The sequence below is a fragment of the Bombus fervidus genome, chromosome 1 (assembly GCF_041682495.2).
Source record: "Bombus fervidus isolate BK054 chromosome 1, iyBomFerv1, whole genome shotgun sequence".
NCBI classification, from domain to species: domain Eukaryota; kingdom Metazoa; phylum Arthropoda; class Insecta; order Hymenoptera; family Apidae; genus Bombus; species Bombus fervidus.
In genome coordinates, this window is record NC_091517.1 from 23149537 (window position 1) to 23260970 (window position 111434).

Genomic DNA, 111434 nt, shown 5'->3' on the forward strand with positions numbered 1-111434 from the left:
TGTGTGTACCACTGTATCGCAGAGAATACTACATTAGTCGTGGAATTACTTAACAAAGAAACCAAGCCACAACCGAAATCCACAAGGAAATCATCTTTCTTCTATTACCAATTTCGAAGATACGAACCTATCTTTAATTTTCCAAATTGCGAATGCTAGAAGTCCATAAATATTTATTCAGAAAATTAGATTTCACTATCGAACGAATTGTTCAACGTTATGACTAAAATTCTACTAATAATCAGTCAAAACGTAACCAGGCCTGCGCTTTGAGATAAGTAGCTTGGAAGAAAATGTATCAATTTTTCCACAAGAGCAGAGAGCTCTCTCTCTTTGCTCTCTAATAATAATTTACCACTACCGGTAATCGGTAAAATACAATTTTCAAACTCGGTACCATTAGTCGGTGCAATGCTGTTTGTTACTAACGGAATAAGCACCTCGCATCTGTTATACCGACCATTTCGAGCTACGTAAGAAAGGTAAGTAAAACTGTATTGATCGCGCGGTACGCATGCGTACGCGCTAATCGGATCACATGTTGGAAAAGTAACGCAAGTCGAACGGGCCAGCCAGTGCAAGCAACTGCGCTACGTTCGGTGTGTACGACCGAAAGCTTAAGTAGTAACGGCGTAAAGAACCGTTCGTGATCAGACACGTGTTTCGAAGTGATCGCGGAGGGGAACCGCGTTCGATCAGCAGGCCTAATCCCTCGTTTTATCACACGGTATATTCTTCATTTATTAAATCGTTGAAATATTCGTCGGACACTTCATTAACGCAATGAAAACATTCTTGATGTGGGTGAACGACTAGGCTGGTTTGAACAATCCACTGTTTCTCTCCTCAAATCAATGTGAAATCCTATCCTTTTTCATTTTCATTCATCTCGCGCATCAGACATTCTTCTCATCCTCGTTGTTCATGGCTTGGATAATACTTCGCTGCAATTAGAGAAACAGTAAGTAATTGTTGTTTGATTGCAAATAGTCGATCGTCGATGGTAGAACGCTTACGATGTTCGTTGTTTAGCTGTTTAAACGAGATCGTGGTAGTTATAGAGCTGCATTATGGTACACGACGAGTAGGTCGAGCTTTGTGAACGTATGTTTTCTGGAATCGTAAATCGAGCAATGGCCCGTATGGTGCGGAACAGCCCGGTATAGATAAAGCTGCATTGCGGCGATGTCCCGCCGGAGTGTACTCCTCGACGTGCTTTCATACGTTCGTGAAATCCTACGATCGTTTGTCCCTGATACAAATACGTTTGACGTAACGTTGAAAGTGAATCGACGAGCGTTTCGTTCATTTGTATCGATCAACGACGTATAGCACCACTTGATCTATACGAATATTCTATAAATGAAACACTTATTGTTAGTACATTTTAAAATAGCGTTTAATATTGCTTTATGCGTTTTAATTTACATCGTCTATGCTTGAATAAATTTCATTTAATTCTACTGGTCGAATTAAGGCGATATTTTAATAACAAGAAAATGGTTTAATTTTTGTCGTCTTCTATTTATTAATTTCATTTTATCGTCATATGATATCGTATTGATAGTTGAACAATTTCGAGATGCTCGGACGAAGGAAGCGTCGATCGAAGCATTGGTCAAATTACAACGCTCATACTCCGAGAACCTTGGCGTGCTTGTTGCTCGATATTACATCCGCTTCCACCCCCGCAATTCCTGCTGCCAGCTTAATTTCAAATTCTTGCGGCATCCAACTTTCGATGGAGATGTTGACACGATCGATGATCTACTTTCGCATTCTGAAAGTGCTCTATCTTCTTTGTAGCATCACGAGTTTCAAACAAACTTTACTCGACTGGTCTATCAAAAGATACACAGGACGATAATAAAGAAAAGAAAAAAAGGACAGCGTTTATGAATTTCTATTTTCTATAGACGATTCCATATAGATACAGATTTAACAGAAAGATCATTTTCTCCGATGTATGAAATTTACATTTCCAAAATTCTGTTACACAGTTCCTTCTTTATGGAATAAATTTAACAGCAAAGTAGACGATTTATTATCGCTGATCTTTGCAATGACATATCTCTACATTTCAACGAATAAAATAAAAATTAGTGTCTCTTTCTCTATATCATAAACTGCCTCCGACTCGTAACGTGCGCTATTATTAGCACCGCTATGTTCTGAATAAATGGAAATCATTAAACATGTGAAAGACATTACGCAAGCGATAGTTAATCAGTTTCCAGATGCGGTTTCGGTCAGAATGAGCTATCAACAAGGACATTCGCTATTGTTTCGTATCACAACCGGCAACGGTAAAGCGTCTCGGTCATTGTGTAATATCCGTGTATGCATATATAAACTTAATGAGAGCGTGATAAGGAGACCGGAGTAACAGTTGGTTGCGAATCTTGCAAGCGCAACACCATAAGCGTAAATATTAAAGGTTAGATCATGCCACGTGTGAAACGTTAAGGATGAGAAAAAAAAAAAGTTTCCTTCGAAACATTAAAACTGTACGAAGTTTTACGTAACTTTTATCGTCTCACCTGTTCACTCGCATTTTCCTTCATCATACGGTTTCTATTTAGAATGAAATCTTGAAAGTACAAGCAGAAATACGAGTATCTACCAACCAGAGCTAAGAGAAATACTAACGATAAGAACTGCTTCTGTTGATAATAAATACGTAACGTCCTTTTCCTTTACTATACACGGATATAGTATTCTACTGTTTTCACAATGAAGGAGCGTATTAATTAAATCGTTTCAGAAGATTTTCGTTCATTAATTAAATAGTATTTTAAATCAAACGTGTAAAATCGAGTGTTTGATATAAAGATCAAAAATTAATTAAATAATTTCCACAGTACGCGGTACGAAATAATTTTGTATTGTATACTTCGATTGGTATAAATTTTCCCTTTGTGGAAAATCTGATTTCATAGGTTTCTATCAAACATTTGAATCTTTCCACAAACTCTTGTACGTCATCGATCATTTTGAGAATGTATTTACGTATTGATTATCGCAGAATAAATTTAAAAAAATGAATTACTATATACATGTTTCGTATATCAGTGCAATACATGTTGCGAATAATAATAATAAAATAATTTATGATAAAGATATAAATATATAATATAAGTTGATAATACGACGTTTGCTTATATTTTACTTGTACATTTTTCTCCGTTTATCAAGTCGTACACATATTTTATTTATGTTTGCTCGCTTCACGTGTAAAGGTAATTTATCATGAATTTCAAACACATTTATATTTGTCCACGTGCATTTAGTTTGCTCGACGTAAATTCCTATTCAAAGACCTTTCCTTCTTGCAGGAACGATAAATACGTTTATCACCTTTGCACCGATACGACTGATAAAACGATGCTTGTCAATATTCAACATAATAATGTTTTCTTAATGTCACTTGTGTGACTTTATATGATACTACCAGGTGTTATTCCAAATAGGAAAATCAATAATACAAATTATTGATACCTATGTACATATCGGAGCATAATTTTCCTTCAATGATGGATTTCGAGCGAATATTTTACGGGACACGAAATTTCAATAACCATCGAATAATAAAAAAGAATATATCAAAAGCGAATAACGATGGATTTTGCAGTTTATTTGGAATACGCGTTGGATAATCACATGCGAAGTGTTACGTGATTTTCAGTCATTTACATGGACGCTATAAGATAAAGTGTTGCAACCAAAAACTTGTTATTACGTAACTATACTAAAAAACATGGTTAACATAATCACAAACAGTTATTACGGGGAACCTTGACATAAAATGTGAGAGAAATTCTGTCAACCATTAATAATTCTCAAATTATTTCCTTTTTTTCGTTCTTAGCGATAGATAATCATTTTATGTTTCTAATAATTCTTCCTCTGCGTTCATTTTTTATAAATTATATCTCTTATCACGTTGATTTTATAAATTCCGATGCAATTGTTTTTATAAAAACAACGTCGGTGTAAGAATAATTTCGTTAATCTCAAAAGTACGTATTTTATTCATTACGAACTGATCTTACATTTTTCGTACGAAAAGTATTTTACGTTTCTTCGTTTCAGCAAACGTTTCCCTTGCAGACGTTTATCGCTTTGCGTACGATGCTCCGTTCGTACCTCGTTGACCTACATACATTTTCAATGAGCTTTTCACCGCATGTCAAAATCCAAACAATGCTCGTTAGGTGACAGAATTTTTGTCGGACAGTAGATGATACGCTCGCACGAATTTGCAGATGATATATTCATGATTTGAGTCGCGAACTTCATTGCTCATTACGAACGAAGATGCTTTTCACCGATATTGCGTCAAATTGACTGCAATACGGCTCGATAGAGGCAATGGATTCTTTTGATGATTAGCGAGCAACCATCTGGAAAACTGGTATTGATTAAAGTTTGTTATAATGTTCAAATTTAGACGAAGGGTTTTTTGAGTTTTTACGGTTTACCACATCGAATATAGAGAATGTATTCACCTGGTTAATGACACCTAATGGATGTAGATTAATAATGTAAATAGCGTTTTTAATTTCAACTTTATGTACTTGATACTATATGTTAGCTTGTCCGAAAAGTTTCTTTCGTTTTATGAGGAAATAATAGACGCACAACGTTTTTTATTTTATACTATTTTGTCGAATTACCTACGATCCATTTTGTTCTGTTGAGATAAACATTTCACAGACTTGGTTTCACGTTTGTACGAAGGTGCACTGTCGTAAAAAACACGTTTGCGAAAGAAAGACTCTTTTCGGACAACCTAATATTATTGAAAAATATTGCTATAAAACATCGCATTATACCAGACATCAGAAGAACGAAGTACATGATGTTAAACTTATGGATAGAACCGAAGAACTGTAATTTTCATGAAATTTGATATGAAATACATAGAGTGTTTGCCGCAAAGAAACCTTTCTACTTTGCAATTTCAACGATTATTGAAAAACGTCTAAAAGAGAAGCTGTTATTTATTTATTGGAAATAAACATTCGAATACTATCAAAATCATTTATAATTCCATTTGTATGTACTTAATTTACTTTAAATTTTTCTTCTACTACCGTTCGTTCGTTCTAATTCGTAGTTCGCAGCCTGCGAAATTAAACTTCTGCAAACTCGAAGAAAAGAGAATTTTCAGGAATTTACGAATATAGAAGCTGACTTAGAAAACAGAACAAAGGATAGCGAAAGTCGAAAGCACAAGCTTCCGTCGTTATACTCGTTGGTAGAAGCTGAAGAACCGCAATTTCCATGAAGTCTAATTTAAATACTTAGAAGATCGTTGTACTTGTCTGTTACAGAAGATGGTGGATGTAACTACGGCTCTGCCATCCACCGGTGGAGCGTCCCTAATTGGACGCACCAGAGGTGCACTCAGATCCGTCAAGTCCGCGTTAGGAGGCAGCGGAGAGTATCTTCAGGGTTTGGGTAGCCGAATAGGATCCGTTCTAAGTAGCAGTTTAGAAGAAAGTGAATTGACCACGACGCCGTCGACGTCGCCGTCTTCGCCACAAGCACCACCTCAGACTTCCAATCCGGAAGAACAGTTGGCTAGAAGAAAATTAAGGCTGCCAAGGTAAGCTCCTGTGAATCTATTGCTAAATAGTTCTACGTCAGCACGAATAAGGTGTATCAGAGGTGTGAAGAGTAATTGGGCATCCTCTAAGCTTACTTTGATTTTACTAATCTTATTATACGCGAGAAATATATTTTTTCTTTTACGATTTAATTAATGTCCTTTAAGTTATGACTTTGATGAAACGCGTATCGCTTGCTATTGAAAAGTAATTACTAACGCTAATAAAATCTGTGCAATATTTTCCTCAATATCATAGTAATAGACGAATTGCTCGTAAAATCTTCACAGACACATATAAATAATAATTTTAAGAAACGTTCAAAATAAATGAAACGATATAAAGGTATTTTATTATTGAAATAAACTGTCACACTTTTATCTATCCTATTTTCACTTTAAGCGGTTTGCACTTTAACCGAAATTCAAATTACGATACATAATAGATGATCGATAAGGTGTACTAGTTTCGTGTACAAGAAAATACGCCTGGTTATGTTTATCGTTTCTTCTTTACGTGACATTAACAAGTGACAGCTAGATAAGTATTGAGAATTTAATGTTTCGTGCATTTCAAACGGTATCTTTACTTTTAACCTTCTGCAAAAATTGTTTTGTACCCGTGAGACATTTTTTAATAAATTTCTAATAAAATTCTCACGTATTTGCGTTTGCATTTTATATATTGTATATCGAGGTCATACGGATATCGATATTTTAGAAACTTCCGTTCATATTCCCGATGAATATTCTCGATATCTTTTAAACGTAAAATATCTTCGAGAAATATTCTCGATCTTTTTAAAACCTACGATATTCCTTGAAATTTCACAATTTCTTGTTTTATACAGGTTTGGTACAGGATTATCGTACGAAGACTACGAAGCAATCGCGAGGCATAAACTGGAGCGTCAGGGTAGCGCCAATATGTCGAGGTGTATGAGAAAATATCCTCCGGGTATGACCTACGAGGAAATAGCCTCGTCGAGATCGGCCGGAACCAAAAGACAAGAGCATAAAGTAGAGGAAGATAACAGCCCCGATAGGGACAGTGAAGAAAGCATAGAACCTCTTGAAGAAAGAGATATCAAGGCTACAGGGCCTGATCCTTTCGATAAATTGAACTACAGGGGAGGTGAGCAGCTACAAAAATATCCTACTTCGTTAAATGTTACAAAAAAAGATTGTGTACACGAATGTTCATTAATTACGTACGCTTATATTTTTATGAATTCGGTGTAACATTGAAAATTCCCTTCTTTCTAAAAGAATGCATTTTTGGTATTTTTTTAATCCTTCGAGTAATATAGGTATCTGTTTCTCTAAATTTCGTTATTTCCGAAACGTTTGTTTTCGCATGAAAATATATGTACAGTAAGTGTATTTTTAGAAAGAACGTTTTTATATAATATATTTTTGTTTCTCTTTGTCATGAAGCAAGGGCCCCGACCCGCTATCAGACGGTCGTTTTTCGTTTAGGTAAATGAACGTTGATTTGTATGTAAATATGTATGTGAACCGTCACAGGTTTCGTTCGTTTCTCACAAACCCTTCGTTTCCTTTCGGTGTTTTCACCGTATCGATAGTAAAGTTGCTATTGAAAGCAAGGACGAACCTAGGCTATTCAAACTAAGAGTAATACACGCTATTTGAATAATCGAATAACTTTATCTTCGTACGAGAACAGATCGATCATCATTTTTTTTTTTTTTTTTTTGCGATTTGGTTTCTTTTTCGAGAGATTACTTACTTTTAATCATTTCTCTCGATCGAACAGAAAATTTTTCGAATAAAGATATAACAATATCTTTCGGTTTCTCCTTTGTTACCAATCTCTGCTGCGCAAGACTATTCTCAAATTTTCCGCTAATCGATATTCCGATAATCGATCGTCCGGTTAATCGGTGTTCTGATAACGCAGGTTCCGCTGCACTTCAAACTGTTTTACGCTGTTCCGCGGTTCATTTTACAAAATATGTATAAGAAATATACGAAACACGAATGAATAACTGACATATCGCAACTTTTCTATCGGTACAAAAGCAACAATGCAAATAGATTCCTGGCTCCTAAAGTTTTCTGTTCCTTGATGGAAAATCGTATCGTTGTACGCTTTCACGTGAATCTCCCTGTGTGTAAATATTTGGTGTCATGCGACATAAAAACGTAGACAGAACCTCGTACGTGCTTTCTAGTTTCCCAGATAGAACCGAGTTTCAACTGAATATATTAAAATTCCAATGAAAATAGGAGATAATGGTTTCCTTTGTAAATTTAGTTACCGAATATATATTATTTAATAATTAATAATTGTTTATTATTCAAGTTTTACCTAAGAAACGCACGATACATGATAATTGTCGAATATTAGTATATTTTCTAACTTGTTCTACTTTTAAAAAATCGTTTATTAGAAACTCCTTAACCTATCTATTAATATATTTTCTTTGCCTAGAATTTACATTTTATTCTCCACAATAAAAGAAAAAATCTGCTACATAGTTTTGATAGAAAATTTAATAAAATTATCTCGAGAAACAAACTAAAGAGACCTTCGTTCGTAATTAATTCTGAAAGTGCGCCTACAATCCTGTTACTTACACGTATTAAGTTAAAACACCATCTAACCCAATTGAAACTTAATTGCCTCATTATTGTGTACCCTTGTATAGGCTACCTCTCTTAAAAGCCAGAAATTTAGCTTGTTCAATCAGGTTTAATCCCTATAGTACACGTATACCTGATGACAATTTCTGATAGTACGATAGCATCACTGTATCATCCCTGTGTGTTCCCTGTTTCAAATATTAGATTAGACATATTCTCAAAGGTGTTGAAGCAATACAATAACGTGGCACACGCACCAGTCTCGAGTATTAATTAGGGGAGCCGTAGATACGCTTCCACCTAATTAGACGATTGTTTCCTGTAGAATATTATTTCAGATATGCCGCCTTGTAGCAGCGACTCGATGAGCGATCAGGATGGTTACGGACCTAGTACGAGTTTAGACTCGAACATGGACGGCCGCAGATTATGGCAGAGATCAGGTAAAATTTATTTGAATACTAACCTGTTGATTTGGTCATCCGTCAACCAGAAATTTCTACAACAATGTAAAATTAAAAGTTAGCAAAGACAGATCACGATCGAATAGGGTGTTTTTAATAATTCTTTCAAGCATAAATATAATTACAATTTATAATTCAGTATAATAAATCTAATTTATAATATAATGTATATACAGTAGACAAGTTAAAATATAGAGGAACCATAAATAAAGAAATTATTATATGTAAGAAATTGGAAATTCGAGCTATGAGTTAACATACTTTCGTCACCAAGGTTTACGAGTTAATTGTCCGGATAATTTGAAATTTAAATAAGAAATAATTTTGGGTCTTGTAATTTAGGTTCGTCGGGATCTGTCCAATCTTGGGCTTCTAGTTTATCAGCGGATAGTCAATCCGAGGAAGCTGCGGCGGATTTTATGAAAGCTTTTGTACCTCTTTTATTCGATGCACCGAATAGCATCGATCAGGAGCAAAAAGCAAATTTCGGCCAAATGGTTCTTGTACGTGTTCAAATCTATTACGTGTATATATATATTATCTGTTAAACTTTGTATAAATACAATGGTCGTGAAAGAAGAGGAATAACGTGCCGATTTCATCTCACACAGACAGAATCCGGTAGGATATGGTTCTCCAGGGTGGTGAACGCGAGGAGAGCACGCCCCTGTGTTACAGAAGCATCGTTTTATTCTTTAGCTCAACACTTCGCGGTGGCTCTTTTCGAATGTCACGAGGCGGATGATTTCGCACCTGCCAAAAGTCTCATGAACATGTGCTTTACTTTTTACCACGAAGGTATTTAGATCTGTCTTTTATGTAATTTTCTATATTGCAGACAGCGTAGACTACAAATAATGAACGTCGAAATTATACATTTCATATATATCAAAATATACGTTACAATTAATTTAATCGGATTTAATTAGTCGAAGTGCCAGGATTGGAGCCATATCGCGAATACTTGTACTTGTTGAATTTTCTATATTGCAGACAGTGTAAATTAAAAATAATGAACGTCGAAATTATACATTTCATACATATCAAAATATACGTTACAATTACTTTAATCGGATTCAATTAGTCGAAGTGCCAGGATTGGAGCCATATCGCGAATACTTGTACTTGTTGAATTTTCTATATTGCAGACAGCGTAGATAACAAATAAGAAACATTGAAATAATACATTTCATACATATCAAAATATACGCTACAATTAATTTAATCGGATTTAATTAGTCGAAGTACCAGGATTGGAGACATATCGCGAATACTTGTACTTGTTGAATTTTCTATATTGCAGACAGTGTAGATTAAAAATAATGAACGTCGAAATTATACATTTCATACATATCAAAATATACGTTACAATTAATTTAATCGGATTTAATTAGTCGAAGTATCAGGATTGGAGCCATATCGCGAATACTTGTACTTGTTGAATTTTCTATATTGCAGACAGTGTAGATTAAAAATAATGAACGTCGAAATTATACATTTCATATATATCAAAATATACGTTACAATTAATTTAATCGGATTTAATTAGTCGAAGTGCCAGGATTGGAACCATATCGCGAATACTTGTACTTGTTGAATTTTCTATATTGCAGACAGTGTAGATTAAAAATAATGAACGTAGAAATTATACATTTCATATATATCAAAATATACGTTACAATTAATTTAATCGGATTCAATTAGTCGAAGTGCCAGGATTGGAGCCATATCGCGAATACTTGTACACACATTTGAGAGTACAACCCATATGGACGTCAATGAGATTCTGGACGGCGGCTTTCTTCGACGCGGTTCAATGTGAAAGAGCTTCGAGGCCAGTTCCTCCGAGGCCTAAGTCTCTAGATCAGGAGGCCATCGCTATCGAGGATCGAAAGTTTCAGGCTAATATCGTCTTTGGACAATTAGGGTAAATAGATTCAACAGAATGTTCGATGAACTTGTGTTTTATGTTATCTTTAAACAATTTCGTTTTTCAGGACGTTCACGTGTAACATGCACGCCTTTGGCCTGTCACGTACTTTGTGTTTAGAATTTCTCAGGAAGCAATGTGTAATCGCTAATCTAACGAAAGGTAAGTTCATCAATTAATAACAACAACGTAGAATCAAAGGACGCTTATTATGAGTACTCTTTATCTGAATTCTAACTTTACAAATACCCGAGGTGTACACTTTGTGCAATTATCGCTTTGACGTTATTATGCTTTGAAGTATTACTATTAATAGTACTAAATACCGATGTATGTATGTGTATAGTACCTATTATTACTATAGTATATTATTATATGTACACAAGTATTTAATAGCCACGATATTAGACGTCAAAGCTATACGACAATGTAGTAGTACGTATTGCTCTATATACGTGCTGCTTTATGATAAGTAAAATAAAAAATTACTTTTTTCTTTCTGTTCTTCGTAAAAATAGAATCTTTCTCTTTTCGTTAAGCAGAATGTACATATTTACAGAGCAAGAAAAGATGCTTCGTGACAACATAGAGAGAATGTTCGACGAGACCGAGCCCTGGCGGTAGTTTTGCTGAACATGAATCTAAGGATCCGTGGAAACACTTTGTTGAAAAGGTATCTACTTATCGAACTGCGATTCGCAAGAGAAAATCGTTGCAAAATTGTCAATTAAAATACCGAATTCAGTGGAGTATAAATGAGCAAAGATGTCAATTTTATCATACAACAAACACCAAAACAAATGCGGTTGTGATACCATCTGACGCAGCTAAACTAAACGATATATGTAAATTAATGAATTTAAGCTGTATACTGTTCCTACCATTAACTAAACAGAACTTGTAAATCGAATTCTACGAAGACGAGAATCTCCGTGAAACTTTAAGAAGGATCCCGTGATTGTAATAAAACTGCTGCGATTAAAAATCATTTGCTATATTTAAATATCAAAATAATTCTATTATTATTATTATGTTATTATCATTGTTATTATTACGGAATTATACTTGCGATTTTGTTTCTAAGTAGTCTCCGAAAATTTCAAATTTCTTCTTCTAATTCCGATAGATTAAATCTCTGTAAATATACATATTATAAACAACTTAATTGTATTCTCGGTTTCTCCGTGAAAGTAGAAACAAAATTGTTGAATTTGCTTAGTTTATTTGCCAGGCTTCTATGTCCAAATCGAACTTAAGTCATAAGCGTAAACGGACAATAAATTACGTGGACGAATTCGTGTGATATTGATAATCGGTTTGTAGCGATGATCGACGAGAACGTTATTTCTGTACGAGCAAAGGGTAAATTTCGTGATCTTTAAAGGACATTGCTAAAAGCGCGACATTTGCAAAGCGAATTTTTTCAGGTAACACGATAACGATAAAAGTCTATCGAAAGCAAGACACTTTTAATATGGATATATCGGTTGTTTTATAAATTCAAATAGCATTTCTATATGTTGCAAAATATCGGAGCTTCCTTGCACGCACACAACCGAACTAATATTATTAGATCGTAATAGCGTTAGATTGTCCTACTATATGACAAATGATAGGGTCGTAAAAAGAGATATTTATGATCTAGAACTTGCAATTTATCAATTTACTAATACTACCTATTAGTTGATAAATAATTGTATTAGTTGACAACATTATTATATTTGAACTAATATTACGAGTTACAAGCCATCTGATTGTCTTTTTTGATGAAAAAAAATATAAAACCTATATGAGTACAGAAGTTTATAATTTACTACTTGTCACTTGTGAATTCACTGATGTAATATAGCTAAATTGTGCAAGAAAGCTCGGATCATAGTTAGCACAGTAACTATAGACGGCGCTTGTAGAACGTTTGATGAAAAATGTTAGCAGACTTCTCAGTTAAAGCTCGCTAATTCTATTCTAGAGTAATAATGTCGCAATTGACGATGAAACGTGTTAAAATGTGAAGATACTTCTCGCTTTAAAATTAATCATACGTTGAGACTACTTTACACACGCTATCTTGTATCATTTCTTTTATAGATCTTTATGCATAGAACAAACTACTAAAGTTTCGTTCGATATCTCATGTAAGTGTGTTTGTATTTAAAAAGACATATCGTTAAATACAAGCATCGCTCGATAATTATTTTGTATATCTGTCCGCATTTCCAGTAAAATTGTTAATGCGAGAAAAGATAATAACTAATAAATTTCTTCGACACTGAGATGATTTCTTATGTAAACCGTTTACTTCTACCAAAACCATAAAAATGTTCGATACTATAATAAAACTAAATTAACTTACGACGCTGGTCTTAAAATCTCATAGAGGCAAATACGTATAATTTAGCGATTTAGATAATTACTGAGATTCCATGTTAATTGCTTCGAATATAGTAATATTTTTCTAATTAAATGCATTGTAAATAAGAAATTATAATTTCTTCCTATTCTATCGTAACACGCTTGAAATCATATTATTTGTCGTGTAACAGATTATCGCGTGGTACAATGCTTTTAGACGTGCATTTTAGCTTTCGCTAATATTTATTTTACCAAATATATACACGTACAATTGTTACAATTTAAAAAATATTCTCCGGAGAACACCACGACAGGGAACACGCGTCAATACTTATAAATGTTATCGATCGTTTTCCTCGATTCGTATCGATTTACCTCGGCCGTTGAGTTAGAGCTCACGCTTTTACCGCGCAAACTTCTCGTTCCCAGCGAACGTAGAATGCTCATCTTATCCATTTCCTTTCCAGGAGGCGACTTCTTCTGTTCTTTGTCCGGTAGCCTTGGCGTTGGATATTTGTTATAAATTCCATATCTTTCAAAATGTTCTGCCTTCTCCTCTGGCACGATAACGTTACGATTCTTACCTAACTCTGTCAATTTTTTCAATTCTGAATTCAACGACATTAGAGCATAGTTGGGCGTGACGGATCCATACGATAGTTCGCCTTTGTTGGCAGAATCTATCGATTTCGCGGTGACGGGCTCGGATTTCTCTGATAATCGATCAAGAGCCGCTTTAATGTGACCACTCTTCAAGGCTCTCGGATGGTCTGTCATCTTGCGACTAATCTCTTGCGTGGTCGTGTCACCGCCGCAAGATTTCGTCTTTTCGATACAACTGAAGCTATAATCGAATATACTTCTTGGACTACGAATGTTTTTCAAGCTAGCCTGGATCAGATCTACCAGATCGAAACTGTCATCCTTGATAGGAGAATGATCGTTAAAAAGATCCGCGCTGGTACTCAAGATCGTAGACTTGCTATGACCGATTTTCTTCTTTTTCCCCCTGGATTTTGGTTTAACTCGGTCATCCTGGATCGAACGCGGAGCTGGTTTCTCAGTTTTGTTAATCTTCGGTGTTGTCGAACTTTTCGATTTAACGTTATTCAATTTCTCCTCCAACATTTTGAGACTTACGCTACTAGCCTTCGTGTCGATCTTCCTAGCCATTTTATTCTGAACTTTGCTCGACTTTGTTTCCACGACCTTGTTACCGATCAAATCTTTGCCGTCTACTTTGGCATTGACCTTAGTAGCGAGCGAGTAATCTTTCAGCGCCTTTATATTCTTCTGTCCGGTTACCTGCAGCGATTTAATGGCAGAAATTTTCCTCTCTGAGATTACTTTTTCTTTATCGATTGTAATTTCGTTAAGACGATTGTCGGACAATTTTCTCGAAACAGAGTTCTGCGCGTTCTTTCTACGAGATACTTCAGCCGTTTTCTTCGTCTGATTTTCTGACGGGACGACCTTCGATGTTAGTTTAGTACTCGAACCAGAGATTTTCATGGGATTTTCGATTTTTTGATACGCTTTCGATGAATTCTCCGATCTCGCATTCGCTTTCGGTAAATTTTCAATTTTTGGATTTGCCGGTCTCTGTTTTGCGTTTGCGCGATTTCGCAGCATCTGGAACAACCGATCGTTGCATCGATGATAAATCAAAGATGAATATCGCGCGCTTCAAAATCGGTAACAACGACAAGATTACTTTTTGATCGTAGGTTGATTCTTGCGCTTGAGCCAATTGGAACAATTGTTTCCAGTTATACGTGGTATTAAATCCGTCGTATCTGTTCCTTGTTAATGGTCTGTATTTTTTGTACAGTGTTTCCCACACGCAATTATCATCGAAAATCTAAATATTTTGGAAGGAAAAAGCAGGAAGGGTAAGGCTGAATATTAATTTCTTTGATTTCTGTTACCTCTTTAGAGACACGCGACAGGGACGTTAATTTGATGATGTCTTGTACCGAAAGATATTTGATTAATTTATTAATCAGGCACCTTGGCAATGTCAATAACGTATTTCTCCCGGAAGTGATGTTTCTTACGTGCTTTAGCAAATATTCTCCTAAAATATCGTATATAAGTGGTAACATATAGAATTGGAACAACATGGACAATTAAACGGAATTCTACGATAAAGCTATACCGTTGCATTTCCATAGTGAAACTAATATTTTGTAAAAATTGTCAAAAGAAAAAAAAAAAATACCGAGACAAGAAACGTTTTACTTCCTTAATTCGCCGCTTTTCAAACGTTCAAAAAGTCGAGCGATCAAATAATATCAACTTAAACTTAAGTGACATCTTTACGAACAATTCAATGAAAAATTTCACGCTCCTAACCCAATAAATATTTCAACGTATATAAATATCAAACGTCAAACGTTCAAAAGCGTCAAGAAATCAAAAAATTAACAGAGTATTTGTAGAAAATAAAATATTTTTGAACGAATTGTTGTTTCAAGAGCTACTAAACATTAGTATCAGATAAACATTAAACGTTAAATGACAAATTTTCCGCGAAAAGTTACTCGATAATGATTCCTCGACTGTGTACCAAAAATACGTCGAATTTCGTCCTGCAATCGATGGTCTTGCTTGAAATCAACGAAACCGGAGGTTCGTACGATGGGTGTTTTGTGAGGACCGTGCGAGATTCGCCAAAGATAGAGTGTCACCTGCAAAAGGAGCGAAGTTACGAGGCAGAATCGCGAGAACGCGATTTATTCGTCAGCACCTGGTCGTTCAACACTCTTAACCCGTAGTAATCTCTGCTTGGCGAAGGCGCTACCGAATACTTTTCCAGGTATTCGAGCTTACCGCTCATACTCGACGTGTCCGAATCCGAAAAGCCACCGCGTTCGCCCTGAAGCTGCTTCGTAATTGACACTTTGTCACGAGTAAAGTTGCAGTCGGAAATAACAATAAAATGAAATTAACCAAAACCAATTCTTTTCTTCGTGTTTCTACCCGAAGAAAAGATATATCTTTCTGACGATATTTTTAAAAGATTTGTGTGGCTGGGTGATAAGCAAACAGAAACTTTTCGTTGGAAATATTCAAGTAATTTATTTATTTTGTTTCATCTTATCTCGTTATTCTTCGGTTCTTGTAATTTCTGTAAATAATGTTTCGTAAAGAAGGTGAAGATTTTTCATTTCTCATATTTTATTATTTTCGAAAATTATTGATCAGTGATATCGCATCAAACGTATTCACGCGAAGATTATTTCCAGAAATCTCTTTTATAATTTTTTCTTTTTTTTCCTCTTTAAATCAATCAATTAACGTCATACCGATTATAAGGTTATAGGCGACATTTCGTTCAGGTAGAAACTCGGCCTACGTTGAAAGTCGAACAAACTAGGTTAAGGTAAAACGAAATATCCTCGAAACATTTTGATTTCATCGATATTTTTATTACAATAATTCCATATGAAGAGATGAAGATAAATATAGAAATGTCGAAGTAAAAATGGAAAGTTGCGTGACATTACATACTATTTTGTAATATTATGTTATAACAATATACAATAGGTAGGCTATACGGTAATATCACAATGCATGATTCACAACTTCGTAAAAGTCTAGAGAAGAGAATATAAATTTAAAGATACCAGGGACACACCATCTCTGCCCCTTTGATTTTTTTTTTTTTTTTCTTTCTTGAAGACGAAACGTTACATTATTATTATTATTATATCGATTAGAAAACGTGCGATGAAAAAAGTTGTTCTCCTTTTATTCTTCCTCGTCTTCGTCTTCTTCTTCTTCTTCTTCTTCTTCTTCTTTCATACTCACACATACACACATTCTCGAGTGAGAGAAATTGGAAATATATACGTTAGGTGTATGCGTATCGAATAATGCCAATTTCGCAGTCAATTGTCGTTATTCGCTTTCGATAATATTATTATCGACGATACTAAAAGCTAATAGTGGTGTACTCGGTTCATAGTGATAGTACTCTTCTTAATTTGTAATAATAATTAGAATAATCATAATAGTAATAATAATAATAATATTAATTCACGATAACAATAAGAATAATCAATTATCATGGACAACAGACGCGTATGATTCATTTCTTTCTTTTTCATATTTTCTTTTCTTCGTTTCTTCTGTACGTTTGATTGCATGACTGATATGACGTTCCCTAGCTCTTCCGATGATCGTTATATGTGTCTCTCGAATGACGTTTAAAAAATCGCATGAAAATAAATTACTATACGCTACCGTAGTCGAGAAGTCTTATGAGCGACGGAATAAACTTAAAGGCTCGTATTCATAACACTGTATTATTACTAAACGATACGCCTTTGTTTCACGGGCAGTTTGCCACTATTGTAAAACCACGTTGGAAATTAATCGTTAAAAATATTATACTCTCGAATATACTCTTCAATTATCGTGCAACGACAGAATAATTTTCAGCTTGGACGCAAATTACAGTTTACTCGATGAGAATAGTTGTGATTATCAACGTTACGCTTCTAATTTTGATTAAGAGATAATTATCAATTCTCAACGATTGCTTATAGTATATAAATCCTCTTTTTAGAATTTCAATCTTTTTCGACAGATTTTTATAAATATAAATCGGTACGTTAAAAACATCAACGACGAGATATTGGAAGAAGATTTGGTTGAAAGAATTTCGTGTTAATATTTACGATAGATTATATTCGTTCTCTTCTTCTTCTTTTTTCTTTTTTGTGGAAAGAAAAGGAGTATAGTTTGTTCTACTAGAGCGTTCTGAATACAGGCCGGACAGTATAAAAAATTGAGTTTCGTGCCATATGAAGAGCGCTTTGCCACATAAACTGGTCGTTGTTGTAAATTCCTTTTCAACAAGTATGGCTCATTACGAGAAGCTGAGTGAAAATAGAACGTTCCACCTAAAATTTCTCGTTTCTCCGAATTTAACATCACCTAGATCTAACTCGATCGCTATATTTATCAATTTTCCTTGGTATCTATCACCATGGGACGCGTAAAAACATTTCAGTTATCAAACATCATTGGACCCCTTAAACGTTAATATAAGTGCAAACAGAATATATGACTCATAATAATTAAAAGATCATTTATACAAATAGCTCTACTCTTTAATAAAAATTCTATAAGTTTCAAATTATATTAAATTTATTTAGTTTTCTTTCTTTTCGCCAATGAAATTTGTTTCCTTCTTTAAAATCGTAAATTCAAAATTCCTCGGAAATTTTATACTCAGGCACATGATCCTTTAATTATTTTAAGCAACACATTCGTGCTTTCTTTCTCAACGTATGTCAAAGTTTGTCAAGTACAGTTTGCTTACTTCTGATTTAAATACTACAAAAATCCATTTTGCATAGAAAGAAAAATAAGCTGAAAAAAGTTATTCAACTTTCGCAAATATCAAAGACAAAAGCTCTTCACGCCCCAAAGCTCAAGATTGGCCAATTCGAACGAGCTAAAACTGGATGCGCGCACGACAGAGTCTAAAACACGCTGATCTAATCGTGCGTACATCCGACGAACGTTTTGTACTCAGCAAACTCACGACGAAATACATATGTACGTCTCGCTTCTCGTTCTATCATTGTACCATCGTTATGAGTATATATTCGCGCGATTCGTTTCGAAGATAAAAAGTTCTCGTCGGGTACGAACAACATAAGCGTAAACGACGACGACGTGCGTACCTCTGATTGCAACGTATAATATGCTCATGTATACATAAATGTGTGTGTATACATATAGATGTATGTATATATAATATTATCTGGAAGAACAGATTTGCGTATTGCAACAGCGCGAAGAACACGGTCACGCCTTACCGAGGTAAACGATATCCCTCCTTTCGTCTCGGATATGTGACTCTATCGTCTACTTTGGTCGATTCATCGATGATTGGCTAAGAGTTTGAACATTCTCGATTCGATATTCCTATCGACGCTAACGACGAGTTTCGAATATAAAACGTGTATTTGTGAGACCCGATCGGCTATCGATAATCCAGCTAATTTTGTAATAAATATCGAGAATATGGTGATCTTGCGTTATAGCTTGCCCGAAATTAACTTATCGTTCAAAAAGTAGGAATGAGTCTCACCGTATTGTTTGACACGTTCCGTGTCAGCTACGCTATCGATGGCACGCGAGAGATACGAAAGACGAAGAGGCTTCGTCAGCCAAAAAAAGTATAATTTTTAATTTATTGCTAATAGATAGATCGAAAAGTTAGGTAAGTTTAGAAAAGGTTAAAAGATTAGGAATTGGTTACTATCTATAATTAAATTTCCTAGTATAATTTTACCAGATGATTCTGAAATTGTCTTACAGCACGGAACGTATCAACTCTGTGTTATTTGGTCTATTTCAAAGAGACCAGTGAGAAATCAGTGCTGTCAAAGAAACTGAAGCGAAAGCTGTCGCTTCGTTCGTTGCTTCTCCCTTGTTATATGCAGTATAGGAACAATAACTGATACCATGTTACACGTATCGTAATGCATACTAGTAAATATAATCGATTCCCTTATGGACATAGTGATTTTTATGCGCAGAGAAACATACGAACAAGTTTCGTTCATTGACAGCACCGGTCCAGCTACACCGTCATCAATCTCTTGTCAGAAAACACAAACGTCACAAAATATGTGTCGAAGCACGTAGCGAGATTGTAAAAGAGCGGGTTGCTTGTAATATTGCTTAGATTAATCACACGCACGATCGAATTAATTCCGGACCAGCTATAACGCGCAAATCGACGAGATCAATTTCTTCGTTTACATCTCTCGCTTCAACCCCCCGTTCTAACTAGGTTCCGTTAGTGGAACGTAACGACTACTCGAATGACAACGATGTTACCCTTTGTTCGATCCTAGTCTCGCTTCTTCTAATTGCACCATCATCGTTCCGTCGATAAGGCGCTTGGCTGTGTAAGTTTAACGAGTACCCAATAAAGAGAGAAAGAGAGATAGTACTCGAGTTAAAACGCAACTAACGGGGTTAAGTATAAGAAGAAAAGTGGGGGAATCGATGCACACGGAGAACCTGGTTGCCGATCGACCGAGCTACAGGTTTTCCTCGCCTCACTTCCGGATATAATGCGTGTATATTAAATACCGAGTAAAAAGTAGTAATCTTCGATAAGCTATTCTCCAAGTACTTTGTACATCGAATGAAAATCGAATCCCATTAAATCACCATCTCATGGCGAAATGATTTGAACGAATTGTCCTGAGAGGACATCTTTCCAATTTCTTCTTATCCTTTGTTCCTTTAACGTTACTGTACCACCGAGACTGTCGTGTCTGTGAGGCCACCCTCGTCTCGACATATGCTGGATGAAGTGGTGGTTTCTTCGGATGGAGCTGGGGCGACGGTTAATTGCCTTTGCTCCATATGATCGAGAGTCTTTTCGATAGCTCTTAATCTCTTCTCCAGACTCGTCGTACCAAGAATTCCCACTTGCAGCTGAGGACCAAGCGGTAAAATCGCCAACAACCACCAGGTCCACGATGGACCGTCCGGCAAGCGTGGCCAATCTTCTTCGGTGTCTGGCATTCGACCGAATACTCGCTGTATTTCTAATTGCTGGGACAATGGCACCGTGTCCCACCATCTTCTTCCTTTCGTTCTCACCTGGAAATATTAAGTTTCGGTAAACAGAGGCAGTCTATTTCTCTCATCTATAAAATCCTAGTTGCCACGATCTATATATTTTCTGACGCCGGTGATAAAATGGCAATTCTAATTAATTTTAGGTTAATTTTAGAATGGAAAATTTTATTGACGATCGTATAACGTTAGTACGTGTTATATATTATGTGCATTATTATTGTATGTATGTTATATATTATATTATTATTATATTGTTACGTGCGTTAATACGTAAGTCTTCGAGCGGTAAGTTATTAACTATGACGAATTATCGATGTTTCACCTTGTCGTGAAGCTCTAAGAGATTCAAAAGTTGATCCTCCTGAACCATCGCATCCCTCAGGAATTCTACTTGAGCTGTGTCATAACCGTCCCTTTCTCCTCCAGAGAGAACCCTGAATCTTCTGCCTCCGACTGTGCTAAGAATGCTGCAACCATCTTTCAGCAGAACTCTATCTCGAATCTCAAGCATAGTGCCGTATTCCGCGTATCTGTTACAAACAAAGAATCGCTATTAAAATTAAGCTTTTAGTATCTCAGAACATAGACAAGATGTTTGAAGAACGTAAATAGCAGTTTTCATTAAATCAATAGTATCTCTCAGCTATAAGTTACTGCCTTCGTACAATGTGTACGAAACATCAGCGATTTATAGCTCGACCGAGTGGCCTATCTCTATATCTTCGTTATCAAACACGACTGATCGAACGGACAACTTGTTTTTCTATTTTAACAAGGACCATCTATCGAACTCAGGAACTGTCTCATAGTATGGCATTCTTAACGCTTGTTAAGAGAATAAAAAGGATAAGAAATGTCTAATCTTCAACTATGCTCTTACTTTGTAAGTAAACAAAATGATCGTTCCACATTACCACCTCTTCCACTGAATATATTTTAAGAAGAAGCGAAAAGGAAAGCTAAAAGGACAATTACCTCTTCGTCCCCGTCGCTTCTCTGTTGAGACACGCCGCGATACCAAACTGGCGAACGCCACTCTCGACGCATCTCCTCACCATCAGCCTGTATCTCGGCTCGTAGACAAACAGGGGACAAGCGACACAAGGAAACGCCGTGGTACAAACAAAAACCGCGATCTGCTCGCTACCCAGGAGACCAAGTCCCTGGACCAGTTCTAATCGGTGGCTGGCTGCCCTGGAGGCGTATTCCGCCGGGGCCACGGTCTTCAAAGCCCTCTCGACGAAGTCCGTCACCGTCTTTTGGCTGCTGGCCAAGTACTGAAAATGCAAAGGACACTCTGCTAAGTCGACCAGAAACCTCGTCGTCCTTCTCGAGAGATGCCTTCAACATCTCGCTGCTGAGATTCGTGATTTTTTCATGAGAATTTCTCAGCACCTTCCTCTTTCGTGACATGTTTCGTGACCATCTCCCTGGAGAACTACCGGCATTAATAACGAATAGGATGTTTCAGAGAGTTGCACGTAGAATGTTTTGTTTGAAATCAATCGAATCCTGGTGTCGTTTTGATTAGACTGACTACGTTGATTCGATGCACTGCATCGTTCATATTTATGAAATTTATATTGAAATTATATTTATTACGTTGCATTGTGATAACGGCCGTGTATTAATACGCACGTTGTTGAATAAAGAACGTTTTGCTACAGTAAAGTTGTCGATCGAACTTTATATCGATTGACGATCTCGAGGCTATTGTTAAATTTACCTACGTAATAATGTAATAGGAAGAAGCAAACAAGCAACCGCATAATGAATGAAACGGTGTATAATTAGAATGGTAGGAATCGTGCTATTCATCAGTGAATGAAATAGCGTTCGGTAAATTGTCAATCGATATAAACACCCGTGTAGCATATTTGGATATAAAGTCACATTTGAATTACAGAAAGCCAACAACCAGTGATATCTAAAAACATCGTAAGGGTATTTCTAAAATATTCATTCGCCGTTTTTTAAATTCCAGAATTTTTCCATAGAGGATTAATAACTTCTCCGTACATAGACTGTAACAAATATAGACTGTGTTCGATTCTATTAACTCTTCTGAATTACTTGTGTAAATATCACGCAAAAACTTCCGCAAAAAATATTTATCATGAATCACAGCGACCAATTAAATAAAACGAAGCAGCACTGATAAACGTTTAGCGTCGCGTTAAGGAAGAAGGAAGGAGAATATGAAAGAAAGAAGCAGTAACAATGCGGGAATAACGGTCGCGAGGCGTTGTGTAATAATGTAACGTAATACGAGGGAGGAGGGGATCCAGGAAAGATACGGGATTGCCAGCCGCAAAATTTATTTAACGTCATTAACGACGATGCTCACAGGGACAATTGGTAATGATGCCACGAACGCGGAAGCTCCTAACGGCGGCCATGGCGACCACAAACAATAATCATTTCAATCTGCAGCATCGTTAACCGCTAGGAAGCATTATATCTCATTTATGGACAGGTGTTCCACGTCCTGACGTTCTTTTGTTCCGCGGAACATAATTCGAAATCAACTTTTTGTCTTATGATTCTTTGTACTCGTTATATAGGATGTTTCAAATTTCGCCAGGTAAATTTGTCCAATATGTTCTATAGATTTCAACGAGGAAGAACATATTATACATATAAATACAAGAAAATAACGACAACACATGCAAACCAGCTGGCTGCTGAAGCGAGCAAAACTCTGATAGAAAGAAGACTAAAAAGAAAACACCCCACTGACCTCACTAAAGAGATAGAATAGCGAAAGTCGAAGATGGTATCCCCCTGGGGGTAGCCATTCACGTGTTATTTAGCAATTAAGTTAGAAAAATTTACCAAATGTCCAACTGGACAAATTGTAAAGTACAAATTAAATAACAAAAAAAAAAAAAAATTATACAAGTATATTCATACTATACTTACATCGACGAGAGACGTGACGCACAAAGGGCAGGCCGAGGAATAATCCAAGCAACGATCCAAACACATCCAGCAATACGTATGCCCACATGGTGTTGTTACGGGTTTCCATAAGAGTCGACAACACAGAATGCAATCTAACTCGCCTGCCGTGCCACCGGAAAGGGGAGGTAGAAGAATTTCAGCGGGTCTCGCTTCGAGCCCTGTGAAAAACAAACGCTTTAGTTGATTATCGCGTGTCTAAAATATTTTTATCGCGTAATCTTATGCTTTAAAAGAATTCTATTATTGATGTTAGAATTATACACAAATGAAACATATGTAATTATAAAAAAAAAAAGGGAATTAGATTTCAACAGAAATTAACAGTATTGTATTATTGTACTATTTTATATTATTATTATTATTATTACATCGTACATGATATAAGGTTTGCGAGAACTTACGCAACGTACTTGGATATTCGCGTCAATATGAATTTCTGCAATATTTATCGATATCTCGTAAGGATATAATAACACTTGGGTGAGATAAAAATTTAATATTTCAAAATGGTGAATGTCTTTGGATAATTGAATTCCTCGAATCAACTTATACCTTTCTAGTTTTCAATTTTACACGATAAGAATTGAATCTTTTAAAAGGGATTAATCAAAAATTTACGAGCAAAAAATAAAAAGTAAAAGTTTTCAAGATAATTTATTAGTTAACAGGACAAATAAATTATGCGCTTTTGGATCTTTAGACGTGGATAAATGGTAACAAAATTTGAACGAACAGGATGAAGAAAGTGGGAACTTTGCACGGGAAATTAACAAGACCGTAGAAATAAATGAAAGATTTCGCGTTGCTCGAGCGTTGAATGAACTTTACTTTTAAATAGCTTGGGGATTCGTTTATCAATGGTACGCATTCAACCGCACATATCATGGTAAATGTGCAACGTTAGTTATTAATACGAAATGTCAGATAGAACGTTATCGGGTAACCTTTTCAGGCTGCAATTCATCTTTTATAAAAACATAGCCATATTCGACGATTAAAAATTTGCTCAATTTGTAAAGCATTAAAATTATGTTTCAATACTGACGAAGATACTTGAATAATATTCAATGCAAAATATTGGCAGCATTTAGGTAATTCGAATATTTCGTTTCTTTTTTCTTCTAGTCGATACTTCTGCATATAAATACTACCGCTACAAATATTATTGTAAATGCTCGAATAATATAAACTATGAACATTCTCATTTAATTTAGATAACACAGGATTTTTAAATAAGAATCTAACTACGGATACTTATGAGAAATTTAAATGTATATAATCGTTTGCTTATTTAGATAAAATATAAATGTACAAAAAGTAGAAAATATTTAAAATACTCCAAGCTCTACATAAAGCAAAGTACTTGCTTACACTATGAAATATGAAAGAAGCTTCTATTTAGAATTCGCGTAAACGTCCGCAGCCTATTAACGATTCTAGATCTCATCGTTCTTCTGTAATTTGCACTCGATTTAACGTTACAGCCTTTCCAACTTACTTTTCAGCTTTTCTATGTCTTGGTAGAGACGATCTAGGCCAGCCTGCAGCTTCATGTTGTTTTGTGGTGCTGTGGTTGACAGGAGCCTTCTGCTAACAGTCTGCAATGAATCAACAAGGATAATTGGATTAAGCGCGAACTTTAATCTACAATTATTAGGATTGACACGATTAGAGCTTCTTTTCTTTGAAATACAATTCATCTTTATTCGCAACGGGACGCCGTGAGCTTGCGTAACGTTTAATGGATCGTTACGCAACTCGACAATCTGTTCGGAACTTAATTCCTCGATATTTCGTTTCGCCTGTTTTTCTTCTCGCTGTTGCAATTACATTACCATTTGTGCTTAACTCGAAAACCGTGTTTTTCCCGTATTCACGCGTTCATGATTTTTATCGAAAATTTCGTTATTTCGTAATCTTGAAACAAAGCGTAGGAACAGAGATACAAGAACGAATGTTGGTTTTTTGTTATAAATTTGAATAATAGAAAGAATCTATATTTTTTATACTATCAAATTTTAGTATGATTTATCTTTCTTCTTTTTTTATTTTCTTCTGTATAGAACTTTGCCTTTCTTTAGATCTTTCTGCGAAATATATAACGTATTTTACATTTTAACATATTATTTATCGTAATTTAAACAAATCACTCTACAAAGTGAGAAAATTCGAGGATTCGTAATTAAACGTGGCGAACGATTATTATTATTGGTTAGCGAACACAGGCTTATCCCGGCCACAAGATTAATAGTAATTGAAACGTCGGATTTATATAAGTTGCAGCCGCCTAGCCGCTTATTAGCGCCGCGATATCCGTATTTCTCGTTGATCTATAATAATTGCAAATTGATTGTTAATTACGTGCTTCCCAGGCGGCAAGAAGTACACGTGTTGTTACAATACAATCGGACGCGAACAGATACAGTGACGTCCTCCCAGGAAACAGAACGATTAACCAAGATATCTGAGCGGTAATCGAGAATATGATTAAGATATCGATTGTTGTATTGCTTGTGGTACGTGCCAGGAATTAAACGGACAAAATCATAATTGCAACCTGCTGAAGTAGAACCGCGATTAAATTACTCCGTTTTCTCTATTACGATTTGATATTTGCTTCAGTGAACTATGTGTTTGAGTTAAATATTTGCTTTTGATCAGTTGCTCGTCAACAATTTCGTATCACTTTAATTATAAAAGATTAAATTCGGAAGATTGAAAATCTAAAATAATTAAATTTTTTACGACGGCTGGAAAATTCAGTTCGTTAAAATTGTATCGAAAAACACGAAGGAATTACACGAACATAAATGATTTTTGTTTCAACATCATGTGTATATATATGTATATTTTGCTCTTTATTCGTTTTCTTTTCTCATCGACGTTTATCAAGAAGCAACGATCGTAGAAAAGAAATCCGATCGAAATTTCGTAAACATAGAACGTAAGAAGAAAAGCATAAAGTTATTTGATAATTCAATCGCAGCTTCGAAGTCAGCATAAAACTGTACCTGAACGATGATGTCACTTTTAAAATGGCCATTCAGTTATCAAGAAGTACATACAGCTGTAAGTACTGTGTATTAAAAGAATGCAACGTCTAAACCATGTTACGTAAATGAAGAATCGTTTAAACGAAGAATAAACACTGTATGAAACAGTATATGGTTGAAGTTAATTCAATTTTACATCATTTATTTTCATCGATATAGTACGAGGTTAAAGTCACACAATTTTAATTCGGGGCGCAATAGCGAAGCTTGTATCTTATTAAAAAATATATTTTAATATCTCCATCGTGCGTGTACTGTATCATAAATATTTTTACTACTTTGCTTAAAATCAAACGCAACAATTTTAAAATTATTAATAACGTTATAACAAAAAATTGAATCAAAAATTATGGCTGCTGCAATTCCCGGGCATTTCTTTTTTCTTTTTTTTTTTTTTTTGTTAGACAGTATTTCGCTAGCATTGCAACTAGCATCTTATCAAATCTGATAATTCATGAGAATATACCGGTAGTGACACTGCCATGCATACATATGCGTGCGTATACTCAAACACTTGGACTTCAAATTCTAAGAATTCGTGTTAACGATAAATTCCTGGGAAAAAAGTCGAGCATTAGAGAGCTACAAACGTTTCTTACAGAGACGTTCGCCATTGCGAATAATCTACGAAATCCATATTTTCCGGCATATTTTCCGGCATATTGGAAATCAATCTCGCAAATAGTTGCATATAATTCAACTTCGAATTTTATTCCACGCAAACATATTCTAATTTTGAACAATTTATATCGCGTAAAGAAAGCGAAACTCGTTATTGAAAAAGCAAAAAAAGAAGAGGAAATACGCTTACGTTAAACTACCATCTCCTCTCAAATTGAAAGATATTCGATAATATTGGAAAAATTAAAATAAACCTTAAATCGTCCAGCCTTGTTTTTTAAAATTTCACAAGATTCCTACCTGAGTGAACTCCTCTTCGCCACCGCTGCTATTATCCTCACAGTCCGAGGCGTTCAATACTGTTCGACGATTCCTCTTCGGGTTCATCAGCTGATGACGACTCCTCGTGCGCGATGCACCCTCGGTCAAATTGTAGGGGGTGCGAGATGGCAGGCCGTAACGACGATGTCCAGATGATAAAACTTTGTACAGCACCTGAAGACGATACGAAACAATGCCTTTTGTAATTCTAATGCGACGGAACGATGAAAGCCGCTTCCTCCGCGAACTGCTATCGAGGATTCGCGCGTTGTGCGACGCGCCTTAGACGATAGAGACGTCTCTTTGTCACAGGCCGATGTTCCATGCAAATGTAGCCCGTAAATCCTTGTAAACGAGATATACGTCTCCTTTGGCGCGAACAAGAAAAATTATGCGACATAATTACAATATTGTCTCCAATGCATGTTGATTGCGCGCGACGACTCACGTAAGATAAGGGGATGTCGCTTTGTAAGTACAGTGCGACCCGAAAACATCGAGTCACGAAAGGAATAATACAACAAAGAATAAGAAAATGAATTTAACTATTGTGGATAAATATGTGTGATGGTATTGTGCTATCTTCGTAATATAAGAATTAATTTATCGGCAACTTCGTTTTCGTGACATTATCATAAATGAGTAAGAATCGTGTGGATCGTTAGAGCGAATATCTGGTATATCTCGTTAGCATTTAGTATTATATTTTGAATCGTGCGTAACAAAATGAAGGGAATGGTTGTATCGTGGCTTTCGATTAACTCGAATATTGCACTGAATTTTCATCTTCAATTTATGGAAATTGATCGTTGCGAAATTGAATCCTTGCGCGAGATCAAGCGGTTCGTGAACGGTAGTCAACGAGAAACATAATAAATTTTATACTTCGTGTTTCGCCATACAAGTAGAACGTGAGATTTTCTTCGAGTAAACGGCGGTACACTTCGATTTCTGTGATGGATATTATGTAATATAGCTCCTACGATTATCCGTAATAACTTCAGAAAAACAATGCACAACAATTGCGCAGCAGCGTTTTATTAGATGCGGTGGTTCCACGTATTAGATACTTTTTCTTCCTCAACTTATACCGTTAAACACAATTTTCTCACACAAACTCAAGTTCAAGTACTTCAATAAATCGAACATTTACTTCTTTCCGATATCAAAACGTTCTCTACCTGAGCCTTGACTTCTTATCTGAACATGGTCTAAGAAAAATAAAGAAAAGAAAAAGAAGAACGTTCGAAATAAATTCTTTCCATTAAGGCGATACTTGTTTATCTCGCGATATATCTTTTCATTCCGCTAAGGCTCTCGTGGTTTCACAAAAACACGATTGCATAATGGCGTGCAACACTGTTTTCAAGCATTCGCAATCGTTAATTCCTCTCAACGCCTTCAACGAGACAAACGCAAAGAGGAAAACGCAAGACAAACCAAAAGTACACGATTCGATTCCGGATGATCGAACATCCGCGAGTTACAAAAGAAGAGTAAAATACAGAAAGAGGTTAGGAGGGAGTCTAGAAAATTTCACGGCACCTTGTGCAACTTCCTCGTGGTTAAGTCGTATCCGGGCACAATAGAAGAACATTTTCAACCAGAAGAAAGTGGCAAACGTGCGGATGTTGCTTGCCATACGGCTCGAACGCCGCGCGAAAAGAATGATTCCTCGATCTTACATAAGTACCGGTGCAGCTTGCGTCAATGATTGTACCAGCCTCTAGGTTACATAATGACCGTTCGAAATTCAATTTGTCGTGCCTCTTCGATTCGTTCGACTCGTTCGACGAATTCTAACCCCAGGTCGCCCCCGTGGCGCCATTAAATCGAACGCTCTGGCGATAGTTGGCTCGATTGCATAGTCCACGGTGGTTTGCCGCGCGAGATTAATCTCGTGCGGCTGGCATTGTAATTTAGAACTATCCGTATGAGATCTTACGAAATTGTTTGATTAAATATCATGATTGGAACATTTATTAATTAAACTTGTTCGTTATTGTGAAATTTCAGGGTTTTCGGTGCAACGAATGTTTGGCCATCGTGCTAGCTAGGGTATTTTCTGTAACTTAGAAATGATGTTAGTGGTACACGTTTCATATTCATAGTTGATGTTTCGTTAACGCGTGTTACGCTTCGGTATAATCGATGGGAAAATTCTAATGTTATGTTCGCTCAATCGCTTAGAGTATGCTATACAATTACGAAATAGTGTTTTCCAGATGAATCACAAACTGATGGAAAAGAAGCAACGGTGGAATACCCGCGATAAATTTTGATTCTGCAGCTGCACCGACTTATTCTCGCGTCGGAAAAAACAATAGCCGCGATTCAAAGAGCCAGACGTCTCGAGTTGCTGTGAGTGATTATCGTTGGCCTTGCCTCCAATGTGGACTAGCCTTGGGTCACTCACCTGGAGAGCCTTATTGGAATTATCGGGTTGTCACATGGTCGACTGATATGACGTTCAGGAGGTCAACAGGGAAATAAATTCGTTCTTTTTCTACTTGGTTGAAATTTGTTTTCATTGGACGCGTAGGAGCAGCTTGTAAGCTTATTATATAACGAAGAATCGAATCGTATGCGTGGCTCGGCCTAATGCCCCGAGGTATTCATGAATGTCAATTCACAGAATATTTATCGTCTAACTTAGGCTATTCATCTTCACGCCCACGGGACGTGCGAATGTTTCGTGGAAGAATGATATCGTTGAAATTTACAAGATAATTGTAGATATCAATTTAGATCAAGGCGCGAAGAATCAAACGTCGAATTCATCTTTCGTTGTTTTTCTTTATAGTTTGCATGGTGAAAGCAACTGAGTTCTACAAGATTCGTGTCTTTAGATGTTTCTTTGAAAAAGAAAAATAACACGAAGACAATCGCATTAAAATTTAATCTGTAAAACCGGATCGTTTCAATATCAAAAATGACGAAAAACAAATATTTTTTCCAACTCGTTGCGTACATTGGTCCACAGATTATACGTAATTCCTGTAAAATAATTTTGTGTGAGAAAACTTCAATTGGACCCGAATAAGAAAATTCATTGTTCGAGCATTTTGGCTTGTCCGACCTTTCCAACATAATTACATTAGCGACTTGATTAATCAGATATTTCTCAGAAAATGGAGAAATGATTGTGTGAAGGCTGCCTAAGAGGGTGGTGGATGCGTGATGAGGTCTTCGGTTAATGCCACGCGGTATAATTCTTACAGTCATCGCGATTCTTTCTCGCGAGAAATCAGATTTAATCGAACTTAATTAACCCGTTCATGCTAGCTTTGACTTGTAACTTTTTCATGCGAAGGTGACTTTGTCGACACTCCGTTATGCTATAAATTATTATACATCTCGTAAGGTTTCTACGTTTTTAGCCGTACACTTTACACACTTAGAATCCATATTAATTTCATTCAACAAATTTACATAACTTTATTTACAACATATGCGAAATTATTCATCTAATTAGGCCGACTACGTCGCAGAAACAGAACGAAGAACGACCGCCATTGTGACTAATTAAAAATAAATTCATTAGTTCCGTTTTACACTTTCGAAAGAAATATCATTTTATAAATCTGAGAATATTGAGATATTATAATACGTTAAAATGCGTAAAACCAGTTTCTTTATTATATAATATATTTTATTTTATTTCCAATCAATAAATAATATTCCGCATATATCTTTGAACTAATCAGTTATTCATATATCTGATTAAACGTACGATCCAATAGACATAAGAAGTATTCTACTCTACATACGTTTCAATTGCAGATCTCTTTTTTTTTTTTTTTTAAGTTTACAGACTATAGCAAGGATCTTTGCACATTACTCCGCTTGAAATCTTGTGTATCGCCAGAGCGAGACATTCGATACGTAGAATTCGATCGTTTGAATTCAACATTCAAAACTGTTGTTATGCTATCAAGTTTAGACATTTACTAGAAAAATTACAGTATCGTAAACTCTGTTCTCATAAATCTACGAGACATAAACTTCATATCTACCAATAAACAATAATCACGTTAATACTAGCCGACGTACATTTCTCTTCCAATTATCATATTCTTTGTATTTTCCACGTATTTTCGTGACGCGCGATAGTTTACTAACGACACGAAGGAGAGGGAAGAAAAAACGATACGAGAAGCGAGGAATCGGCACGAAAGTCAGAATAGAGAGGAACACGCGTCACGCAACAAACAGCTCTACTCGAACAGCGTGTCTATTCGCGAGTAGTTATCATTGCCCCGGTACGGGTCACTCACCTGACGACTATCATACCGAGTCATTAAGCTACACCGCTAGCAGCCGTACCGGAAATGCCGTCGCGCACAGACGTCCATTTCTTTTGTACACGTTCGTGACTTCGTCGCGGTATCTTGATCTCTCTTTCGCTCGTTTGTACTGTTCATCCGCGAGTACTTATCCACCGGTCGTGCATCGTTCGCGACCATATTAAAATGAGAATAAACGCTAACGGATCCCTCTCCAAAGAATTTCGTTCCGTGTGGAGAATTACACGCGGATCGAGTCGTTGACTCTTTCAGATCTAACGTCGAACGTTTCTAAAGGAGTGTTACGCTTTATTTATGCTACTCTTTTCGCGTAGATAACGCAATCTATGTAACATTGTCTCGTTGTTTTATATAAGAGCGTGCTTGATTAGAGTAATCACTAAATATTGTATTGGAAAATTAGTTGACGTAAAGTAATCTAAAAACAATTTTATATATAAAATAAATATGAATAATCGAATTCAAATAAATTTATCTAAATAAATAATATGGTGTTCTATCTAAATAAATAATGGTATTCGTGGATTCTCGTTCAGTGGATATTATTTTCTCTTTCTTGATGTTGAAATGGACATTGTAAATGGCTAGTTGAAAGCATTGCATCGTAAAGATAAGACGAATGTAGACATTCTAGCGATATTTTTAATATTTATATATAATAATTTAATATTATTTACCCATCGATTAATTTCTATGTATATTACATCGTGATGTTTTTATATAGAACTGCTTTTAATATGTAGAAAGTTAATCGAATTCCTACGTACGACGATCGAATTGTTTACAAAAATTTGTCAAAAGTAACTTATCAGTAGAAGTATATAAATATCGTCAACAAATTACAGCAAGAAAATTGTTACAAGTAACCCTTCTTTATCAAGGTCGAAATAAAATTCGCTTGTCCTCTGTTATTACAGCTCATAGTACATGCTATTCTAAGGTTGTAAGAAAACCTTCATGCGTAGAATTAACCGCAGAACATAACGTCATCTTTATCGAAGTTTATCAAGAAAAGCGTGGAAAACGTGTAATAAATTAACTTGATAACAATCAACAGAACGATCGAGATAACAGTAGATGAGTTTCTTTTTGTGCATTTTTTAAACATGTAATAAACAACTTTATAATTTCATCCTCTATAGACACTAAAGAAATCACAATTATTTCAGAAAAAAGATCTAATTTATCTAATAGACTTTGTTGCATCGTTCAAGGATGGCTGATTTTATCTGTCAGTCTCCTTCTTCAAATTATCGTAAATTCTTCGGCGACGATCGATTGCTAAGATCTCGATATTGAAATAAAAATGATAAGAATATTATTGCAGCAATTCTACGCTGTTTTTCTCCAACAGAAATACGTTAAAGGGTCGCGCAGGTTTTCGCAGTGGAACAAGGCGCGAAAGGTGAACGTTATTCGCAGGACGACGTAACATTTAGACTTAATATAAAAATCGACATACCTTGATCAATTCGTGACGCACAGCTTGAGGATTCTTGTCGATAGCTACGCTAATACAAAGGGCAAACAGCGCCTCCTCGTGTCTGCCAAGAGCCGACAAAGCCACCCCTCGTCTGTAATGACCCTGTTGACAAATGACAATGCAGTAATTAAAATCCGCTTCGTTTTAACTGGTAATTGATATTTCATAAAGTGAAAATCTTATAAAATTCTTATGAAATATTCACAATGTTATTCAATAACCTGTTCTACTCGCACGACGAATATCAATAGAGCAATAGAACAATATTAAATATTAAAAGCCTTCAATTCAAGTCCATAATATTTCCTAAGCAAAGTATCTTGAATGAACAGTTATTCTTAATTTTCACTTTTCACCTTAACGGGACTGACATAAACGCGTAATTTGTGTAGAACGGTACCAAGATACAAAACCAACTACAAAGATGTATGAGATGCATAGGCGTAGAAACAGGAAGAACTTTATCGATGAATCAACGTTGTTTTATCGAAGTATTAATGGTTGCAAGAATGCACGGCGTGAAATTCATTCATTTTAATTGGTTCGTTCATGCAAATACAAAATCAGTCAGATATTTTTCTCTGAGATTAAATTATTCAGATTTGTAGAGAGAGAGAGAACTACGCGTGTAAATTGCTCTACATAAAAGCAATACAAATGATCACTTTTATTTCATTATATCGGCGGATGATGCATATGTTTTTTCCGTTATGCTGCACGATATTTCCATTGTTAGCAACAATATTATCTCGTGATAATACAAACCGTTATCAATTTACGTCATTACTATAAATGATACAGCTACCGCGGCGTTATCGATCAGAAAAAAATTCGTTCGTCATGTTGTATTTTGAGCAACATATTAGCAGACTTAATGAACAGACAAAATTAGAATTGATCGAAGTATTTTTATTTTACGATTATAGGAATAACAGAAAACAGAGATAAGTTTAGATATTAATTTCATTTTACGAATAAGAAACGTCGAAATATTATTATTTAATAAACTATAAACTATTTAAAAATAATGTTTATCGCTAGCATTAACAAAAGTTAAACTAATGGCAATTTCTAATATTTACCATCTGATTCGCAGTGTAAAATTAATTCAGTGAAATATACGTAAAATTAACGAAACTGAAAGAAAATTCTTCCTACTTGTCACGTTTCTCAATAAGGTGTTTGCTTTGAATCAGACTATCAGACATCTAATCTAACCCTCGCATCTCGGTTGGAAATAATGTGTCACGCGTGGCTTGGTGAGTTTGGACCAGGATTGGGTTAAGGGTAAAAGGACAATACGTAGCCAGACATCTGATCGAACTGCGTGCCAAGTAGGAGAAACACACTGCCTCTTGTGTTACGGTCACGCAAGAAATTTCGATAAAATATGCTTGTACGCAATTGTTATTTTCAATTTTACACGTCACATCTTTTTTAGCTTTCATACAAATATTTGAATATTAAAACAGATCATATGACACAAGATAAATATGGCGAAAATATCTTCTGATTTATATCAAATAAAATGCACTGCAATTAAATAAACAGCTTTATTCATAATTCAAGAACTATGCGTCATAACTTATTAATATATTATACGTGACACATTATTTTCATTGACTCGAACGTTATCACGCGTTTCTAGAAAGGTGCACGCCAAGAAATCCATCTAATTCTATGACAAGTAAAAACTAAGTTGACATAAAACATCAAATAAATTATTTTCTCGTATACACGCGATACAAATTATTTACACGTTCACTGTTCCTTTGCACGCTATTCTAACGCGATAATGTACCATGACAAAAAGGTGTTTCTCACCTTGCCCCAGTCCGGTCGTAGCCTAACAGCATGATCAGCATCCGTAAGGGAGGCTTGAGGCCTATTCAGCAGGAGCAAAACGTGAGCCCTGTTGCTAAGATGGAGTGGGCTGTTTGGCGCTGAAACAGGAGGAAACAGGAACGTAAAGCATCGCTAGGATGTTGACTCCGATGAGTACAGACGGGAATTCTCTTGGCAACAAGATGGTCCCTTTCGTTTCACCGCAGTACCTTTTCTCGCAGATTCAATTTTGGGGAAAGTTTTCACGTAACAATCGAGGAAATTCTTGGACAAGACCGATGTTTCTAAAGCCTCTAAAAATTCTGCGGGAAAGTTCAATTTTATTAAACAATTTCCTTGTCACGACAAATATCTTTTTCACTTTTGCATAAGCGTAAAACGATCTCCCGCTGAATACAAATTCGTGCAACTGAATGACGCTCTCCAAATCTCGACGTCGTTCTTATTCTTAAATCGCTATTCGATAAGCGTTCGCGTCATTGAGATTTCACGACGAATGTTGATTGCCCGAGAAGTCATTTCAATCGTTTGAATAATGTATAAAGCGGCTCGTAAATTAAGAAATTAACCAGCCGTCGCAGAATCGTTAATTATTTTGTACTTTTTCGTAAAGAAATTAATACCGTGATGTATAGATTTCCTCGTTACGATAAAACTAAAAATCTCGAATGGAATAGAATAATGATAATAATCGCCTAAAAGGGTAATTTATTTATTTATAGGCTATGCCAATGAGAAACATTATGTAACGCAAACGTTGACGTTTGTCTCCCAATTTATTCGCAGTACATAACATTGTTTCATAAGTTCTCGGAATATACCGTATATTTGTAGTTTTATCATTCTGATCTGGTTTCCCATTATACGAATATGTATTCTGTTTTGAGAGAATGTTTAAATAAAAAGTAGAATTTATATCTTTACGACTATCGTGAGTCACAAAAAAAATCTCCACGCAAGAAATATATCATCGTTTCTTCGTCGTCCTTAAGGTAACATTTAAATTTGCGTCATTCGAAGATTATTGCTGGACGTTGATGAAAATGAAAAAAAAAATAATACAAAAATAATGAAATTTTCTTCGCGTACATACAATTAATACGAAATTATGGAATTGAGCAGGGGCATTAGATCGATCCTGAATTAAAGAAAACGGTTTCGATCGCATTACTCCTCCCATAAGCGCCGATCAAACGAATCAGCCTAATGCAACGTTTCATCCTATAATTTGCTCAAGGTAAAGTTTACTATGAACCAAACGTTCGTGTAAGCCGAATGCGCGTAGTCACGCTGGAACATCGTCATGTAACTTTCTCGAAATAGGTTTGTACGCGGTCACGATTTCGATGGCATCCGTTCCTCTTCGAGACTGTGCGCATATGAACGAAATATTCACCACTGTTCCATAATTACGACGGTTCGCTGTGTGATTGAAACTTCATTTATTACGCGTAAAATATCATTTAAACGTCAGCTACTAGCTACTCCTCTGTCCCTTGTTATAAAATCAAGTCGAATGAAAAGTTCCTTTTATATGGTAAATTAAAATTGAGCTTATATGACGCGGTAATATCACTATTTAACTTTGGTCGATAAAAATATCAACAAATATCCCGCTGCAATCCAACCACTTTAAACTCTCCACTTTCTCATCGATATTCTCAACAATCTTATCTTATAACAGTAGATATATCTCTTTCAGTAATAAAAAATCTTTTTGCCAACATTGAAAATCATATGAATACTAAGGTTCCAAGTATTACAATAGCACAAATCATCGCACTTCGCGATCAATGGATTTAAAACCAAACCAAATTGCTCATCGTCAAAATTAAATATCACGTTAATTTCGATCTTCCGAATGATACCACAAATCATCATAAAACTCGTTATTGCGGCCATAGTAAAACGTGGTACAAAATTTCATCGTCGCGATCCTATTCCGTCTTCGTAATCGCACTGAGTGACAGAGCAATTCGGTGAATAGAGTATTCGTATATCGCAAGACTAAATGTTGCACGCGCGACAATCCGCAAAACGCGTTTAAAGAAGATTTACGATGTCGACAGACCTGCGGTCAGCGTTGATAAATGGAGGTCGATGAATCGGTTCGACTTGGCATTGGTGGTGATGGCGCGTGCCGGAAATTCGTCCTCGACCAGGCAAGGGCCTCTACCCGCGGAGGCAATGACATTGCTCACAATGCCAGGATGCAGTCTCGCCTGTATCGTGCAAATCGCATGCTCGTCACTCGCAACCAACGCTTTTCTTGACGGTACTGTGGCAGCTTGTTGCTCGTTTTCGTTCAACTGACACCGATTATGACAGTGAGGGTTTAGCGTGAAGAATGGCGATTTTACGGTCGAATGATGAAGTAAACTGGCCAACTTACAATTCTCTTTTTCACGCTGGGTATAAACTTCGCGAGTTTACGAGTTTGCTTCTCGTTTAAAACGTCGTGTTTTAGTAATAAAGCTTAAACCGGAGATTGTTGACTTTTCAAATTTTTTCGCTAAATTTACGTCCTACTTAGATTTCTACTTGACGAGAATGAATTTAAGTAGAAGGAAGTTGACGCAATATATTGGCATCGTTGCGTTTAAGGGAAATAAGCTTCTAGAAGAAAATATATTTATATATGAGTAAAAAGAACGAAAGTTTACAGGAAGATAAATTTAATTAAATCTAAAAACACTTATTATTTATTCACCTCTTAAAGCAAATGTAATAAACGCTGGCAGACCACGTATTCGAGTGATAAATAAATTAAGTATCAAAAGTAACAGAAACGGGTTTCTCAGTTGTGTTGGAAATTTTCATTTTTAGCTCCCGTGTCGTATCAACAAAATAGGACTGCAAGCCGTTGCTCAATTTTCCAAAAATAATATTTTCAGTTATACTTAAGTAATACGCGAATAATATGTAGCGGACAAATTTAAAGACAAACGTGCGAAGTAAAATAACATTTAAACCTTTAATAACGTGATTTATAGAGGGATTAACCTCTCTAAGAAGCAAAATGCATAAAAGAACGCTTATACGTTGAACAGCGCGTTCCAAATGCGGTTTCGTAGGCAAGAGGAACGTTTACATCCTTAACGAGTGAACGCGGCTCATAAATTCTCCGTTGAAAATTGCATATTCTTCTGGAAAGGAAGAGCCAACATCGAAACGACGTTTACAGCTTTAAAAAGGAAAAATGTTCAACTTCCTGTAGTCTACGGAAAACGGTTAAAAAAGAAAGAAAAATACATAAAAGTAGAAAGACATAAAACCATCCTCTTCCATGAGATCATCGTCGAAATTTAATTTCAAGCTTCTGGAGGTATTCGAGAAATACAACAAGAGCATTACGTTCGAAGCGAAATTTTTGGCAAATTATTTTCGCTTTTAATTTTTTGTTTTTTTTTTCGATACGATATACTTAATAATCAAATCCTTAAAAATTCAAATGAACATAGAATATTATTTTATTCTTGTAAACTCGTCGCGAGAGTGCAACACGATACGAAAAGAAGTCAAAGTCATTAAAAAACAGGGCCAACCACTGGCAACCAGTTTCGATCTGAACCGCTCTGCTGCGAAGAAAGACAAAGGGCCTTCTGAGCGCGTCGCACGAGAACAGGATGTCGGGTTCAATCGATAGAAGTTCATTCCGAGAACAAGTTACGAGCTGCAATACTCCGCAACACTTTCACACAGACGCAAGTAATAATCTGCCCACGCGAGTACCTCCGGAAGAGAAGCAAAAAAGAAAAAAAAAAAAAAGGAACAGGAAACCAGGTCTGTCTAACCGTTCGACCAAATGCACAGAACATCACCACGTTTTTTTCCAGACAAATAAGCCCTTATAAATCTTATACGTATCGTTCAAGTGTTCCTTCACTGTGAAACACATGTAAAAGAGATTAAAGGCCGATACAAGCAACAACCTTTACCCTGAACATCCAACGAATAGACACGTGATCGGCCAATGAACGAGATCCAGATGTTCGTTAAATTGGCCGGATGAGTCAGCAAAAGAGCACGTAAAAGTGTCACTGGAATTTTGGACCGTTCTTTGAAGCATTTTTTGTGTGCATACAAAAATAGAATTCTTCTGATTTACGGATACGAGGAAAATAAATCTTAGTATGGTATTTAGGATGATCTAAAATCGTATTCGCGTGTAGCAACGTTGAAGATATATTTATTTCCTTTGTGCACTGTTTTTAACCGAAGAAGGCTTATGACTTGATTGAAAATGATCATAAAGATGATCAACCACTCACAACTAATAAGATTATTCGTTAATTCGACCGATCGTATTACACGGTATTATATCGCCATTTCCTGGCTACAGAATCGAGATGCAGACCGAGTAATCGATTACACACTTATTCCACTTAATCAACTTGATTACAGCTTAAAGAGGTTGCGTTAACGAGTTTAACAACTGCATGTCTGGTTGCCGATTTATTTCTTCTCGGAATAACATGTATCTGGAGGTGCTCGGAAAAAAGAAACAATCTCTATCTTCGTTTAAAGTTACGTCTATGTAACGGTTGAATTGACGTAACTTCATTAGAAAGGAAAGATACAATTTAGAACATAGAAGTAATTCGATCAAAATGTATCCGCCTGCTTTCATCGCTACTGAAATATCCACAGCAAATCAATATTAGCCGATATCGGTATCAACGATTTAGGGCTTCACGGTCCTTGAAGCCTGTCACTGTCACTTTTATAAATTTGCTAAATTTAACCCCACTGAAACTTTAACCGATGACTAACTTATAATAACTAACCCGTAGCTAACGACATATCGCATCAATAAATAACTGTCGTGAATGGATCACGTACATAGTCGGAAAAAAGAGTTAGCGTTTGTGGAAAAAAATTCACTGATGAAAGAAACAAGACATTCGTTCGTCGTGGTTGAGTCACACAGGAAAAAGCGTCGTTCACAATATTTAAATCGAAAGAAGAGCGTGAAAGAAACCTACTGTTGCAAGAAATAAGAAGCAAGAAAACAGAGAAGGCAGTGTCGATAATTAATTAGACGACCACGATATCGATGAAAGTCGAGCTATCGCAGACGAGTGCGTTCATCGAATAATGGACGCTTCGATAAAAACGCTTTGGTTTATATTGGGAGTGGAATATACATCGCCACGAGCAACATCGCCAAGAAAACCGTGAGACACGTTAAATAAAGGAAATGCAATTGCTTGGAAATGCCGTTAACCGACAACGGTATTACGGCGACGACACAATCTGTAAGAAAAAAAGAACAGGAAAGTGAAAAATAAGCGGTCGCAGAATAACAAGATATACTTGAACATCGTTAATTAGCATAATGTAAATTTTTATGCAGATTTATATTCAGATGAAAAATTGTAGCATAATTACAAATAGAGATTTATTTTATTTATTCAAGATTATAAATACTTTACCTTGCATATTTCATATATCATCGAATATCGTTCGCGTTTCGCATCTTTATCGCATTTTTCATCTTTAGATTTCCCGTAAATGCAGCAAAAATCACAAAAACATAAACACCAATGTCGACTTCGCGCAATGAGGTAACAGCTGCTAAAGATCTTAAAAATACAGAAACTAACAAGGACCAACGCAAAGGGAAACGATCCAAATAAGAGAAGCACAATCGAGTAATAAACTCCTTGAAGCCAAGATATCGGAGCCAAGAGAACAGTCTAAACTACAACAATGCAGTAGAACATGCATCAGGATATTCTAGAACAGCAAGATCCCGAACTACGTGACCTCAAACTTATAGAATACTCTAACCCATTTCTGAACCATCAAGCTTCAAAGTCCATAATCCTAAAGTTACGAGATTTACTTTTATAACAGGAACATAGAATTCCAGGTCCACGACCTAGGGATTGTGGCACGTGTCCCGATAAACCACTGATCCGTGGAACCTAGTAATCCACGATCCAAGTGTCATGAGACCTGTCCTGATCTACAATTGAAGCGTGTGACCTCGTAATCCATGCCGTCGGAATCTGCGACCAATTTCTACAACGTAGAATCTCACGATTCATGACCACATAGTTGCGAGGTCCATCTGAAGCCATTCGTGAGTCAAAGGATCTATCTATCTATTCCATCTGTTCTTTCTATCCTTGTTCTATGATCGTAATCTACGAACCTCGACACCAAATTTTGAACCTCGGACGTTAAATATAAAGTCCAAGAGTCTAGACTTGTTTTCGATGTCCAGAATCTTGGACATCTGGAATCTGAGATTCTAAATCCAAATTTAAATTCGACTAGGGATCAATAACATCTTAGATCAAAGAACCATAGATTCGAGATTCATAGATTCAGGATCCATTGTCTGGGATGAAAGTTCGAAATAACGCAAATCTGGGAATCGCGTGATCCGACAATAATTTGAGGTAACTTTACCAGGATGAAAATTTCAAGCGATTTATATCTCAGGACGAGTCTTATAATAGCGGTGTTGCGAATTTTAGAATTTCATAGCTCGAAGATGTTCCGATATTGGCTGTAAACCTTCGTTGTAATACATGGCGATTCTTGTCACGTTGGATACGTCTGTAGCTACTGACTTGACTGCATAACAGGTCAAATCGAAACACACGAACCATAGTTTCCTGGATAGGGGTTTCAGTGTAATAAAACTTATTGCATTGTGATTATCATAGAATTCGTTGTAACTCCAATTGTCTCTCACTTCGTTGATTATAAACTTCGCTATCGAGTTAAGTAACTCTGTGGAAACTTCAAGTTTAATGCGAGTCTATGTGAACTTTGTTTCCAAGTTAATCAACTAGTCAACCAGGTACTGCGTCGTTCCTCCAATCGATAAAATACACTAAATTAATCGAAACACGTAAAGCGCTGCTCTACTATCTGCAAATGCAAACATAGTTGTCCCCGTTTTGCACGCAAACGTGTGATTTCAGAAATATCGCATCAAAACGAAACTTTTAAAATCGATCGACGAACGTTAGTATCATTTATACCGAATAAACACCTATTTTACAGTCATTAGAAAAGTGTCATTAGCGTAGTTCTTACATATATTATTTTATCATCGAAGAGAGTAAAATTTTTTTGAAATAAAAGTAAGGCTGGTAAGACCTCGGTTAACGCTCTTGTAATTATACTTGACGATACCACAAAATACGCTTAATTGTGCCGAGACTGGCGAGGTCAAACGTAGAATGTGTCTTCATTTATCGTGAAGTACGAAGTTCGCTCGATTCAAGATTCTTTGAATCAACCTGCAAGGATATTTATTTCTTCCTCCTCAAATATAATCCTACATCACAGCTTTAATACCGGATCTACGTAGAATCTCTTTTCTCTCTCCTAACGAGCAATTCTTCGAGCAAATTCCTCAATTTTGAACAAATCTCCTCAAATCATAATTCTCCGAATAAGAGATACAAATATTCTCACCACGTTAGAATCTAAATTTTCTCATTTCTAATCTCCGAATTTTTACACGTGCATGAGAAATTCGAAAGTACGAAGATTCGAAAGTACCATTTTATATCTAAAATGGCCATAATACGCAAATTATACAAAGTAGAGAGACTCGTTGTAATTAGATTCTACTCTTTCGTGTTCGTAAAAATATGAATTTGCATAAATATCCGTAGCGTGGTCGTTACCATGCAGAAAGTGCAGCTATGAGATATATCGAAGAAAGGGACCACCGTAACAATGGTCGAAAGAACGAGACAAAACGGGCAGTCGGAAAGACGTGAGAAAGAGATAAAGGTCGAGTTCGAGAAGCGAGTTAACAAGCCGCCGTACCTCGAGCAACAGCAGCAGCAACGACAAGCACGGCGATGAAGTACGCGGCCGGGTGACCGACCTTTACGTAACGCTTGGCTGTTTGCGCCGGAACGGCTGACGTCCATTCGATCCAACGGCGATGCGTCGCCCGATGCAGCTGCACCAGCGTGTCGAGAGAAGACCAAAAGACCCTGTCTCCCGCGACTCATCCCGTTCCCCGCGGCTTCGACCATCGTCCGATCAAACTAGTGAACGACTACCTGCGATCGCGTTCTATTATCGCGAAGGATGCGTTTAACCGTGTCAAATTGTACTTTTTTTTTTAAATTGTATATCTTTCTACTGTTAACAAATTCCTTGAGCTTGAGAAACGTACTAAAAAAAATTATTATCGAGATGCAGAATTATTATCGATCCAGAATAAATCATGCGTGGAACCTGTATACGTAGAACCAGAATAAACGATGAACGATGAACGCCGTGTGTTGCGTACAACAGCATGCGCAAACGTTTCCTAAAAATATATCCGCCGACTATTACGAGACACGTACATACAATTGATTTAAGGCTTTCGTACGATACCATAATTCAACTTCGACATAACGCGAAAGCAGTAGCAGCAGATTGGCCGTGCGTACGACAGCAAAGCACAGCGTGCATCGTATCAACGGCACATATGTACTTACTATTCCCTCCTTCCATTCTGGCAACGATCGATAATGCTCCACGTGTCGACCGGTGGAACGTGCGTCGGGACGACGACAGTGTCCCTTGACACGCCACTTGCCAAAGTATTCTCGCGTAATTCTTTTCGCACGCGTCAGCTTGCATCATCCGCGGAAATCGCGCGTACAATGCGTACTCGACGCGTCGTTTTGCATAAGATATCTCCGCGATCTCTGTGAATCGTGTCACCTAGCCAATTTACCCAACGCCACTGGCACCTCCTGTTACGTAGAGGTAGGAATCGCCACGTTTCCCGGATGCTTTCGCGGGCCAAAATATTCGCAAGAAATCGAAAGCCTTACGAAATCGTTGCATACTGGCGGAAACGCGACAAGATTTTGCGATGATCGTGGAGAAGCCTGGTTTCTTCTTTCTTTTAGACAGTTTGGACATATCCGGTGTTGAATTTTAGTTCTATGACGTTATAAGGAGATCGAGGACTTTCCTGCAAATTTATATTTTTATGCATGCAACTAAAACGGATAGGATTTACATAGAGATTTGCACTATCGTGTAAATATCAAAGTACCGCATTTTGGGTGTTCTTTACATCTTTACGAGTTATATAGATTCTGTATATTTTTACATGTTTTTCTATTCATTTAAATAAATATCTGCAGTCTAATTATAAGATTAGATTCTGTATTCTGATAAGATTAGGTTAATGACAACCTGCTTCATACTCGTTTTTCTTTATACATTTATCTACTTCCAGGGTCATAGATGTATCATACATTGGAGTACGTGACAAAGATGTATAGTAACGATTATTGGGTCTGTTAATCGTGGGTGTCGTTCTTATTCTTCCAGTACAAGGAAATTATATATCGTTTCGCTAAATTTGCTGACGGATAGGAAATGAAATTATCGAAACTGACTTGCATTTTTTTACGTTCGAATTACAGAGGTTATAACGTTAGACAATAATCCCAGTGAAAGTAGCTTAAAATCTACTTTATATCGAGCGTGTATTTATAATTAACAACTCCTAAGTACATATTTCGCGACAGCAATTATTACGATTAAAATATCTAGAAATAACATCTCACATCAAGTAATTATATGTCGTCGTAGCTGGGAAAATTACTAGGTTCAGAGATTAAAAATAGAAAATAAAGAAGAAGTATCGGCTTTTAACTTTAACAGTAACGAGTACTTCGAATAAGATGACACTTGTAGAAATTGTAAATTGTAAATTTTTGAATTAAATAAAAAGGATCAAAAGGTCTGCGATATTTGAATTATTTAAAATAAATTGCAGCTGCTCAGAGAGTTGGAAATTGGATCGAATGCTTTCTGCATTTCAAACGACCAGATCAAACTTTCACAAACATAACGAAATGTATGCATAATCAATAAAAATAGCAGAGATTGGCAACGTTGTTGCAACGATGAACGACTATGATCGTGCAATTCCTCGAAGCAAAGCACGGAAATCATTGTTTGCCGTCAGCTGATACGTTTCACCAACGTGTCGTGCTAGTTGTAAACGGTAACATTATGTAACGACACTTTGCAGGTGTAATAACCGATACATTAGCCGACCACGATTGGATGTCTTCTGATCGTTTTACAAATTGAATTCCACTTTGCATCATTACGTTTACCACTGAAATAACCCTGGCGACTTCTATACGCACGATACTATTTACTTCCACGTGACGTAGTAACACTTTCGAAAATTATCGACGACTTAGCTGTTACACCTGACATATTTCTCTCGCCACTTGTATTTTATTTCTCGTGTTTATTTTCTTCCTATGCCGACAAAAACCTTTATTTCATAAAGCAAATTGTGACCGATAAAAGCAACAAGGGATACCACCGTCGTCATTAGCGTACTTTGCGTTTATCTCCAAAAATTACTACGTTTCAACCGATTTGTTTATATTTAAAGAAAGACGGAAGATAGCTGTCTCTTGTAATATTGCTTTTACTTCTATCGTAAGTCATAAGAATAATATCGAAACACCCCCTGCAACGTCCCATCTAAGAGCATTTATTATTATATTTTCAACTTTTCTTCCACGATATCCTGAAAATCCTATGCAGATAGAAAATTCCCACAATATGATCCGTCGCTTTCTGCGAATGTCCTCGAAACAGCGCGGTAATCGCATATTATTTTCACGCGTGTTAGAAGCCAAAGGAATAGAACAGGTAGCTTTCTCCAAGCCAAGAAAGCGACGATATCCGCTGACCGACCTCGCTGTTTCGCTTTGCACAGACACACGGCCATTTTTCACGGTCAAGTACCGCCCCGCTGATGCTTTCGTTCGATCGAGTTTCCTGGCTGTCTCTGACCTACTCTCCCGGCCTCCTTGACGCCGCCACTTCAGCTGCAGTGTTCTCCACTTCTTCGAAGCAGTCGACGCGCCCAGATAGCCAGCCGGCGAACAAAATGTAAATGAAATAACCTCGTCCTTGCCTGTTCGCGATAGAAACGAACGTTCGTGAAACGATGGATAATTTCAGACGTGATTCCGGCAACGATTTTAGAAACGATTTTGATGGTAATTTTAGAATCTGTTTTTAGGGAAGATCTCAGAGGTAACTGCGGGGAAGATTTCAGATACCAGGAGAATTATTGAAACGAAAGTAGAAGCTCGTGAAAAGTGGTTAGGCAGCGAGTTAATCGCAGACTCGCCTTGAAGTCACGTAATTCCTTGGAAACCCAGATTACTTCCTATCGGTAATGACTTCCTGAAGAGGGGACTTTTAGGAGAGGTTGGCGACTTTTCATACTAGTTGGTAGCAGGCACCTGATTTTTCTAAAGTTTCTTTGTTCCTTCGTGTTAAAGATCGAGAGTTTGAGGTACAAGAGTCTGTAAGAATAAAGATTCGAGGCTTGAAGAAGCTGTCTGGGATCCGCCTATTTGAGCTTGATAGCTCGAAGTGAAAGAATTTCTAAAAATAAACAAGAATGATGCTCGAAATGAACGAGTTTGAAGTTTGAAGAACTCGGAGAGTTCAGAACAATAATATAACATATACGATCAAAGTGTGCGAACACGCGTCGTATTTTCCTAGTTGCCTTATTCAGATTTGTTACGATAATTTTCAGCCATCTTTTAATTCGTAAATTGATCTTTCGCAAGAACCTCGTAACGAGTACGTATATTCGTACATTATCGTTTTACGATAAATTATTGCGTACAAACATAGTCGATGAAAGATTATCACGTATTTATACCTAATTCGTACGTAGAGTTTATTCTGATTTCTAATTAGAAAAACGTGTATTTAGAGAACATTTTGTATTTCATGTAGAACATACATAATTACGTAGAACAGCAATTTGCTTTCACCATAATGTATCTACGTCAAAGAAACGAACATTAAAGCCTCTCTCTTACTAATAGCCTTGGCTTCAAATCTTCTACTACCACACTATTTTCACCCTAAACAGACAGTTTTACGCTTTTTGTTTACAAGCGGTTCTAATTTTACGTTCTTCCATATTCCAATTTAAAGAACAAATCTCCTACGGAATTAACTTTACAAACCACCGCTATTAATCATTTCTCTAATCTTCAAGCAGTCCTCGATCTTCCACTAAATCTGTCCGATAAATTCTCAACGCGGCGCAACCTATCATCTCCCAATCGTCTACCAATTTCCAATTTCTTAGTTACTCCCCGAGGTGTATCGTCCAGAGTAGAAGTCGTAAATCGTCGGAAACTCGCAAGAAGCAGCGCAAAGTGGTAAGCCGAACGATCATCAAGAACGCTATGACTCTTCCGGTACGGTAACTCATCGTAAATGAACACGACCAATAACAAACCAGTCGTAGTAAAGCTACAACGAGATCGTCTGACTCTTCGATGAATAGGAAACGGACCTGATACACGTTTATGTTTCTCGATATGGCAGTTGTCAATCGATAATAATAAATTAAGCAGCGGTATAGGTTTATTTACCATTAAGCACCGATATTACTTCTATTTGTATACATACACATACGATAGTAGTATAAATAGAATGGAACGAAGGAACAGAGCTTAGAGGTGGACGCCTTTGTTTACTAGTTACGTTACGGGTAAAAAGCGAGTTCGTAGTATCGAAGCGTATGTTCTCAACCGTCTCTTTATACACAATTTATATACAAAATAAGAAAAATTGTGAATTTATATTTAAGGAACGGGTAATCGAGTGGCGATTATCAACCGATATAAATTTGATACGCAGTCTATGTAGATAAATTACAAAATATTGTCTTAAAGCTTATTTATCATTAAGGAGCGGTATTACTTCTATTTATATACATACACATACGATAGTAGTATAAATAGAATAGAATGAAAGAACAGAGCGTAAAGGTGGACGTCTTTGTTTACTAGTTACGTTACGAGTGAAAAGCGAGTTCGTAATATCGAAGCGTATGTTCTCAACCGTCCCTTTATATACAATTTATATACAAAATAATTGATATAAATTTGGTACGTAATCTATATCGATAAATTACAAAATATCGTCTTAAGGCTAAACTCGCACTTGTTTTAATCCTCATTCCATACTCCGTCTTTCATCGTGTCGTAAACTAATGATCTAACCAATTACGTTCTAACAATTGCATCCACTGCGAACATTTTACTAAATCTCCTTGTGTTCGCACAGATGTCGAATAAATTCGAAGCAGCGGCTAATGTCGATGACTCGACGAGCTCCAGAGAAGAGTCGCACACGTCCCTTCCACCGTATATCCGCCACTCTAAGATGAAACCGATTAATTCCGTTCGTTCGTCGCCGGGCATACTGGCACTACGTTTTATGCGTAGCGCTCGTCCTTACATAACGCTTTTTATTATGTAATTGACAGAAACGTCGACCCTGCGCGCCTGCGTATATACCACGGGCGAAAGTGTCGCCCGGTGTCGACGTCGATTCGAGGAAATCGCGCTTCTTTTCCAGCCGATCGATCCTCGTGCCAACCTCTTCCACGCTTTCACGCTATTCATCGATATTCGGGGTACATTATCTAGCCATGCGAACCATTGCATATATAATTGATTCGATCCCTTTGATAGTCATCGAACGTATGTTCAATGCAATATTTTAAATTTTTCGGAGTATTGGACTTGAAACAATAGGAAGCAAGACAACCGATAGGAAGATGACAAACAATTACGAAAAATCAAAAATTACGAAAATATAATAATTACTAACAGGTAGTTATCTACGTATTGTCTATGTATTTTCATCCAATGTATATAATTTATAATCTAAATATATACGTATATCACCTAAAATAGCTGTTTAATCGTGACACCATAATACATATTATCGATAGAATCTAAGTATGTACGCGAGTTTCAAGTACATATATCGACCTCGAAATGAATCAGAGACAATAGACCTACATGCGTTCGTATAGTGGCTATATCAAGATGGTTCCAAAGAATTGTAACATATCGAACTAAATGAAAATTTGTCCGCGCTAAATCCAAAGAATAGGACGAACCACTTAACAATCGTCGATCAACTCTTTCAATCCATATAATGTTATTTTCGTCGTGCGCGACCGAGCATTCGCACGACGAAGAACTTACTTACGCTTTTTCGCGTAACGATGCTGAAGAAAAAATTGCTGTCAAAATTCATCGATACTCCGGTCACTCCTGTATCGATGCTAATTGGCAATTTTGCCAGCTATCGTTCTATTTTCCCTTAGAAATTCAAAATGGAAAATACGAGAGGACGTTATTTTTGGAACAATATGATACTTTGATCCGCTCGATGGCAACGACGATTAAACGTTCGTGGCAATTTCCTCGGACAGAGGAACGGTAGATCGGACGTACCTCCAAGCGGTGCTCTACGTTAGATAATATAACGATGGCCGAGGCAGCTACGGCTGGGGCTCTAGTGTCAACGTAACCATTTATATAAATCTATCGTTACGTAATCGGCCGGTCGATCTCCACAACCAAATAGATTCGGCCCGTGCTGCCGTTACGCGACGCGCACAGCGCGGCCACGTGGTCTATGCTGCTTCTGCCGTTACCGCTATTCTTTGCTCGATGTTCATCCTTACGTGTTTTCAGTCTTTTGTACCTTCGATCCACGTTTTCTCTTCTTTTTTCTTTCCTCCGCTGCTCTTTATTTTCTTTTCCTCACATCGCGGATTGGTGATAAAGGAATCTGAGGAAGCGTTTCGAGGAATAAAAATTCCTTTCCTACGGCTGACAGCCTTTGAATCGTAGGCGTAAACCAGGAAGCGCCGTTTGTTTTGAGATAAGCGAAGATAGCATGAAATCGGTGTATGTATTTTTAGAATTCCTGGTATTGTATACAGGAAAATGTGGAATTTTATTTTCTTAGACTTTTATGGATTTTTTTATTGCGTTTGTAGGTTCGAAGGGTAGTTTTAAACAGCGTATTTAGCAAATCCTATGGAATATGTCGTCAAGAGTATTCTTCGATGAATTCGATTCCTACTTTCTCAATATATAGATAAATAGATCTCTCACGAAATACTAAAAGCTCTTTTAAGTTACAAAGGTAAATACGCGCTGCCTTATTTCTATATCGCGACATCATCTCACCTCCAGCTTCATATTCAATTTCACGAATATACACTAAATACAAAAATATATGTTAGAAAGCGGAATATCGAAGAAAATTGTCGTATAATTGCCAATGGAATAAAATGAAAATAATAAAATAATAAAATAATAAAAATAAAATGAAGATTAAATGGCAAGGTTAACAAGGTTATTCGTAAACTTGAAATTCAATTAACGCGGAAATTAAGGGCGGAAATGGGAAGTGCCGAAAGAGTGGAGGTAATAGATACGAAATCGTCCTGTCAAAACAATTTTCATCGACAAAATAAACCGATTATTCCGCTCTGTATATCAGCCGAACGCAACGCCGTGAACCTTTGTTCTTCGACGGCGATTAACAACTTAAAATTGATCAATCAAAAATGAATCTCCCGTTACGTGAGACTGGCTTGACAAGGCAACGTTATGAAACGTGCTCGAACACGCGGCTCGGCCGTATCGATAATAATCGCGATGCTACACGTTTCGAATATCGCCGCATGGTCTAGAAAAATCATTCTAGAGCTACCGGTTACAGGTGTTTACGTGCCGTAAACTTGGCAACAAGTACATGGAAGCTAGCTATGTATGTATCTACGTGGAACGCGATTTAATCTTGTCAACCAGGGATTTAACGTGAGAACGGATAGACCATAATCGCGTACATTGCATTCAGATGGAACGAGAGTTTGGATTTAGGTATTAGACAATTACGAGAGAAATGTATCGTTTTGCGCATAACGTTAAGTAAGATACATAAAGTATTGGTTTTCAAATAACGATATACGTGTGTCCTAGTATTAGGTCGTCCGGAAAGTTTCTTTCGTTTTGTAAGAAAATAATGGATGCACAATATTTTCCGCTTTATATCGTTTTATCGAATTACGTATGAGCCACTTTGTTTTATCAAGATAAAAATCACAACGTTTGACAGATTAGGTTTCGTGTTTGTATAAAGATGCGTTGTTGTGAAAGACGCGTGTGTAAAGGAAAGACACTTTTCGGACGACCTAATACTCGTGATCGGCGATACATTGATCGAGAGAGGACCACTTGTTTTATACTTACGTTAGTCGAAGATGCCGGCGGTGATAGCGAAAGATCTGTTTCGCTTTAGAGCCCAAGAGTTCGTGTGTTAAACTATTGTTAAGAGATTATTAAGAGACTATTTGGATTATCGTTAAGAGTACTTGGGAGGACTTAGTCTTTGACAATAAATGCATGTAACGGTTGAGCACCACTGATCTAATATTTACATGCAAAATATTGACGATGCTTATTGCGCATAATTAAGATGACACTCGACTCGAGGCTATCGAATCATCCGCTTATTCAGTGTACAAATACGCGCGTAAATTATTCGAACTGGCTATCTTCCAGATTCTGTTCGTTCGAATTTATGCAAACATTTTTTTCTTAAATGCTGATGTAACGGTGCTATCTAGTTTGTCGCTAGGTTCGTCTAATTTGTGCTACCGATGGTAGTAAATATAGTCGCTGAGAAACTGGCCAAATCGATATGGTAGAAATCGTGTTTCACTCGTTCTCGCATCGGTGGCAGGGAAATTCATCGTACGAATGAATTGTGGCTAGGATAGAGATATATAACGATTGCAAATATATCTGACGAATTGCAAATTAATCCCGTCGACCTCATAACGTGGAAATAGATTCTACGTGTAGGGAAATTTACGAGGGTAAGTATTAACGAGCGAATCCGGAGGAATTTAGCTGGCAGCACTCGTGAATTCACGTTGAAACGCCGGAATCGTCCGTAAAATGTTATTAGATACGGTCCAATGATGTTTAATTAATATCAGAGGGAAGGCGAAACGATGCATTTCATGTTTTATCGTACGTTTCCCGAAATTCGGTGCATAATCACGAATTTACAGTGAAATATTTCGCACGTTCGCGTAAGATCGAAAAGAATTGCCGAACGTTTTAAAAATGGTATTGTTTTCCATTGTTCGACGCATCTTACGTAACACGCGTATCAATAGCCGCAAGGTGTTACAAAAGAAAGGAAAAAGAAATCAGCTTTTATCATAGCCAGCGAGCGAATGATCGGCAACGTGGTTCCGGTTTCGACATTCACGATTGCAGATACGTATGTACGTAAGTACCGCGACTGTGATATTTCTTTCCGCTTGATGTAACGATAAAAGAGGGAAACGTTATCCACGACGGATGTCGTGGCCGCTCGCACATGCCCCCGAAATAAAAACCACGTCACAACAGACCTCACCTTTTTCTGTCATCTTTTCTCTTGCACACAACTTTTTCTGTGCATCTAGCGCACAATTTTTCCTGTCACGTTATCGCGACATTATCAAAGGGGGTGGAGAAATGCGCTATCACAATCCAAACTATGCTTGCTTAACACAGTTATACGTATAGTTGCATAAAATTAATTTTTGAAAATGTTTGTAAAATAAGTCGTTTGGATAAGTCGGAATATTATTATTTTTATCGGTTATTACATTGCCTTTAAATTTATATTTATTTACTATCGAATAAAAGGGAGAAATTACATTATTGAACGTAATGCAATAAATGTTATTTGAAATGAAAAAAGGTTGCTACGAAGGTTTCTAAAAAGTAAACAATCACGATCTTTGTGCAAATAAAATGATGATTATCGTTTATTCGCCTCGAACGCAACAACGAAACGAAAGAAAAAAGATAGAGGAAAATATACCGAGCCCACGGATAGAGAATCTCATCGTAAGTCGTGGTAATTTTTTCACTTCAAATATAACAACAAACAATGCGAAAAAAAAAAATCAAGAGAAGTAATCTAGAAGAATAAACCAACACGCGCAATAAAACCAATACGAGCAAATTAAATCGAAATAAAAAAAAAAGGAGGAAGATTGCGTACGAAGAAGTCGCGTGGCCGGGAAATGATTTCCCCCGCGGAGAATGCAACGATAAGGGGAAAAGGAAGGAGCGGTATCCGGCGCGCGTGCTCGCGTCGCCGAAAATAAATCGCAGTCCCCGATGCCGTGGAACCCACGGCCGCCGATAAATGGCAAATCGCCAAGAAAGCGCGAAGTTTACATAACAGAGAAGTTTGACAGCACAACGAGCACGTGACCGCGACCGGCCTTTATCTTATCTCGGCAAATATGCCTGCACGGCGCGGCGTCTACGACTCTCTCTCTTATTATTCCCTTTTACGTAACTGTCCCGCGTGTATCGACCGGTCACCGGAGTTATTCCCAGATGCTTCGTCCACTATGGACGTTCAGCGCCAACCACCGGCAATCCTTCAACCTTTGCTCCCCCAACCGGTTGTTCTCACGGTGAACGCTCGAACCGCGTACGACTCAATGAACCGAGTGCTGACGGTGCAAGTTCAAGAACGATTTGTGGAAGGTTTGGCAAATATTTTATTAAGTTCGTAGAAAGATATTCGAAACTTGTTGTAGGTTTCGTTGTGAGAATTTTCATGCGATTGATCGTTTCGTACTTTTCCATTGAATCGATGATACTTTGAAATTGACAGAATGGAACGAGATCGTCGTTGATTAATAGAAACGTGGAATGTGATAACTGGAGAAGAAATTTGAATTTTATACATGTAACTAACGGAATGAAATTTAAATAGAAATCTGTTTCACCTACTAAATACGATAATATGTAGGAGTTAATATATTGTAATAAGTGGATTGCCTATCGAGCGATTATTATAATAAGTAGAATATCTAATTACTTTTGCGTATGCACATTCTATTTTCGCGTTAGTTTCCCATAAATATGTAAACATCCGCGGTTGAACGATAACATGTACGAGAATTTTGTAATGTTTAGGTAACCTCTGATTTATTGCCGTGGTTAATGTTTAATTCAAAATTAGTTGTTTATATCGGGTCAATAATATGTTTAAATCGAACAATATAAAGATGTTCAAAATAATTGGAAAATTTCTTAAAGGAAGCTTTAAAGAGTTAACGTTTACATATACAATTGCTAAAATTAATCGTGAAATAATACGATTCGAATTTCAACGAGAACGCTGTTAAGAAATAAATGCCGGCTGTGTATTAATAACGTATTTCATAATCATCTTAGATCACTGTTATTATACAACTTTTGTTAAACAATGAACAGTTCAAGAGCACTGTACGAACTTTAGAAGCGGAGTTTACGTAATAGTCGTTTCGGCACTCTGGGCGTTTCCCGCCAAGTTTCGTAATGGACTGTTCCTTCGCTTTTCGTTACAATCGCGTCGAGATTTTCCTTGAATTTTAAGTAACCAATAAAACAATGTCTACAAATAATAATACAAGATACTTTCTTTTACCCTTCAGATTTTTATCTTCTTTGCTTGCCCTAAATTTTTACCAGGCACGATATATATTCTGTTGCCTTTATGCTAACGTAATGCCATCCGAAAATTGGAGCGAAACGACTGTGCATGAAAAAATTCAAAGGTAAACAACGTCGTGTTATTAATTTCGGTAAATAAGACAATTCGGTTGAACATCTCAAATGAAAAAGCCTTTTTCGTGTCACGCTTTCCTAAATATAGTGAGAGTTATTGATTTATCATTGTTACGCTTCGTACGATAAATATAATGAATTAAAAGCCAGTTCTTTTTTTCATACCAAATCAGCGACTCATACTCTTCGTCCTTTATATATTTCGATAAAATCAGCGAGAAAAAATTCGATGAATATTTAAATGTCGGAATAATCCGTAGTCGAAACACGAGATCTTATATAATCGTGGAGGTTTTTGAGAACGACGTTAATAATCCAACATGTGAAATAATATATGTATAGAACTGTGAACGTCCACTGGAACGACGACGTTCTGGCTGCATCGAGATTTACAGCTAAAAATCACGAGTCGAGTAATAGCTTCTCTTCTAGATCGTTGAAAATCCCTAATGGTTCTCGATTCGGCTTGGCGCGGCACCGATGGGTGTCAGTTCGAGATATCGATTGCGGTCGTATTTATTACCGATTACGTAAAGCCAACGCGGCTTTTCTCTGCGTTTGTACGGGTCGTACGAACGAATATCGCGTACAACATCGGCACAAATTTCTTTCGTACCGCTTTTCGATGTGACACAGATATGATAAGAGCATTTCTGTCTTGTTACTTTTTCTGTACGTAGAAAGAAATATCCAGACATTTCTGTTCTATTCTATTCTATTTTTAGACGATAGAAAAACGGCTCTGTTTCATCATGTATACTACCTTGTCCTATAAAATTCGTACTTGGCTGACAATTTTATTATTTGTACAGTTTGTCAGTTACTTCTCCATATATACTAGGCTTGTCTTTGTTTTAACGTTAGTCAGATGAAAATCAAATCTCACGCTCTAACGCAATTTGTTTTTTAATAATTTAAATTAAACGCAGCTAGCTGTTCGTTATCCTTAATACGATACACGTAGATATTCTTGTATTTTATGAATTGTATCACGGAAATTCAGCAAGCTGAGAAACACATATAATCTACTTAATAGAGTTTATTTTAGTTTAATTTGGTGATCTCCTAAAATAGATATTTTAAAGTGACGATTCTCTTCGAACTAAAACTGTAATCGCGAGCAATTGTAAGTTTGGAGATTATTTTCAAAGCTATACAGATAAAAATAATATCGGAATCATATTAGTAGTAACTACGTGTAACTACTAGTTGTCAAGATTCCTTTTTTATGCCCAAGCAGAAAGTTATATCTCGAGGTAATTAATCATAGCGATATCATCTGTGTTCTAAGACGATAACTTTAGCTTTCATCTCTATTTCAAGTGCTTAGCTTAAGTAACCCTTCAATTTTTATGCTGTCTCGCTATTATTACCAATTTGTTCAATATTAACTGATAAATATTTAAATTTCCAAAAATTTGAAATCGCAATTTTTTATATACTACATATAGCTCCGCTACAAATACATAATAAATTAATCAATACGTAATACGGTATCAATGATTGGAAAAAATTACGATGCAAACGCCTGAATCGCGCGAACTAAATCAAGTCGTTACAACACGTCGTTATAAACATTAATTATCAACCACCTACTTGACTCACTAATTATACTCGATTTAATTAATTTCTAGAATTGCGCATACATTAGAATCTATGATAAAAAAAAAAAAAAACATCTAAATCACTTCAACCGCTAAACGCGTTAAAAATAGACGAATCTCATTTGTTCCTGTTAACTAGTCGCTTGGAATTGCCATTACACTTTCATCTCGCTACAAATTAACAGCTCGTTCCTCGTTTCCTGCATTCTCGTTCGCCAAAGGAAGTCGCCTAACAATTTGTGCTCTCGGGCCACGGGGACCCATGTGTTTCATTTACGTAACAAGAAACACGTGTTCGAGTTACAAGCTGACCACACGTCGACGAAACGCCTCTGCTAATCGCGACTCGTACGTAAAGCGGCTTCGACAATTTCGAGAGTCCCCCCTGTTCCATTTTCCAAAGTTCTCTTTTCGCGTTGATTCCGCGCAAACGCAGGTCCCTTCTCCGTGCAGATCGCATATAACGGAGTTGCTCCACGCTAGCGGCATATTGCGTCATCGTATCGCCAAAAAGCGCGGAAAATGGGTTAACAGGTGCGTATAGACTAGTTGGACCGGTGATATTCACTGTAAAGGGAAAGGAAAGAAGGTAATGGTCGCTTACGACGAATCGATCTCGAACACGCTGTATTTTTCTATTGCAACAGCGAAGGAACGAGATAATGGAAGTGAAAAAAAAAAACGACGAGGGAATAGGCAGAATCGCCAATCACGATTGTTGGCACAGTTCTGGTCGAGAAGCGATTGAAAATTGCACGAATCGAGTTCAATGCGAATAGCTTTCGTCCGATCGAATAGCGGCCCTTTCGAAACCGCGAATGCTAATTAAACTCGTCTAATTGATATCGTATCAATTGATTGATCGACAAACTTTCCTTCGTCATATGCAGTTTTTCTCGTTGTTTCAACGAGGAGGCTGATGGCGGTTCGTTTCGAATATCGGTGATCGATTTGCACGAGAAACGAACACGGTGAATGGTCGGTAGGTTTAGTCGACTCCGATGGTTCGGTTTGATCGTTTGGTCCGGATGCGGTCGGTAATTAAACGCTGAATCGGCTGAATGCGTGTTCGACATTGTTTTATATTTAGCTTCCTACGCTTATTCAATTTTCTATTTCCTCTGGTAGCAATAGATATTTTCTTGATTTCCTGCTAGCCTTTTCTTAAATTTGTTTCACTCGTTAACTGTCTTTTCATTATACACCGTTTTGCTTCCTTAATTTTCTCCTTTCAGTTGCTCGTAATTTATCATCTCATCAAGCTTCAGAAAGTTTCTCCTTTTCTACAAACGCATTCAAAGACCCATAATCAGCGAGCTAATGAAATAACATCATCACCACGAGCTTTCTAGTAATCACCCCAAATACGTATCTCCCTCGTGAATAGTTCGAAAAAGTGATTGTCGCTTCAGTTCCACTCTTCGTAAGCGATTTCCTTGGGTTCGGGCTTCAATTCTTTCAATCGTCGAGATTTGTTCGAAGACATCAGTGTGCGCGTAAGACGATCCACTGCGTCGGATATGTCGATTTTTGACCTCGTTAGAAAAGTCAGTTTCAAATGGCTCGTACGTCACAGTTTGAGATAATAGTTTCAGAAAGATGAAGAAATAGTAACGAAGAAAATATGAAGCAAATCCTTGGAATTCCTTCCCATAATGGGAATATAAATTCAGTGGAATTTAACGATGCTTACGAATTAAAAAGAATTCACAAACGAATAAATAAATTTTTGAAGTGGTTATCACTTGTAAAAAAGAAAAAGAAAAAACTCTACATGATCTGTTTAATCTTCTCGTAGTTCTTTTTAGTAATAAATTAATTTGAATGGTAAAGAGGAAGGCATTGACGAAATTAAGCTTCAAATATTTACGAAGACAACTTGTCCACAGGTGACGATAAACAACATACCTATTCCAGATAAAGAGTCAGTCAGATATCTGGGCATGATTCTGGACAGAAGATTGACGTGCAAACAACATATCTTAGATAAAACCAAACAACTCAAAGCAAAATTTAAAAAATTCTACTGGCTCATCGGCCGACGTTTCAACTTAAACACGCAAAGTAGAATTACATTATACAAGGCCATATGAAAACCCGTTTGGACCTATGGAAGCCAACTATGGGGAACAGCGAGTAATTCCAACATAGAAATTCCCCAACGATTTCAATCGAAAGTCTTAAGAATCCTAATAGACGCACTTTGGTACGTCACCAACGAAACGATACATCACGACCTCAAGATACCCACAGTCAAAGAAGAAATATTCAAATTCAGCAATAGACACAGCACGAGAGTCAACAACCACCAAAACTCTCTAATTACTCAACTACTCGACACGTCGGAACAGATCCGCAGGCTAAAAAGACATTACACCTTAGACCTAAGCACTAGATACAAACAGGATCAAACGTACTATAAACACTTATTAATCATGCCATAGTACCACGCCAGATAAATTTACTTAAAATTCTCTACGAGAATTGATTGTAAATTAAACGCAAATAAAAAAAAAAATATTTACGAAGAGATAATTGTTTGTTGGAATGTAGAGTTTTAGGGAGAGTGTTGAAGTGGTCGCCACTTCTAAGAAAACTCTACATCTGGTCTTTTAGTTTTCTCAAGCACCGAAGCCATCGACAGCGTATAGACAAAAGAGTGGGTCGAAGGCAGACCATAAACGGTAGACAGGCGACGTTGGCTTCAGGGTTTTACAGTCATAGGGTAACGCTGCTAGCGTGCGGATGTGGATCAGTTCAGTTATATTCCGATTTATATTTACACTTCGGTATTTAAAATATATTGTCTACCTTACAATTTATCTACGCGTTCCTTTGTATTCACATACATCTAACAACCTCAACATAAATAAATTGAATAACATGACAATAAAATAATAACATCGTATCAAGTTGATTGATTCTTATGTTCACAAAACCGACGTTATACGCTTTAAAATACCGACCTAATGCAAATGACGAATCAGAACAGGCAGAGTATGCTGTTCGTTCTTTTTTATTGTAGGTCAATCGCCCTCGGGTCGCTTCGATTAGAAGGATCAGTCAGGATGTTAGCTTTAAAATAACCCGCCGTTATTCACCGTGAACAGCCAGTCACCGGATTAAAAGATGAATCACGCATCAACGCGCGCGCGTTCCGCGACCCGACCAATGAGTAAGAAACTTCCACGGACGTCTTACGTAATTCGATTCGGTTGTAACGAGTGGGCGACACGCGCTCCCACCTTGTCTGACACGTTCGAATCCGAATCGATTTGTTCGTTTCCGCACGGAAAGTCCTACGACGTGTTCTATTATTTGGCTTTCCTCGTGTTTTTCCTTCCCATCCATTACGATATCGTACCGTACACCGTAGCAGAATGTGAAATTTCGGTTATTCAGAACTCAATCGTTTAGATCTTTGTTACGTAGGACAGAACGTAGGAAGAAAATAAGACAAACGCTTTAAAGTCCCATATATTTGGCCCTCGTTAGCATCGCGTCGTGAAATATTGGGTTCCGTTTGATAGAATTCAGCGCGCTACTCAATAATCTCGAGAAAATATTTATTCCAAGATCAACTACGTGTTAGGAAAGCTAAACAAAAATCTTCGGCGATGTTATTAAATCGTACTGACAAAAATAAATGCACGAATATTATGACAATAATCTTGTTTTGTAAGTGGCTTGATGCGGTGTTGACGAATACTCTTGCATAAGATACACGTTTGTTTCCGCGTGCACAATTCTAGTTACGACGAATAGTAACCCGAATCGCATCTGTAGGCACAAACATACCGCGGAGGAACACCGCAATTGCAAGTGTAGAACTCTAGCAAGCTTCGATTAACAAACGATTCCTTCGCGAACACGAGAGAAGAGCACGAGCATCTGAATCTTTCGTGTAACCAAGACCTTCGACCGCCGACCATAGTTCAGCCAAGGATATCGATTCACGGATAACGGTTTTAATTCTAAAACTCACGGTATATGTATTTCTACGAAATATGTATTACTTCTTGGAAGCGTGAAAGAAGCATACATCGATTTATTCGGCACGACGAGCAAGATTTACGATAATAATATAGAAAAGTTGGAATAACAAATGATCGATACAATCATGGAGAATTAACGGAGCAGAAGTAATTTGTTATTCCTTTCGCTTTAGAAACGAATATTTTGCGACGCAGAGTCGTTTATGTAAGGCTATACGATAGCGTGGTATGTTATTGAACAACCTAAACATTGGTTACTTAGTATGTACACTGTTCGTAAATATCCGGACGCTATGACTAGCGTATAGCTATAATAGACAGTTTATAATAACACGATGATCTGTATGAACAGAATTTGAATATGACCCAAGTACACAAATGAATGTCGAATAACTAGAAACAGCATTTGCTAATCTAAATTAATAGTTAAAAAGCATAACAATAATATATGAGCTTATTTGCCAAATAGCTGTAATAGACGATTTCGAATTTTCTATTTACGTGTTAAAAATATGTTTCAAATGAACGATACTTCGAATATTTCTCAACCACTATAAAATACTACAACGCTGTTATAGTTCTCGTCTTTCTACACTTTTTTACTTCAATAGAATATTTCACGAGTTTTTACCGCAATTCGTCGATGGTTCGACCGTCTAGTTTTTCTCTCGCTGGAAAGATCGTAAATAGCAACTGTAGTCTGCACACCCGGCATTCAAGAGCTCGGAAATATTCCCTAGAGACGGATAACGATCGACGTCGATTAGAAAATACGCGAATCCATCGTTTAAACGAGCGATGGGAATCTAGAAAAGCAACATTTGTCTGGTAACAGCGTGATCAATGGATTCGCGTTCACCGACAATACGCGCTCTTGGTACACATTTCATAACGCCCTCTCTTGGGTAACAAGCCCCCAGTCCGATTGATCAAGACAATTTTCAGTCTCCTTTTGCGACATCGATCATGAAATACTTGTGTAAATATGACACTTCGACGTACAGCTAGCGTTACAGCGTTTAATCGGGTCAACAGTGTACATTTATAATGCATACGTTGCATTATTTTATTACTGGTAAAGAACGAACACATTGTAGATATTAATAATGATTTACCGTGTAATGATTAACTACGAAAGTTAAGTATTAAGGTATTTTTCAAATATGTATATTCAGGTAAAATCCTTCGTTCTTGCGTAAAACTTTAGATAGAAAAAGATTTCTATCCTTTGTAAAGAAAAAGTTCGCACGCGTGCTTTTTATGCTTTTAAAATGACAAAGAACGTTCGTAACGAAGTAAATACAAGTATTTGACGTAAGTACTGGATTATTTACAGAATTGTTAAGCGTGTTATGTTTAAAAAATTCGTATTATTAATCGTTCGATGAACTTGTCTGCACTGTAACATTCTGTCAATTTCGTCATAATCTCACGAGGCTTAGCCTGGTTTTAAGAAAAACAGTTAAATATACAGGCAGAACCGGCTTTCGTTTTCTGCCTGAAATTCTTCATTCATGTCTATGTCGCAGTCTATTCGCATTCACATAACTTTACCACTTACTAATATTATATGTATACATCTGTATAACGTATCACTCACGTAGAATATCTACACATTTTGCCTTTTAAAACATCTCTTTATTGTTTCGTAATTCTACTCCGATAGTCAGAAGGCATTGCAGATTTTGGTTTGATATGCGCAACTAATATCCCTTTAAATCTAATTTCTCACTTGCAGCAGCGACCGCTCAGTAGCTGATGATTACGTAAGCATTTCTCAAGTAACATATCCTTTCTTTTTTTTTTATTTTTGTTGAAAATTGTAGATCTTTGAAGCCGAAATAATGTTATAGGAACACTAGATTTATATTGAGGATTAATATTAAGATAATAATATATTTATTTCATGGACGATTTCTCATATATTCATCGATACACACTTGCACGCGTCTCAGCACTTTCTTCTATACCCGACTGAACAGTTTACATTCCTTTGTTTTCCAGACGCTGCGCACACACACACACACACATACTGATATTCACATACGAGTATCTCTACTACGCATTTAACCCAATCCAGCACAGAAAATTATACATATCTCAACAATTTCATTTGCATATATTTTACAATCAATTCTCGTTAGAGAATTTTAAGTAAATTTATCTGGCATGGTACTATGACACGGTTAATAAGTGTTTATAGTATGTTTGATTCTATTTGAATCTAGTGCTTAGGTCAAAGGAAGTAACATATCTTATAAACGAGTGTGTGATATTCGAGACTCAGTGTTTTTAAAGGATTTACTAATTTAATTCTCTGTGTAATCTTTTAACGTTCAAATCTCACAGAGGACTAACTATTTGAATTATTTAATTCGTTAATTGGACTGTTTTCTAACAGGGAACTTCCATAAGTATGAAATTAGAAATGAAATAGAGATAAACCAATTCCAGTTTGTTTCTGTCAGCAGAATTGCTACTTCGATCGCTGTTTTCCTACACGATGATTGACATGTCAAGATGATTCAGTCTGATAACAGTAGTGGAATAGAAAAATATTTGATATTTATAAGTATTCTATTATTTTCCTCCCATTTAATAAAGAAGATTAAGTCCGAACGAGCGTAAGATTCGCTATATCACCCTAACTGGGAAATATTCTTCCTGAAAAACAATCTTATTCATGAACTACACAATTCCCAACTTAATTGGATACCGTCCTTCTATGATATAATCGCAGATAACATTCAACAACGATTATGTAATGCGGTGACGTCACTGATGAATATTCCGTTAAAAAGGATTGAAATCAGAACAAAGAAAAGACGGTGTATTTTTCGCTGTCTTAGAAAAAAAAAAAAAAAAATCGAAAATTGACCGAGTCGTTTTCGTTACGAACCCTTCAATCCGTAATCATTCGTCAGATTCAGCGAGTAAATCGTGACGGATAACCATAATCATTGCGGAAAGATATATTGAGAGAAATTGCATGAACGATTATAGTTGGAAAAAGTCGACGATTTTCTCAACACTTTCGCGAATAAACGCGCGTTACCTCGAGAGCAGCGGGAAAGCATCGTCGCTACTTTCGCCTTGACACGAATCACGTACGCCGGGACGGATTAATTTCGTTCGATATAATTATATAATCGAAACGCGCTCTCGCGGATTTACAATACCGCGGTTCCGACCGAGCGTGACGCGTGTTTATCGTAGCTACGAAGGCAAAACTCGGCCTGGCTCTCTTGGCCACGTGGGCAATGCTCGTGGGAGAAACCCGTGCACACCAGTTCGTATAGTTGCGCTGCTGCGTCTTAGACTCGAACAGTCGATGATTCGAATACGACTAAATAAACGTTATGACAAACTGGCCAATTAGACGATATCGCTCGGGACATCGTTTTCATTGCAATCTCTCGTGCATCTTTATTTGGCAGGTTGGAAAAGAGTCTCCTATATGGAGTACAAGGTGTTACGAAAGAGTGGTTTTGAACTTTGTAAGATTTTAGTACTCGTTAAAGTGGATAAAAATTATTAGACTGTATTATCCTGTAGAAAGGTTTTTAAAAAGGGAATTGTATGGAAAGTTTATGGAATTTCAGTGTTCTGTAATTGATTAAATAAAATACGTCGGAAAGATGGGATTTTAATGACCAAGCATTTTCATTAATATGATATAAAATATAGATTACTCCCATTTCTTTAAAGTAATTTTTACGATCTGAATTAACCTACCGAGCTAATAGGTTGCTATCGATTTATAGTCAATTAATCGCTAAGAGTTGCGATTCATTTACTCGACTAATCAAAATATATACGAAACTGGTACTTGTTAAAGAATTTTGTTTGAAATTTCTAATTAACTATACGTGTTCTTTGTAATTATATCTTTTTAAATACATGTTACATGCCTCAGGTATTTAAATTTAATCCTCGAATAGGATCTGTCGCGAAAAGCCTACTCAGCATAAAAACAGCATAAAAACAAACACAAGAACATAACAATCGCTGTCAACGTTACGAAAGCAAATACAATACCACGAAGCATTCGATGCTTCGGTACATTGTACGTCCTCGAAGCCTAAATTAACAACTTTCCGATGCAACGAACAAAAGGGCTGAAAATATCAATAACAAGAAACAGCGAACGAGCGATAGTTTATTTGTAATAGAACGAAAGCGGCAGAGACAATCGGAGTTTCGATTGACGGATGGGTACCATCGAAGCGGAATCGAGGTCGCGACCCACTTTCGAAGACGGAATCTCGACGAGCGTCTCGAATCTTTTCCTCCTGATCGTTGCTTTGCCATCCAACTTTATTACAGCAAAAATAAACCGCGCTTACAATAGTATCAACCGGCAAACGTTGGTTAAAGATCCTCAGAATCCATTTCATTTCTTGCCTTGCATCACCAAAGTCTTGAAAATCGAAGAAATCGAATATCTTTCGAGGGTATTTGTGGATACGAGAGAATAACACAGCGTCGCCGCGTTGTGAACGATGTTACAGCAAGATAATCGAATGCATGTGATCCGAAAATTGCCTATGAGCCGAGATGACAGTTAGTGAACTGCGGATAATGCGTAAGATACAGTGGAGTGCAAAAGTTTTGGACTTTCTTGTGAGCTGGCACAATTTATGTCATGGCAATTAAACGAATCGAGCGTCGATAAAATAAATACGATAGGTGTGTTAGTTTGCAGTGTCGAGATTATTATACGTACGCTTTCGAATTACGTACATACATTGGAAAGCACAACGATGGAAAGAATGTTACGGCGTTTTATCATACGCAATCGGAGTTGTTTCTTAACACGAACAGAATCACATTTTTTGTTTTTTTTTTTTAATACGACTTTTGTATTTTGGATTTATACTGAATTTATTAGTTAAACGTTAAACGTTAGTTTATTAGTTAAATTTTATATTAACCGAAGAGAACGATTATCGTCCTACGCCAATGTAGTTACTACTGCGGAAATCGACAAATAACATTATGTTGTAATCATTCTTTCGAAACGATGATTGACATATGTAGGCTAAAAATATCTTACATACTAACTGCATACGTTGTTATCACGAACAAACTTTTTCTTCCTAATTTTTATTACAATAATTTCTCTATGAAACGGCACGTTTTGTTTATATTTATGAAAAGTTCAGAACCATTAGACATCTGCAGATCTTGCACCTAGACGATAATTAATTACAAATTAACTTGTTTTCCAACGTAACAATGGTAACAATGATCGGTCATCTATAATCACTGTAGAGTACCTAATATTCTTAAGATCGATGGACTAAACTTAAAGTTGCATACATTTGCGAACATACATAGTGATCGTGACCCGATACTTCTGCGCGTTACTGTACATCAAAGAGCGATCCACGCAAGAAAATATCATATACGAGATGTGTTACGGGTTTACATAATGCTATTTGTAGGGACGTGACAAACTTATTGAGAAAACAAAATGAGTCAGAATGCGCGCTGCCTCGTTGACTGCACGACGATGAGGTGGCGAAATGTCGTTGGCATGATCCTTTCTTTGCACCAACGTGTAAAGTGGAAAGTGGTTTTCTACAGTGATATTCAAACGATTTATTTACGAATCTACGTCGACTCACATTTTCCGTTTGATTGGTTGTCGTTGATCATCGTTTTCGAAACATAATGTTAAAACGTAGTGTGAAGTTCTATATATGATCCAATTAACATATATTCTAATTAAAAAAAATGCCACGGAATTTAATTTTTTAAAGGAGGAGGTACAAATTCTTTTATAAATTTATGCTACACTTTCTCGTTTCGATAGGATATTAAGCGCCCTTAAAAACCCTTAATCCTCTTCAACTTTTTTATTTCTTTAAATATTATAACATTTATACCAAATATATCGGAAGATATGCACGTGAATGTTGCTATTGGTAAATCAATCCACATCAATTAATTCTTGTGCCTATCTGAATACGTCTTCGTATGCTCTATTATGTAAAGTCTTACATAAATATCGTGTCTTATATGTTGTGATTGTAGCAAGAAAATTTGTAAACAATTTAGTACGAGATTGCAACTATAGCGACTTTCATGAAGATTATAGAACAATGGCTATAGAGCGAGGTTTGGAGGAAACTCTTCTCACAAGAAAATATGTGTCGTATTCTTAAGGGCTTATCATATATTTTTACGACGAAAGAAATTACGTATCAGTCGCAACGTCGCAGTGGGAAACTTATGTAAGTTATCGTCGTATCGTGAAAATCTCATTAGGAAAACCAAATGAGTCAGACCGTATTTTCATGCTCCAACGTACATACGTGCGCATGGGCACATATCACGAAAATACGTTCCGAAGAAACGACTCACTCTTTTCGTATATCGAACGATATTTTCGTGCGATTGCAGATCGACGTTCTATTTGCTGATCACGCAGCGGATACCTGCATTGCTAACTATTTCAAACAATTTTTATTCCACGGCCGATACATAGGATTCGCTTGACAAGCGTTTGTCGGATTTGTATTTTCATATAAAAGAAGGGAATAGGTAACTTAATAACAGTTTTCCTATGCTTTTATGGAGATTGTCCCGAGTATGAAAGACGCGAGAACACGACTAAAGATCGAGTTTCACATCGACATTGTAACTAATTGAATAATCGTTCGATTGATTCTTTTGCTACGAAGGACATATGCGTCTTCGATTATCGAGTATAATCGTTTGCTAGATATATTGGCTTGGCAACTAAGCGATTGCGGATTTTGTCAATACCACCTAATGACAAAATCCGCAATCACTTAGTTTCCAACCTAATAAATACGCTTTATCCTACATGCGTTTTCTGACACGTAAAATCATTTTTATCTTTCGTTCATTCACCACCGTAATTAATTATCGCGAGTATGTAGATGTTTTCATGCGTATCTTTTACCTATCGATGAAAAGAACTAAGACAGACAGATTGGGACAGAATTGCACAGTCGTAGTTAAGGGTTACTCCAAAAAATTCCCATAACGGGCGAAACAAATACTCCAAGATTCAACCATAGGAGATTAATTCGAAAGCATAATTCTCATTAAACAACGAATTATTCAAAATAGCTGTAATAGAAACGAACCTTGATAGCCAGAACGAGGCAAAGGTGCAGCCAGAGAAGAATTCCCGTTAGTCGAACTAGAAAAGCTTCTCGAAACGCAAAGATCGCGTTGATCGACGTTGAAAGCCGGATACAAAAGATTAATATTTATAGAGGAGGAGACGGTCGCGAAATTCGCGAGTCCTCGTTTCCATTGTCGGCTGCTCGGCCTCCGGTTGATCGTGGCCCTGACACGACTGTGTCGCGTTCCCGTTGCTCTCTTTGCGAATCACTTGAACACCACGGGTGCGTCCTTGGTCCCTGGCGCTCTTTAGAATTCGCGGCCACGTCCTCCCGCCGCCGCCTTTCCAACCGAGATAAAGGTAAGAAGGAGCAAAGCGTGCCGAATTTGGCAAGGGTCCATACACGCGCGGCCGACTCGCTCCGACTCGCGGCGCGATGAAGTTCCGCGTGCCTTGATTCGTTCCTCGACCGATACCACGAACTAAACATATAGATATAGTTATCGTGGTTGATGTAACGAAATTGTAAGATATATCGACGAATAACGGCGTCAGGTTACTAATATAATAGTACTTTGGACGCAGTAATTTATTTACATAGATGGCCTCGATTTGATTAATGCGTCATTGTGTTTGTATTAAAAATACATTGACCCAGTGAGAAACAACATTGCGTTAACATAACATTACATTTGTCATTTTTATTTCTATATACTACCAAATTCTATTAAATTTCTATCGTCGATATGGAGAGAAATTTAAAAAATTTCATCAATATTTCATTTCGTTACTACTTCTCCCTCTATCTACGTCTTACAACGTTACGAAGTTTAGAGAAATTGAAACACACATTTCATACTTTTACTCCGAATATTTAGATGGCATATGTCACGTTCTGAAAAAACACGCGAGACATGTATGTCATCTAAAAAGTATCAGCGGATTAAAAATGTTCGTCTAATAAAAACGTTCGCTTCTACCGACTGTTATAAACCATCGACAATATGTATATCCAACATAGAGTACGTCAAAGACTTGTATCTTTTCGTTATATCTCTTCCGTACGTTCTATTCGTTTCTCAAAGCGAGCATGTCGTCAAAAGTCATCATCGGGTTTCTTAATTCACACTCACCCAGTTTCCTGCTTTAGTTTGATACATACGCCGTACTCGAGACCCTGAAATGAAATACGCGGTTGCAGAAGCAACGTCGAGTTCAGCCGACGATTCTCTCGTGTCTCGTATTGTGAGAAATGGCTGCAAAGAGCTGCTCGGGAACTGGAGCGAAGAAACGCGTGAAATTGAGCCTCGAACACGATTCCCGCTTTCTATGGAAGGCGCAGCGTGCGTGGAGTAAATGGAGAACGAGTGAATCGGCCTGCGAATTGTATGTCGTAGAAACGCTTGGAATTTTGTACTAAATGCGATGAATTAAATGGGAAGATTGGCGAAACAGACATAGTATTCGACTATACATATATGGAAATATTAATGTACACGTAGATGGAGAATTTATTATTCGATATCATAAATAAACTATTTATATTTCTGTTTATATAAAAGTTTGTTGTTTCTAGAAAACAATTCTAGAATAATACTGAAATTGATTTGCAGCAAGAAATTCAATTATCGTGGACAACCCTCGTCGAATGTTTACTTAGTATATGGAAATGGAGCGAAGCCGTAACAGTTGATTGATTGCAGCAAGCGATTCGATACAAAAAACAATCATCGAACGTTAGCCTGCAGTCTAAATATAGATTAGAACTATAGAAATATGTTGATCGTAATAAATGTTTCCACAATAACAGAGAACCATTGTACATTGATCTTATATTTAACGTGTAGAATAATATTGTGCTACGGTAATATGTATGTGAGAACTAATTACAGCAGATGGTTCATACAATTTTTTAGAAAGACTTCCGATAATTCGTTGAGTATCGAAACTAGAACGAAATCAGAAGTGAACTTTCATCAGACTATAAAACTAAATGATACAAACTATAGTAACAGACTGACCATAGCAAATAATTCAACGTCGAAATACGCTTTTCTAAGAGCTGTAATTTAAATCAAACTAATAAATAAATAGCCAATGAAAGATCACAGTTTAATGAACGAATTAGAACTATATATATATGTCGGAGATGAAAGGACACCGGGCCTTCCTTTGGAATTCTTTGGAAAATTCCCAATACCGTAGTCTTTATAAATTAACCCAAATATAATTGTCCGAGACTCGAGATAACGAGCTTGAGCTCGAGGCGATAACTAGTCGCCGAACGTAGTCGCGGTTACGGGATGAACGTTTTACCTAATAGAGGTACAGAATAATTGTATAGCTCTCTTTAAAAAGAAATAGTTGTAGAGACACTTGACAGTAAACGTTCCAACGGTCTCTGCCCCGTGGCTCGCCACGCACAGACCCTATTCTCCGGGCACGATGATTCCCAGATGTCGATGCATCTCCAGAGGACATGTTCAGCTAGCCTGAGGACCCGCTATAAGTCTTAGGATTTAGTTAACTGAGGTCCTTCGAACGGACAAACAGTCTTTATCCTAACAGTCCCTAAATCTACCACCTACTACGGGAAGATGCGGGAAATCTGCATTTCCTCGCGAACGACGCTTCCCGCTAGCAACTTCCTCTCAAGGGCGGTTAGCACCCTTCTTCAACCACCAACATTGAGATTAACCAATTAACAACAACGTCCATTTCCCTCAATTTCCGATCGAAGGCTTTCCTCGACGAATCCGATGATCTCGTGTCCCTGGACACACCCCATCATAGTTTTCCTCTGCAGCGTCATCGTGACGGAAAGTCATTCTCTTCCGTGAGGTCTCATTAGCCAGTTACCCAGCGTCTTTACGATCGGTGAATACTCTACGTTTCGATAAAGAGGTAGTCAAGTAACCCTTGTACCGTGGAAAAGTACGTCGAGTCCGATTTAGACTTTGGAGCAAAGTACATCTGTTATCCCGTTGACAGCGGATTCGTGATCGAACCTAAGACCATTGTCATTAGCGTCTAATCTCGTCGATTCTGTAATACTCACACTTGCGCTAATCAACATTACCTCGATTGCATAACAACGATGGCTAATTCCAGAGAATATTCATTACACGCCCCTACCCTTGATCGTAACTTTAACCCGACATATATACATATATATGTAAACTTCCTAGAGTTCACGTGTGATAGGGACTCTCTCTGTTTACAGATAGCACGACTTTCTTTGTTCACGGACAGAGCGACCTTCTTTTATTTTACGGACAACCATTTTAAAAGACACTCATTTCCCAAATGGACGGACAGAGAGCAACATCAGAGATAGACAAGATCACAGAATAATTATTTAAAGTATTGAAGATTGACGGAGAAAGATCGGTAGCTCAGGACGTTGAAAATCGAATCTCGATTTTCAGGTAGACATTGCACAGAACTTGTTATTTATTGTTTACCGTTATAGATTGATATTAATTGTTGTTTACTCCTGTATTTTATTTAAGTATTTTCACGATGAACTCGATTTTCAGACTTCAGAATCGATCACCTGAATTATCCCGAAATTTATGGCTTTACGTATATGTACGTATTTGTATGTGTATTTTTATGTTTGCTCGCGTTTAACATCTTCACGAGCACAAAGTGACCCAAAAAGCGAATCATCCTGTCATAAATCACCTACATAACCATTCGTCAACTTCCTTCCTAGAAATCCTATCAACGAGCGAGAAAAACATCTCAATAAAAATAGACATCTACTGTATACTATCCCTGATACGTTATTCCTCACACGAATTGGAACAAAGAACACGATTTACGCGGATCGACGCTCTCTCGGCCGCGAAGATACAGTCAGTTCTCACACGATCCACGATTTCGCGAACAATAGCCATCGAGAACGTGCTCGTGTTTACTTTACGCGCAACAAAGTCCGTGGGAACGACGTAGTAATCTTGTACTGCTTATCAACCGCGAAAGAGAGAGAGAGAGAGAGAGCAGAGACAGAGAAAAGGAAAGTAAACGTACGATAAACGTATCAAGATTGATTATTGTTATTACATAATAAACCTATGCTTACACCTTTACAGAATTATGATGTTTCCTCTGTCGTTTAAAATTAAACTGTCAAATCCAAGCGACGAATTTCTTTTGCAGTTTTATTTCTATGTCGATGTTTTATGATTCGTTTAATTATTATTGTAACAACATAGAAAGATATAACATCATATTTTTTGTGACAAATGTGGGACGAAAGATAATTTTTTCAGGGAGATGAACTTGTTTTCAAGTGGAGTTTTGAGACTTCTTAAAATTGATATAGAGATTCCTTCGGATAACATTAATAATCGCTTGTTTTATCAATAACTTAATTCGCTTAATCCGTATTTTATAAAGATAATTCTTCAACGATGACAATCAGTCAGTAATTGTACAAAATTAATAATTATAACAAAATTAATTTTGTAAGAAATTGTAAAAAGTATGTCATTCGTAATCCCTTTGTGATATTCGATCTTTCAATCTTGAACAATATTTTATATTTATATTTATTTTATGTATGTTCTTCAATGATTGTTGTATTTATTGTTGCTAAAAGTAATCTTAGATCTTGTTAGTGCTATCGTTATCTCTTCAGAATTGCTCTTTCATACTTTTAAAGAGACAAGATTATCTGAAATTAAATTTTATTTATTCGAGTTTTACATTAAATATTTCTCTTTAATATTTAGGTAAAAAACAATCAAACATTTATTTCTGATATGTCATTGTTCTCTTCATATTTTATCGTCAGTTTTGTTCCTATACCAGATATCTCACGTTCCATATAATTTCTCTGCTTCGAAATAACATGTTTTCCGTGAAAAAAACGTGAAACCATTCTCCGTTGTTCTCGTCTGTCATCGGACGTGCCACGAGCACATGCTATACACATAAAGTGTACAGCATCCATTTGAACGATAATTATAGCTCACTTTGCAGAAAAGAGATACCACGATTCTTCACGAAAATACTCGGAAGACAATGGTCACTCTTGGCAAATGCTTTTCGTTATGCATCTTCCTTAGAATTCACGAACAATTTCTTTTCCTTCGATCTAACAAGCATCGATCAACCTTATCACAACTAACGGGAGACAATAGTAAACTTGAACATTTCACGCGGCAACGTTCGCGGCGATTAGTATGCAAATGATTCGTTTTAATTAGAGTGTGATTGCTGAGAAGCATTCTTTCTTCACGCGATGAAATGTAAATAGTAATTAGCTTCCTTTGCTAAAACTACACGCGAACGTAAGTGCCTTTTGTAACTCAAATCATAGATAAGAACGATTAATTTCTTTTTTTCATTTCATTGAATCGTGAAATATTAAATATACACTGTATAGCGCTATATTAGATATTCAAGGTAGGTCAGTTCCAATCGTTGATCAATTGAGATTTAAGAAGGAAATAATATATTTCATTTAAATGTGAAACTTTATTCGAACCTATTTAATTAAACAACACGATTTTTATAGCTATTTTCTTTTCTCTAATAAAATATTGCCGATCGTTTGGCTAGTCAATTAGAAAATAAATTACACGGCGTAAAACAATCGGCGTAATTTTACATAATCCTACAGTGATATTCGAAGGAAATGTAAGAAAAGCAATTATCTTATGATTTATAATACGTATAAAGAATTTTACATGATTATATAACTCTGCAAATAATGAGCTCATTTTAATAGATAAGTGAACCTACGTATTTTAAACGTATCACATAATCATGTACAAATTATTAATTCCGACTTAAATAAAGTTTCATCTGCTAATATCTGATTTATTGATCTACTTCTAGGAAGGCGAGATAACGTTATTGAGATAAAGAATCTTTCAAGTATTCTGCCACATCAGTAACCGATTATATAATATCAAACCATATTCTTGTCATCGAGAAAATAAAAAGAACAGAGGATTAGAAAAATTGTACAATTTCGCGCAAAAATAAAGAAGAAGAAAAATTATTAAAATTCGTATCAACTTCGTTCACAACTGTTTATACTAAAATGTAATACTAAAATTGTAATACAAAATCGATTTGGCGAGCACGCAACGTGTTCGAAGGAGTTCAAGACGAGTTTCGTTCCTTGTTCATTTGATGAAGAAGGGAAATTAAAGCGTGCACAACTGAACCAAAAGCCAGGTGGACGGTGCAGGTGCAACCAAGCAAATAAGCTCTCGGAACAACCTCTCGCAAATGACTTATGCCTTCGACTACGCGATTCGTTTTTGCTTCTTTAAATTTAGTTTCTGCGTCGTTGGCGCTTACGTAATTTTGACTGCATACCAGCGATCCACAGGTCGACTGTGTCCAGTGTATGACCATACGATGGTTCATCGTGGCCATTAGCCATCGTGTGTCGTGTCTCGGGAATAAATTAAAAGCACGCTACACATCATACGGTACAGTGTTCAGCATCACTGGTTCGGGGCATACACGGAAAGCTCCTTTTATAGAACGCAACATATTTCTAGCTTGACACACCACTCGAAATAATACCGCATATTGTTTCACGAATTCGCTTTGCCCCGATCGATGCGCTTCGATCGCTACGATATTTCTTTGCTACGCGATACTTTGAGCAAAGTTACTGCGTTTGATTATTTCGATCGCGATGATAATTTGGAACGAAAGAACGAATTTGCGAATTTTATATAATGAAATAAAGAAAAAAAGAACGTCTATAGGAAAGCTTTTGCAATGGATTTATCGATGTTTCTAATGTCAAATCGTATTTTCGTTGACGCCGACATTTATGGTATCCGTATTATATATTATATAATTTCTCAGTTCTAAGTAGAATCTACGAATTTGGTTAAACAATGCCTCTTAATGCGCTTTGCTAAAGATTAGTATCCTAGAGGTTAAAGAGATTACGTGTCTCAAGCTGAGACATACCTGTAAACATGTTGCAAAACACTACGCATATTTTCTTTTCTTACATTACGTAACTAAATTGATTAGCTATATTACTAAATTAAATTTCTTAAATGCGTTTGTCTTTAACATCTACCAAATCAATTTAACTTTTTCGAATGAAACGCTGTGACGCTCTTTAAATTTATTAAGCTCTCGGATATAAAAAGACAGCATTATAATTAGAAAATTATTAGAAAGATTGTATGGTAAAATCGCGAGTATGCAACATAGAGAAAATTGAATTCTGTTCGACGGAGTGAAAAGTTCCGTTGAATCGTTGCCTCACAAAGTGGCAACAGATGTTCGCCGCGCGTTTTCTCACGGTGGTACTTCACAAACCGTGGAACTTCTCTTTCTGATACCGTTGGCAAACGATTACCAAGAACAATGACGCGTAGTCGCGATAACACGTAATCCATGCTCCATGACTAATCGTCCTTGCCGAGATCGTCCTCGTTATCTTCATCATCGTAGATTATCTTTTACACAGAAGATCCCGTGGTACGGACAGAGTGTATGTGAAAATAAGAATCGCTTACGATTAAATTCTACATTCCTGGAAATTATCAGCATATAAACGATAATTCAATTTTTAATCAATAATACCAGCAAATAAGGAGACCTATCTTATATTATTCCTACGATATAGATAAATATTGGATTTATTAAAATTTAGGTTCCTTTTGTTTTACAATTTCATCCACGTATATAAAATATGTAATATGTGCATATATATTGTGCAAAAATCTGGTATAATTTTTTTTTTTTAAGTCCCTTGGATTACGTTACGTATACTTTTAGAAAATTCAGTCAGAATGTTACATCAGACCTGAAAGAATTAATCTCTTGAAATCTGAAATGTTAATACTTGGTTTATCTTTAAATAACAGCAGATCGATTCTTTAATTCTCTGAAGCATTGCAGGAATCTATTCTATTAGGATTATTCTTAAATTTTCCTGCTTCTTTTTTTTTCTTCGTCTTGTACATAACAGAACAGGTAAGTAATTATTAGAGCGCGAGACACGATCAACAATTATACTGAATATTTTTCTCACGACACCTTATTTTAAAATGCAACAAATACATTTGTATTAGATGAATCACTATGGTTTTTTCTCTCCTTTAGGCACAATCATGATGGATTATTATCCTACACTGTTTCTTTTCCCCTTGACTGAGAAGTAACATTTAAATACCGTCAATGTTTTACACATGTACTAAAGATACTTCGTGTTACGAGTACATATTTCTTTCTCCATAAAAGTCACTTGATTGCAACAAAAATTTCTCGTTACTTTATTTCCCTTTTCTTCTTTAACTGGCAGTTTAGAGTTGCATCTGTGTTTACTCGTTGGTCTATTCTCTCAATTCAGCTCAAAGCAGGTTATTTAGATTATTGAGGAAATAGCGAGCACACTTTCAAACTTTAATTCTAGAAAAAAGTCGGGAAATTCATTTCTTAGTTGTTAATATGTACTTAGATCGCTAGAAAAATGATAAAACGATAAAACAAAAATTGATCACTGTACAAAATTCCACTTCCCATAATTTAATGTCTCACGCCAATTTTCTGCCAAAGGACTTGTGGATTTTTTCCTCCCCAATTTTAGAGGAACACGGCAACATACCTAAAGATCTTACTAAAAGTCTGAAAGTCACGTATTTCTTTTAGCGATATTGATACTCAATTTGAAGAGGTAAAATATTGTACCTCTCCCTCTTCCCTACGCGAGTACTTTTGATAATTGCTTTAATAAAAAGAGAGAGCAGAAACAGCGAAAAGATAGCTATTCTTATCGTAAGTTGCGCGATAATGTTATATAAAAGTTTATATATTAAAAAATTTACCAAATAAAAGTTATATAATTACCATTATATAACATTATTGTATTATCTATTTTATTTCGCTTACGAATGAACGAAGATGGTATCACAGCGAGACAATCGAGGCTTAATATTCTTCACTACTATTCAACCATCATGTTCGAAAACATAAAAAAAAAAAATGTTTTTCATGTCTGCTCCTTTTTAATTATGTTTCATAAATCAACAGTTATCGTCGTTGTTCTAAATAGTAACATGATAGAGATGTTTTGTTATTTCAAGTGTAAATTAATTCCCTATTTGAAAAATACAAATCTCTTAAATCTTTATCCCTAAAAATACATTTAAATAAGAAAAGAATCTTTTTCTCTCCGCTCTTGTACAACATCCCTGGGAAGATTGATGGGAAATACCAATCCTTACATGTTTTCTATCTTCTACGATATTCACTAGCCACTCCTAGTTCATCGCCATCTCTTAAAATATGTATTCGCATTCATTCACATTGCTTATTCCTTCCACTAGCAATCTACATACATATGTAACACCTATAAACTTATTTTCTTTCACATCGGAACTACCGATCTATACCGTGTAGCTAAATATTCTGCAATTAAAAAATATATATACAAATACATAATAAGGCTAATCCTTTCAGGTTATTATTTAATTTCGTGAAAAAATTAATTCAGTCGACTACAAACAGCTACATACGCAACGCGTCATCGACTAATAATCAACTAAATGAGCCAGTTCGTAAACAGGATCATGTCTGTGTCTTATTAAAAGTCAACATTGACTTGGCCAAAAGCGTCGGCGTATTTTTAGCAGCAGCCAGAACAATGAGAATCCGAGATCCGGTTATTTCGACCATTTGTCCGATTTTATTCAGCGTGAAAGAATTTCGAAAACGCGTTGTTCCGAAATTACTTCGCGTGCAAGCGATCATCTCGCGGCACGTGTCGCGTCCGTTTCAAATTAACGCGTATACACGATACGCTAGATTTTCCGTGGATGAGTCGGTTTGTTCCATGCAGAAAGTCTTTGTGTTCGCGGTACATGCACCGTGTCCCACCGAACGGACCGATGCGACGCGACGTTCGGAATAATCCCGACGTTCGCTCTCTCTCTCTCTCTCTTTCTTTCTCTTTCTCTCCCTTGTCTTTGCTCGTCTCCCTTTCGTCCTCTTTCTCTCTCACGTACCCGCGTTATATAAGAACCGCCTCAGACTGGCCGTGAACTTACCGACGTCGTCGTCTTCGCATTCGAACGCAACCGTCTCTCCCTTTCCACGCGCGAGACCGTTCGGTGCACTCGGCATGCACCGAAGAGGGAGAAGGAATGCGATCGATTCAGTTATTCTTTCCAGTGGGATCGAGAGAATCGCTTTACCTGCCTGCTGCAGCCGCCGCTTTATCTTCGCGGGAGAATTCCTTCAACAGGGTTTTACCACGGTGTATTTGCGCTCGCTACGTTCGAAACGTCTTCTTGAGAAGAAATGAAGCGTAAATTGGGCGTTTGTTAATTAAAAAGAAATTTAGCGGATCGATAATATTAATAAAATTCAGAACGACTTCGATTGGTTCGCTCAATTTTTCCGTGGACGTATTTTCTTTTCTTTTGGAAATCTATTTATACGTATATTGTATCATTACGGAGAATCGTGAATTTAATCGTTAATTTTACGTTTGCTTATTTACTAATTTTTATGAAGCGTATATATAAGGTATATCGGAGAAAATAGATTGAACAGGTTACATAAAATAAATCGATCATTACTGGTCATTTATTTTTAGAGTAACGTTGCGGATTAGAGGTGAATGTATGTGCATCCTAGATACGGTTCCAATGAACATGTTCATAAGAACCGATTTCCTCTTGAGGGGATACTATTGGAAAAATTTCAAGTGTCATATATTTTGTAATTCCACTATTACGTTAAAAGGTATAAATACGAAAGATACAAAGGAAATTATAAAGGACAAACGGAATAACGTAAAGACGCTATTAAGCAATCAAATTTAAAGGAAAATATGTTTTTCAAATATTCCTGAAACAAGTATAAATAATCAAAACAAAATACCACCCATCGGAAAGAATTTAAAAATGGAATTGGTCAATTCGTATTAAGCAGTGCATGACATAAATTGAGAAATTCCATAAATATGTTTGCCACGTCGTCTTCGAAGAAGACACGACGATCGAAAACATCCTGACTCGACGATTGTCACAATGTCGAGACCTACGATGATTATAGCATAACGTCATGGATTAAAAAATAGAAACGAGTCTACGAGACGTTCCGACGTCTGGGAATCTGAACAAAGGACGCGCATTGAGGTCGTCAACCAGAACTTGAATCGGAGCGATTAAAATCCACGTATGCGGAACGCAAGAATAGGAACTGCATTTTCCCTTCCTCGTGAATACCTTCCTACGTGAATCGCTATAAGTTAAATGTTTATTTAGACGCGTTTACTCTTCGAACAAAGGCTAATAAATTTATAAATTTGACCGATACAGGCACAACAATTTTTACGAAACTTTAATACCCGAGAAACAGAAATTTCTTGCTGTGGAAGTTCAAGACAGTTCAAGTGCACCGTGTATTCAAATTAAATAAAACATTGAGTAATCAGCTTATTTTTAGATATCTGATTCACTCTATACCAAAGTCTCTACTTATTTTAAACATCGTAAGTTAAAAATATCTTAACAGCTGGTGATAAATATATATTATTTTCAAGAAGTACACAAAAACCTGCGACATGCTATTTACAATTTTTCTTACCTTTATGCTAACTGTACTTATGAATTTCTGTCGTAAACCATCTTTCTCGAGCACTCTTTTACGAGAATAAAAGAGAAAAATTGAGCGGTCAAGAATATAAAAGGATAAAATCCGTTCCTCAGACATTCGAATGCTCAATGAGTTTAAACGGCGAAGCGAGAGAAGACGCGGTATGTCGGTAATTCATGCGCGGAACAAAGAGGATCGTCCGAGTGCATATGATTTACGGCGTTATTTGTAAAAACGTGGAACGCGTTTCTGTCATAAAAAAAACTTTCTATGATGGGCGAGTAACACGACCAACGTTATCCACAGATTGAGCACGTAGTAAATATTCGCATGTGCGAACGAAATACCATTCATGAAATACCAGCTACGTTTTGTCGAGTTTAAAAAGCATCCGACCGAACCGTATCATTTTCTTCTCTTTCTTTCAAGTCGATCCGTTTAAAACGATCGTGCTTTTATCTTTTCGTATCGTGCTATCTTTGAAATCGGAACACGCAAATTAATTCGATCTTCTGCGGTTCGTAACGCTATCCGGATTCGCTGTTTCGTAATGATCTTTATGTAACTACTTTGTAATCCCTGGTGAGAATTTAGTAGCACGAGTAAACTTTTCTTGTACGCAAATCGCGTGTCTCTGCGACTGATTGCATAAAAAGGGAGACAAAGGACAATCACAGTTACATCGTGCGGTCAAATCGAAACGTGTCTTCTAACTTATTTGATGTACGTGCCATTTTCTGTATACTAATGCAGAAAAATCGTTCTTTACATTGAGATAAAAATAATCCACAAAATTGTCAATTGATCGCTATAAATTAAGAAGTCGATAAATACTAATCTGTTTATTTTCGGAACAGCTAATCAACAGTGATTAAACGAGTATTTTGATAAAGACAGTTGAAAAGGCTGTCTTTTATCGATCCCAATTTTAAACCATTTAAAAATAAATAATAAATCTGTACGAATTATTGATAAAAGAACGACAGTATAATGAAAAATTATAAATATTTTTGTAATATCTAAAAAGATTACAGAGACATACGTTTAATCTTCAAATAAAAATAAAATGTTGCATGTATAGAATTTGTTGACAGTGTGTTGAATTTTGAAATTGTTCTTGTATAGAAAATAAAAAACTTCGATCTATCCAAGTGTATAGTGATTTATGATACAAGTGTACACATTTGAACCACTATTTAAGTATACATATATACGGATGCTTTCTCAGCCCAAAATTAATTACTGGAAAAGTGTCGCGAATAACAATATAAAAAAAAAAAATAAGGAAAAAGCTAGTTTATAAAGAGAGAGACGAGACTCGAGACGCAAGAAATTCTGAAAGAAACACTCACCAAGATGGACTGCGAGGTTGTACCTCTCGAGGGCTTGACCCAGGTGTCCCTCCTTCATCAAAATGTCACCCTCGTGTCTCGCCCTGCTGGCTTCTGCCTCGCGTGGCCACCACTTTTCCACCAGTCTCTGCACCAGCACATTCGTCTCACTCACAGCGACGATCTTTTGCCCGCACACGCGACAGCTCTTGCCCGGTTCTACGCAATTCTTGCAGTACGTATGGCCGCAGTTCGTGGTCACTGGTTGACACAAGATTCCCTCGCAAAGGGGACACGCGAACGACGTCTCTATCTTTTTTCTGAAACCCGTGGCCGTGATCGCGGTTCCAGACAATTCGTCCAACAAAGCGTTCGCCAGATGTTTTAATCTCTCCGGTAGTACGGAACCCTCTGACAAACATCTCGAGTAAACACCGATAGATTCTCTGATTCGACCACACTTGGCCAAGGAATCCCCGTAGCCTACGAGCACTTCGAAACTCGGCGCCTGCTGTTTCAAGCTACGCTCGTACATTTCTACGGCGAGACGATAGTTGCGCGAGGCGAAAGCTTCTTTTGCCAACTCGGTCATATTCGTGGCGATATACGAAACGCGACAGATTATTGGAAAAATCCTTCCTCTGCTCGAGATCGGTCTTGTTGTTTTCGGAGAAACGTTACGCGTGTGACCGCACGATTACGTGCGCACGTCGATCGCGGGGTAAACTGCCCGGCACGATCCTTTGGTCGATAACTTGGAGAAGAAAATTCTCAGAACGATGCGCATTTTACTTTATCCATCCACTTTGAAAGATCGTACGATCTTTCTCTCGTTTATTTCGCTTTTGTTTAATCTCTTGCTTAAAAAAAAAAAAAAAGACAACGATCGTATCGATCGGTCGACCGAAAAACACGTCCCGATGCAACGAAAACACTTGACGCGGAGAATTATCGGATCAATTTGCGTGTTTATCGGTAGCCGCATCGACGCCTCGTCCGTTTGATAAGTCGGTCGTCGGTCGCGCGTTTGACAGCTGGCCGACCACGCGGTAGGAGAATTTACGGCGCACAGAACGCAGAAACGGTGCTACGCACAGCACGACGGCGCACTGAGGACTGCTGGCTCGGCTGTCACCGCTCGCTCGGGCCACTGTCAGAAACGTAAACCAACCGGGCAAGCAGCAGGCGAGGGGTAGCCGGCAGCGGTGGTGGCGGCGTCGCGTCGGTGCAGCCGTGGTGGCAAGCCAAGCGGCGGCGACGACAGCGCCGCACGGCGGTACATACACCTTCGACTCTTCACTGCCTCTACCTCACCAACTGTTTCGTGATAGCACGAATCGTGCTATACACGGGTCTACGTTCTACGTAGGCGTTCGCGTCGGTGTCGAGCCACACCCCCACTACGAATCTCACGCATCATCCTGCCGCCACTAAGATCCCTCTTGATTCGTTCGGCTTAACGCCTGGTATCTTTTTAACCTTATCAGGATGCTCCTGTCTTTTCAAACTGCTCCTCTGATCGATCAAACGTCACATTCATTTTCGAGAAATTGCAATTTGAACGAATTTCTTATTCCTGAATGAATCCATTATCCTTTATCTGAAGGTGAATATTTTCACACACACGGGGGTGGATATCCTTTGAGCGATCATCACCGAGGCAGCGACCGAAGAACCTTCTTTATACGGTCCTTGTTATGATATATCGTCAAAGTTCCGTTCATCTCGCGGTCGACATAGTCTCGGAGTATCAACAGGCTCCTCCGAAGCGCGTCTTCGTGGTACTCGAGCGTATCGAGCGGCGTTGCCTGACCGCGCGTCCTGTCCCCTTAGCTACCCGCGCTTCGACGAACCCGAATACCGCCGAGGCATAAAGCTTCTTCGATAAACGAACGAGCGAACGCGACACGTAACCTCTACGCAGATCGTACGCCAAAACAGGTTGTGGCTCGTGGCAAGGGCGAAGAGACGCAAGGGTGGTGGACTGTTTAACCAAGACACTTGTTGTTGGTCGTCGGTTATCTTCCTCCGGATCGTCCAAGGCTTTCGTTCCGCGAAATAGATTCGTCGAAGGGTTTGTCTGTCGTGAAGTTACGAACGGCGGCACGAACACACGAGAAGTTTGTCGCCGCGGTAAAATCGTGGACGAGGCAGCGGGATGCGCGACCGCGGCGAGCTTACATAAAGAGCGTCGCGTCAGTGCACAAAACGTGGCGGGAGCGAGACGAGTTTCGATTGGATCAATTATTCCACGGGCGAGCCTCGGCTCTCCGGGCTCTAGGAATCTTACTGAGCATGAGCAGTAACGTTACTTGGTCTACGTCGTGGTATTCCGTTTTACCCAGCACCGAGAGTAGACCTGCGTGCGCTGCTCCCCCTCGGTGTGTATCGTGCGTGAGTCGGTGTGCACCGGCCAACCGACCGCTGACTACGCAGACGCGCTATAAACGCATTGCTCGCTTTCTTTCTCTTTCTCTCGCTCTTTCGCGCGCTCGTGGCCACGTTTGCGCGATGCAACCGATGCATTCAAGACTGCCGGGTCCGCACGCGTGTTCTACGAGCCACAAGCTACGTGCGTAATACGTACATATTGTACGATGGATGGAAAGATCGTACACTGTCTTTATCTTACCCTCTTTTTTATTTACGCATTTACGACTAAATAATTGTACGATTTAATAATGCAATAATAATAAAACGTAATGTAAATTTATTTCGATAATAAAAATGTTAATACGTGCTGTGTTCCTTTACATCCGCTATATCGACGATCCCGATACCATTCGTATGATCATGATGTACGTAGAATTGAGTATATCTGTTATGCAGCTCTATTTTGTAAACATTACATTCGTAATTATTCTTATACACGATATCCCAGGTATTATCGACGTATAACAGATATAGATGAAAAGCGATTGAAAGATGTTGGAAAATATTTCGTTACAAGGCGTCTGGCGCTAGCGAAGATATATATTGGAGAAGAACGGCGTAATTTCGAGCTGCAGCTAATTATTATACTTATCATTGTACCGAGATGCGCTTATGTATAATCAATGTATTAGCCATGTATAGTTAATGTTCTTAATTACGGGGTAAGCTAAAATCGATTTTATGTCGGCTATTTGTCACTGGCATAGCAAACAACGAGTTAATGTCTTGAACCTTGCATGTGAAAATATTTAAAAGTAACCAAGGTCGCTTCAACCTATAAAATCTATAAGAAAGAAAACATTCGCTATAAAAAGCGCATCGAGCAGACATTAAAATTCTCATCACGACAGGATTATGAGGCTATCTATAGAGGATCCTAACAGGATAACGCGTAATGCATAAATTTGTCTCTTATAACGATAAAAACCTGAACTCCTGCTCATTTATTGATTGATTTATTTCTTCGTTAATTTCTGTACATTGCCGTTATACGATCCGCGTGAAACACAACGATTCATTTTCCGATTATTATCGTTTTCCGCACGAGCGACTAGTTTGTTTCATTCATTTAGCAATTTTCTCTCGATCGGGAAGCGATGTTACGCTCGGTTCGTCGTCAACTATTGCCGGTCATGCTGAATTTTATTTAATCTTTTATCATTTAATCTTTCTCGTTCAATCTACAGCCTCCTTTTACGATCTGGCTAATATTACGAACCAAATTTTATAAATCACAAGTTAAAAATTATTAGCGCTAATAAATTTCCTCGATAACAATAAAAGGTTTAGTAGTCTCAAATGAAATTCGACAAATAAATTTAAAGCTCAGAATGTTTACAAGCGCAACATCTGTCGTGTTTGTTTAAAGTTATTTAACATTGTCTGCGCCAGTTTGTAGCAGAAAATGGCATTAACAGCCGGGCAAATAAATATCGATAATCGTCTAATGAGAACGACAAACTGTCGCGTCACATTTATGGAAATCACCGCGAGATTCGATCGTCTGCACGAAAGCCATCGGATTTCAAGCGATTTAGGGGAGGATAGTCAGAGTGCATTAATAGGGATCGTTGAGAAAATTGTTTCGAAAGACGAATAAGGCGTTGGTCGATGATTGTTATCTGTACGAAGATACAACAACTCGATTGCTCTACAAACTTTCCAATTTCGAAGTGTGGTTCAGCGATTTATCGCGACTTTTCACACCTTTTAATCCGTCTGCAAACGAAAAACACGAAGACCACGATATTTACCGTTGTTATCCAATCGCATTAATCTTCGTTCCGCTAAAGATTGGATAAACGTTAATCGTTCATCTAGAAATAGATGAAAATAAACAATTTTTACGAAACTTTTCGATAAATCGGATGGGCATGGACTTGGGTTAAAGTGAATTATGCGAGTGCCTTCTTTGTTAGCTCGTAAAAAGTGTAGTTTCAACGAGATGAGCCCTAACCTTCTACCTCTGTTTGTAATTCAGTAGCGCAATTGCGCTTAATGAATCCCGGTCTCCTACGTTACCCACTTTTCCTACGGTCGTAAACACTGCGACACGAACACGTTGCAATAGACAAACCCTCAATTTTCTGTCGTAAAAAAATTCACAACCGTGGCTTGGTAACCTTAATTAGCTCTATTTTCTCGCGTCACGCTATTTTTCGCCGACGTGCGGATGCGTCATTGGCTGCTTTCGTCGCGTCCGCAGATTAACGACGATCAAAGTGGAATCGATCGCATTGTAATCGTGTATATTATGATCAGTGCTTACTTAATTTTTTATATTAATTAAGCGCTCTTGTCGTTTAACTATTTTATCTCTCCTTTCTGTCATATATCATTAGCGACGTATATAGTGAAATATAACAATCGAAGTAGAATAAAGATCCAGCGCTAAAGAATAAAAATCCTTTGTAAATTAAAATTGTACTTTTTTATTATGGAAGATATCTGTTGTATTTTACTATTAGATATATTTCTATATCGAAGACTGGACAATTTTGGTCAATATTGATTCTTTTTCCTATTTCTTGTACTTACTGTTTTAGGACAGATCGAACGAATTACTTCTAGAAAGAGCAATTTAAAATTGGAAGTAGAATCGATTGAAATATATACCGAAGAACGTGACAAACTTCGCGTCCGGATGTAACTGATAAACACAGTAGAAATGATTTAGACAAGAATTTACATAAATCTATACGTATCAAGATCGCTTATAAATATGTACATGGTCGGGCATAGGTCATTTTCCTTGCGGTAGAAAATTTCTAATTAGTATCCTCGTTCGCTTCTTCATTCAATTCTCCAGAAAGATTCAACGATCAAAGATCTATGTCGATTCATAAACCTCTCACGGATCATTGCCACGTTTCCATATGTTTTTGTTCGATCGGGTACCGACTAGTCGGCGACGCAGAAATTCGAAAAACGGAATACTTAATCTCCACTTGCATATACGCATTTGTCTGCTGGCTTACGTAAGGTATTTGTGTCGTACAAAGAGTCACCTTTGCCGATCGCAAAACAAATTGTTAATCATCGAAATACGGCGTATCTTGGCGTTACGTAAATTGGCGTTTACGCACGACACATACCCGTACACATGAAACGGGGCCGTCGTATGACCGTCGCTTTTGCCGGTATTCTGGAAGGACGACGAATTTTATTATGCGCCTTGCGAACGTCGCCGCCAGAAATCCTACTAGCTCGTGTCTGAACGTGGCCACGCGACTCGACAATCTATGATTACGTCACGCTATCTCCGCCGTCTGTTCGCTTTCGCGAACCACGATCCTCTCATGAGAATAACAATAAACTTCGTAAAAATGCAACGAGGTCGCTTTCTTTTGGAAAGAAGCAGTTAATTTGGAAAAATCGACGACGAGACTTTCCTAGATAATAGCTTTTGTTTAACTAATCACTGCGATCCACGAATTTTCATATTTCAATCGTGCTCTTATTTCGATACATAATGGACACGATCGTCGTTGGTTATTCATTCTTTAATCTATGCAGAGAAATTTTGGAACATCTGAGAAACATTGTATGTACGTATACCTATGTCGATGTTAGGGATTTTGGTGTAAAAATAGTTGTAATTATTGGGATTGCGATATCTGGTGTCGTGTTGCAACATCAAACCGAGACACGTACGTTTCAATTATTGAACGAGGAAACTTATTTTTCGGAAGATACCTTTGCCTCTTTCCTATATTTCACACGTTTTATGTGTTTTTCTGATTGAATTAATCCTATTCTGAGAAACGTTATCAAAACACGGTTTGTTATTATGTATCTGAGAAAAGCTTGCGTGGACAAAATCGCAATTTATATTATTGCCGGATGTTTACCTACCACTCACGGTTAATTTAGTAATCATTCTCGATTACAAAATCATCAAAAAGTTTTCCGCCAAAGAAGACAGAAGTAAATTACATTGTTTAAAAAATGATACAAAGTATAAGCGAAATTTATTCGCTATTGATGCCTTTTTTAACGATTTTAATCATCGATTACGTATCTCGTAAGGAATATATCGTATATCCATTCGCAATCTAAATTGTTTTTACTATAAAAGATTTAATTATTTTTATGAATAAACCGACGAGGGATTAGCGGATCGAGAGATTGAATTTTTCGAAACGAAAGTAATAGCGATAATAGGAAAATCTCGCAAAGGAAGAAAAAATGGATCACGAAGGAACTCGGCCTCTCTTCAGAGCCTCTAATTTATTTCTCTCGCTAAAAAAGTCTAACCGCTGTACCAGTTAATTTCTCTCTCCCTCTTCCTTTCTCTATACTTAGTCATAATGCACCGACTCGTTCGTTTCATCTCCTTTCTCTCCAGTTCCACTCACGAACGTGCAGAAATAACGGGCATCGATCGCGGTATCAATATTTGTTTAATTAGCGGCGGCTGCTACGAACGAGCATTTCCATACTTTTTTCCTTAGCTAAGCGACCAATCGACCACCCCTCTGACGTAATCATGCCATGAAACTCTCGGCATCGTTTCACGACCTCATCGAGAATTTCGCAATTGTACCTTACTCGTGGCGTACTTACACGCGTCGATTCGTTCGCGATTTATGGAATAGACGCGTCGGTTAACCAGATTCGTGGACGTTTCGCGGCGGATGAGAGAATGTCCGTTCAGCGGACCGACTTTTGGAGAGACGAAGTTGCGACACTTGGCAAAAATGTGGCTAGAACCGCCTCGCTGGACGGCTATGTTTGGAACTGTTACATAAAGTCTCCTCCGTCGACCGATCTATCATGAGGAGGCCTTATTAGATCAACCATGGAAAGCCATCCGTTGTAACGTAACTGCTGGCCAGATATATTTATTTACTTATTTATTTAACGGTTACCAACCTTTTTATATTTAAATGCACGAGTACACGAACTGAAACGTACAAGAGCGAGCACGCTAATTTTAAGTTACGATTTTTACAATTTCCTATCAGCTAATACGCTTTGAAAGAGATTACGGATAAAGTCGGCGATTTCGCCAACGTTATTCGCAGTAGAGCGTAGTCTCTTGATAGGATCGAAATTACCTAAAATAGACCGATACGAAGCGATATGAAGATGTTTCCTCTCTCTCTAACGAATATCCTAGGGGCGTATAATTTAAAAAATTCCACGATTTCTGGACCGTTAACGAACTGATTGAGGTTTTTAAAAATTAGCATCAGGCTCGCTGTGGTTATACGGTGTTCAAGAACGAGCATATTCAATGTGCTAAAATATTTATTAGTTATGGAAAATTTTGGTATCGGTTTATTGAACTCGAAGGTGATTTATTTTAAGCGTGTTTTTCCACTCATTTAAATATACGTATGTATAATAAGTACGCGATTGCTGAATATCATTATTGTGTCTTGTTTCCACTCATCGGTTTTATATAATTCGTGTTGATAGTGAATATTTTCGATATTTGTCGCGATACAGAATTAGTCCTCCAGCATGAAATCTATGTTTCTATTCACGTAGACTCGTGGAAAATAATTGAAGTCCTATTAGATTGCGGATTTTTACAAAGAGAATTAAAGAGATAGAAGTTATATAATTTTAGCTACTAAAAATTATAGCGATTGCTTCACTTCGAATACTTTATTGAATCTTGAAGAACCTATTCGCGAGGCTATTTTTTATACATTTATAAGAAATTTTAAGTGAAAAAAATACACACGATATGCAAAAATATACAAAACTTCTTACGGTATTCGATGGATAAAATAGATTTCTATTTAGGTTCCACTTGTGTAATTAGGTTCATAGAAATAGGAGTTTGCATTAAAATGCGCAGTCTAATTATTAAAGTCGCAAACAGTGGATTCTACGCCGGGAAATCCTGATGACGCGGCAAGTTCAACGACTACATAACGTTGTTTATCATCGCGTGACGTAGCGTTTCCTCGAGCGTGCACGAGGAAAAGCGCGAACGGCTCAACGTCGCCGTGCCGATCCACACCAGGAGGAGGGGATCGTCGATCGAGTCTCACGTCGACGCTTAAAAATAAGAGCGGTAAACACCGACCAGCCTTTATGTAATGAATGAGCGTGAATTAACAGAACAGCACGGGATCGAGCGTCGTTGTCGCACGAGGAGTACGTAGAGAGCTTTCAGTGGCGGTCGGGCCGAGTCAACGGTGTGGTGCGGCGAGAAGTTTTATTCTCGGCGTGATAAACAATTCGTTTTACTGGGAGCACCGATCGCTGGTGCGCACCACAGCTCGTAGAATCAACGCGCAGCTTATGTAATATATTTCAGATAGAATTCGCACCTTACATAATTGCGTCGCCATAGATCGAGTCAAAAGTTTACGCGTGGTCTTGATCAATATCCGTCCGTTGTTACGTCGGTGGTTCGGCCACGAGACTTCGATGAATGCGTAATTTTTCCATGGGCGAAATTAATTTCAATTTTTAATTAATTTTTACATACAACTTTTTACGATTCATCGTGTTTACAATGAAGCGTGGAACGAAAGTTGCGACTAGGGATGAAATCGCGTGCTGAGATAAAACGATGAATAGTAGAAGTAGAAGAGTGGGTAGAGGAGCGAGTGTAGGTAGAAAAAGAAATACGTAGCGGGGAATACGAAGACGAAAACGTGAATCGGTCGATAGGAAACGATAGTAAATAATAGTAAAAGAATAAAATAGTCGTATAGTAATAAACTGAAAGTATAAAAGGATAAAATTGTAGAATAAGGAAACGATAGAAGCTTCGAACGGTGAACGCATAGGACAATACGAACGAATTGTCGACTAGAAATAATTACAGTCGTGATAAATGTTGCTTATTTGCGACGTATGTAAATATTCTCGTTTTAAATATTATTTATTCGATAAAAGATAGCATCTGGATACTATGAAAATCGATAAACAGTGAAGATACATGACACGAAACATGATTGAATCGTTCTAAGAACAGATTGTTTCCTGTGAAAATTAACGCAGTTCGATGCTGTGACGTAATAATAGTTACGTAGATAAAACTCTCGGCCGGGGACGTGATGTTTCGCAAAGCTTAGCTCATCGAAGTTCCCAATACGTTCGGACATTTTTCTAACATTCTCTGTCTTACGATGGATAAAAGTAACGCGAATAGAAAACAGTGATCCGAGTAACCAGAAGAATCGCCACTAATGCGAATACTCGAATAGTATTCGATATCGTGCAGAAAGTTGTGCTGAATCACGATTGACTCGAATTCAAAAAAAGTAGAAAAACTGTGGGGTTCGAGGCCAAAAGCACGTGTAACTTTCGCTCGCCAAGTAATTAATTATCAAGGATGCGAGTCTGTTTACGAAACAGCCGGCTTGTCTAATTATAAATTGCGCTTGGATGATATTTGCGTAGGATCTTATGCGTCTCTAGAATTCTGAGTTACGCTATATCAATCTCAGAGAATGCTATATAATCCTGAAATGAACGATAAAAATAGAGTAATCAGAATTATAAAAAGACTTCTGGGAGAACTGTTTTTTCCTGTGACGTTACGCAGTTGCAAAAACACTTACCAAAGCTTTATACTTTGAGAAGAATAAATGTCAGAAAAATAATATGTACCACGATGCATAATGTAACACATTATTGCACAATCGAGATCTAAATAAATGGATGAATACCAAGCAAAACAAAATTCTGTGATTCTAATAAAGTTTTATTTCTTCCATAGACAACGGCAAGCATGAAACGTTTGAATGCGATACAAGATTCAAGTAATTCAAGCAGATGGTAGATTCTATGTTTTACATTATATTCGAAACCTTTCACCGTCATCTACAGGACGAATTATCACGCAGCCAAATAATTATTGTAGAAACACGCGTGAATAATAATTTTGCGAATACTCTCTTACATAAGAGTATCAGTTTTTGTCGACTCGTACTCTATTCTGAATCGCATCGTTTACCTTGCCTCTATGTACAGCGAAATTACAATTTTTAATATTAATGAAGCGATTATGCACGATCGAGAAACTGTATTACCGTGCATCGATTTCTCGCTATATTAATCGAATACTCGATATTTATTATATTCGATCATTTGAAATTTTCGATATCGTTGTTAAAACGCGGTCGATATCGTAAATATCGCGTCTCGGTACTGGTAAAATTATCAGTATTAATTGATTCGTTATTATATAATAAGCAGATTACTGTTTACACAGATTCGCTTATATCGGAACGCGAACGTTATGCTCTACAAAGCGTACTTCATCGTATCTTTCTTCGGAAATGTTTTCATAATTATATATAAGTTCCTTCACAGTCAATCTATTCGTAATCAATGGTACTAGCGTGCGACGCAAACTTTTTATTTAATATTAGACCGATCAGATTATCTTGACCCATTAACAGGTAGTTTACTTAGTTACGAGCTTGTAGTTTTGAAGAAAAATGAAATTTTTCGTCTTGATGCTCGGAGGAGACGAGATAACTCGTTACTCGGGCTTTAAATGCTTCAAACATAAATCGACCTAAGTGAAAATTATCTGCCTTTATCATATTTTAATTCTATAATTACGGAAGTTAAAGAAGACTCGATCGACAGGTTAGTCTTCGATTATTTTTTACAGAAGAGAAAATTGTTATTTCTACGGTTAACCGTAACTACTCGATTTTTCTCGCGACGAAGGAATCACATTGTAATTTTCGAAACCATGGATCCTAGCGCGTCTACAGAAATTCTCGCGTTACCGATGTTAATTCACGCGAATCGTAATGATCGACGTTAGATCGAGCATAAAATCAACCGACCGTGAAACGGCGTTGTCGATTATAATCAGCGGCTGATATCTCGTCTCTGGAACCGGAACTGAAGCTCGCTGACAAGCGGATGCCTCGAATTCCGCGGGCCGCCGTTAGAAACGTTACAAAATTCGCACTTCCTCCGGGTTAAACACGTGCTAGCGTGGCACGCCGATCGCCGGCCCGCTATCACGACCACGTGCTCGCCTGTGCTCTCAAGACTCTGCTGAACTTTACATAATACGACTTAGCCGCACGCGTGCGCCTTACGCACGTGAGTGAGCCACGTATGTACTTTACTAACATGTAACTAGCGCTAAGAACACGATAGGCCGATGTATGGTTGTCTAGAGAAGTCGCCGCCCGCCAGTTTGAGTCTGTGGCCCGAGAATCCGACCACGGTTTATGTAATCGGAGATTGTGTTAAACAGAACCCTCTGTTTCTTCTCTTCGTTTTCTTCCTGCGTCGTTGTCGTCGTTTTCTGCTCAATTCGCATTCCATCGTCCTCTACCACCGTGGCGTCGTCTTCGACTTGGATAATCGTGAGAGAAGCGAAAAGGGGGGTCGAATTTTGTATTCCGTAGAAAAGTGGCGAATTAAACCGTAGCAGGAGAATAAGAGAAACGCAGATCAGACAGTTTCGTTTTTACGTAAGAGGGACTGCTGTTTGTGGGGGAGTGAACGGGAGAATGATGAAACCGAATGAGTAAACGTTCCTGGGATTAGTCTGACTCTGCGCCGGTGGTTTAGATTGCTGTTTGATTAGTAACCATGGTTAGCTATTTGTCTATCGTATTTTTTCCGATAGGAGGGTAAATTAGTATTCATGTAGAAACGTGTAACTATTTGTGCCATCGAGTTTTAGATTTAATAGAACACCATTTATTTGGTATAGTCGCTGGAGTGTAAACATAGAAAATAGTAGTAGTCCTTGAGATTATAATTTTAATTGCATTCCTTACGTTCATAATTTTCCATTTGTAATCGATCTATTGATCGTAGGAATTGTTTTAAGTTTCGAATTAAAATAAATTTCAATGAAAATCTTCAATAAAAACCCTAAAATCTAATACTCTGCATAGCAATTATAATAAACTGTTTCTTTAACGCAAGCGATAATGATTGCGACAAATAGAAATTGTTGTGATAATTGCAATAATTTTACCAATGAAAAGAACCGATGAAATATATAACAAAAACAAGTAATATTCAAAGGAATCGATTGCGTAACATGATCGATTCGAAATTTTGTTCACGTGTACGGTATCTGGCAGACTATGCCTCTTAGAATAGATAAAAAGAAGCCGCGTCGTTCGCTATGTAAGCGCGAGGGTCACATTAATTACAATTGCATCGTAAATATTGATTTCAATGTTTAAATATTAATTATGCTTATCGAGGTTTATTTGTCAAGACATTTGCCATCTTTCGGTTTTCGTCGTTCCATCGGTTCAACATTGTAGTTGTTTCGTGTTTTCTGAGAAAACTTTTACTACACTTCACCGTTTCACGGGTATAATACTATTTACGTTTGTTTTCTATTTCTGTTTCTGCATACGCACGATATCGGTCTTAAATACTACGAAACCTACTGATATTTACTATAAATTAAATACCTTTCACTGATTCTATCTTCTAGTTATTTTACTATAAATTTATCATTAAATTCGCATTATATGTGCTTGATGATGTAGAATCTAAATAAAGTAAGATCTGTTAGCTTTCCAATAATGTAACGCGTAGATACGTGTCTTACTACTTATAACCAGTGTATTTATTATGTCAGTATGTGTATATTTCTTTCGTACAGAGTATATACAATCTCTCGTTCCGTCTCGTTCCGTAATAATACAAGAAAAGTAATGAAAACGACCTCGACAAAGGAAAAGAATTTTCAAGATGTTTCCTTTAATTTCTGTTGCCCTCCTTTTTTTTTTTTTTTTTTATTTCTTTTACCAAGAGTGATGTCTATATCGATGACAAAGTAACGAACCGCTTCTTTCGTGAAAGTCACGATAATGAAATCTATTTAATAATTTAAATAATCTCTAGGCTATCTCCTTCGTAATCTGTTATTTCTTCTCTTATCAAGAACTCGATATTTTCCCTCATTTCCTTGCCTCTTTATCATCTTCTTTTCTCACTCTTCTTCTTTGTGGCGATCTGACCTGCCTATTGCTCGCGAGAAAACTATCGATACCGACCTGCTCGATTCGTACGTGTACGTATGATATCACGATCTTGGTGTCTGACTAGTACAGTAGAATGTGTCACCGGCCGCTTGTAACAATAAGAGTATTCACGCTGAATGGCGTTACGAAACTGGCGCCCACTTTTTCGACTTTCGCTGCCAACGCTGTCATTTTATGATTTTCCATGGAAATCCCTGAGAAAGATACTACTCTGGATCCCTTTCATTGAACGTTCGCTGACTGCTTGTACACGTTGGTTTCGTAGGCTAGACGCATTATTTATGTAATGCCATACATCGTATTGTGAGCGTTACGTAACACGACCGTTACGTAACGTGTTTTCCAAAAGTGAAGAAATAAACTTAGATCACCGTGATTTCAGCAAGAGGACGCTTGAACGCTTTGATCTTCGCTTCTTCTCGCTTCTTTCCTTACTTTCTTCACCGACGCTCGATTTGGAGAACGATCGCGATTCCCGGTTACGCGCACCGTCTCTTTCCACTCGTGTGAACAGCGTAACTCCAAGTTTTCGTTCCGTTTGGAAAAAGATTTCGAAAAGTTGGGTCGCTCTCGCGGGGAAAAAGGTGTGCAGGATGTAACGTGTAATTGCACGTTTCATGTTCGAACGTGACTTCCGAGATACGAGGAATTGTTTTAATAAGAGAAAAGGTTTAATTGCCGGACGTTTCAATGAAAAAGTTTAGTAACGTTTAAAACAGGCGTATGCATTTACGCGGCATTCTGTTAAGAATATTCTATTTGCGACATAAACCCAGTTTGTTCTTTTTAGTATATGTGTATATTTTATTGCTTAAATCGTGTTCCACTTGATATATGAAACACAAAGAGGACAACCTTGAAGTTTGGTCTCTAAAGAATTAAAAACTGATCATACGTTCCGATAGCAAGATCGAGAAGTTTTCGGAAAGTAGAATAAATCAGTTTGGTTTTTGAATGACTCATACATAAAATTGTACATTGCCTTCTTTGCATCTCTGTTCTCTTGGAATTATTTTCACAGTAACCTTCCAATTTATTTATATTACCAACAATGAATTATTCTTAATATTTCTTTCAATCGTTCTGACAACCTATCGTTATTTCTGTCTACAACGTTTCTGTAATTTCTCCCAACTCTCAACTCTTATAACGAACAGTATAGAAAAGAATCAACGTAAAAATCTCACGTTTAAGTAAATATAAGCTTTATCCGCAACGATCCATAGCCCAACGGGTGAAATATTCGTCGCAATGGAACGAGACAAGAAGCATCGATAACAGCGTTATGTATTAGCGTAGAATTCGCATAACGATTGGGGACATTGAAGCCCATTACGTAAACGACAGTCTGTCAGTTTAAGAAATTTTTCTTGCCGTTATCATTTGTACGTGCATAGATGAACGAGTGAAAAGCAACACAGAGAACGATTATTCGCCTGGGTTCGGCGACGTAACGAATAACCTCGCGGCCGCTTGCACAACAAATAGGTGCCTATACCTATCTTCGTAATAATGCAGTTACGAAAATGGCGCGATTACGTCTCCTTAGGCAACACTGATTTCAGCGTTAACTCTCGATACCATGATATTACGAACATTCTTTTTTACTCGCCTCTATTTAGATTGCCTCGGTAGCCGATTTCACGAAATTCGATTGCGTGTACCTGCTATCGTTGTTTTGTTACTTTAGTTACTTAGAGTTTCTTTTTTCTATTATCGTATTTTAATCATAGGTACATCGGTTGACGAATCGAGGCAATTGGCAAGATATTTTCCTTTTAATTATTTTGTGGCAAAATACTTGTAGCAAAGGAACGAATGAGAAATATATACGAATATATCTTTCGCAAAAGATCATTTAAATCCACAAATATGCACCGCAACAGATCAATAAAATTTATACAAAGGATTATAAATTAGCCATTTTGACCGGTTTAGTAAAAAATTGAATTTTCTTCCTTTTAAATAGATATTCGATCCTCCATCGTGTCTGCCAACTAAAGTTCGCAAGGTAGCTAAACTCGTAGAACGATAAATCTTTCGAATCGTCGACTTATTCTCAGAACTTTTTGTAACGATTGCGTGAGTTCTACGTTAGACGGTTTTAAGAGGAGACGCGATGCGATTGGAAGCACGCGGCAGAAAATTTCGGCACGGACCAAGAGGAACGTAACGGACGAAATATATGTCATACATGGGAACCAAGGTCGAAACAAAAATTCCAGCTATGTAGGGTTCATGGTTGTCGTACGGATCGCGCTTAAGTTGCATTGTCGCGACCGCTGAACTTTGCGCAACTTCGATAGGCACACGATACAACATCGACACGACAGAAACGCTTCCTGCTATCTGTGAATAGAACGCGGAGAATTACGTTCGGTCGCTGGAAGTCAACCGCATAGTGCTCGCATTGCACAGGTATACTGGGTGTATCACGATTTAATCGCTGCATTCGCTGATCCGACTTTGTAACTTTTAACGTGCCGGTTACATAGATTTATCTGCTTGGACAGAAATTTACGGGAAGTTATCCTAGGTTATTGCTATTTCTTTTCTTTTTATCAATATTAAAACGAATAACAGATCGGGCAAAAAAGATGATTTAAACATCTTTCGTATTAGTTCAATGCCCTTTCAGACTCGATATATCGAAAGTAACTGCCTGCCGTACTATTATATAAAACCTGTAAAACAGTCTAGCATCGGTAAACTATCTAGCAATTCGCCATCTAGAACTATAAGAGCTAAGGACTATAATTATAAACTGGTAAACCAGCAATCTCATCAAAATAATATACAAGAAACTTGACTGCACGTCTCGATGAATAAAGTAGAACATATTACAAACTACCAATAATATTTCTACAATTTTTATTAAACAAGTAATCCGACATTCGATCTGGAACACAAATTGCAAACGCTATAATATCGAGTCATCGACAACACTTAAGCTTCTCGCATGAATAATGCAACTTACGTGTGGTATCGGTTGTTGTATTCCACGTGATTTGTATTTATTATATTTACTCGATCGAAGACAGTTCGAGAAGATACCAATCAAGAGGTGAAAGAAAACTGTGTAATATACAACTTTAGAAAATTGAAGAACAGTGGGTAATCTCTAGTTCGGTGGTCAGTTATAAAGAGGTCAAAGTTCACGGATGAATAGCGAGCAAGGAACGAGTCGTTGGTCGTCGAAGGTAAAATTTGGGATATTTCCTGTTAGCGACGATGAATTTAAAATGTTATGAATGTAGAATGTTAAAGTTAATATTTAAATATGATATAAACGATCCTCGACGCAAATTCGACTAAATAAGCATAGTAAGGATCACGTCGATGTACAATATGATTTTTTCACGATCGATGGTACGCACGCAGCATATCTCAATGTGATTTGCCAACGAATCCGCTGACGTACAGTGAGTATTTTCACGGCGCGTGGCTTTAATCACGGATTCAAACGGTGTCCGTTGTGGATCGATTCGAATTAGTCAGCGGCGCGACATTTTCCATCGTTACTGTCTGCATTATGTCTAGCCATGCCTGTCGATTTTAACGGAGCTTCTTGACGTTCGCCTGTCGTCGTTATCGTCGACTGTTAAGATATAACAAGGTCGACGTTCCACGATCCCCGGAACCGATAACGGTATCGCTGTAGTATCATTCGCTGCATTTGGATCCCGTTATCAGCCGCTAGATCTGATCGTTCGATTCGCTTGATCAAAGTTTGCCAAGGAAACAGAGGAGGTTCGACGTTGGTCGCGCGAACGCCACGCGATAGCGGCCGTGGCTTTCAGCGAAGCTCGTCGCGTTACGTAAAGGTCCGTGACTAGAGGCACGTTGCTCGCGGCTCTTCCACGAATTTTGTGGATCCGAATCATCCGGCCATCCGTGCTCGACTTTAGAAGCTGATCGCTCGATCGTCGCGTCGATCGACCATCGATCGTTGGCGTAACGCGCCGGCTACATGGTTGAGCGACCAAGAAAATACGCAATCTTGTGCAACTCGGTTGCAGTTCTTCGAAAAACGGCTAGCTACCGTTAATCGAGCTCCCTTTGCTTCGACGATCATGCGCTCTTATACAACGCACGGTGCTGATACCGGCCGCGCCGCTCTGCGACTCTTATGTAATCCACCGTTTAATGTTTGAACAAATCGTACGATGTAGATTAAACGTGGCTCGTTAGGTGTATTCACCGATGTCTGACCCGTTTGAAAATAAGCGAATTTGCGGAATCGGTATCCAGTATAGAGGATTAAGGGTGACACCCGATGATCGAGATTGATTTATTGCCCCCTGATGAACTGCTTCTGCAAGATTCGCGTAATCTCACGATAATCGCACGCTATTGACCGACTAGTACCGATAGTCTCGTGAAAATTGCGTTTTCCTTCGCTTTTGTAGTAATGTGATAGGTTAAAGTTAAAACGAGTTACGTCGGCTATCGTGATTAATCGTTCCGTCGATTCCGTTTCATAATAAATAACCGTTCCTAATTATAGCTTTGTAACGGAAAAATTCTATCGATGTTGTACGTTTATTATTGGTAAAGTACACTGTTAATACGTATACTATGTTGGTATGCATCCGATTCTTTGAAAGGCAAATTGTAAGAGCAACGACGTATTGTGTAATGAAGCGATATGACTTTCTTTCTATGGCTAGATATTATGTGTACCACTTAATTAAGAGAACTCGCACCGCGACGAAATAGAATGAGATTTAATACACTGAATATCGTTTGTTCGCGATTTTTATTTAGTTTAAGTAACGCTAGTTTCACAATATTGAATTCCATGTTCGAGTTACTCAGCAGAAGAGTTATAAAATACGATATAATGTAATCGTCATTTCATAATTGCTAGGGATACGTTTTACCGTTTATGTAACTGGGATGAGCGTCGAGCAATCAAAAATCTTGCGTAAGTCACCGCTTGTATCCCATTTGGACATTTATTCGGGCCGATGAGTTATCTGGATGCTCGATCGACACGCGTAATTTTCTACGTATTATATACCTGAGAGTTCCCATTTCCGACCGAACTTCTCCATTTTTAAATTTACTCGACTCGCCCGACCTTGAGACGAGGACACCAACGAAAAAATTCGTGATAAAATGTGAGCGAATTTTCGTGTGTGGCTCGATCGAAACGACAAGGTGAGGAATATTAAAACGCCCACGCTCAAGGAAATGTATAAATTACAAGTTTTTAAGGGTTACGTGAACTTTGCAAACGACCGCTTAAACGACAAAATTTTATTATTCATCTTCGACTTATCTTTGCATCTACAACAATCTCGTGTCGTGTCGATTGTTCGTTCTTGTCCAGCCGAGAATTGGTCGAATTTACGTATACTTTGTAAATTTTCTCAAAAACGAAGTCTCTGACGTAGCCATTTTTGCGATTCTCGACTTTCGTCTTATTTTAATAGAAGCTCGTTGAAACCATTTGGTACCATGAATTACGTACTGACTACCTCGTATATTATGATGAATATCCAAATACTTTTACGAGCCTACCGTGTCACAGAACATACTCTACGATTAAACCAAACACTCAACGATCGAAACTCTCCCGAAGCGTGTTGGCCCACTTTCGAAGCGAAAATTTCAAACTAGTGGAAATCTGACAATTATCCAAACTCCAAATCGTGTATGTGACACGAGCAGAGACGGTCATTCATGCACAGAGTGCAGATGACAAATTCCAGGATCCGGCGGTCACGTAGGAACGATGTGCGAATTCAAAATGCTGTGCGTCTAAAAATAGATTTACGCTGAAAGGAAATGGGATCGGACGAGAGCAGACATAGTGGCTGGCGCATGGAACGAGAAGAATATTCCAGAGAAGAACAGCCTCCGTGCAAGTTGCTGTCCTTTACCGGAAACCAGGCATCACGGTTTAATAAAATACAATGTCCGCGGTGTACGAAACGCGCGACAAATGAAGCCCTACGAGGCGACGTTTTAATTAACGGAAAAGTGCTCTTATTCCGCATTTATTACTCGCTTCGTCACGACGCGATGCGTAAACGGCGTTGCTTTGAGGAAACACGCTACATTTGTACAGGGTTACATGTTGCTCGGCATTCGCGTTCAAATACGCAAGTATGGTTATAACATATGCACTCTAATGCGCATATGGTGTTTGCATAATGAACGTTCTTTTAATCTCAATTAGTAAATTACCGTACGTAATTTGCTTGGACTACGGTAGTTTGAAACTTTTATACGATACTTTTGTATACATCTTTGTAATTTATAACGTTTGTTAGTACAGTATTTGCAAGTAAGGTATATATGTATATATATATTTAAATATACGTATATATATTGTTGAGATAAAAGGTCCGAAGATAGGAGTTCAAGGAGAATCATGAAACTATGACATTTATTTCGGTTTATAAAATATAGTCCTATTAAACTTACTACTAAACGTGCCTTGTAGATAGGGAAAATACTTCAATGCGATATATTCGAACTGCACATTTTTGATCGGAAACTTTCGATAGTCTTGTATTTAAGCCCGCATTTTTATTTTGTGCAACGGAATTGTTATCTCTACATTATCCTATATTTAATTTCATACACGGTAGATTGTATTTACGTAAACTTGTTAAGGGACAAACAGTTCGTATAGTTGGAGTTGATATAATACGAGATCACTAATTTTCCCCGCTATAGTATTTCTCGTTCATAATAGAAATTTACGTTCAGATTAGTAATTCAATCGACAAAAGTTCAATCAAGTAGGTATTAACTAAAATTTCGTTCCACTAAATGGCGTTCAAATAAATAAATTCCTACTGTAACAGGATTTTGATGTAACACAAGTATTAAATTATTAAACAAAGATGATGCATACACATGGAAAGCGAATATTCGCTCAAGTTGTGTTTTCCAAAGTTCAAATCGAAATCACAAATGATAATAGGAAAATGTTCATCGATCCGAATTTGGAGCAGCCGTTAATGCTATCATGCTAGAAATAGTATACCATGGCAAACGTTTCTTTACTTTATGGTTTGCTCCATATTACAGGTTTGTGTTGTAATCGTGGAATCGTGTTCCGATGCTAGAATCTATTGTGGGAAAGATTTCAATTTATATAACGAGCAGATATTGCCGGCAGATAAGCGTGGCTCGTAACATTTCGTCTCCCTGCTGGAAATCTCGTTGGGCGGTGGGTGAACGTTGAAGAAGTTGGAGGCGTTTCAAACGATCGAAGTCGTAATTTTTGTAAAGCTCGACCTAAAAGATTTCCTTTGATGCGTTTAGCGAAGATAACTTCCAGCATCGCTATATTATATAAGCTCTTTTAATATTTAGATTTTCAACTTATATATTACGTAATAATAATTACTGTGTAACTAATATACGATGCCATTCATCGCTTAAGTATTAGTAATATATGTATATATAATAAGCAAGGTATATGTCAAAATGTGCATACAAATTTTCTCAATTTCCGGTGAGACTTGTCTCGCGAATGTCTGGTAAAACTACCTTCACGAATCGTCGGACCGTGTGCTTTTCCTATCATGATTCTCGATGTAACGCCAGTCGAATTAAATTTACATTGACAGGCCGCGTGGTAACGTTAGTTTTTACGCGGTTGCGGATTTCTTAGCCGATTTCCTCGGAGATAGCGAGACCAGAGAATTGCTCTGTACGCTTAACTCCGCCGTGTACCACTGGAGAACGAACAAACCGAACGAACGAACGAACTCGTGCTAAATTGGATCATATTACGTAAGGCTACCCGATTAAAGAACCTCAGGACAAATCCGTGCGTCGACTTTACGAGTTTCAATTACCAACTCCAGTGTAAATGTCGTTCTCCCATGAGAGGCACGAGAAAAAAAAAAGAAAAAAAAAAGAAAATCATGAACCGAAACTGTCAGATCGCACTGTTAAATCTTGCAGACGTTTTAATCGCATATTTTAAATTTTGTCCCATTAGTAGCGTGTCAGCGTCAACGTTGACGTTTACTTCGTTAGTCACTTCGTTTAGGCCTGTAGCCTGCTATAACTACGTTTATGATTGCCAAATTTCATAATTGCGACTGTCCAAAGGTAACTTACTATTGGTAGCTGTACGTCGAAAAGAAATTTTATGACACGAATACATTGATAATTAGATTGTATAGATTTATATACAAATTTGTTATTCTTTTTATGCTCGTAATTAAGGAAATAGCACTAGGAAATAGAAATTTGCGCTACTTATTAAAAATTATAAGACGCACTCTACTGCGGATATTTTATGCATTCCGTATGCATCCTGCGTTTTGAATACAAATTTACAGTCATGTTACGTCTACCATGAATAGTCTATTCCTAGTCTGTTCGTAGTATTCGATTTATTTCCATCTTAAACCGCAGAAACACAGAATATTTTTATATCTTGATCCCTAATTTTCCTTTCATAGAACGCAAACTCTTCGATTTCCATTCATTCGGAGAAACCATTGACCTATTCGACCACGGATTCGAATCTAATTCGCGTCATTCGCGCATAATTATGATACAAAACACCGATCACCCACGTTCTACAGTTTAACGTTCGTGTAAATGTTCTAAATGCGCTTTCTTTTTCTTCCATGCGGATTACCACATCATATTCTTGCGAGTAACAGCAGCGGCAGCGACTCGCAATTTTCTTGCGCATTACGTGCTGGCTGCATACCACGCCGGTCTCCCGAATGTAAAGTGTCGTAACTAAAGTCTTTCACCAGCGAGGGAATTAATTTCTTCAGGGGAACCGTAACTTTTCTATTGTATTAATACGCGAATTTATCATCGCTGGGTGGCTGTGCAAATCGACTTACATCGTTCGGTCGTGGCTCCACGTTACGCAAGTGACAGATATTTTCAGATTATAATACTCGAATACCGATATCAATCAGAATAATTCGAGACAATCTATAAATACACGTAGACTTCAGAACGTGACGCGATGAGAACGATCGCGACGAGTATATTTTTATGTCGTCGTCGTATTCCCTCGTTCGGATCTTACGAACTCGTTCTTCAGATTTTTCATCGTATTTTCATCAACACGGAATTATTTCGGATCTGGTTCTGTTCGGTGGAAAAGCGGAGCAATCGTGGTCAGATTATCGAATTAATTAGTTTCGTTAATGCGTCTGGTTTTAATTTTTTCGCCCTGTGTAATTATCCGATATGCTTCGAGATTGCATATTTTAGCCTTCCAACGAGAAAGTGTTAACGAACTGCTCCTCGTTAGCGAACGAACGGACATGTTTCGATAGCAATGATGAAATATTAATTCGATCGAAATTACAATATTGTATGGGTTCGTTAGTTGTACATTTATGAACTGCAATAAAATCACATTGAGATTATCGATAGTGTTAATAAGTAATTAATAATTAATAGATTTTCTGTGGCAAAATTTTGTATCGCACACAAAATGGCAGTAACAACTTCTTCAACAATTAATCCAATTCGTTTGAACAATAAGATTTTTCATATCGTTTAACGAATAAATAACGGTAAATAAGCAAAATATATATAGACAATCGCGTTCTCAACTTATTTTAAAGAAATCACTTTCACTCGGTTTAAGTTTCAGACGTTTTTCAGAATCTACCAAATAATGGAACGTTTTTAATTTTAGTTTAATTTCAGTAGCACGAAGACGTTTCGTAGAATTAAAATAGATATCCGTTCGGCCAAACAAAGACGCTATGAATGCTGCGTCTGGGGATAGGCGTGTGCACGCGAGCAGAAAGAAAAGAAGAAATCGAGTAGATGCGCATTTTGCAGGCTGCACCGCAAGTGCATCCTGGTGGTTCGATCGTATGACTCTGACCTTGTCTGGATGTTCACCCCACACGTTTGGTTCGTTCGTTCGTCCGTTCGCTCGATCCTGGTCGAGTCGACTTTGGGGCCAAGATAGAGCCGGCTCTCGCTTATGTAATTCGAAACGGGTCACGGCCAGGCACTCGAAAAACCCGCCTTTCTCCGTCGACATTTGAATCGGACGCATTGCAGAACGCTGAATATTAGCGTTTCTACTAGAAACTTTCGCGATGATGTACTTTATCGCGATATTAATCGTTAGATTATCGCGTACGTCGAATATGAAAGATCAAAGATCGACGAAGATTTTAGTCGAAAGGAAAGCGAAAAATATTATGCGAAATGGGTGATATTTTAAGGAACGATGATCATAAAATGATCGCGTAAGTAACACGAGTATTTTACCCAAGCGAAGAAAGTTATTAAAAAAGAAAATGGGGAATTCATACGTTAAAAGATAATTTCGTTCGAATCGTTTCGAATAATTACACGCTTCTTTCCACGCTGTAATACAAGCGTCGAAGTAAATTAAAAATCTAACATTTATTAAATTTGTAAAATTTATTTAAAATGTAGAATTTATTGGAATCGCGTAGAACGAACACGGTATCGTAATCTGATGTAAGCAAATAACCGCGATACGTAAGAAAAAATTTCAGTTAAGTTACGAAACTTTTAACCGTTATCATCGGCAAAAATCTAATTTCCTTTACACAACTTCTCTAACCAAACTATCGCGCATGCGACAAAAAAGCTTCGAATTAGCACGAAGCATGAGAAAAGAGAAAATTAATGCGGTAAATTCAAAGCAATTCCCTTGAAGTCGATTATGAACTTCCTTCGTGCCAATGTCATACTGTCAGATTAATTTCACGAAACTTCAATCAAAATTTATCGTTCTTCGACAAAATCGATTTTGTTCTGCTTATCTTAGCAACGCGTAGAACATTCAATGAACATTCTATGAACAGTCTATTTAGCCAACTCGTCCAAGGATACGGCTTCACGTTGTTCTACCGATATGATACGTCACGGTGCTGTTCAACAGCCAGCGACGGGAAATTGCGTTTGTCGACGTCGGCAGTCGTTGCGTTAATTCCCCCGCATTGCAGAATCCTTAACGCAACCAGTCGTTTGGCAAGAACGTGTCGGCTGAAAATTAACATTGTGTTACCCGCAATGAGGCATATCGATCGGTGGATACCGCGAAACGATCACGATCGTCTTAACGCGGAGGCAGGCAGCAACGCAGGAACTGGTTTCACGTTTACGGGATATTATCTGATAAGTGGAAGACAGTAACACACTGGTGAACCTGAGGAACCCTAGATAAGCCTCTATTTTTAGGCTCATGAATTCCGGTTGCGTTATGTAAAACGTACTTTCTTTTTTTAAAATCTTTAACAAGAGACTGACGTGTTGTATTTTTTACGAATACTAAGCTTCGGATGTAAATTTTGAAACGCTGTTGTGTATACTCTGTACTAGATTTCTTTTTTTTTTTTTTTCATTTATAATATCGTAATCGTTGTTCAAACATTAATTTTGACATTTCTTTTGTGATATATTGTCGTTATTTGTATATTCAGAGATAGGATCACAATAGCTATTATTATATCGTATGGATAAATCTATCACACCGTTCTGAGCCGAAAAACCTTTATTGCACACACTTGCATGGACTAGGGGAAAGAGAAACAAAAGAACATCTTAAAATTATCGATTGAGTCTATCGATTGTATCTAGAACAATCTTTTGGTTACTGCTTTTTTGTAACTAGCGCATCTGCATATGCATGGCGAGCACGAACTCACGTTGTCATTTTCAACATATATCTTCTACTATGCGATATTACTGTTACGAACGATGACATATCAACGTAAAGTCAGATCTCTGTTAATAGAAATGTTTCCAAGCTACGATCTTCAAAATGAAACAATTTTGTCTTTCATTCATTTTCGATCGAATTCGGGCGTTTCTGTTTCCTCCTTCAATTTTCTAATCTTTAAGAAAATAAAAGGAAATCGTTCGGAGGTCTAAAGAAACGAGATTGCCGTTAGATAAGTACGTCCGTAACACGACCTAATACATTTTCAAGTATGGAATAAATTAGCGTTTCCCCGAAGAAAACCTATACTCACTCCTTGACCTGAGCTCGGCCATGAAAGTGGCGCTATCATCGTGGTGGTAGCGCGTTCTCTGTTAGCAGTGTTCCTCGAACAACGGAATTGATTATCCACGTGCATCAAAGCGAGTCGACGATGGTGCCACGCACGATGTTACAGCGAAGGGGCAAATCTTCCTCTGAAAAAAAAAAGAGATAAAAGCGATAGGTAAATCGAAGAGCGACTGGAACCACGCGCGGAGCCACGGTAAGGATGATTTTTTAGAACGAAGGGATCGTAAAACGCCGGTTTTACGCTTACAAAGTAATTTATGTTATCCAGAGCTGGGGGTCGCGGTAAAATTAGACAACCCCGTGCATGATCATGGCCGGCAACACGGCCACCGTCGTCTCTGTATTTACAAACGCATCGTTGCCCTACGAACAGATACAACAAGTAACGTTTTACGATCGAGTTTTGTGGAACAGACTTGCCGTTTGACACGAGAATAAAAGAAAGAGATTTTCGTGCGACGTAAAACGGAGAAATTATGAAACTATGAAGGACGAGGGTTCGTAGTTTGAAACGAAATTGAGGACAGATCAACTGTATGATACGAGAATAGCAGATTTGCTAGCTTTTAATCAATACGTAGGTAGTTAATGAATTTAGATGTATGCGTATAAAGATTCGCTAGAAATAGATCTTTTTCTCGATACATTGATTCAAGCTTCGTTCGTATTATGGCTTCTTCGATTGAATCGAATTAATTTCTGTTGGAACAGTTTCTTCTTAACGTTAACCAAACAGATGGTATAACTCATTTTCATAACATATTTTATGCTAATCAAACCAGGAAAGAAGTTTACAACATATAATAAATAACGACGAGTAATGAATCATATGTCCAATTATCCGAGCAGATATTGCAACATAAAAACAGATATTATTACAAGGTAGCGGACGTAAAAATTTTATAGCTTCTTTTCAAACGACATTACGATGCTGCGTTTCAACATTGTATTTCGCTTGTGCAACGGCAATTCCTAACGCTAAACAATCGAATTATATCACCCACATATTCTATGCAACGAAACGAGCAACGCGCAACAAAAGCACGTACTAAACCAATTTTCTACAAAATTTGCCACTCATCTCCGTGTCAGAGATTAGATAATTGCCTCGGCCGAAGAAACAATCGTATCTTTACAATAATCTCGATGATAACTGCTCGCGGCGAAACCGCAATTATTCCGTGGCGTTAAACGCGGCATGGAACCGATCGCCAAATGCCTCGAGTACATACGACGATCCGTTGCAAGCCATTTAGGGCGCAAAGTCGATCGCAAAGTAGATTTTCTCGCGGACGTGTCCCTCTTTTGCAATTGGGTGGCGCGAAACAATAGACGACGATCGCCATCGCTTGATATTTTCAGAAATACGATCGTGGGTAGATGATCGTGAAGCCCGTTCCTTGCGTCACGACTGTGTTTGTACAATTTTAACGACATCGTCGACAAAACGCCTCGTTACGAAACTATTCAACAGCGAATACGAGATATTTCGAATTTTCTCCTTGAATTATAATATTTTATATCAATTGAGTTATAATAATACGTTAATTACCTAACGTGTCGAATATGGTAGAACTTCGTTATCTGAGCTCGTCAAGGGACGAACAGTTTACACAATTGGAATTCCCTGATTCTTCCTGTTATCTACTGATTTTTCTCTTTAAATATCAATAGTTCACGCTCAAATAAATGAGTTCCTCACCTCGCAAGAAGGATCAGGCCGTAACTAGAATCTCGTTCTAAATAAACGGAGCTAAATCGTAGCTTTCTTTTTCAAGCAAGTCGTAAACGAAGGATCGAAGAATTAATCTACAGACCGTTCCAATTCGAATCTGCGCTTCGTTCGTGATTCCTCCACAACGAAGATTCTGATACCGAATCTCAGTCAACAACGTGGTGGCTCTTACCTTAGACCCTAAGAATACTCCACTCCAGAAGAATATTACAACGCCTCGAATTTCATAACGACTCCCCAACGGTTCCAGCAGCCGTGGCAGAATCCGTTGCACGTAACCTTTCATGCGCGTTTCTATTGTCGACTGTTCGAGGCTCGACGGTGACGAAATCGGCGTGCATTATGCCGACCTGTGAGCGGTTAACCGCGAGTAGGTGCCGCGAACCGAGCCGACCTCGTAGACGAACCTCGCGATTGCCATTACGAAATGTACCAGGATACGCGCTCCCGTGAGAGTCGGCGGGCTCCCTATTTCGTCGCCGCGAGTACCTAGGTACTCCGAGAAGAGGATTTCGCAATGCCAGCGACATGATCGCGATCAGAGTTAATCGACTCGCTCAAAAATACCATGATTTGAAGGAGCCGTGGGCGATCCACGACGCCGGAGCACGCGAGAGGATGAACTGGGAGAAGGCAATGTGTCGAAACGTTTGGTTACTTTGTAATCCGCGAAAGATGAAAAGGTACGAGGATGGATTTGGGAGTACGCGATCGAGCTCGGCGAGGCTATTATCGAAGATTACTGTTCTTTGATCTTTGTTCTACTTGATCGATGCAATTTGGTATATTAACGAAAATGATTACCGCTAATTGAGAAAATTAGGTGAAAGCTATTTTCAGCGAAGATAAAAGTTTTATCCGCGAAACAAGAATTCGTGATACTCGAGGATATCTGTATTATTTGTAAATTTACGGTGTGATACTTTTTAGAGAAAATTAATTTACTTTTCCTACTTATTTTTATTCTTATTTTGATTTTCAAAAATCTTCGAAATTTAGTTATAAACTTGTACCATAAATGCGCTATTGAAAGAAAAATATATGATTCTATGCAATTTACGCTATATCTATGTGTATTTTGATAAAGAGAATCAAGAATCGTCACGTGACATGATAAAATTATCTAGATTCTACGAATGCTGTTAAACGAGGGAATCTTTGACGTAACGTTATGTCTACGATCGCTAATGCTAGTTATCTCGTAGGGGTTGTAACGTGAAGTTTCACGAGCAGCCAGACAAATTATCGAAAATAGTAAAACTGCGAATGGTAGAAATTTTTCTACGTCTGCATAGAAACGGTATTTACCATACGATATTTTTACCAATAATCTCCGCTAAATTTAAACAATTTTCAAGTAAAATTCAAAATTCAGCATGAAATAATACATACTTTAAAGCTACTACAATGTCTCATAAACCGCACGAATCACGCGTGTTGCAAATTTTGCAAACTTTCTCTATTTCGAACATCGGGCTGCAGTTCCGACTTACGAAACTGAAGATAATCGTTCGAGATAAGACAAATCCGCGAGAACTCGCGTGACATGTGTCGCTTTCGATTGCGTATTGCACGGTCGTAAAGGGGAAATACAGTTGAATGCGTTCAGAATCGCAATGATTATCAGCGGTGGCGACTAATTATACTCGTGACGGATCTTTTCTTTCGGAAAGATGTATCGTCGTTCCCGATGAATGTTAATTGGGGAATGACTGATTAGATATGATCTTACGTAATACAGCATATGCGTGAACATATGTAAAAGATCCATGATATTTCAGTAGTAGCAGATTGAGATCAGATAAGAGACAAAAGAAGGAAGGATAAATAAGACTATCTTGCCTTAAATGCCTGATTTTTTGTTCCACTGTTTCTGTAGACCGTAGACCGTCATTTAGCGGTAGTTTACGGATGATTTCGGAGCTACTTTGTATCATCGTCTCCAGCTATCTTGAGTTACATCATACACGACGTTAAGTGTCAGTGAATCACTTTCCGTCCACTGATCAACGGATGACCTCATTTGACTAACAAGTTTATGAGTCAAACCGTTGTATTAAGGCAATCATGGGCTCGCAGACGGTCCTTTTTAATCTTTGTCCGCGAATGTTCGTAGACGGTCGTTCGTTTGAAAAACAGGAACAAATAAAAAAATTAAAGAAAGAGAATAGAATTCGCGTTGACTGTGTATCGCAGGGATACAACGTTTTCTTCTATGGTTATCTCCAACTTATTGATAATATATTGCCTTTACGTAAGCGTTCGGAAACTTTGGAAAAAATTAGTACACCGCAGACATTGTTTTGTACGTTTTGTTTTTAACGTACTGTTATCTTCTTCCTTTATGTAAACACAAATATCGTTCCGATAAAGAGGAGAATTTAGATAAAAAAAGCATCGAATAAAATTTTTGTTATTCAGACTAAGCCTTCGTTGCGACTAAGTTATGCCCTAATCTCGCGTTTATCTGTTGCAAATATCGTGTACTCCGTTATTGAAACGTAACGCTCTACGACGCATCGATGATAATTGTCCATGAATTAGTCACGTCTGAAGCGTTTCCTCGACGATTAATTAACAGTTATCGAGAGATTCCAATTAACCGCGTTCGCTTCCATTAATTCGAAATTATTCATTTTCTATTACTCTTTTTCCCTCGTCCGCTATTTTTTCTATCGTTCGTTCTACTCGCGAAACGAAAGAACACACAATTACAAAGACGTTGTCCAAAATCAGCACGAACGACGATCTAATTTATAGATCATGTCCGTGCACCTTCGTAACGATGTTCTCGATTTTGTATTACTCGTGTGTCTGTTATATAATACCATCGAGGTTTCTGATAGCCAGCCAGTTTGTGTATCGCGATGTCTCGCGTACTCCCATGTACCATTATGTAACGTCTATGCCCCACTGAACGTGTGGCATTACCATATTACGAGACTCTCCTGCTCTCCCTTTTTGTTCTTCTCTCTCTTTCTCTCTCTCTCTCTCCCTTCTCTGCTTCCTCTTCATTCGCAATTTTTTTGTCTTCACGTTTATTCTCTTTATTTTCGCCAGGAACATTCGTTACAATATTTCGCGTGCCTCTTCTCAGGCACGTACGACGAGTCGAGTGAATTTTAATTAGACTAAACTCGAATTTTTTGCTTCTGGTTGTTTCCTGAAAACTACCTAATTAATTTCTACATAGCGCCGTGTCTAATTCTATGCAAACTTCCAACTTCATTTTTTTCTTGAAGAATCGTAATTGAATTTTACGACACGATAGACTCGTCGTTGATTCGTGAAACAGGTATGGTCGATTTATCGTACGAACAATTGTTTCCACCACGTTCGTTGTATACTGTCGCGACGAATACTTCGTTGATGCGCTTCATGGATATTTGTTAGCTTCGATAGAAATTGAGAAGGACGATATGATCTAATTCGATCTTTTACAACTGCAAACGCAAAGCGACCCAGAAAATATTTACACAACAGAATATTAGATCGTCCTTTCAAATACTTTCAATTTTTAGAATGTTTCCATTTTCTTAATGTAACGTTCCCGAACGAAGGTCATATGATTTTTGTAATACTCTTTCTATTCTTCTAATAATACTGTAATAAATATTACAAATAAGACTATTGAGTTTTATCTTCATTTTCAAACCATAAAATATAAATATTGTTACTTTAAACATTACACAGCTTCCGGTGACTGTTTGACACGAGCACACATTTAATAACCACGTATTATAGTATAACTTGATTATATTTACGTTTTTCGAAATATTTTATATAACTGACTCAAATTGGAAGTTTCTGTAGATTAATACGTCGAACAATTCCAATTGCTGTAGAGTCTAGTCCGATTTGCTGCAACGAAATGCTCGAGCTAACGCAATTCCGCAGCAGGACTTGTTTTGGAAACATGATTACAGTGTACGAATGTCATACGAGGTTATTTATGTAGTAGCTAGCTGACGTTTAGAGGGATTAA

General features: G+C 37.5%; 3 protein-coding genes across 9 annotated transcripts; 1 reads left to right on the plus strand and 2 right to left on the minus strand.

Moving 5' to 3' along the window:
• Positions 1-554: 554 nt before the first annotated feature.
• On the plus strand, positions 555-12885 carry LOC139985278 (uncharacterized protein KIAA0513-like). 6 transcript variants are annotated; one of them, XM_071999594.1, is made up of 10 exons: positions 555-961; positions 5337-5611; positions 6463-6746; positions 7049-7090; positions 8557-8661; positions 9025-9185; positions 9294-9480; positions 10387-10609; positions 10680-10774; positions 11172-12885. In XM_071999594.1, the coding sequence occupies exons 2-10, from the start codon at positions 5340-5342 to the stop codon at positions 11234-11236; spliced, it is 1434 nt and encodes a 477-aa protein (XP_071855695.1). In that variant the 5' UTR covers positions 555-961; positions 5337-5339; the 3' UTR covers positions 11237-12885. The 6 variants fall into 6 exon arrangements, with proteins under 6 accessions (XP_071855695.1, XP_071855726.1, XP_071855706.1 ...); XM_071999625.1 differs by having other exon boundaries at positions 5340-5611; XM_071999605.1 differs by having other exon boundaries at positions 555-727.
• A 309-nt stretch (positions 12886-13194) lies between these two features.
• On the minus strand, positions 13195-16241 carry LOC139985566 (uncharacterized). Its single transcript, XM_072000112.1, has 5 exons — positions 15714-16241; positions 15534-15654; positions 14893-15041; positions 14679-14825; positions 13195-14596 (listed from the first exon to the last, which is right to left on the minus strand). Exons 1-5 carry the CDS (start codon positions 15801-15803, stop codon positions 13289-13291), a joined length of 1815 nt encoding a protein of 604 aa, XP_071856213.1. The 5' UTR covers positions 15804-16241; the 3' UTR covers positions 13195-13288.
• Positions 16242-16373: 132 nt separating this feature from the next.
• Positions 16374-82873, minus strand: LOC139998311 (LON peptidase N-terminal domain and RING finger protein 3). Of its 2 annotated transcripts, none has more exons than XM_072022752.1 (9): positions 80332-82873; positions 35158-35276; positions 33313-33435; positions 27523-27717; positions 25047-25146; positions 23507-23706; positions 21560-21861; positions 20907-21114; positions 16374-20605 (listed from the first exon to the last, which is right to left on the minus strand). In XM_072022752.1, the coding sequence occupies exons 1-9, from the start codon at positions 80900-80902 to the stop codon at positions 20249-20251; spliced, it is 2175 nt and encodes a 724-aa protein (XP_071878853.1). In that variant the 5' UTR covers positions 80903-82873; the 3' UTR covers positions 16374-20248. The 2 variants fall into 2 exon arrangements, with proteins under 2 accessions (XP_071878853.1, XP_071878854.1); XM_072022753.1 differs by lacking the exon at positions 80332-82873 and adding an exon at positions 43647-43859.
• Positions 82874-111434: the final 28561 nt, after the last annotated feature.

Coding starts and splice junctions, on each gene's coding strand:
- LOC139985566 (XM_072000112.1), bottom strand. CDS start 15,803: ATGAGCGGTAAGCTCGAATACCTGGAAAAGTATTCGGTAGCGCCTTCG. Junction 15,655..15,713: donor TAAGAGTGTTGAACGACCAG/GTGCTGACGAAT, acceptor CTCCTTTTGCAG/GTGACACTCTATCTTTGGCG. Junction 14,826..14,892: donor TGTCGCGTGTCTCTAAAGAG/GTAACAGAAATC, acceptor CAAAATATTTAG/ATTTTCGATGATAATTGCGT.
- LOC139985278 (XM_071999594.1), top strand. CDS start 5,340: ATGGTGGATGTAACTACGGCTCTGCCATCCACCGGTGGAGCGTCCCTA. Junction 6,747..7,048: donor TAAATTGAACTACAGGGGAG/GTGAGCAGCTAC, acceptor TTTGTCATGAAG/CAAGGGCCCCGACCCGCTAT. Junction 7,091..8,556: donor GACGGTCGTTTTTCGTTTAG/GTAAATGAACGT, acceptor ATATTATTTCAG/ATATGCCGCCTTGTAGCAGC.
- LOC139998311 (XM_072022752.1), bottom strand. CDS start 80,902: ATGACCGAGTTGGCAAAAGAAGCTTTCGCCTCGCGCAACTATCGTCTC. Junction 35,277..80,331: donor CAACCTCGCAGTCCATCTTG/GTGAGTGTTTCT, acceptor CTCCTGTTTCAG/CGCCAAACAGCCCACTCCAT. Junction 25,147..27,522: donor GCGAAGAGGAGTTCACTCAG/GTAGGAATCTTG, acceptor GATTCATTGCAG/ACTGTTAGCAGAAGGCTCCT.